The 144179-nt window shown below is 42.9% G+C and overlaps 1 long non-coding RNA gene across 3 annotated transcripts; it reads right to left on the bottom strand.

Annotated features, from left to right (window-relative positions):
• Window positions 1–59253: 59253 nt before the first annotated feature.
• LOC120751240 (uncharacterized) lies at window positions 59254–139111 on the bottom strand. 3 transcript variants are annotated; one of them, XR_005700332.2, is made up of 4 exons: window positions 138438–139111; window positions 105584–105718; window positions 102105–103003; window positions 100534–101445 (listed from the first exon to the last, which is right to left on the bottom strand). It is a non-coding gene; the product is annotated as an uncharacterized LOC120751240 (long non-coding RNA). The 3 variants fall into 3 exon arrangements; XR_009207738.1 differs by lacking the exons at window positions 100534–101445; window positions 102105–103003 and adding an exon at window positions 59254–61394; XR_005700331.1 differs by lacking the exon at window positions 100534–101445 and having other exon boundaries at window positions 101633–103003.
• Window positions 139112–144179: the final 5068 nt, after the last annotated feature.

The following is a 144179-nucleotide window of genomic DNA, read 5'->3' as shown; positions in this document are numbered from 1 at the left end:
GAACTGGAATTTTAGACAAAGGTTCACATGGGTTCTTATTTCCCCCAAGCCAGTTTATCCGCCTTTCCTTTTCAGACAGGCTTAGATTTTAATCCTCAATACCTGTGAAGTCATTTATGCTAGTTTGTTTGTTTGTTTGTTTCCAATTAACTTTTAATTCATTTTGGGGTCTGAGCAGGATATTTATTTTTCAAAATGCTGGGTGTAACCATTTATATAAACAAATCTGCCTCACTCATTTTTCTCCTTTTGATGTTGATTTCCATTATTTTTAGCCCCATGTGGGATGGGAGACTTTCCTGCATGTCCTGGTAACTCTGTATGAGAATAGATACTAGTGACCTCAATCTCATTTAACAACTGATTAATTGATCAGCCTGAAAAGCTTAGCCACAATTAGATTAAAATAATTTATTTTAAACCAGGTGAGAACATCTGCAGAGCATGACCACTTTCATCTACCTGTGCCCATATTTTTCATTTCATTAGAAACTCCAAATCTTCAATGTTTCAGCCTGAATGGTTCATAGCTTGAGAGTACCTGGGTTTGTGGGGTTTTCACTAACCTTTACCTTGCAATTTTTAATGAAACACTGTCATTTTCTACAGGAGAATCACAACAGCAGTAACAAAGAATAACTTATTTTTCTACCTGCTGTGTTTTGTACACAACTTTCTATCCCATCAAACATGGGCCAGAAATACAGAGGAGAAACCCACAAGCTGTTTTTTGGTGGGGTGGTTATTTGTTGTTGTTGTTTGTTTGTTTGTGGTGTGGGTTTTTTTTGTTGTTGTTGTTGTTTTGGTTGTTGGGGTTTTTTTGTATCTCTATTATCTTATGCTGAGACTCTGGTCCATTGATCCTCATAACTGCAGTACAAGTCACTGACTGCATTAAGGAGCAGATTTCTTAAGACAGAAGAAGAAAGAAAATTACCCAGGCAGGTTGGTTTCTTTAAATATCCATAAATTCAGTATCCCTGGGTATAGACTCTCCCTAGCTTTTATGCAAGCAAACTGTCAGAAGGGTAAGGAATGAGAGCCAGGAAAAAAATTGGTCCCTTTTTGAGTGATTTCCGGTTTTCTCCATTTCAAACTGCTGGAGATGAGACAAAAGGTGCAGGAGGTGGTGTAAAGGCTTGATCTGAACTTGGAGCAGGCAGCAGAGCTGTGGGTGCACAGTGAAAAGGAAGCCTTAAGAACCCTTCCGCCTCCTTACAAGGGTGTTTAAGAGCTCACATAACTCTCAGCCAGCCTTTACTCTAGGAAATCTAGAGACAGAAGAAAGTCCCATGAGGTCTGCAATAAAAGGTGGGGGTGTGATCTTCTATTGGGATGAAGAGCAGGAAGAAGTCCCTCGGTAACCTCACAGCAAACTGCTCCATGGACCACCTCCAACCCTCCGAGGAGCCTCTGCCTCAATGGCACAATTGATTTAGTGGATAAAATTGTACATGAGTTGTAAAAAGCGATTGGAGATTTACACACACATGGAAGCCAGCAGAGATTAATTACTGCTTCATCTGAACTTCATAAAGGCAAGGCAGCACAGGGGCACTGAGTTACACCATTTCTCTCTATTTACTCTCTAGATGGCTTTTTAATACCAATGAAGAACCAAAAAGAAATTAAATGAATATAAAAATATTGGAAATAGGGACACATACATTTTCAGCTACCCAGAGATCTCTTTTCTACAATAAGCAGTCCCAGGCCAATGCAGAGCTGACTCTAATTCAGACTGAGCATTTTCTTTAGCTAAAGGATGACTTGCCCTGCCTGCAAGTAAATATTTTGTGCCCAAAGGTGAAGGGTGGCTGGTAGATTTGCCCAGATCTGCTGTGATACAGAGGACAAAGCCCCAGTTCCAGGAAACAAAGCTTCAGTGTAGTCAAATCAGAAGGGATGTTGAGTCCCTAAAAACTCTGCCTTTCTTTGAATGTTAAAGTGGTACATGCATGTCATTTCCCCAAAAGCACTGACACAGTGCTGCTCTACCCATGGGAAGGAAGAAGGCTCCATGTCTGTGCCACAGTGAAGCAGATGGCTTCACGTTTTTACAAAGGCACTTAAACCGAGGCCTAGTCCTCCCACAGAAAGAAAACGAAAAAACAAAACAGCAGGAGAGCTAAAACCAGCACATACAACATGGCTCTCATCCAGATTTGTCAAGGTCCTTCATATCCAAGACCAAAACCAATGACTTTTCATCACTCAGAGGTACAGGCCTCTGTTTGCCCCTCATTATCTGCTGGCTGGGTTTGCAGGCACAGTGCTGTGCCCCAGGCATGAAGTGCTGGGCTGGAACATGTTTAGCACTCCATCATGGCCTGATCATACACACCAATCCCCCTCCTTCCCTTCTGGAACACAAAAGGGACAAGACACTGGTGAAAGTGCAATTCATGTCTACTCCACGGCCCCTCTGGAGTGCTGAAGCAGATGTCATCTGGGAGAGAGAAGGAGATCCACAGATTCCAAGTCCTCAAATCCCTAGGCTTTAAAAGGACAATAGTTCCGGCTTGCGGCACTCAGGGCATTCAGTAGTTGTGGTGAAGCAGGGAGGAGTGCAATGTGTCTATTTGCTTTCTGGTTACTTGAATGGCTCTGCCATTTTCCCAAGGGTTGAAAGCACGATGCTATCATAAAGCTGACTGTGAAGGCATACAAATTTCATATGCACTGGGGAATGAAAGATTTGCTTCCAAACACTGGTTGCATTTCCAAACTCTGCACTCCTCCTGAGTGCGGTCAGGAAACCTTGTAAGAGTCGACTCCACTTTAAATGGTTTGAATCCAGTTAGGCCACAAATGCTATGAGAAGAAAGTTTCTCATGCCACAATGAAGAATTTTTCCCATGTAGACAAGGCCTTAATTAATCTTTAAAGTGTTCCAGTTTTAATTTTAGGTCACAGTTGGGGCTGGTTCTTACCATGGCTCCTGTCCAGCAAAGCTCTTAAGCACATGCCTAATTCTAAGCATTTAAAGTAGCCTCGTTAACTCCTATGGGATTGCTCACACGCTCAAAACTATGCAGATGTTTAAACTTCTGCTGGTTGGGGCCTGGCTCTGAACTTGACTGTCCTCCTGGAATCACAACAACAACACCGGGTAAGAGAAATGCTCCTGAACCGACCTTCAAAGTCCTGTCTGAAGCCATACTGGAAGGGCCAGACAGCTGGCAGGCTTTGCAATAGTTTCTTCACCACAGTATAAATTACTTCTGATTTGCTTAATGACTGTTTGGAATCAGGATGTCTCAGCCCTGCTAATACAATGCCCCATGGGCAATAATCCTTTTTTCTTTTTTTTTTTTTTTTTGAGAAGAGTCATAGGCAAAGCACATTTTCAGCAGAATAAACCACTTCACACAGCTGTAGGTGAGCTATGTGCTGTGTAAGTACCCTGTCCCCCATGAAGATCTCAAAGCAAATCGGTGTGTGCTTTTAAGGAGTGTGGTTTATTTCTCAGCAAAAACTAACATTTCTTAATGAGGACGTATGGGCCAAAACATTGATTAACTGTGGCTTTTAACAGCTTAATCAAAGAGGTATGAATTTAATTAGCCCTCGTCAAAGTAAGAAGAATTAGCGTTAAGCTGGTTTATAACTCAATTCTCCTGGCTGGAGGACAAAATGAAAGAAATAATTTTTAAAGGGAATTACTAGGAAAGTGATTAAGTGATACTGTCATGTTTGCTTGGGATTCAAATATAAATTCTGTTTTAAAACTCAGAAATATGGAAAAGGCAATTGAAGAAATGTTGAAAGCCCTGATTTTTCATGTTGGCATTGCTGTAACTCCCGCTGTCTGACCTGGGCTACATTAAAGAGGATTATGACCAGTTAATGTGAAGTTCAGATGGGATACTCTTTGCTTAGAGGTCTGGCCAGTGATGTGCAAGAGACGCCAGATAGCTGATTTCAAACTGCACTTTTTCTCACCTGCACAAACCTTTCTTCCACATTTCTGTAGCCTAACAAATTTGCCTGTTCCAACATTCCTGCCCTGTGAAATATGAAACATCTACATCAGTAATGATCGGATCAAACCCAAAATCTAAATAAGGACTATTTTTCAATTGGTGTCCTTTCTTGAAATAGATTTGGAGTTTTTTAGCCACTGAAACTTTCTAAAGCAAAAATCAGATTTAAAAGGAAGTCTGAGAGTCTGGAGAGTTCTGAGCAGAAGTCCCTTCCCATTCTGAAGTGCCATTCCTGAGGATCTGCTGAAGGGCTGACCATCTTCATGGAAACGGATGGACATCACTGACTCTCATTTTAGAGATCAACTTCTTGCCAGTTGCCCTCACTTTCATTTAAGGCCCCAATACACAAGTTGCTGCCCCACTTCCTTCTCTTAGCTTCTCTGAACGCCCCTCCAAAAGTATCTGCTGTTAAACTGTGAAGCCTCCCAATATTCCTGGGACTTTCCTGAGGCTGCACAGCACTGGCAGAACGTCTCCTGGTGACTCACAGCATGCCCAAGATGTGCATACAATAAAATCCAATTGTATGAATCTTGGGAGTTGGAAACTTAATCTGGGATGGTTTTTCTGATGGGAATAGTATTTGTTCTTCTTCATGTCTGTCCCTTTAGCCTTGGATCAACTTGGGAAAAGATGTTTCAAAAAGCAGTGGCATAAATCATGCTAAAGAGAGGCTCTAAACAAACAGTGCGCTCAAACACAGCAGGTATCAAGGAGCAACAAGTGGGAAAGAGAAATCCAGGGGAGTAGAGATGCTCCAAAACACTGCAGTTAAAATAGGACAGGATCTGGAGTCTAAGACTGCAGAGAGAAGAGGAAATACCTAAAGCATTTCTGGGAAAACAGCCACTGGAACCAAAGCATTTTCACTTTCAGGGGCCCCCAGGGCTGGTGGAACACACTCACATGGTGCTGAGTGAAACCTGGAGCTTTTCAGGACAACTGATAGGCTGAACCCTACAAAAAGGAACTGGAAGGTGTAACATTCTGAAACACAGGTCCTGTTTTCAAATGATTTATGGCTATTACTATATATGCCTAATTGAGAGAGCCACATGATCCCAGATGAAGGAAAAGCCTCTGCAGATCTCTTTACCAGGACTAGAAAAACACCATCACTATTTATTTAATCCTTCTCATCTCCAGTGAAATACAAATACAGTGACTTCCAAGAACACGTGTGATCCGTCTTGGAGGAACCAACAAAGGTAACTAGTCTGATGGTTTATCGGGATTCACCAGATGGTTCTGATGTGGAATTGGCCCCTTCCAGCCTCTCCAGCCTCAGGCAGAGGACAGGGAAGATGTGACCAAAAAGCCAGAGAGTTATGTGCTCTCCTCCCAGGAACACCAACTAATGCAAAACGGCTTCGGTGAGCAAATCCCCAGCTGTGCACGGAAGAGCCCACATTGCGAAACGGCACACTGCGTGGCATCAGAGCAAAAGCTGAGGTAATGAAGGGATGTGGTGAAGTTCTGACATAAGATGCTGCACAGCTGCACCAGTGCTTGAGCTAATTATTCCTAATTAGGGTAGGCATGCAGCCACAGTGTAGCGCATTTAGAATGAAGCAAATGGTCCTGCACAGGTCCACAAGGTGTCAGGTACTTCTGTCTGGTTTTGGGTCAAGTAAAATAACGGAATCTTCTTTCAGCTGGTGCTGTGCAGCTTGGAGTCAACTGTATAGTGGGAGCTTGTCTCTACCAAGTGATCAACAAGCAAAAAAGAAGGGAGGCATGTTAAAGACTCCAATTAGCAGCTCTGAACTACAGAACCACAATTCCAACCACACCTGGGACTCTTACTGTCTATTCTGGTCATGCAGAAGCCCTCGTTGGAATTACAGCCCCCTAATTCAACACTTGTCCAGCTTTACTCTGTTATTATAATATTACTGCTATTTTTATATTATCTGTAGATCAGCATTGGGGAGCTATGTCCTTATACCCCCAGCAGCTGCTTCAAGCCATGACAAAAATCTGCTGTTGCCTTTGCAATAGCTGCTACCTCTTCCTCCTCCCATTCTTCCAGGAGCAATGGAAATGCCTCCCCTGCAAAACACCTACTCCAGTCTCCTTCCAGCACTCTCATGTGTTAGTTTTCTCACTCTTTAGGCCTCCACCGGGAATAGACCTTGTCTTCTGGGAGCTTCCTGTTTGTCTCAAACCAAGGGAGATACCAGAACAGTAAATGGGTGTCCTGGATACATTTGCACAGTTTATCTCTTTCCACATGTAAATATTCATGAGGCAATTCTTGACCTCATGGAAGCTACTGATAAATATCCCCTTGCCTCACTGTGAGATCGGAAGATGTGGTGCTCTCCTGGCAGCTCCTCAGCCCAGGTATTTGAAAACTAATCCATCCCCACAGGGCCATGACCACAAGGCAACACCCACAGCCAGAGGAATATTCTATAAGATCTTCAGCATTGGGTGTTATTGGCAGGAATGGTTGGAAGAGTGATTTATAACATGAAATACTGCATTTACCAGTTGCTTTTATGTATATGTATGTACATTTACATATATATATATTTACAAACATACATATTTACATATATACACACTTATATATAGCATATAAAGTGGTATTAGTTGGTTGAATCCACTTGACACTTTAATATTGCAATAAGGAGTCAACAATAATGTACCAAAACATGTAGCTAGTTAAGCAATTCCCATCATTACTTTTCATAGAATGGGAATTCGCAACGTTTGCTTCAGGTTTTCTCCCACAAGAGAAATATTTTCTGATTGTTGTGGGTTTCATTTGGTTTTTTGAATTCTGAAAAGTGGCCCATTTCAGCTGATTTTTAAAATTTTAATCTAGGATCTCAGTAGCCTGAAGACATTGCTAGAGTTTTGTGACATAAAAGAATCATTTGGGTCAGAAAGTTTTCCATTTTACCTAATTCATTTTCCTCCATTAAAAATGAAAATGTTATGTGAATTAATAATGTGGCTATAATATCTTTTAGATATTGTATTAAAACAGTATGATTAAATCCTAGGAGAAAACGTTTCACACCAACTACCAAAGGATGCGTGAAGCACAAAGCAGAAGCAAGAAAAGCTTTGTGGCTCCTTCCCTTGCATAGATGTTGCTCTGCAGCGCAGACTAATCCTGTAATTTTGGAGGAGGAATTTCCTTGGTGATTTTCCATGGGAATCTTTATCTCCTCTGAGGTTCTGCAGACACATTGGCTGATGCTTTAGGGTGCAAAGATGGGAACAAGAAAGGATTGCTGCAGAAGAACCACAGGGACATCGATGGTATCGTCCTAATGTCCCAAGGGTCCAAGTCCTGGCCTTTCAATCTGAAAGGGGTTTTCCTCTGCACAAGGCTTATTAGCCATAGCAAATTACTCCAGCAGTCAGCAGCTGGGAGTCTGGGCTGGGCACAGGGGCTTTAGGGGCTCAGCTGCCAAAAAGGCCTCATTTCCCAATGATGCCATGCACCTGGGATTGCTGACAATGAGGAATTACATTGTTTAGACAGTAAGGATGAGTGTCTAAGACAATAAGGATGAGCTGGAGGACACTGCTGCTGGGGAGGGCCTAAGGGGAAGCTGCAGAGGAAAGCCCTGCAGTGACATAAGGAGAGACAGGAGAGGCCCTACAAGAATAAGAGATGCAGAGAATGACCCCCAACCCCTGAGGGACCATTTGAATTGGATAGTTCTGAACACTATGAACACATAGTTCTGTTCCAAAGAACAAGAAACAATCTATACCAGTTATCACCATGCTGGTTATTCCTAAGCAAATGCACAGTCACAGCCAAGAAGGTTTATCCTTGTCCTGTTCACAGTTTGTGTCTGAAGGTGAGTCTGTGCTCTGAACCATTGGTTTAGTCACCTTCTGTAATCAGATGATTACATCAAGACTTCCATTTTCCAAAGCAACCATTCTCCCCAAGCATTTCAGTTTTGGGCCATCTTATTTTAAGGGGTCCAATTGCCACTCCAAAATCTTTCAGTATTTCCTAACAGCTAAGACTGTCTTTCCTTGGGAAAATGCTCACTTGAAGTTTCTTCCTTTCCTCTATGCCTCTGTCCTTCAATCCTGAGACCCAGGGAGATGGCCAAGTTTTGGCACTTCCGTTCCTGGTGATCTTCTGGGCATCGTCACCATGACCCTTCACAAGGAATGTGCTTACATGGTCAATTTTCTGTATGAGAGCAGAAATGGACTTGGAGGAGGATCACGGCTGGACCAGCAGCGAGACATGCACCACTCAATGGTTTTTTTGTGGTACCAAACACTGAGCAGTAGAAAATTGATAAAACTCAGGCACAAAAATTATGAACTCTAAGACTGACACCTTGTACAATCACTCCCCACTTCCCTGCCTTCATTTGCTTAACTTATTTTAATCAAGAGCTTCGTAATGCATGAAAAACTCAAAAATATAATTGCAGTTAAATAATATGCAAGTAAAAACATATTCCAACTGGGTATAAGCAATCAGATTCCTGATCCAGGAGCCTTGTCTAGCCTGATCCAGCCTTGTCCTTGTCCTATCCAGAAGGCAGTTCATTGCAGGAGGAATTATATCACCTATTTGTTTTTTTGTCTAGTTGACATTTGGAAAGAAGTTTCTGGCTAAATGAATGAGAGATCTTTTATTTATCTTCAAAAACTTACCCTTAATAAATCTCAATAATAAAGTTATTGTAGTCATTTAACTATGAATTTTCTGGGCAGCAGATTAACATCAAACTGAAGTGCTGGTGTTTTTATCTGGTTTAGTACCTATCTCATATTGCTCTCGTATCTGCCCTGTATTAATGTAGTAGCCACACACTGCTCCCTCTTTATAAACACGTTTCTCAGGTCACACAAATGCGCTGGCAAAGGCTCTCATATTAATCCCTTCTATTATATTCAGTGAGGATCTATAAAAATGAATTAAAACCCTCTCTTTTCCTACCCTTAGGAAGACTCTTGCTTCCCAGCATTTTGCCGTCAAGGTTATAATTAAAGACACTGGTTGCTGTGGCCTGTATACATAATTGCAATATATGATCAAGGATTGTAAGCACCAGGATAAATGCATTATCACGCTGTCTAATTATCGTGTTATCTGACTGACAGGAGGCTGTTTTATCTCTTTCTAGGGATGAAGGACATATCTGACAGACACCAGGACTTTGCTTTGATGTCAGATTTGTATACGAAAGAATCAAAGAGTCAAACCCTTTCCAGAATGGTTCCAATGTGGTTTAATCCCGCCAGACAATCCCCTGCCTCACTGCCAGAGCTTGCTTTGAAGTGGCACTGCACAGAGCTGATTCCCCAGAGCTGGAGCGCCCCACATGCCGAGCAGAAGGCTCGTGTCCCCCGTCTCCCACAGCCACCCCCTCATTCACCAGATCACAGGGGGAGAGGGGATGTGGTGGGGCTGGAGAACGGGGGCTGAATGGCCACCCCCAGCTCATGCCTGGGGTGCGTGGCTGGCACTTCCTGCTTTGGGCCCTGCTCATCGTCAGCGCTTCCTATGGGGGAACAACCGCCCCGCGGTCATCGTGCCACCCCTGCCAGCACCCAAGCAAGGGCATGGCCAGCATCTCCTCCGCCACTGGGACCTTCCCGGCCCCTGCTGAGAATTTTGCAAATGAGTAGCCATAGCCCTTGGCCACACAGGAATAGAGAACTCCCATCCCTTCCCCCTTCCACCCCTGCATGACCCGGCCACGCACCACCAAAGCATTTCTCCATCGCATTAGTGATAACAGCCAGAGCTGTGAAATGTCAGAGTAATACGGGAAGGCTGGGAATGGAGGAGGCTGGGAAGGGGCACGGATGGTGGGACAGGCAAGGCTGAAACAGGCTAAAAGGGAAGGAGGAGCACAGAAGTGTCAGCCTTAAAAGAATAAGTAAAAGTGTCCCCTCCTGCACGTTCCCAGTGGGGCGAGACCTGGCGTCCCACCATTCCTGCCCCGTCCCCTGCAGAGCACATGGCTGCTCAGGGCTGCTTATCTCCCCAGTGACTGACTCTTGCTCTACTTCAGGCACTCAAGTGCCTCAAGTCCATGCCATGGCACAGAGGTTAATTTTGTCCCCCTGTGCACGTTCATTATGACATAATCTCTAATTGCATGATCCATTTTTCTGTTTTTCCTGGGCTAACTGATTGCATTTCAGCCTGCTGTGCCCAAACCAACCCAGCATCCTTGCACAGCGTCAACATTCTCAAAGACTGCTGCATCAACAAATCATTTCAGAAATGGTTTTCATCATTTGAGGAACTGCATAATTATGATAAGATAATGAACTAGATTTGTACTTTATCCAGCTTTTTTTTGAAAAAAAAAAGAAAACAAACAAACAAACAAACAAAAAAAACCCCACCAAACCAGCCAGGAGCCTGGAAAGAGTTTCTAATCATTTCTGTGGTATAGGAATGAGTAAATAGTTTTTTGGGGGTTTTATTTGGTTGATTTCTTCCTTCTTAGCACATTCTTCACACACCCTTTGGCCATTTATCAATCATGGAAAAGAAGGATGAATCTTGTGGAGTTCCAAAATATTCTAAGTCTGGAGCTCTTAAATTCAGAAATGAAATATTTATCCAGTATGGGGTTTGTTTGTATATTAAAATTTCCAGATTTTGAAAAGTAAAATGAACTGACTTTCTTTGTGGCATCTCCAAAACCCCACTACTGCCACAATGGTCAAGCCTTCACCTTCCAGCACCAAACCCAGGCAGAGCAATCCTTTTCTAGAAGCAGGAGCAAGGAATTGTTTCAGCACTGGGAGCACCTTCTCACTTGGAAAAGATAAATCCCCTCACACCCTCCTAGCAACTCCACAGGATAGATAAGATCTTTTTTCTGAATTTCAGATCAGGTCTGTGCCTCCAATGTCTTCTAGTGCCTCTACTCCCCTGCTATTTTAAATAATGTATTATTTTTTTTAGCAATCTAACTTCTATTCCCTGCCTATGGTGGTTTTTTGTTTGTTTGTTTGGTTTGGTTTTTTTTAACATGGAGAGCTATGTGTACCATTTACTTTGTATTGCCATGCTTAGTGTCCCTCTAAGAATTGCTTTTCTCCAGGGATGTAGGCAAAGATTTCCATTTTTCACACTAGCACAGCTGATTTCTGATTGCTTAATGACAAAGACCCCCAGAGAAGTTTTGGATGCCTAATTCAGACCATCAGCAGCAAAGCAGTCAAGCATCTTTATGGACCTGAGCCAGTGTTTGTGATACAGAAGCAGCAGCAAAAATAGACATGGAAAGGTGAAGGTGCAGCAAAAATCCCTCATGGATCTGCCTACTGCAAGTGCTCTTAACCCAATACAACATTTTTCCTGCCTTATAGATAAAACCTAAATAACTCTGAAATTTCAATGCCATCACAGTACAGCTTCCATTACTTTTAACTTGTACCTATAAAACCTGACGGCCACGAGAAACTCCAGTAAGGTTGCAAATGTTGTACTGTCCCTTGTAGTTTTACTAATAAAAGTACATTTTGACAAAATTATTACACTGTTTGAGTCTTCATGTAGGACCTTGTCTTTCAAAGTCCCATGAAAGTAAAAGGGGCAATAATCAATACACATAAATATATATGTGTATATATATATATATAAATAAATGCATGCATATTCACACATACTCATATGAAGAGGTCAATTACTTGATAAACTCAAATTGTCTTTCTTGTTGTGTGATCTGCAAATGTGGTTGCTTTGTATTGCCAGACACTCATTATCCCCTACTTATTTACAAGATCTTTGATTACTATGTGATAGGAATCTTTTGTCCATTCCGACTGCCAGCCTTCTGGAAGTCTTGGCTGCAATGCAGCCATCAGAGATACTAATTTTAATTTCAATGAAAGGTGAATACTTGTGACAGGATAACACTGAAGAAAAAGTCCTTTAAGTAGTTCAGGACTGATGAACTCCCAAAAGCTTCCATGAAGGTTTTATGGGAAATCACATCACACAATGAACTGTTGAACACTGGAACAATGCAAGGCCAAACTTTTTCCAAACATGAGAGAAACTGGAACAATTATCAGTCACAGCTCATATGAGAATTCATACACTCTTGTACACACACTGAGTATTTTATTCCATTAGGAGGGTCTTTGGCTCCAGCTCAACTATTTGCAGAATAAAATTCTACTTACTATGGGTAAGATCAAAACCTCAAAAACCTCCTTACTGCCAGAGATGCTCCAAATTTTCATAGTGATATTTTTTCCTTTTTCTCTCTAGAAATAGCTTTTCCACAGGAATGCTTTCACTCTGTTGGAAGTCAGGCATAAATGGATTTTTTCATTACTAAAAAGGCAAGCACAAAATTAAATAAATCAGGTTTTAAGGAAAAAAAAAATCCACTGAAAATATATAACAGAAAATAATTAGTTTTTGGAGGGGAACTGCTCCATTCAGTCTATTCAGCCTTAGTGAGTGTGGAAATAACCACTTAAATCATTTTAGTCATGGGCTCTAGAATGTTATACCAAGCATCTGGACCCATGGCTAAGCAAGTACTAACAAGACATAGTTACCTAAATAAATCAACAGACAATCAGCTTCATCCTGAGCTTTCCCAGCTTGTTGGAAGATTGTTCAACTGGCATCAAAGACCACAGAAGTCTTTATTTATTTTGACTAGGGTTGAGTTTCTCTCTATTTTTTTTTTATTTTCTGCATGAGCTAAGGCATCTCTGCACTGCTGACAAAGTACCCACTCTGCCTTCAGCCTTTATCTGACTCTAGCAGCGTGGAAAAGGAGGGCAGAAAACAAACATTTCAGTAACCAAGCAGAGTGATTGAAGTGTTTCTGTGTCAGAGGTATCCTAACTACTTATTTAAATCCCTCGAATAAGAGGGATTCATGAGTGACATCTAGAGGTAATTCCTTAAGATGGCTGGGGCAACTGCTGGCTGAAGCTCAGGTACTTGCCCTGAGCACTGAGGTCTCACTTGCCAGCACAGGCAGTGCTTGGACACACTGTGGGAGTTCAATTCAATGCAGCGGCACAGACTTGAACAAGTAGGCCAGGCCAAAAATTTTTTAGAGGGGAATTATTTTCTGTAGAACTTCCCACCCAGTGTTTCAGAAGGAAAGTGGTGAAGCTTGAATGAAAACTTTCCATCCGAGTCAAATATGAAACCACTTTTCCCTGCAGAGCACTCAAGTATCTCTTTCCTCATTCTGCTCTGCTGGTATAAGATCCCCGGCCAGATCACATCACCCAAACCACCACATGTTTCTTCTCTTTCCCACACAATATATGAGAAAAACCTCATAAATAAAAGGTAGGAAGGAGGGTTGAAACACCTGGGCTACAACTCACAAAGGATGGTGAGATAGCATGTCAGAGATTAAGGTATAATACAAACAGGATTTCAATCTAGTAACAAATTCCATCTTTTCATTTTGTTTTGTGAAAAATGGGGGTAAAAAATACTATGCCACCTCTAATTTAAAATTTCCAGGAACTTCTCCTTTAGGAGACCTCCAAGAGAGCTGGACAGGGACATTTTACAATGACACGTAGTCATTGGACAAGAAGGAATGGCTTTAAACTGAGAGAGGGCAGGTTTAGATCAGATAACAAGCAGAAATTCTTTACTGTGAGCATGGTGAGGCCCTGGCACAGGTTGCCCAGAGAAGCTGTGGCTGCCCCACTCCTGGCAGTGTCTAAGGCCAGGCTGGATGGGGTTTGGAGCAACCTGGTCTGTGGAAAGTGTTCCTGCCCATGACAGGGGTGGAACTGGATGGTCTTTAATGTCCCTTCCAACGCAAACCATTCTGTGATTTTTATCCTTGTGGCATTTCGGATCCAAGTGGTGCAGGCAGAGTTTCAAAGCAACTTCTATGCCTGGCTGCCTGCCCGTAAGAGAACCTGACCTCCTGCCATGAGAGCAGATGTGTCAAGCTGAGCTCCTCCAGGTGACACTGCCGGGCTGTCACTCAGAGAACTCAGAGCAGGCTGTTCCAGAACGGAGCAGCAGCCTATCCGGGCAAGACTTTGTGCCCACACATCTGGAGATCCTTTCCCTTGGCTGCCCTAGGTATGTATACATTCATCGTCTTACAGCTTCTGTCCAGGAACAGGTTTTGGTAATATTAGGAAGGCTGACATGTCCTGATTTCTTGTCATAATTTAGGATGAGAAGAAATATGGATGTAGCAGAACTTAGTTCAGAACTTGTCTCACCTCTTGCAGCCGAAGACAGGCTATGAGACACATCCAGCCAAGGATAACTAGATAATGCAATATGAAAAATGGCACCGGTCACTCTGCTTGAACTATGGCTATTTGGGACATGTCTTTGGGACACAGGAGATAAGGAGGAAAGGTTCAAACTAAGAGAAATTACTAAAAAGTGAGGGATGCTAGTGAAGCATGACTATCTTGCACAATGCTGTAGACTTGAGTTGCTCCGCGCAGGAACAGAAAACAGCCAAACAGATAATGGAGTCCCTGCCTCCAGACCTATGGATACACTCCGAGCATTACGGAATCGGCTGGGGTGTGCCTGATAGATGGAATGCTCTGGAGAGCAGGTAGCTCTTCAGCAGTTAATCTTTCTTTTTCATCATCTGCATTCACCTGGCATGTTTGGACACATGCACCTGGTTTTTGAGCCATCAGGGAGCTCAGCTGTAGTTCACCTCTATCACATACCTGCAAAATGGTAGGTCTCTTCTTGTTTGCTCAGTTTGGAAGGATTCAAGGTACCTAAAGAAAGCCTTTAATCTGTCATTTAAAATCTTATTGTGGTTTAATTCGTAAGGAATAATGTTATTTTCATAGTGTGCCAAAAGCACTGTTGGCAACAGTGAGGCAATTATTTATGTGGGTTATCAGTTCACAGAGCTGATTAAGTAACCTGAAATATGATGATAATGGCTTCCAGTAATGGCTCCATATCAAAAGGATAATAAATATTATTTGCTGCTCTTTCTTATAAGAAATGGGATATATTTCAGTCCTGTTGAAACAAAAGCAGAACTCCTGTTGTTCTTTGGAAGAGTCTCCCAATAGCTCTAATTTCACATCATGTCTACTTCAATATGCTTGTTTTGTTGCATAAAGTTATGAATGATAAATTGAATATTATAGATACATCTGGAAACTGATGTTAAATCCTAATCTGCTTTCAGAGCCCTGGAGTGACCTCTCCATGGTAATGACTCAGTTTTTAACCCACAGCAAGGCATAGAGATCCAGCTGTATTCCTTTGCTTAGCATTACCCACATAACATCACACCCTAAGTTGTAGACATATTTTAGAAAATACTAAAAAATTACTTCCTGCTGTATTTTACCAAAGAAACTAGATACAGATTTTCTTATAATGGGACTTGATGGACTGGAGTTGATAAATGAACCAGCCTTGCCACTAATAACATTTCTTATGATGATTTGTAGTTTTGTCCATCACAAGTTACTCTGACCTGCCTTAAACCCACCAAGTGCCCAGTTATGAAATCTCTGTTCTCAGTGAGGGACACTCATCAGCAGAGGTTTTTCTTATTCCTTTAATTATAGCATGAATAACACAGATCCCATTCAGAATTGACACTGATGGGCAGATTTGGATCACTTGTCAATGGCTTAGTTGTTGCAGTATTAGATCATGGTGAGTAAGTAGGAAAAAATACAAATCTGGTTTAATTTAGAGCTACAGGTATAAAGAAATATATTTATTCTAGAACTTTCAAGAATGGTTTGCAAAGACACTTTAGATGTGAAACCTCTCCCAAAAGTATCTAATCAATGAAAAAAGGAAATATGGTATTTTCTTTGGGATAGGAATTCTGTAGAGGAGAGACTGTTACAAAAGCAAGAGCTCCTCTGCTCCAAGGAGAGTTCTGAGCTGCTTTGAATGAGAGCCTGGAGGCTTTATGAACACTTCAGCTTATAACATAATACCTACACATCAAAACCAAGTTAAGTAAAAAGAGGTGACCGTGTAAGTCCTGCATGAGGGCATGAGGTATTTGATCTTCAATTATGTTAAAGAATAAGATCTGAATGAAGTCACAGTATTGCAAAGCAGGTTGTTTATTTGTAATAAAAATATAATTTGCAAAGAGACATATATGTTGCCAGTACCTGCAGGCAACAGACTTTTTAGTTTTAGCCCAAAGATCTATTCTGTACTTTTTAATGAAAAGGAATACTGTTCCTATTATTTTTAAAGATGCCCCACCCATTAATAATTTTCCATACATCTGCCCATCAGATCATTTGGATCCCAGTTCTTGCCTCTTTGTGCTTAACTTCAGTTACTGTCTGCTGAAGTGGGGTTGATGATGTTTAAGAGAGAACATGGGGCTGGGATGTAAAACTGATTCACAGAACACAAAGCTGAAGGCAGTTACCTCTGAAACCACTGTACAAAGTAGTAACTCATATCAAAGAGCAAATCCTTGGTAATGATGATCTGTTTGACACTGTTTTAAATAAATGTCACTCTACTTTACGGGTCTAGTGCAAGGAGATTAAAATTACTTCATCATTTTCTTTCAAATACTTTTTCCCCTAACAGAAGGGAATTTCTTTTTATTGAAAGCCTGTGATTTTTATTCAGCTTTCAAAAAGCATTGAATGTTTTACATGAAGGTTCTTGGAGCATATTTCAGTATCTAATTCAACATTCAATCAATGGAAGCTGATTCAGAATTTGAATCTAAATGCAGTGTTGAACATGGGCTCAAGAGTATAAATGTTGGCTATTTAACTACTAAAAATATTGATTATTCTTGCTTTATAAGGACTTCTCATTTCAGCATCTAGAAGTTGAAAGTACTCTAAGAAAGGATTTAATTTATGAGGGACAAATACGCAAGAAGGAATCCTAATTCCTTCTAGGACACATGGATTGAACATAGATCGAATCCCCTGCTTCTGGTGGGAAGGCACATTGGTGCTGTGCTGGAAAAAATAAAGTTGATGGCTATTTTTCAGAGAAAACCCCAGTCTAGGCAATCACTCCATGTTATATTCTTCTGTTCACTGCTTCTATTGCCATCGGCGGCTGCAATTTAATTGAAAGTGAAACAGTTCTCATAGGCTTTTCCCAGAGGGAATACAGACACCTAACACTCTGGAGCCTTAACAGAACAACGGAGTGCAAATATGTGCTTGGAGGAGTAACTTGAGGCATCCCGAAAAAACCAGGCCAACATTCAGCTCCAGTCTCCATCCTCCTGCTTCAGTGCCTAGGACTGTACTGGCTGATTTATCACATCAAGGACTGTTGTCACACTGTCACTGGGGCTGGACTTACGCACTGTGTCACAACCAGTCAATGCAGTATGACTGCAAAAGAGATTTGGAGTATCCCATCATGTGAACCTTATGCTGTGAAGCTACAAAAGAGGTCACTTTACACTTGAAAACTTCCGCATAATCCACCAGGAAAATACGGACCATAGTCCAGCATGTGGAGGAAAATACGGTGGATGCTGCCTGTGTTCTCTCTGCATTTTAGAGCAAGCTGCAATAAACCCTTGTGGGTATCACCACCGTTTGTGGTGACATAATTGAATTTTATTCAGGTGACCTAATCTATGAGTAGTGGGAAGCTACAGGTGACTGACAGAGGAGACTCCATTTAGAGACCAGGTAACCAGGAGGGGAGCAGTCCTGGGGCCTCCTTCCAGCTGCATTACGTCAGTGCAGCTCCATGGATTCCCATCCACTCAGCTACTCCCAAGTGATACCTGCCCAAACAGTTACTGACAGGGGATTCTGACCCTTTATCCTCCAGTTACCACTGGTTACATTTTGCCCAAACAAAAACATGGAGACACGTCCTCTGGGCTCCATGATGACTGTCCACCCCAGCTTCTCCCATCTCCTTTCTTCATTGGTGTGTACCCACTCTACTCCCAATATCGTTTCCCTCCCTGCAATTCGGTGATTCATCTGTAGCCTCGGGGAAGGGCACCTGATTTCATTGCTTAACCGCTGTTAACAAGTTGCTGCACAAATCACCTGGCATTGCAGGATGAGGCTGCCAACAACTTTCTACTAAAGCTACATGGAGCAGGTTTGCAATGTCAGCATTCTTATGAAAATCTTATTTTGTTTATGATGGGGTTATTTCAAGTGTATTGCAGTGTTAGAAGATGGCAAATCAAGCCAGCTTTATGAAGAGTACCCTCAAAATGATAGGTCCCATTCAGTTGCTGGTTTTCTTGCTAAGTCTGTTAGCTGATGTGATTTCAATGTGTACATGATCTTGCGTGGCAGATTTTACTCCCCTGCCTTTAACATTTGGGAGCTCTTTCTCCCTCCCATGTCACTCCTGGCTTTACCAGCTCTCATCCCACATGTTCTCACGTCTTCGTAACCCTCAGAGAGGGGGAAGAGAGGTCAGGTGGCCCATTACTATGAAATACAGTGTCTGCCTTCCTCCCCTCCTTGTTCAGTGGTCTGTGAGTGACTGGACAGGGGAAGAGGGTCCAGCTCTTCTGTGGCCCATTCTACCTCACTCAAAGAAAACTTGTTTGAACTTAAATTAGCTTTCCAAATCTTAGCTGTCTCATTTCTAGTAGATACAGTGTCATGAAGGAAAGAAGAATCAGGTTTGCAAAGTAACTTAGCTGAGGAGGAATACCAACATGGCACACCTGGAGCAGCTCTGGAATGAAGAATACCAAAGTACAAACCACCCCTCCAGTTCAGCCCCGAAGTGGAAATGAACAGTTCTGCCAACATGCATGTAATTTATTGCTAAGAAAATAAGGGATAGACACAGATATCCCCTTTCATGATGAACAGATCTGTACTGGATTGTGGCATCCTATGTTTTATGTGAGCAGGAGGCTTGTCCTGATATAAATCACAGGGCAGCAAAGCCAGCCAGCTGCAACTGCCCAGAAATAGCTGCACGCTGAAGGACAACTGCTTCAAAGACAGTCCTTATCAACCCGAGACACATTTACTTTGGGATCCTGCTTAGTTTTAATCACTCTGACAGGTTTGGCTTGTAAAATCATTCTGCCTGTTTATCTGTACATAAGTAAAATCCATGTGGACATCCACCCCCAAGGACCTAAAGCTGCAAATGCACATAAATAACTTCAGCTGCACGACTGCTCTCCTTGGGTAAACAGCAGGGAGGAAGAAGACGCACTTACAATATTGACATAAGAATGAAATTGTCCATGACCAACCTGAGGATGAAAATGAGGGAAGGCTATTTAACTATCAGCCAAAGAAGGCAATGGATCAGCAGGAGGGATGGCAGGTGAAAAGTCAGAAAGCTTTATCTTAATGCTTGGCCATTTTACAAGAGGAGTTTTGAGCCTTGCCTGTCACACCACAGGGCTGGAATCAGTGACCCATGAGGGCTCTTTTGCCCCAGGGTTTGTACGTGACTGAAGTTACTCAGAAGCGTAAATGTTTATAGGATGAGCCGGGAGCTTGCGTCAGCACAGCTGGCAAAATTCCATGGGTGCTTCATCCATCCCACTGAACACCATAAACATGGAAGGATAACTTCCTAGCAAAAATGCACACACACACACTACAGGTATAAAAAAAATTGATTTTTTTTTTTTTTGCATGACAGTTTAAAAAGGCAAAAAAGTTACTAGCTATACGTATTGTAATGTATATTGTAAATGAGCTGTATTTCTGCTGCAAATTATATACATATTCATGCACACATGCTGATGAGAAGAACAAGTAACTTTCACTGTACTCTGACATCAATTAGACTAATATTCTTGTTAAAGGAAACTGAAGGAAATGTGTTGAACACAGATAATTTCTTCAGATGTCCACACGGTACTCAGGAACTTTTTAGTGTATTAATTGAGTATGATGTGGGCACTGTGCCCCACAGCTTCCGACAGGGAATATGGCCCAGGTCAGGAAGGGTATGGACTGTCACAGTATAAGTCACCAAGAAGAGGAACTGGATTTAGCCCTAAGGCAGCTTAAAGCCTGAAGCTCCCTATGTAACTTCACTCCTACATGGCTTGGGTCCTTTGATAGTTTTACCTGTAGTATATATATTGAATTAACAACATTAAAAAGACAACATTGAAAGAAGAATTGAATGGACAAAAGTGAGCAACCAAAAATCAGAATATTCCAAGCCTAAGCCTGAACTGGCAATCTGAACAATAGTATTTATTATGGATATAAAGAACTTCAGCCCCAGTACTGACTGTCTTCAGGGCACTTGGACCTGCCAGCACTTTAGAGCCTGAGAAAAGACTTCCTCTCCCTACCAACTATTTCACACAGAACATTTTTTTGGTCACATGAGAAAGCACCCTTTGGTGATATAATAATGAAAAAGATACTTTGGATCTCGTTGAAGCCTTGCTGAGTACAGAGTTGGTTTCTATCAGGACATTAGAGCTTTGAAACCATGTAAAATGCAACACTTAGATATAATGCAATGCATTTATAGCTAATTTTGCCATTACATAAAGGCTGCACTTGTAATAAAAGGAATTGGGTAACAGAATAAAATTTTTTATACTAATAATTGATTTCTAAGAAACAAGATCAGTATTTCCATAAAATATAATCTGGCTCTGTAGTTACTCATCATCAGTCATAAAGCTCAAAACGGATATAAAACACTCTCACAAAACAACTTTCCATTCTCCCTGTCTTTATGTCAGGATAATGCTGACTCACTGTCCAGGAGAATCAGACTCAAAATCTTTTAGGGTTGACAACTAAAGATAGAGGGGGATTTCCCCAACTTCGTTATTTCTAAATGCAAAGATCAATTCACTTGTTTATTTGCATTTGCATCTGATCTTTTTGATCAGTGGCAACAATACAGCTACGAGATCCTGCAAGTGAGAGATCCATTTACCAGACCTCTTACTTAGGTTAGAGATTTCCTTAAAAAAAATACTAAGTTTGTTACTGCAAAAGAACTAGCTTGGACAGAGGCCTCTTGGCCTGGGTGTTTCCTGCAGAACAATTCTGACTCCTGCTGTGGGAGAAACTCCTACTTGTCCTGCCCCAAGGGCGAAAGATACTGCCAGGGAATTACAGCAATTTACCTCCAGGTCCCTGTCAAGCTCCAACCATCCCAATGAGTTATTAGTCCCTTAGGACTCAAGAGACTTCAGGGAGACTGAAAAGCTCTGCTCCTTCTGCAGATGACCCAACCCATAACCGCAAGGAACAGGCAGAGGAGCAGCCTTTGCCAAAGCTGGCCTTGGAAACTGTGGGGGTCCAGTGAAGGCACGGGGCGGCGGCTCACGAGGCTCCCCTGCCCTACCTGGGGCGGGTGGTCCCTGCCCAAGCGCTCGCAGAGCCATGTGTGACCCCAGGCTGCTTCTCCCCAGCTGCCGAGGCTCCGGGAGCTCCTGGCCATTTGGACTGCCCTTGCTGGCAGGCCGTGGGACAAGCTGCCACACCAGTGCAGCTGGAGCACAGCGGGTGTGCCAGGAAGCCCTGGCAGAAGGCTGCCCTGAGCCAGGCTGCTCCTGCACACACATGTGGGGGCCTGGAGAACAGCTCAGGCTGTCCCACAGTGCAGGCAGGGCAGGGCCTGGCCTGGGCTCCACAGACTCTGGGCAGTCCCCATGAAGGTCCAGCTGACCAGGGCTTTGTGCATCCTTGTGTTCCACGAGAGCTGCTCTGGTAGCCCAGGGGGCTGGCAGAGCACATGGAAACCCCTGGGAAGGCAGGCTGGGCCTCAGCTGCTGCTGCATAGGCACAGAACAGAAGTGGAACAAAGTTTCATGCCCAGAACATCCATCTGAGCTGGAATCTGCACACTGGAGAACAGGCTGAGCTCTCACTCAGCTCAGATGAGGGCAATTAAAAAAAAAAAAAAAATGGATAACACTTGAGCTGTTGTCATTGTGGGGGAGCAAGTGAGCCCAATGCTGTGCCACATTCATGGAAGTACAGTTGGCTTGGAGCATGAAAACACCCTTCCCATCCTCAGGACTGGCACCTGCTGTCCTCTAGTCTGTGCCCAGGCAGTGATCTATCCCTTGACAGCCATCCCAGGGCACTTCTGTACCATGCTTTCCATGGTGCTCCGATGACAACAGTGCATTACATTTTCTACAAGTAAAGGCTGTTTTACATTTTTCATTTTCTCTACTCTTCATAAAGTATCCATTCAGGTGCTTCATACTATAACCCATTGCTGCAGACAAAAACTATGGTAATTTGAAGTTGACCCGAGCAGATCTCTATCTCTATCGTACATGGTGGCAGCAAGGTCAGAATTAATATTTGGAAATTAAAGGCAACATCACACTGAACACCAGCAAACTAAATCCCTCCGCACACATTTACACAGACACACACACAAGAAAGGCTACCAGGTAGGTAGCACCTCAGGGAGGATCTGTGTCCCTGTTGTCGTTCAGCCTCAGTGCGAGCAGGATGTTTTGCCATTCTCCCAAGAATTTGTAAGCTTTCCCAACCAGTTCTAAATGAAAAAGAAGTAGCACATACAACAACTGAAGGAAAGTCTGAGCAAAACTGTCTGCAACCACTTAAGATTCAAATACACCAGAAGTTCCTAAGTCATCTGATCCTAATTTCTGAAGAATTTAAATAGGACTTGTGCTATGCTATATGCCAGAACCTATAAATACAATGCTTTCTCTTATCAGTCTCTTCTCCTGCTTTAGGCAGCTTGATAGCATTAGCTCAATATCTGCATTATTCCTCCTTCCTTTCCCGAACAGGGCGCAAGGAACCCGTGAGAGTTCCCTGCTGATTTATGTCCAAAGCCGGAGGTGAAACTGCTGCATTAGAAGATCGCACTGCACGGGAACTAGAAGCCAGCCCACACAGGCTTTACAGGAAGAAATTATAGAAAAAGGCAAACACAAGAGAAAACTTAGAGCAGGGATAAATTAGCAAATGGCAAAGTTCACCGGGAGGGAAGGCTTGCGTGCTAGGCTGTGTGTTTACAGCACTCGCTCCGGTGCATGCACAGCTCCGTTGACGTGCTCCTGCCGAGAGAGCAGCTGGGACTCCCCGCTCACACTGCCAGCACTAGGCTGAAGACAGGAATTTCAGATAATGTAGCAAGAACAGAGCATCTAGAGCTATAAAAACACTCAAAAGGCTCTGCTGGGCAAAATAGGTGAGCACTGGAGCTGAAGATTTGTCTTTAGACAAAGTCACATAGTTCAGAATTGTAATTTGGAAATGTGCTACAGATTTTCTTTTTAAGCTGAAATCTAAAAGACCATTGATTTATTAAATTTAAATATTCATCTTCCTGTCAGTCTGGACTCCAGAGTGCTTTGTCTCCTGTGGTAGGTATCACATGAATCAGCTGGGCTCAGATGAGCCAGTGAACCACGCAAACAGGAAAGAATAAATTGATCAGTCTTTCAAGCTGCCTTAAGACACAGCACGACCCTAAATATCTATTGCTAAATACAGTTTAACGTTCACAGGATTAAAAATTGTTTCTTAGTCATACCAACAACAAAACATATTTTCATTTCAGGAATGCCAATATTTCATCCCTATTCCAAGAAGAGAATTTCAGCTAAAAAAAAGTCAGAATTCCAGTTCCACTCAAATTTTATCTGTGACAGGGATATTAAATAGAAAGACTTAATTTTTATCTTCTCAAATAGAATTTTCAAAATTCAACGTAAGCAAGTGGTCGTATTATCCAACAATTAGACAGATGAAATAAAATAAGTTTCAATGAAGCATTTTATAATGACATTATAAGAAAATCAGAAGCAAGTATTCATAGGAAGCTATAGCTATGCTGTCTTTGGGCTAGAACAGATTTAGGGGCTTTGGTTGTTGAACCAATACACCATATTCTGTTCAACTAGAGAAAATGTTAAATTAATATTCATAGTCTCAACTGTTCCTTAATTTTCCTTTCTGAAAACCTCTTAAAACTTAAGTAAATTTTCATAGAAAAGTAATTTCAAAAAATTGCATTACATATCATCTTTTGATTATGTTGAAGCAAAGCACTGTGTTCTTACCTGCAGGAAAGACTGACATCTGAAAAAAATTTACTTTGTCAGACTTTTAAATTTAAAAAAAAGCCACAACTACTGTCACAAATATTTTGGCACTCTTTCAGTAACTGCTGTGGCAGGAGGAACAGCTAACATGAGAATCTAGTTCACAAGACTTCCAGCCCAAGCTCTACTGATCAGATACTTTTTAAACCATCTCAGTTAAACATCTGAATCAAATAGGCCAAGACTTACCAGATCCACTAATCTACTTCCTCTTGAACCATATCCCTTTATCATTTATATATTTAAGACTATTAGCACTTTCTCTAGACTCCATTGTACTTAAGATGGTGATATTCATAAGAACACCTCAGAGATGCTGTTTTTTTAAATGAGTCTTGTTTCTTAATTTACTGAAAGTTCTCATCAATTCCTTTCTTTTTTGCTTACTTAAAGGCAAAACTTAAAAATCAACCTTTCTGTTCCACTTCATTTGACATTTCTTTATCATCAAACACTCTCACCGAAATCCTCTTACCCATAATGTGTAATTCAGAAATTATGTGACCTGGAAAACTCACATGAGCAAATTCTGACACATTTCACTCTGCCTGACAGGAAAAAAAAAAAAAAAAAAAAAAAAGACAACTGGTTCATACAGATGTAACTCCAACCCAAAAGTGTTTGTGTCACCACAAAGCAGGAAAGCAGAGTGGTGAGAAAGGCTAAGCACTCTGGGATATTTCCTAAATCCAATATGGTAGCAAGCAGCCCTGTTGCAGTCAATTTTGCATCCCCATCTGGTGCCCTGTAATGGTTTTAATGAAAGCTCTTACACATGGTGCTTAAAATAAGCCATGTGTCTGCTGGGGTGAATTAAAAGATGTAAATGCAGTGTAATATGCCAAAGGATATAACAGTGTCAATATGAGAGCTGGCTGTGTCAGCCAGCAACAGGTTCCAGCTGGGGCAGCCTCCCAGAACAAAGACAGCCCTTGGCTTCATCCTGGTCTGTGCTTCTGAAGTCCCAAAGTGGGTGAAAGAGAAGGAAGGCTGAGGACCTGGAGCAAATGTGTGATAACCAGCTGAGTGCACAGGGACACTCCCACAGTAACCTCGCTGTCCACGAGGCCAGTTCTGACTGGAGCCATCCCCCTCGGATGGCTCATACAGGGATGGAGTACACAGGCACAGAGAACTCTGGAGCAGGACTGATTCCTTGAGCAGCCTTTCCCCTCTCTGTTGTTGCTGGCCACAACCTGAATTAGCTGTTTTAGACAAGCAATAGAACACAGCAGCTCAGCTCTGAACTCTGCAGCTGAGGAAGGACTGGATTTCCAAAAGTGCTCCTGTAAAACATTAATGGTTTGAGAAGGCCATGGAAATGCAAGAAACCTCTTCCTAATATCTTTTCAGCTTCTTCCCACTAAATTAGATACATGGGTGAGAAGGAATTAAATCTTGAGATTACTCATTGCACCATGAATACCTGTCCTGCAACAGCACTGGCTGTCAGGAAAGGGGGGTAAAGACCAACATTCCTAATGACCATGACTATTCCCCATGACCATTCCCCTCTTAATCAGACTACCTAGATACATGCTGACAACTGCATTCTTCAAGACTTCTGTTCCACAGGAAAACCTGGGAAAACCTATCCCAATCAGGATATCCTATCCTGTGGACTTCTGTTCCACAGTAAAACCAAGGAAAACCTACCCAAATACAGAGCCCTGTAAAGATGAGATTGACCCTGCACATCGTATGAGCTTACAGTAATTACAAATCCATGAGAAACAGCCTAGATAACACTCCACCTTTTTGGACTGTCTGATTAGTTTATTTCTGGCAAAAAAAACCCCAATTTTATTTTTGTTTTCTTAGAGTATTTACCACAGAAAAGTCTTGATCCATGACTAGAGCTTGCGGGTATTAACACAAATTACATAACATTCCCCAAATCTGAATTAATTCATAGACTTACCAGAGGCTCTCTTGCAATGATTTTCTCTTGAAGCTTGATTGAGATGACAGATGATAATTCTTACCTTTCAATTCCAGCTTTGATGGTCTGATAAAGACTATAAACTGCAACCATTAAATTTCTCGTCCCTGAATTCCCCCTGAGCAGTCTCCTGAGATCACCTGAAACAGATAAGCAGAGATGTGAAGAGCATGCAATGGAACTGTTCCAGAACTGATACTGATAATATTACTTGGCTTTACATTTATGCTAATATCAATTAAGCAAGCTTTATTAATACTTGCTGTCATTTCTTGGAGCTGCCTTACAAGGCAATCTATACTAGAAGCTTTCACATTGCACTAATGAAGGAAACCAAGGACTTTCCACACTCGTGCTCTGTACGGTGGGGCAGAAGAGGAAGCCTTCAGAGAGAGAGTAAACAGGCAAACTAGACAAGAGCAGCAATGGGGGAAATGTTGCACAGTCACGTTCATGGGAAGGGCCATATTCCATATGTTCTCCTCATTATACTCAAAAACACTGATCAGAAAGTTCAGTTGTGTATTTTCAACCAGCACTCCCAAACCTTCATGGAATAGCTACAGGAGGGATTTCTTCCTTGTTTGTAACCAAGTTGCACAACAACAAAGTTCAGGAGCCATTAACTTTTCTCTTTCCTTTTGCTCGTCTGCAGAAAGTTGCCAAATCCCTATTTATCATCTCTTCAAGTGTTTCTCTGCCTAACCTGCACAACCAGCATCCCTACAATATTATTCTTGGAATACAATGTCTTTCTTTCTGCTGCTATCACCAAACCTTGCTATCAAACAGCTTCTCCTTTTCTTCAGACATCCCGATTTCACTTCCCCTAAGTTTTCCAAAGAACTGCTTTAATGTAGCTGGGTTATAAGAAATGATATAGCATCAGGATAGAGCAGAAAAGTTAATTCATAAGACTCACAGAACAGTTCGGATTGAGAGGACCTTATAGACCATTCACATTTTCAACTCCCCTGCCATGATCAGGGATGCATTCCATTAAACTGGGTTGTTCCAAGCCCTGTCCAGCCTGGCCTTGAGAGCCAAGTAGAGATTCCATCATTAGTTGGTCCTACTGGAAGTTTTCTTTTGAAGAGTGATTATCATTTATTAGCTGCTTAAATTGGCTACTAATATAACTGATGATTACATTCACAGCAACAGAGAAATAAGACAGTAAAAAGTACATAGCATTTCTATAGCTCCCATAATCTCAGTGTAAATTGTGAATTTTTGGCCTAGTGTGGTGCTGACATCCTCATCTAATGTAAAACACCGGGACTTGAAGAAGGTAAGTGATTTTCCCAGGAGATGCCATAAATTCCAGAGCAGTACAGGGCTCTCAAAACGTACATTACAGCCCTACTTGCTGAAGGTGGATAAATATAAGTGAGTCAAAGATTGTGAATTCCAGTTTTGCTGAATGTTCACTCTCCTCTAGTTTATCCAGAAGCCTGACAAGCACACACAAACCTGCTACAGTTCAGGTGCAGGTACTCCAAGCTTTTACTACTCTATCTCTAAGAGGTGCCTCCTAACAGAAATTTAACCTCAACCTAAATGTTTTCACACATCACTTCTCCAGCATGGCTATAATTTATCACCTATTTTGTGCACAACATGTGCAACAAGCAACAAGACCAGTTGCACTCCCGAATGTTCTGATTTCACCTGAAATCAGCCTTTCTGAGCTCATCTTAACTGTGTCCTCGTGACTCTGCATAAACTTCAAAGAGCACTTCGGAGACCACACAGCTCTTCCTGCAAACAAGCCAGCAGGACAAGCACAACCCCTACCAATAGTGTCGTGGAGGCGAGACCACACAGAAGATTCCTGCAGTGCCCTTTGGGCTTAAAGATGTAGGGGGTCTGAACTCCCCACTGCTGAGGCCAATCCATGGCAGCTCCAAGAATCCCCCGTGCGCGGCATGCGGTGAGCTCCGTGCCCACATGGATGGGTGGAGAGCTCCAGATGAGCTCTGTCGATCAGATACCTCTGCTGGGTCTGCCCCAGCTTGCAGCATGCCCTCCTCAAAGCTAAACAGAGCCCAGAGAGGGTTCACACCCCAGTACCTGACAGGTTGCCAGCTAAGGCAATCTTGTAGCCACTGGAAAGCTTTGGGATCAGGGGCTGTTTCACAGCAAGCTGGGGGGGTTCTACCCTAGACAATCCCCATGGCAAGAAACAGCATCACCACTTGGATGAGTGAAAATTACAGGACACACAAACCATCACAACGTCCATCTTTGGGAGGTGCGGAAGGTGCCTACAAGTGGAGGGAAAACATCTGGTTTAAAAGCCCTACAGTTGTCAGGTCAGTGAGCAGTGAAGTGACTCAATATTTAGGGAGTTGTGAACATCTGAACTATGAAGCTTCACTAGCAAGAACTTGTGGAGTCATGGAAAAAACTGATGGGAAGGGAGAGGATCCAGACAGGGGCCTTGTGACAGCGGTACATGCATGACAGCTTTTTGCACATTGTTCTTGGCAGGTCCTGCCTCTGGGCCTTCGGGTCAACAAACACAGCTTGCTGTGGCAGCAGAGGCTCCAGGCTTGGTGCTCGAGGGTGAAGTGCTGAGGAGATTGGGGTGAATAAAGGAACAGGGCAACTCACCGTGCTTCTCCTTGCAAACTGCCACCTGCTGACTTGCAGTTATCTTAAAATGAGCAGTGGCTAATTACATTTCTGTAACTGGTAATAGCTAAAAGCAGTTATTTTCTGAAAGTTCACCGCAGCCATCATGTCCGGACTGTGGTCAGTGAAATTCAGCCAAGAGCTGGGATGGTTAGTTTTGGCCCGTCACACAAGCTATAGGCATAGCTTTTCCCAGTATGGTCTGATTTTTGACAAGGAAGCTTATAATTTGAGCTAATCTTCATTTCCTCATTGCCCTGGGTTCAATGAAATTTTTTCTCTGTTTGACACTGGAATTTTACCCAGAGTGAAAGGAGGAAGGTGGAAGGGGAGAGAGAGCGCTAACATTCCTGCGAGGAAAGACTGGACATGGTGGGACAGCTCTACTGGGGAGATCAGGAAGGAGTACTGATTGCCTCACTTCAGGAATCAGAGGTGCATCCTCAGACACAAAGATGTCTTGTAGAAAATGCAGTTCTGGACTAGCTGTATGTTTTCTTCCCTGTACCTCCCATGACACAACACGATCTTTTCTTGCCGTCTACTTATTTCCCCTTCACTTTTCCAAGAGCACAGAAGATACCAGTATTTTTACTATTTGTCCTCATTTGGTATATACTTGTTACACAAAACACTGAATTTGGTGATGTTGAAATAGCATTTTTTTTCAATTATTTCCAAGGCTGGCTAGGACTTTGCATAACCCTTGAATGAAACATAATGACCTAACTGCAGCCTTCCAGTACCTGAAGGGAGTTTACAGGAAAGATAGAGAAACTTTTTACAAGGGCTTGGAGTAACAGGACAAGGAGAAGTGGCTTCACACTGAAAGAGAGCAGGTTTAGATAGGATATTGTGAAGAAATTCTTTACTGTGAGAGTGGTGAGGCCCTGGCACAGGTTGCCCAGAGATGCTGCGGCTGCCCCATCCCTGTAAAACCTAGGAAGTGTTCAAGGCCAAGCTGGACAGGACTTAGAGCAACCTGGGATAGTGGAAGGTATCCCTGCCCATGGCAAGGGGATTGGAACTGGATGATCTTTAAGGTGCCTTCCAATCCAAACCATTCTGTGATTCTACAATTCTATGATTCACCTGCTCAAATACTTCCCGGTAAGGAGCCCAAAATAAATCACAACTCTTGCTAAAACAAATTTCTCATGTGTTTTTTTCAAGTTGCAGTATTTATGGAGCATGCTGACATGAACATTCATCTCTAGATCAGAGCCAGCAATCCCCAGAATATGGAGTCATGCTCATTTAGCCCTGCTACAAGGAGCAAGCCTTCAGTTTTCCAAGAGGATAGTGCTTTGAAAAGAAAATAGGAAACCCCCTGAATCTTCTGTGGTGCACAAGCATGAGCTGCAGTTTGCATGCGAGGCCTTTGCCACTGATTTTCCTCCTTTTCACAGAAGCCAAACAGGGCAGCCCCTGAGCCAGATCCCTGCCAAGACTCTGATTAAAAACTCACTCTCTGCACCTGTCTATTGATTTTACCACTCTGCACCTGCAGACTGGTTTCAAGACCCTCATTATTGCTCACTTGTCCCTGGCCTCATTCTGACAAACTTCAGAGAAAAAATGCCACATTTGCCTTCTAATGACCATCACAACAATCCCAGCTCTGAGTAGCCTCTAGTAATTTCTCCATTTTTTTTCCTGCCCACCGAATACGTAATAATGAACAGTCATACAGCATGCTGAACGTAGAGTGAATGCAATTTCTAGAAATGGAAGTCTGCTTTTAAAAAATTAAATCAAAGCAGGTAAAAGATACAAAAGGGGTGGGGGGGGAAGAAGAAGTGAAAAATCTCAACAAGAGTATAACTGAAAACGGTGAGTGACCTTTTCAGGTTCTCAGAGCTTTTATCTAGAAATTTATGAATTCTGCACCTGGAGAGACCTGCACAGCCCTTCTATTGTGTCTCAGTCCCTAATTTCTGTTCTGTATAAAAGGTAGAGGGACCCAGCACTGACCCGTCTCATTGCTGCTGGTGCTGCCACTGGCCAGACTGGAGCCCTTGCTCAAGCCAGTCTGGGGACAAACTGCTGGAACTCCCAGCTTTTCTCTGAACCCCTTGTTTTGCAGCCCTCCTTGTATGTTCTCCCTGACCGCCTTATCTATTTCCCCACAAGATGTACTTGGAGTTTGATTGCTTTCGCTAACTAGAAAGAGAGTAGAATCCCTCTTCTCCTTGGACCTATGGTGTCCTGGGCAGAGAACACCCCATACAAGCAGAACTCCTTCAGGCTGTTCTACTCCCAAGGCAATACATGGGAATAGCTCTTGTAGGAGGTGCCATGAATCTGTTTTATGGTACAATTGACAAGCAACCAGTGACCACAGCAAAAACCACACTGCCTAGACCTGGTGAGCCTGAAGTGCTCCTTCACATGGAAATTCTGTGTTTTGTTTCCTATAGTATCAGTTATGCTAGTAAAAATACACTTCTTACAATACCTCCTGTATCCATACACGTGTTAGGATGTGAAGTTCCAACCTTCCATTTGAGATGCCATCCTGCTGCTTCCCAAGGGAGCTTTTCACAGCGTTGCTGCAGTATGGGAATGTGGGGTTGACAAACAAACAGGTATTTTGAAGAGATTCCAGTATGAAATTTTAATGGGGAAATCAAATACCGATAGTTTTGTTTTGTCTAGACTTTACTCCAGAAGACATTCGGAGAGTATATTGTACCACATGCACTTCCAAAGGCACAGCAAGGACAGAATATTACCAAATTCTCACTGGTTATCCAGCCTAAGGGTAGAAAACCATCTCCAGGAGAGAGCCAGCTGTGCCATACAAATAGAGGATTTATTTAGACCTGTTGGTCCAGCCAGATGTGAAGGCAAAAGCTCCAGTCTCATTAGTGCAAGCTCCTATGTTATAAACCAGGACCAAAATGGGAGAGGAAAACTCAGATCTTGGATCTGTACCATCAGAGAGAACAAAGTTTACCCTGTGAGTCACAAGTCACAAACCAAGTGTGTATTAATCTTCTCCCTGACACATTTCTTCCATCCATCAGATCTAGCATTGTGCTGCTCTAACAGTGAGGATACATCATGTCATTCATGACACATGATGATTCCCAGATGTTCAGAGAGCTCTGCTACCCAGTGGAACAAATGGGTGTTTACAGTAAAAAAAGTACCAAATTTAGCAAAACTAAGATGAAGTTACAAGTTAATTAGTGCAAGAGGACCTAAACCCCATGATATATAGCACTCATATTTCTTCAGTACATCCAGAAGAACAAATTGAGAAAAGAGTCCAACAATTGAATAGCAGAAAATCAAAACCAAAAAAACCCACCCAGAAAGTCACCCTGAGAGAAGCCAGAATAAATAACACCAGTGCCGAGCTCTGATGCAGCTCTTCTGGTGGAGTTCCTGGTGATGAATAAAAGGAGCTCTGAGTCAGGTGCTTGTAAATACAGTCATAAGTAACACCAAATCAATGAGAAAGAAAGTTGGGAGAGGAAAAAGGGTCTAAAAACATCTCAGAGAGTCTATGAACCTCTCAGCTGCCTAGAAGAGCTCCTGAGTCAGGCAAGAATACCACAAGTGTCTTTGAAGGTTATTTGCTCTTAAATTTCTCTCATGGCATGTTGAGGAGCAGCTGGAGAAGGTGAACACCTTCCTGAGGCTGTGGAAGGAGACGAACCTGGGCCTCACTGACTTAAACAAACTGAGGCAAAACACAGATTTCCACTGGACTGCCTCAGTGCTGATGTTTCCAATCTAATGTAGGGAGTGAAAAAGGGACACTGCTAAACTCCAGTGAGATCAAAAATAACTCCCCATTAAAGGCTATCCTCCTAAAAACTTTAATGTTCCCAAAAGTCATTATAGCTCTCCAGGTTTTCTGCTAAATCTTCCTTCCTCTCCCAGGCATTTCAGTCAGTATGGAATGGAGCCATGCAAAAAGAATCCAACCCACACATCCTCTAGCACTGCACGTCAAACCCAGGAGACAGGAGCCGCCCATGGAGCCCGTCGCACTGGCAACAGCGGGGATCCTGGTGACCCCAGAACCGCTCTCTGGAGACAGAGTTCATGCAATGACAGGGGGCAAAATGCCAGCACAGTGCCTGGATACCTTCCTTATTCTGTGCTAGAGAACAAATTAATTTTCCATAAAGCACTAAATAGACCAATCTTTGATCCAGCTTGCAGTGCTGAAAACAACCTGCAAAAAACAGGTGGGAGCCTCCTTTCATGCAAGCCAAAAGACAGATAAAAATAGACTTGAATTGCCATTGAAAATATGGTAAAACAGTCCTTTTCCATCTGCTAAAGCAAACTCTGGGAGTAAGTGAATTAGCAGGTCCCCACAAGCAGACACAGTGAGCAAGGCACTGCTGCTCATTAATTAAGATGAACGTGACAGCAATTGATTGCCTCTACCTCTTGAAGGCATCAATCAGAGCCCAAAGCTGAGTGTGCATCTTGTCTGTCCCTCACAAACCCTGCCGGCACTCTGCCCATTCCTTCCTAAATGTTTAGAGCAGCATTCCCTCACAAGCAAAGGCCTTTCCTCTCCTGCCATCTCCATATTCCCCATCCAGCCCAGTATTAAATCCCGGTGCCGTCTCCTCACTTTGAAGTCGGCCACAAGCGATGGGTTCAAGATGTAAAACCCAGGGCATTTGCTGAAAGGGTTTTTACAAAGCCAAGATGCCCTTTCAGAGAGATTAGACCCGAAGGCCAAAATTAACACGTCCCTGCTGCTGTTATGACAGTGTAGCCCTGATCACCCACACTGACATTCATCTTGCCAGAGTGATCCCAAAGGAAGGATCCTCAGCACTGTCTAATTATCCCAAACTTCAGCCTGTTGCTCAAGAGGGTTGCTTCCGTGGATAGGCTGCTTAAAATACCCCATGTACCCAGGCATGGAAACGCAGACTTCCCCTCAGTCCAAACACAACCAGTTTAATCAAGTCAGACTGTGACCTGTCCCAAGCAGAAAGGAGATAGAATAGTTTTTGTTTAAACAAGGGGGGAAAAAAAGCAGCCAAATCCTTGTCTCATTTATGGTAATGTAAATCTAGAATAACTGGATAAATATAACCAAAGTTAAAGCTTTTATAAACAGGTATAAATCAGATCAGCTTAAACAAATGCAAGTTTTTAAGACTCTTTGGCATCTTTTAAACCTCAGTTTCTGGTTAGATGCTCAGTCAGGCTGAGTCCAGCCTTTCAGCTGCCTGTTATTTATGGGACTGCGCACAAAGCTGAGTGGTCACCCCACAGGACGTGTTTAACCTCCATTTGCACGACACTTAGCAGATGTGTAAACTGAAAAGCTGGCAGAAATTTGAGTGTGCACAACTGGGGGACAGTACTGTCCCTCAAAAAATAAAGTATCAAATAGAGCCGGTAAAAAGCCAAAATTAAAACTCAAGATGTCCACCCCAGCAAACCATGATTTTTCATTTCGGATTGAGATCATTCAGCATTTTTTACCCATAGAATCAAAAGTTCAGAGCTATTTTTTTTTTTTTTTTTTTTTTTTTTTTTTTTTTTTTTTTTTTTTTAAGTTTGAACTGTTGAAACATTTTGACTGAAAATAAACATTTTGACATTTCCAAGTCAGAATGTATACATGTGGTTTGTCAACAAAATTAGGTTAGAAATTGCAAAGGAAGAGGTTTTCATGTGAGGTTTATATTGTACTTCCTGCTTTTTGAAGAAACAGTGCAACCATGTCCAGGTCAAAAAGTTAAGAGGTGCTCAAAAATGCTAACAGTGAATTGCCCACTCTCCTTTAATCTCAGATCAGTTTTGAACTCAGTTTGGATTATCCCTGATTTTATTCATGATAATTCATCTATTTTTTCAGCTGCATAGGCAGATACAGAGACCTGGGCTACCAATTACTTTCATGCACAATCTAGGATTAGAAAAGCACAAAAGTATTATTACCTTTGTATGTGTTTTCTTGAACCAGTTTTGTTTTGCACCTTTTAAGGGTGAATACTGGATCCTATTTCAGATTTCTCTTCTGCATTTAGCCTGCTTGAAGACAGCTGAGAGATTTCAAACATCAAATCAGTTTTGAGCTCTGTGAATTCCTTCCAGATATGACTTTTCTTGGATGTATAAAGACTCAGCACTCAGAGGGAACCTGAATGACAAGTCTGCTGCCACAGGGACTGGCACAGTGAAGGATCTGAATGAGCAAATTACTGGCCGTGCAATTATTTTATTATTTCTTTATTTTAACTGCAATGCAGAGAATAAGAGTTCAGGCAAAAGAATATTTTAAATCTGTGCCCTTAATAGAACAGAACTGCATGGCCAGAAGAATTTAATTTGTCTTCCTTTTATTTTAAACTCCTATATCTTGATTCTGGCCAGATTCAAGAAGTTCAAATGCCCAGAATAATTGTCTTTTTTCAGTATCTCTGGATTGCCTTCAAGGAAAGACTGGAATCAAAATAATTTCCATGTACCCCTTTATCTTACTAATCAAAACTTACGTGAGTTACAGAAATTGTTGATGCTCATGCAACAAGTGTTGATCTGAAAAATATAAATGTATTTTATGACTTTGGAGAACTTAAATCAGAGAATCTTTTATAGAAAGACATTTTTGTGTGTGTGTATATATACACACACAGTATAAAAACAGTATATAAAGTATATACAGGATATATAATGTGTGTGTATATATATACACATTATATACATGTCTATTATATTTATATATATAAAGTATAATGTATATAAAAGCATATAAACCCAGTAAGAAACCAAGACTATCTTTCTCTTCCATACACCTACCTCTAATTACTATGTGTTCTATGGTAATATATCCCATTTACATAATTAATTGGACCTTTGGAAAGGGAGTCTTATCTCAAGAAAGCTGATACAAGATCTAAATTATTAGAGAAGATACCTGAAAAATATTGAAAGAACCCCCTGAAGGTAGAATACCTTGTTGTGGCACCCTGTGTATCCAAATGGAATGGTTCTGAGTTTCAGGGAGCAGCTGCTACTGAGCAGCAGCATGGCCAAGCAACAATGAAAACATGCAAAATCAGGAAGCAAGTTTGAAAATGTAAGCAGCTGTTTTCCTTGTTAGGCATATATTTCATGCCATTGGATTCTCAATTCATTTTCTATCATGAGAACAACCGAGATCCAAATATTTGATGTAACATTCAAATATTTTGCAACACAAGCAGTCCAGACTTCTCTAATTCTTGCCTTTTACAAAACCCTCATATTTTATTCCCGTCAAGGGCTTAAATTTTCTTGATGGAAAGAGATGATGTGGGAGGACAAATGGCCAAGATGCAGTGCTTAATCTATCAGAAAAAAACCAGCTCTCTTACATTAAGGATTCTTTGCTAAAATAACAATGAATCAAATCAACTCCATGGATACAACACTGAGCTTCCTCTTGCACCAGCATTATAACTTTTAGACAATGGTAGACTAAAAATCCTTTATAGCCAAGCACTAGACTGATATCTATGGGAATTTAAATAGTTGCACAAAGCCAAAAAGGACAAATCATTTTAGAGGACAGGATATTCCATCCCCTATCTCTGAAGCTTTTGGTACAGAAATAGCCAAGGAAGTGGAAATGAATGCAACACATAAATATAGTGTACACAACACCTTTTAATTTGTCCCAGTGAATCCAAAGGGGTGTTAAGTTAACAAGTTTAGGCGTTTAGAGAGTACACATGTTGGATAAATAATTGAAAAGTCTTCAAGTAAAGCAGAGGATTGCACTAATCCCAACAGCCTCTGAATTTCAACTTGCTTAAATTCACTTATATTCACTTCTGGGTTTGGTCCTGGCAATGAGACCTGCTACATGGTGGTTTATTTTTTTGGGGAAACAAAATGAATGACTGGTATTTGAATCCCCTGAGAGGCTTAGATGCAGGTCCCTAACAATATTAAACACGTGGTGAGTGGAACAGCCTAAGATTCCAGAAAAGTAGAGAACTCTGCTATAGAGACTTGCATTACCTTTCAATTGTCACAAGGAACACCAATCCCAAAAAGCTGAAGCTCCCCATCAATCAGGGAGCAGGAGTGTTAGTTGTGATGGAGCAGCAGCCACCAAACAAGAGACAAGAGCCTTCAGGAGTCTGGGCTAGTCCAGGTGTGGGACTGGTGATGTATTTCCTACAGCATCACACACTCCAGAGCCAGGAATACAACAAACATCTGAGCTGGGGGTTCTTAGACAAAGTTCAAATTATCCTGCCATGTGAGACCTACGTGGAATCATGCTGTTTCCCTCAGAGTTTGTCACTGCCTCCTCGCATCATCCACGCATTGGAGAGGAAGGAAACAAAGCGCCTGTCTGGAAGGGGAGAGGGGGTAGAGCAAGAAGATCTAGGGCATCTATGATCCAGCCATTCAGTCTCCAGGAGAAGCCCGCAGTAGCAGCCAGGGCCCTGAGTCTAAGAACCGGATAAGTGTAATCTTTCTAAGGTTATTCAAGCATCCCATCTCCTCATCCGAGTTGGAAGTGCCCTGACTTCATTTTCCCACAGATAGGAGAAATAAAGGTTTATGTCACATAAAGCCCAGAGCCTTTTGCTGAGCCGATGGATGGCCAGCTTCCTGCTCTCTTAGGTAAGCAATAGAGGAAATTATACTGTAATTCAGAGAGCTTCGAAATAAAATGGCTTTTGGCAATGCTTAGACTTGTGCTAATATCACAGCAGTTATTTTTGTTCACTTCAGAGTACTGCGCTGTGGCCAATTAATGGAAAAAAAGATGAGAGTCAGTTAATTGCTCTGGGATTTTCTCTCTGACTGTTCAGGCTAGATTAAGGAAAAGGCCTTGCCCTCGCCTGTAGAGTCTCTTATTTCCAATTGGTGTTACAGCAGTGCTGGCCTCGCTGCTCCTATTAAAGGTCAGTCAATGTTTCCACTATAAACCTCCTTCACTGCAGATTTCACACAAGTGTGTGAGTTTAATTTACTCTGGACTGAATCACAGTTCTTCTTGACCTGGAAATGGAGGTGTTTTGATCTGTTCTTTAAATCTGTATGCTCATTTCAGTATTAACCTGGGACATCTTAAAAAAAGATCATCCCTAACACACATTCTTATTTAAAAAGATTCCAAGCGTAGATGATCCCCTTTGGATAACTGTTCCTTCAAAACATCAGCCAGGTTTCCTGATTTAGTCCCAAAGCAATATTGGCAGCTCACTGCATGTTATCTGAGAAACTATGGTTATCAAGCTTTATTATTCAGTAGAGGGTGGGTCACTTCTGAAAAATGAAAATCTGAAAGGAAGGTATTACTGTTTGGAACAATTTCAGTTTCCAAACAAAAAGCTGTATTTTAAAATGGGCCGTGCACACAACCAGCAACTGGACACAGCACAATCCCCAGGACAGATTATGAAAATGATTTTTTGCCATTGGGCAGGAAACAAAAAAACACTGGAATCAAAACCCTGTATTCTCCAAACTTCTCTAGAAATTAAGTACTCCATGGGATATCTCTAGGGCAACTGATCGTCCCTTTGTAAAATGAATAATCACCAAGGAATTAGTTGTAAAGTCCCCTCATTATACACCCACACACATCTTCTTTCCCACTGAAGCAATAGCTCCTGCTGTCTACCTTCTGCCTCACTCTGCTGGGAAGAGGCCTCCTCCACAGGTAGGAGAGGCCAAGTGCCAGCTCTGGTGGGTTATTCCCTGCTCTGCCTCAGCTGGGACACACAGGACACATGCAGCCCCCTCTCCTCCTCAGGGCTGAAGCTGGTCCCTTGTTCCCTTTTCCCCTCGTGAGCAGAAGAGCCAAGGGAGCCTTTTCTCCCTCTAGAAAGGAGGAGAGGAGGAAGAGGCTTACCAGAAAATTCAGGTTTGGTGTCACACATCTGTCATTGAGGTGTGTAAGAAAGGATGGACGATGGGGATAACTAAGAACTTGGAAATAGTTTTGTATTCCATGTTACAGTACAAAAAACTGACACAATTTTCAACAAGAAAAATCAAAGCACCTCCCGATCAGTCATGTCTTTATTCTCAGGGAATTATTTGGTGGAAATTCTCCAGTTTGTGAGATTTCACTCTGAACAAAGCAAAAGCAAAATTCTTTTTCCACGGTTATTTGCATTCTTTGCCCATCCCTACTTTCAGCTTTAAGTCTCTCCACACGCACCTAGGTTTGCTCATCCACACCCGCACACCTGGTTCTCCGTTAGGACCTTGGCATGGCCCCAAGAGCAGTGGATTTTGAAGCCAACACCCATTTCTCATGCAGAGGACAATCCCACACCTATGGCTATGCTTTCAAACTATCGAAATGCACACAGGGCATCTGCAGAACTCAGTTGCAGAGGTGTAAATTTAGACTGTTACAACAATCTTGATGGAAGTCTGATTAAATTCTTACTGCAACAGGAGCAGGGCTTGGTTTAGCTCAGGCCATTTGGAGGAGGTCAATCTAAAGGCAGAAAGAACTCCCTGTGAGGATTCTAGAGCCAGAATGGCCACATAGGGAGTTCGGCATTCAGGCTGCAGAGTTTACCAAGTCAGGTGAGAATGGCCTGTGTATAGCTGTCACAGTTATGAGTAAATTGTATTTTCACACTCTTCTCAGACTTATGAATTAGTACTTCACATTAGTACTTATGGATTTGGTACTTCAAAGCAAAGCCAAATGAGCTGATGCCTCACAGCCTTCCATGAGCTGGCACCAGAGCTGCAGTTAAAGGCATGTTGAACTTTAACATGGAAAGAATTCTTTACTCTAAGGATGGTGAGACTCTGTCATGGGCTGCCCAGAGAAGCTGTGGATGCCTCATCCCTGGAGTGTTTAAGGCCAGGCTGGATGAGGCTCTGAGCAACCCGGTCTAGAGAAAAGTGTCCTTGTCCACAACAGAGGGTTGGAACAAGGTGATCATTAAGGTCCCTTCCAACCCAAGCCTTTCAATGATTCTATATTATGAACATGGACACAACCACATGGATCTGCTTGGATTGCAGGCAGCACTAACATGGTGATACCATTTACCAATAAGACTGGAACATGTTCAAAGGATGGGCTGATCTCATCCACATTTGCCAGCATCAATTCATGCAGCCATGCCTTCCTATTAATCAGTATTTTGGAGGTCTGACTCCAAAGGCAGTTTTTACACTGGAATACCCTGGGGAGGACACAAGTACGTCTGAAGAAATGGGACTCTGAGGAGTGCAGCTTTGTGTGTCTCAACCTTCATCACTGCTCTGCTGGGACAAGAAGGGAAGCAGCTCATGGAGAGTGGGAAGGATGAGTAAAGGAAACCATGCTGGAAGAGAAGAAACTAGAGAACCCAGCCCAAAAGGCCCATTCAGGGTATCCCTGAGGAGAATGAGGTCCTTTGTCTGGCACAAGAAATCATGATCTTTATTCAGAGAGAAGAAGAATTAATACTTTTCGGCTTGATAGTAAAGTGGGCTCAGTCCAAAACAGTGGGACAGCTCAGTAGTAAGTTGGCTCTGCAACTATTTATTTTTAAGTGAGGTTTGGCTCCCAGTTCCCAGACTGAAGTCAAGACTTTCTACCCTTTCCATGTGGACTGACCTTCCTACCTCAACTAAAAGCACATGACTTACGGGTCGCTTTAAGGTGTGGGAGTGTTTCATCCTGCCTTTGTCAAGGGCTCCTCCAGCCTGCATTTCTGCATCTCTGCATTTACAGTATGGAAAGCCCTCTCCCTCTGAGCCCACGTTGTACACATGATGAGAAAACCTCCTATAACATCCTAACAAAACATGCTTGAACAGAGCCAGCAAAATTTCACTATAAGCTATTTCTGTAGGTTAAATCTATTGCATAACAAAACGATTGACAATCAGCCATAGAAGAATAAAAGATGTGTTGAACAAGAGAGGGGATCTTAAGTCACATGACACTATTACTTGCTGTTTCCAGCTCAAATTTTCAGTGTCAGAGCACCAGAGAAACACAGGATAAGACAGAGGTGGTCCATTGCTGTCTCAGCTGAGCAGAGTCTTTGTGTCCAGCTGCTGAGTAACTGATGCCATTGCCCCTTTTACCTTCCTGAAGGGCCTGAAATGTGTTCAAGCTCCACTTATTTCCTAACTTTTCAAACTGTAGTAGGCTGTGCTTTTATTCACATTGCCTTGATTTTCTTTTCTTTTTCCTCCTTTTTTTCCAGATGGAAACTATCTGGAAAGGTACCCTTTGGTAATAGAGAAACCAGCAACTTGTGGGACGAGGTCGAGATTGCCTGGGAAGAGGAGACCCAGGGAACACACATTATTTTTCTTGCATTACCCCACTTTTTTCCAAACATGTTTTTATATAACGTGACAGGTTATCACTTCTTGCCTTTGGCTACAGATGGGTAGGACTGCAAACAATCAAATGCAAATCAAGAACAGTCTACAGCAGACACACCATTGTATTGTCATGGCATCACTCCTACTCACTCCATTAGTCAAAGCACTCCCTCGGTTTGGTTATTTGGATGGAGTAGCTGGGTGGAGACGGAGTGTGTGGGTGGATGGCCCTTCTCCAGCAGAGCAAACACTCTCCTCGGGGGACGTCTCTTACGACAAGGAATTCCTCGTGACATCATGGGCTGCTTGACGCAGGAGTGATGTGCTCGAGCTGGAATGGCTCCCACTGAGTTTTATAACACAGTCAAAATAGGATGAGCAAACCCTACAAGGATAATCAATTCAGGGGCGTGGCTGTAATTTTACCAGGGTTTTTCCTTCCTTCCTTTCCCAATAGTAAGATGTGTTTCAGAAATGCAGCTTCTAACACCAAGAAAGCTGGATGCACACACTGACTGTGATTAGCAGAGCTTTCCTTTTGTTGGGTTTATGGACAAAATACCAACTCAAAAGTTTTCCCTTTCTGGGTCAATTAAAGAAATCTCCTTCACACAACCTCATAAAATAATCTAACAGTCTTCAAGAAAGGATCAAGTAGTTTTAAAACTTAAAGTCAGCCAAGCTTTAGATTTAGATCTATCTTAACTATTTAGAAAAGGGCTGACATCTTCTTACCAGAAAAAAAAAAGAACGGCAAATTTGGTCTAGATGAACTAAGGAATTGTTTGTCCTGTCTAATTCACCAAAAACCCAAGAGACATTTACTCAAGTGCTTCACATCTCAAAAATGTTTACATAGTGTACAGACTGAGCTGGCATCACTGACCGAGGACATCTCATCAAAATGTAACACATTCTATAAATCACACAGTGGGCAGCACCACAGGGATCAGAAATATCCTTTTTGTGCTGTTTTTGGTTAACAGAGCCCAGCAAGCTCTGGTCAGGACTACAAAACACAACAGGACAAGAGAGACTAGGCATATTCCATCTTCTCTAACTCCTGGATAGAGCTTTAGGGCGGTAGATTTCAGCTCCAGTTTTCTGTGCTTTGCTTGGCTTAGAACAACTGACAAGGGCAATTCCTACACGCTTTTGTTGTTTCAGTTAAAACAGTTGGGAATGGACAGGTGAATATGGCTACACACATCCAAGTGGGTAAAAAGTATATGCCGGCATGATATTACAAGAACAATGTGGTGAGATCCAACAAGCTCATCCTGCGATACTCAGGCCCTGATATTAAAAAAAACCAATCAGCTTGCCCCAAAAAATTAAAGTTTTATCTTCTAGAAAAAATGCAATTAAGAAAGAATACACAGCTTTAGTGAAATGCCATAACCTGGAATTAGCAAAATAAAACTCCTAAATAAACCTGAGCTATTATTCCTAAACAAATCTGAGCTACATATATTATTAAAAGAGAAATATTGTACAGTAATTATAGTAAGAAACTAAATTGAAACTGTAATTGAGAAAATTAGGGGAATATGTACTATGGCCATATCTCTGCCTTGGATCTGCTCACAAGGAGCTTGGTGAGATGGAAAAAGGAAAGATTTGGCTATGGTAAAAAGAATTCCTCCTCCTGCCCTACGAAACAATCTGTAAGCCCAAACATAAATTCACAGTAAGAGAGTTTCTAGTAATAGGCAAAAGTACAACACAAAATTATCAGTGTTACACAACAGCTGAAAATCTCATTTGTAATGAATCCACAGGTTTCCCAGGAGGTGAATCCCTGCCATGGCTCCTGCAATAGTTCAGGAACTCTCCCTAAGCACGAGCAGGGCAGGTTTGACCCCGGCTGTCCCCCACATCCCAGGACACCATCCTCCCAGGTTGTATCCTACTTCTCCTTGACACCACGCTACACAAACACACCTCCCAGGCCCCAGCACACCTTTCCCTTTATTTGAAATGTTTTTCACTGCGGAGCACATGTGCATTCTTCCAAACATGTGTAAGAGCTCTGGGGCCCGGGGGAGCTGCAGCCCCCACGGCGTGCAGTAGGAACACAGCCAGCCGGCCTGAAAAGAGAATCGCCCTGAGCAATGCTTATTCTTAGATTAGCTGCACACAACAGGGAGATCCTCCTATCTGAAAAGTGCACATTTGGAGAGGTACACCGCCTGCCAAGGCTTTCCCAAGTGGCTCCCAGGTGCACCAAGGCTAGCAGGGGTATTAGAGAGAAGGTGAAAACAAACTCTGGCATGGGAGAGAGGGAACGCGCTAAATTCTCCTCTTAATCCCTGATATTTAAGGGATCGCTTTAAACCCTGCAGCACGAGATTTGTGATTCATGACATCATATGTTCTTTATTTGGGCTATTCCCATTATTCCTATCAGTGTCTGCTATTGTCTGTTCTGCAACAGGAGCTCAACAGCCGATGAAAGCAGCACAGGTGACTGGCAATTTTCCATGATCCTCTCCCCTCACAGTCCCATTCCTCACTCTGACTTCATCAGGTGTTTTTAGCCTGGTATATCATGCTTCACTCTCCGAGGCATGTTACACCTAAGGCTCACCTACACACTGTGTCACTAGCATCTTAAATCACCATTCTGGCTCCAGGGTAGCTCTAGGAGTATCAGCATGTACCGACTATCCCTCATTAAAATTCAGCAGCGCTGGAGCAGATGAATTGTGCAACCCCATTGTTCCTGCAGTGTGGTTGCAGGCATTCATATAATCTTATTATGACTTTTGGGTGGTTCGCATGCATATTTACACTTTAATTTTCTGTGCTGTAGGTTCAAAGAGGAGCGTGTGAAATAGTCATATATGGCTCTTGGAACCGGGAAAAGATTAAGAGTCTCCTAAAATAAATACAAAGTGATCTAACATTACCACGGTGTAGAATTAACACTGGAGCGAGGAAAAAAAAATCTGTAAACTGTTCTGGGAAAATTAGTATTTTTGTTTTGGAAAAAAGCTTTGTCTTTGAAAATCTTAACATTAAGTAAAGGTTCTAATATTGTAAGCTTCAGTAATGCCCTGGAGCCCTTTCCACAGTGCAGATACTCACCGTGTTTGCCACCAAATAAACCCAAATGGAATTGCAGTGCCCTCCTCGGGGATCTGTCCTGCATTTCATTAGGGACCTACACTCCTCAAATATCAGCAATTGGCAAAATGAACAAAATTAGAAGGAAATACTTAGGCCTATTTTCCCATAAGAAGTTTTGCCTTAAGGGACCCATCAGAAAGAGGTGAAGGGAAAACACTTCCCTGTTTGTTGTGAAATCCTTTTCCAAAAGGATTTACATTGACAACCCAGGGATACCTCAAAATATTTGAAATTTTGCATACTGCTTACAAAACAATACAGATGAGCAAGCCTTGGAAGACTACAAGGAAGTGTGGCTACTGATGATCCCCAGAAAAATGCTTTCATCACACAAATACAGTTGAGGGAGAGATAAAGGAAGACTCAAGGAACTCAAGACTCTTGACCTGACAGGGTAAGAAATCCCTCTATGCATAACTGTGCTGAGTTAACACACTGGCAACATCAGCCCTAGCAGCTGGCAAAGACATTAACAACCCTTGTAAGGAAGAGTGCTTGGATTTGGATCCTCAGCGTTATTAGTCACCTTCCCCCTTCAGAAAGTGTGGCCATGGCATCCTCAAGGTTTCATAACACGGACTGATTTGTGCCTTCCTCCAGTTTCCCCTGACGAACCCCAAATGAAACGTGTGCACCTCACTGTTAGCTCAGAAGGAAGATGCTCTGGGCTCTTGACACTTTTCATAGCACACCTACTCCATTTCCATGTGCTTTTATTGACACAACTGTATTTACATTTCTATTTGATGTGTACAATGCACATCAGGATTTAATGGCACAGACAGGACAAGAGCCCAAAAATTCCATCCTGTTTCATAACTACAAGACTGTACTTACCCCAGCCCTTGGCTTCTCTACAAGGACCACCAACAGAGGCAACAGCTGAAGACAACTGCAGTAGTTTTCTTTGGAATATGAAGACGAGGAATTCAGCTGACACTGGAAGGATTCTGGACGGTGGGTTATACACCTGCCAGGAAGAAGCAGCTATTTAGAAGTTTGCCTCTGGGGTTTTCCCCTTCATTCCTTCACCGATAAGAGAAAAGCAGCCCATCCCATGAGGTGGTACATGCCCCATAGGGCTTCTTTCCTCTCCCCCCTTCCACTTCCTCCCTTTTGGTAAGGTGGGAGAAGCAAAGAGCAGCAGGAGCAGCCAAGAAGTTTCCCCTTTTTGTGGTTTAATGCTGCAGTGTGTGACCTCTGCTTTCTTTAGTCACAAGCCTGGCAGGTACTGCTTCAGTGAGGCTGCTGCAGTGGAAGTTCAATAGACAGTCTAAAAGGGGTGGCTGGCATCAATGGCTTAAATAGAAAACCTTGTGTTTATGGGTCCAGGATCAAGCAAACTGTGCTAGCCTAAACCTTACCTATATATATATTAACATACTTCATTACATAAAGTCTTTAGCCATAGTAAGTGAAACATTACCAAAAGGAAATCCATAAAATCGGAATCTACAGAATGGAATGTTTTGATTTATTTCTGCCTACCCTCTCTCAGGAGACAATCAAAGAGTAAACAATATTTTAGCTTTCCTCAAATTAATTATTATTTGTAAGCTTTTCCCCATCAGAATTCCCTCTTGGTGCAGAATAACATACTCTCCCACAGGAAGAAAAAAATCTTTAAATTCCAGAGGAAACATTTTAGCACCTTTTATGTGGTCCAAAATAAATAGTCCATAACCCAGTAAAATCTTTTTTAAGAATCATGGGCAAGGAAATGGCTAGAAAAATAATTTCTGAAAATCCAACAGCAGAACTCTACAGGAAAATGTCTGGGTTTTGCATCTGTATTTTACCAATACCCACTTTCTAGTCCACTGTTTTCTTACCATATGAATATTGGGCTTTACTTCATCACACTAATTAAACCTTTCAGGTGTTAGAGTGTGCTTTCAGAACTAAATATTTGGAGGACGCTTATAGATACAAAACTATGACAAGGATGCTCTAAGTACAGAAATGCTAAATAAAATCATTGCTGAGAGAAATAAACTTGTTCATCACTTTTCACGTTTTCAAAATTTTTGAGCCTTTTCTACATCATTTAAAGCTGAGCAAATCACCAGTGTTCACAGTGCACCAAAAAACAAACAAACAAACAAACAAACAAACAAAAAAACACCTCTCCTATCTTTTTATACAAAGTACACATATAAGCATTTGCTTTATAAGGGAAACCTTTTGTACCAGGACTTTGGAATTTAAAGTTGTGACAGATAAGTAGACAATTTGAATGTGTCTAATACTGGAATGATTTCAGCACAGCTAAAAATATTGGATGCTTTTTGCTTCAGAATTCATAATTTGTCTATCTTTTCTTTGATATTTCATAATGGCTTTTTATCACATGGTTAAAAAAAATGTATTTTAAAAGACAATTTGAAAAAAAAACAAATCCAGTATCAACAGTGATTTTTTTTCTGAAACATTTAGAATTCACTTAGATTTTTCCTAAGACAAATGCCAATAATTTTCTTTCACATTCTACAAAATCCAGATCAGAATGGGATCCTAACGCTCCTAGCAGGATGTGCAATGTAGAACACAGGACATGCAGAACTCCTGACTGGAAGCTGAAGTTCATCTTGCTCAAGTAGGAAACACTTTTTTTTTAAACAAATGAGAGTAACTTCTCCTGGGTGTTGTAATTCTATCATCACTTGGAATCTGAAATCAAGATTGGATGCCTTTCTAAAAGATGCGCTCATGGCTCAGCCCCAGATTAATGTCTTTGATAGTTCCTGCACTTGGTAGGAAATAATATAAAAATAGCAAGGTCAAATTCTTTGGCTTGTTTTACACCACAGGTCAAAGTGGACAACCGCAATTCCCTGAGGAACCTTGAATTCACTGCCATCATCAACAACAGTAATAATTACTGTGTGCCTGGAATATTTGATTTAAATTATGATGGCAAGCAGTGGAGAAGGGCATGAATTACCATCAGAACACAAGCTGTTTGAATCCTAACTCACCTCACAAGTGAGAATTTAGGAATTCTCCTGGCTCTGATCCTTTACTGTGGTGCAGCGCAATCAACTCCAGTGTGAGTATTGCAGACAAGAGTTTATCCTTAAACAGCTATCAGGGATCTATTGCCTATTTTATACACGGCAGGGAAGACATCTTATTTCAGCTAAACCTAGCAGGTTAGGTTCACCTAGTCAGAAGTCTTTGGAAGACAAAGATCATCATAACAGGCCACATGGATAGGGATACTGGAGACAAAGCTGATGGTTCCACAGGTGGATATTTCTAACAATGTACAATTCTGGCCAATTCTCCACTGAAAACTAAAGCAGAGGACAGGGGTCTTGATACAAGGGGTACAAGCAGTGATCAGCTCTGATACTTAATCATTCAACACTCCTGAAAGTAGGCTTGTTACATCTGCTGGAAGAGAGAGCTCCAAACTCAGCACAAACCCAGCTCCCAATGCTGCTTAAGGTGGATGAATCACCCAAGTGACATTCGCTCAGAATAACTGCACTGACAGGTTGGCTTTAATCAATGCAGGAGCTCCTTGTTTAGTACTAAGATGAGTAAGGCTTTGGCCCTGATTTATAGCTGTACTCTAGAGAGGATGAAGAATTTTAAATAATGCGTAAAGTAGTGCATGGGGGCTGAATCCTCTCTTTTTCTCACATGGAAAGCGTGGGCCAGTCAAAAGATGCTTCAGAGCCAGTGTTCAAAAATAAGTTATCACACTGCCCACCTCTGCCATGGAAGTCAGTATAAATAACTGGGTCATGATAAAATTGCAGACAAAATCATGTCTATCACCCAGATTTCTTCAACAGCTGATGGAGGAGACAGCTGAGGGCTTTGCAATATCATCTCTCTCATGCCAACACCTCTTGCACCAGACAGAAGGCAAGAGTGTTCCCTGTGGATATCAAAGAAGAAGCACATGTGCATCTTGCTTTGCATATTTCCTGTCTTGGGCTTACAGAAAAAACAAAAACCCAGCCAAGCCATTGCCCCATAAAATTTGTTGGCCGCAGGAGCTGCTGTACATAGCAGGAGAGGCTCCGAGTCAGCTGTGAGTGCAGAAAAACCTCCCCTGCTTCCAGCTTTTGCGTAAACAGGGATGGACACATCGTGGTGACAGTCTGTCCCTGCAGGACAACCTGCACTTCATCTCTGGCAGGCTGCTCTAGGTTTTGCAGGAGTCCTTTGAAATTTGAGGAGTTTTTGTTCGGCATCTTTTTTTTTTTTTTTTCCCAATGAAAAGCCTTCTTTCTTCTAATGAACATCAGACATGAGAATATCTAAGATTGACTGTCCTTCTTTACTCTGAGAATAAAAATGCGGAGTCTGGGATTTTGGAAGTTTTGATTTTTTTTCAGTGTCTGTTTTTCTCAAACTTCACAGGACCAGAAAATAATAAATTGAGTGGCAAGGCAAAGAGGAGCAAGGAGGGGAGTAAAAACAGCCAAGAAAGCCTTTCAAAGTTCTCCAGTCCTGGTTGCTGAGAATTGTGACAGACAAGGGCTTTTCAGAGCAAGTGCACATTTCCAAAGTGGATCCCACAGCTCCATCCCAACTGTGTCCCCTCCAACCCTTGCCAGCCCTTGGCTTCCCTCCCCGACCCAGCTGGCCACTACTTCCCCATCCATGTTCCTCCTTTTAAGAAAGGACTTTAATCTATTTATTGAGTTAAACCTCACACTTTAAAATCTAATTTTTCACATTAAGCATAAGCACACAAATGGTTTCTCCCTCACATCTAAGCCCTAAAACCTGTGGAGTTGCTCAGAGTCCTCTGATATTCCTTTTCTACCCAAATAAACTGAGACGTGTCTCCTGTGTTCACAGCAGCTTTTGAACCTCTTGATCTCAGGACTAAGAGTTTCACAAGGGTAAATCCTCTTGGCTCTGGAAAAACAACTCAGGGCTACACACATTTTTGGCAACACAGAAGCTGCTCTAATAGCAAGCTGCAGTTCTGAACCTGCTGTCTGAGGGGAGGATAAAGACTTGGGTGTTGCTTAGTCTGGAGGAGAGGAAACTGAGGAATGCATGTGACAAAATGTCTTCCAATATGTAAGGACTTCTAAGAAGAGAGGAATGATTAATTGTTCTTCATAGCCAGTGGAAAGAGGAGGAATCAGCATAAGCTCTAGCAAAGACAGCTTAAGTCAGATATTAGAAAAACATTTCAGCTATGGTGGTGAAATACTGGAACAAGCAACTTAGGAGTGTGGAATCTCCATCACTGAAATTATGCAGAAAAAATTTAGATAAATACCACTTTACAGGCAACCCAGAAATGTGGAATTTCCTTTGCTGGAGTTTTACAGAAAACATTGAGACAAATGTTGGGTAGGCATGGCTTAGCTACACTTGATCTGTTTCATCCAGCCCAACAACCTCCAAGGTTCCTTCCAGTCACTCCATGATTTACAGGGCAGTGGTAAATTCTCATACAATGCGTCCACCCACAACTCAACTGCACGAGACATTGAACACACACGCTTTGTGGAGGAGCTCCAAGGGGCTAAAGGTTAAAAAAGGAAATGGAAAACAAAATTGCTCAAGTCTTGGTGCATATAACAAATCAGCAGCAGACAGACAGGTATCATCTCTGGAATCTTGGAACTCCCAGTGCAGTCACCCAGTCATTGGGTCATTTCCCATCAGCTGGATGTAAAAGACCATCCCTCATTAAAACCTGCATTAGCCCTGATATCCTCTTTCTCTCATTTTCTTTTTGCTTAATGAAAGGAAGCACAGCTACTTGATGGCTGGAGTGCAATTAGCTGCATCCTGCTCAGCGTGGCTGAAGTTGTATATTTGCATTTTAATATTTTTCCTATTACAGACCTCCCTGTGCTCCCATAAAAAACACAGCCTCTAATCCCCTATTAACTGTATTTAGCAAACCTCAAGTGTTTCCTCCATTTGCAATCTGGCTGGGCTTCAGCCCTGAAGCAAATTTCAGGTGGCTGTGGTCTAAACATTAACTCTGGTCTGGAGCGATTTGTATTACAAACCAAACAGACTTTAAATGGAATCCTAAAGTGCAGTCAGAGCTCAGTCTGGGAACCTGGCTTTGTGCTCCTGAGCCTGCGAACCTCCTCTTGCACTGCTCCTAGGGCAGTCCAAAAATGGGTCGTTACTCACAGAGAGGAAGCGCAGGTGTTACATTAAAGGACTGCAAAGGGAGCCATTTGGTACCAACAATATAGATTTATTACTCATAAATTTTTAAAATTTCCTTGTGTTTCGTGATTAAAAACACATCATACTTTGATTTCCTAACCACCTCCTGTGTTTTGCTTCCAAATTTTTGACAGCCAGTTAATTACGAAGTTTTCAACTTATTTGCCAAAATCTACCGCACACGCATGTGCCGCGTCACAGCTAAAAGGATTCAGCCACAAATATACCCCTTTTCTACAGCTGCAGCAGCTATGACATGATGCATTCTTTAATTACTCACATCCTCCAACAATACAGAAGCATCATCTGTTATGCAGGAGGCTTCAGCTTCTATCCTCATAAAAACACCCTAAAAAAACCCAAAGACCAAATTAAGCCTTAGTGCCTTGCTCAGACTGAAGACTTAAAGGAAAAACTACAGGAAGTGGAAAAGGCCTGTGATTTTATCCACACAGCTGGATAAAATGTAGACTGCTTTTAACAGGATGCAAGAAATGATCAGGTAGACCTTTAAATGACTAGACCCAAGGAAAGGTTTGAATAACAAACTGGAGTTATAATTATTGGCAAGAAATCAGTTCTTGTGCTACTTTACAAGAAGGAACCTGTTGATGTGATAAAGTTGGGCACATTGGATGAGAGGATGGCTAGGACTCAGGAATGCATCCTAATAATTATGATAGGTGCAGGTTTTATACCGCAGGCCAAAACCAAAGGGACTGTTCATGTACTGGAAATCAGGCATGTGCTTCAATAGCCTCCTGAAGCAGAGGTTGATGGCACAAAAGGACAAGCATAGGCTGATACAAACTTCTGAACAACATTCTCCACTACATCACAGGCAGAGATAGAATGAATTTACCAGCAGACCCAAGCTGTCATTGAGATATTTTTTCTGTAATAGGTTTATCTTGCACAATAGCCAGTCTGTCTTTTAACAGAACAGGAAACATTTTCTTCAGAAAATAGGGAAGGTTATAATCATCCTTTTTGAAAGATCCTTCTCTCTTCCTATCTCAGCTATCTGTCTGCTTTTGGACAACCATTTGGTTTTTTAAAGGTATCCTACAGCATTTAAGTAACTCTGCATTGAAAAGTGCTAACTTTGAAGGACTTTCCATAGCTGCATGAGGAATGCCTTAGAGAGACTGCTCCACAGACACTGCTTGTGGCCAAAGTCAATAGAAAAGGAGTTTTATTTCTTTCAAGACAGACACAGGAAAAATAAAGCCTGTGTTCTCAAGCAGTCCACACTGTAAGCTTGTATAATCAATCAATCAATCATATTTTAGTTACTTTGTTCCATTAGCTTCCTCCTGTATTACACAGGTAGCTGCTGGCCTGCTCTTGTGGGCCTGGGACCAGACCTTTGCTCCTTTGTGCCTTCAGAACAGACACATTTATTGGCTACAACAAAAGAAGACTACTCCAAAATTGTTCTTTGCTAAATTTGACTTAAGACAGGGGTTTTTTTCCTGTTTGAGGTAAGACTTGGATTAGCTGAATGTTCAAGTTCTTACACAAACTAACATCCTAATGCAGGGCAAGGACAACATATGGGAATATGGGTGGACATCACACAGGAGGGATGCAAGTATTTATGAATATTCATTTATACTCCAAGCACTTCTTTCCCTCAATAGTCTTAATACCCTTGCTTGGTTTGCTGTGAGCTGGCACTGCTCCTTGGGATGTTTTATTTGTGGGAAGACACACAAAGCACCTGTTTCCATGCCCAATGTGACTGAGCTAAGGTCTGTGTCTATAAAAAAGAAATTGATTTTTGCCATTCTTTGTTCATTATTCCCTCTATGTCAGATGCTTACATTTGACCTTGGATAGTGGGGAATTCCTGCACACTATAAAATGGGAACACACGCCACTATCTTTTCTACCCCAAAACACTATCCAGCAGTAAAGCACTGCTTTGCAACATTTCAGAGTCAGCAAACCAAGTCACGGGAGCTGCCCTGTGTTTTCAAGACTTTCCATGTCTCTAGGCAGGTGAATGCCAAGGTAGAGAACAGCCTCTTCCTCCCAGCTCTGCAAACTCAGTAAGGGACAGCCTGTCTCCAGCCTGTCTTGGTGAAGAGCCCACAGACACAGACTTAACTTACTCCTGGGAAATCAGTGGGAAAGCTCAGGGCAGTGGAGCTGAACACACCTGAAAATTTTCCCGTTCAACACACAAAGAATGGTCAATGCTGGTGAAATATCCAAGTGGGGCCTCTCCTCTGCTTGAGAAAACATTCTATAACAGAGAAATTTGTCTGTTCAGTCTCATGAACTACCTCTGGTAAGAAATTAAAGCAGAGAGGAGGAAAAAAGCCAACTGTTCTGTGCCCTTGTTTCTGTGCCCCAGTGGTGAAGGTTTGCTGAGGCAGCCAGGCTGAATGTCCTGGCTCTGTTGGGCAGCTGAGACTCGGAGCTTTTGAAAAGGCCACATGGAGGAGGTCAGGCCTTCTGGATAATGCCAGTGTCCAGCAGAGCTGGGCAACATGGCACCATGGAAAACAAAGGTACAAGGACATTTCCACAGCTGTGCCCCCAGCAAGGGCCTGGCACAACACAGCTCTGCAGCTCCACAAAGACCTTGGCCTGATTATGTTTTTGACCTCCTCTAAGAGGCTGAAGCCTTTCTGGCCTCTACTCTAAGCAAAAACTGTTTCAGAAGAAGGAAACAGAATTCAAGTGGTGCTGTCAGACACTTGATTAAATCTACATATGTTAATCATACCCCTTTTCACCATTCTGTCCGCTGGCCCGTGTGGTCACTGGAACCAGCACATTCATCACTTCCATACTGAATCCCACCACCAAGGAGTTGTGGATGCAGTGGAAACACTTCTGTGCAGCTTGCCCGGTGAGGCTGCTTCAGCCTGACTCTGCTGTTGTACAATCAAGGTGTACAGTGATATTTAGAGGCACAATGCTGCTTTTTTTTCTCCCTCCCTGTGGTTTCTGTGCTACAATTAATCTAATTTCTAGTGACCTGGCAAGAGAATGCTTTCCATGTAATTTGGCAACGACAGATCGATGCGAAGCATTAGCTTCTACATGCCAAGAACTGGATTTTCCCAGCATGCCTCCAGGTGCTAACAACAGGATGCAACGCGACCACCAACACCAAAGACTCCGCAGTGAGGAGGTGTATTTTTAAACCATGGAAATAACAAGTTAAAGTAGGGCTTTGTTCTAGACTATTCCAGCTGGTTTAGGTCTTGGCATTGCAGCTAATCTCTAGACCCATGCTGATTTTGCTATAATTTAAAATGTTTTATAATTATTTCATAATCCATTATCCAAGTACAATTATTTTTAGCTTTGTCCTGGGTATGGAAGAGGACAAGTTTCAGTCAGAGGCCCCAGCTGCAACAAAAGACCCGGGGTACCAGGCACAGGGCAAGATAGAGCCCTTTTCTCCAGCACCATGCAGGGAAATTGCCTCTGTGCCCTCCACTTATAAAACATCATAAACTTATTACCTGAGTACAAACTGAAAAAAAAAAATCTCTGCCCAGACTTTCAGTTTAGTTCTTTTGCTTGATGAATTAAGGTATAAATAATATTCAAACACGTTCCCTAAATGTCTAATTCTTTATTCCTGGGACATGCACTTGTGAGGTTGCGCTTTACAGTCATGTCTGAATATAATAGACTCCAAAATGGATTTCTTTCTACAGCTGTGCAAAGCTTAGGGATTTCAGACCACAGCAGACTACATGTATTTCCTCCATGTTCGGTCCTCTGTTCTTTTGAATCCTCAATTTCTCTTCACATGTCAGGTTCAACCAAATACTGAAACTAACAACAAGCCCTTGATCGCAGAGAAATAAAACAGGTAAAGCTGAATTTTTGCATTGTTTACTGTATGACCAGTAAAGGAAAACTCCAGGTTCATCTAAATATGTCTGGGCAACTTAACAAAGCAGTTTAGTGGTCAGGACCAACATGAGTATTTGGACAAGTTTTACATAATTTCGATTCCACTGTGATAATTATTACAAAATGCTTGCATTATTTTTTTCCTCAGACTTACAGAGAAGAACTCAGCCTTTTCACTTTCCAGCTACCCAAAAGAGCTGAGCTGATGCAGGCTGTCAGTTATGGCAATGCCTTATAATGGGAATGTACACTAAGGCAAAGGAATTACCAAATCCCAGAGGCTTTTCCCAAAACCTCCCTCTGCCACAGTGACAGCACCAGTTTCAGCACAGCATCAGCACATCCTATCATCCAACATAAATTCCACTGTCATTGAACATTCCAATTTATTGTCAGTATTACTTACCTTTGACCATTTTTGCTAAACAAAACTTATTTTTAGGGAGGAAAAGGAAAAATGAAAACCAGCTATGGACATAAAAGACTCCTTAAGTTCTTCTCCTACCCCCTCCATTTTCCTTGCACCCTCACACTCCTTTCCAGCCACATAACACATCCTAAGTATTATACAGGTGTCTACTTAGACCTACTCAGAATTTCCAACTGACAGGTCTTATACTCCAGCTGGAAAATCCTTCGGGTCTCAGTCATTTTTTTCAAGAAAAACAAAAACCCTCTTGGGAAATTAAAATAAAATCCTGTTGGTTATGATCAGCTGGCTGTTCAGTGGACATAAAAGCCTGAACAGGCATGGAGCACTGGAAAGAGATAACACTAGACCCATTCAGCTGCTAACAGGCTTCAGAGGAGCTCTGCAGGCTGCCCCAATCCTCTCCATAGCTACAGCTCAAGTTGCCTCTTATTAAAGATGTCCCAGAGATCTGGCCATAGATTTTATTGGCCTGCTCCTGTCATCCATGAAACTGATGGAAACTCTGCTTTTAAAGTGCTCTGCAGCAGCACACACAGCTCTGCAAAGATATGCATGGAAGCACTTCCAAAGTGGGCACCAAGGCTGGAGTAGGAAGACACAGCTTCAGCCTCCTCATGGCCCACAGGGCTTTGCAAAGGATCCTGGCAGCTACAGAACAGCCTCAATCACCGTCTGCAGGAGAGGCTGCAAATGAGGCACAGGGAGAGTTTGGATGGGCAAAGGAAAAGGGTTCAGCTTGGCAAGAAATAGCAGCCACACAGAGCTGGTATTACTGCCCTGAAATACTCCATGTCATATTCACAATCACAGAATAGTTCAAGTTTGAAGGTACCTGTGGAGATCACCTAGTCCAGCACCCCTTCCTACAGAGGAGCAGGTGACACAGGAATGCGTCCAGGTGGGTTTGGGATGTCTCCAGAGAGGGAGACCCCACAGCCTCTCTGGGCAGCTGTTCCAGTGCTCTGCCTCCATCAGTGTAAAGAAGTTCTTCCTCACATTGAGGTGAAGCTTCTTGTGTTTCAGTTCATGGCCATCGCTCCTCATCCTGTCACTGGGCGCTGCTGAAGAGCCTGGCACCTTCCTTGGCACCTCTCTGAGATATTTACACAGATTCATGTGATCCCCTCTCAGCCTTCTCCAGACTAAACAGACACAGTCTCTTCTCTGAGAAGATGCTCCAGACACCTTTTTGACCCTACAGTGAATCCTCTCCAGAAGCTCCTTGTCTTTCTTGAATGTGCCCTATCCAGATCCTCAATTTGCACTCTTACTTTGATTGCAAAGGTATTTCCTGATCAACTCTTTTCCACAAGGGCCCTCCATAGAACATACACTTTCCATAATACTACAATTGATTTATTTAAGGTTATGGCCCCCTAATTTTAAGCAACACCACTACGTTGGTATTCTGCAGCGTGGACAACTCTCATGGCAAAGGGATCTTTCTTCCTCACAGGAAGCAGCTATTTCTGAAAAAAATACTTTCAGGTGTGATAAATGAGACTGGATTGAGAGAGTGTTGGTTATCTGTAGCAAAAGAAGAATACAGTATTTGTGTATGAATGAGACCTACAATTTTACACTCTTCTTGTTAAAAACAAGAAAATGGCTTGTTTGTTGTTTTGTTTTCTGGAAGGGTTTTTAATGTATACTTAATTCATTTCAGTCCTTCAATTAAAGACTACAAATTGTTTTAAAGAAATGAACTTGGCAGGTTTTACAGCATGTTGTCATCTGGGCAACAGATCTAGGGCTTTGGATATTTACTGGATTATGAAGAATTAAAATCTGACTCAGTGCTGAAGCCACCCTGACACAGACACCAAAAATGTGACAAGCGTGGCAAGAGAGGTGTATGAAAGAGAAGTGGATGTGGTGTGTGGATTTAAAAGGTTTTTTCACCACTTTCAAGGTCTGTGACAAATTTATAGAATTTGTTTTATTACTCACATTAATGGTATTGCTGAATGAACTCCTGATTTATTTAAGTCCTCTCCAGCAAATTTCAAAAGTAAGTTCAGTTATGAAATACAATAATACCACAATAAATTAATTACTTGTGTCAGAAATGGGGGAGGGAGCAAGCAAGCTGTCATGGGACAGGTTCCCATGATGTTTGAAAAATAAGATTAATTGCTGCTACAAAATACTACCAAATGGAAAAGAAACCTTTGATTCATCTGGGAACTGGGCACACAAAACCTTGTGAAAGGAGCACCATGACCTAAAAATTAAGAAACCCAAACAATAACAATAATAATTATTCTTTGATTCCAGGTGAACACTGGTAGAATAGGATGCAAGAAATGCAGCACAAAGGACTCTCAGAACTCTTGATTCACAAGACCACCCTGATGCCCAAGCAGAAGTTCCAAAAGGCTGATAAATCAGGACACCGTCCTGGGCCACTGACCCATTTCAATAAGCATTATGGACCTGGTTTGGGGTTTTGGGCAGGGAAGTTACACAGACATAAGCTCTTCATGGACCACTTGCCTTCAGATTAGAGTTCTTGGCCAGTTTATTTTCTAGTGTGGACCTGGCAAACGTGAGATGAGAGACACAAAGATTGCATCCTGTTCTGAGGTGTGGAATGAAGGAAGAAGGCGGGTCCGGAGATAAATTAAGCACATAAGTTTATTTAAGCGCTGTAAGAAGGAGATAAGGCTTCTTCATGGGTTTTCAGGAGTATTTAGGTTCATAAATCCTTCAGATTTGCATGAGAGCTGAGACTCAAAATCACCTCTGAGATGTCCACAGAGTCACATGTGCTTTACAAAAGCTCTGGTCTGCAGTGACTGCCCTAAGTCAGACCACAAATGAATCCAGCTCTCCCAAAGCCCAGCACAATACTTAAAACGAGTTTACTTATTGCTAAGACTGCATCCCTTCTTCCTTCCTTAAATTCAGCATGGAAGCATTTCAAAGCCCTGAAGCCCTTTGCAGCTTCCTGCTGGAAACCCCCACACTCCTTATGCTACCTGGTGCAACACCAGCAAAGGGAATGTCAAGTGTTAGCCCACATCAGGACTGGGACATTGACTTTTTAGCCCCATTAAACTTCTCAGATAAAATTCTTATTATCCTGCTTCAACCCACCGAAGTTTTGCCTTGACCTGTGCTGGTGCCAGGATTTCATAATTCCTGTTTTACCCCCCTCCCTACCCCCCCCCCAAAAACCCCCAACCATTATATCTCCAAGATTTATTATGTTTTTTAAACAGGCAGTAGAACAGCAGCAGCCACCACAAAGTTGGACATTTCACAGCCCACAGAAGGGGTCTGGCAGTAGCAGCTGGTGTTAACTGCAGAATTGCAGAGGGGCTACTTAACAGGAGCTACTTAGCCTGGCACTTCATGCACAGAGCTATTTCTGCCACAGACGCTGGAAAAATGTATTCGCCAACTAAAATACTCCAGGCAGGTCCCTTATGCCCAAGCAGAGCTAAGGAAAACAGCATCTAACATCTTCCACAAAGAATCACAAAACCAGAAAATTATCCTGACATCTGGGATACTCCGGGTGAAATTCCTGCCCTGTGGAAGTGAACACCAAAATGCCCATTGAGCCAAAAAGGGCCAGGATTCCATTTTCAGATTCCACAAATAGTCTTAGACTCCTTTGGCTCAGGATGAAGGACTGGGACAGCCAAGCAAGCAGCACAATCCGTTCCTGAGTAAGAAGAATAGGCCAAATTCAACAATACTGAAAGCCCTGCAAGCCTCACTTACATCAGGCCTGGACCAAACCCAACGCCTTGTCTTGTTCTGCAGCGTTAAGCAACAGCTGCTCTTGGATTTGTGATCTTTACTCACAGTGCTGCTACCGCAAATCCGGAGCAGGAAGCACAATCTTCCTAGATGGCTCTTATTACAGGGGCAAAGAGTCACTGGGATGCCACTCAAGAGGGCATTTTAGGCTTGGAAGACAAGAAAACTGCCCAGAAAACTTGGACTATGCAAAAATCTTGGTCAAGATATTACTTTTCCATGAATGAGTGCCAGGAGGTTTCATGTGGAAGCTGTGTTTTCTCTTGGGAATTGAAAATATTGCCTCTGCTGTCATCATTCCCTGGTGGTCTGCTTAATGAGGTGCTTCTGCTGATGGCATCCCAAAGTGCACCATTGCCATGGTGCCGAACCGTGGTGTGGATCACGGATCCCCAGGGTGCTGACACACCTCCCGTGCCACTGTCACCCTGCATGGCACCGCCCTGGGTCATGCAAATGCCTGAGTGTCCCATTCTGAGCAGTCTCCACTGGCACCTGTCCGACAGGGCTCCGTACACCAAGCAACCAGGAAAGTGCAACAGTCCGCGGCTGTTTTATCTTCCCACTATCCTAAAACACAGGAAAATCTGCTCCACACCAAAGCTGCTTCAAGAGATAGAACTCATCCAATCCTGCCAACACATCCACCAACATCACAGGAGAGTCTCCAGGAATCCCACAAATAAAATTCTGAAGCTGGAGAATCCCAGGATCTGTCAGTTCAATGCGCACCTGGCCTAACACAACCGAGTCTATGGGGTTACTTCAGATTGTGGATATGGCTGGGTATAGACTCTCACTTGACACAATTAGAAGTGAAGCAGCAATAGTCTTGGGCATACCAGAGATCAAATGTTCCATGGATACCATAGGACTACATTAGAATTGCAGATACAGCTAAAATTATAGCAGATTAAGAAAAGGTTGGGAAGAATCAGATATAAAAGTGAATGAAATGACCAGGAAAGTTTTCTGAAGTCTTCCTCTTGGAAAAGATTATTTAAATTCTTGGGTAGTATTTATTCTGCAGAGCAGTGCACAGAAGCAATGGGCTCGGATAAAAATACACAGACACATTTTGATTATATCTAGATAACATAATACTCCTGAAATAACTCTCACATTAACAGAAAACCTCCTGGCTCTGGTGGTGTTATTTTATCCCACATCACACAAACGATGGTGAAGATTTTTTTCTAATATGAGATAAAAGCAAACAAGATAAAAATATTTGGCTTAGGCTTTTTCTGCCTTTTCCTTAGGGATCAGCCAGGATTACTGTGTGCTGGACAAAGGGATGCCAGCACTGATGCTTATTACATTGATTTTTTCCATAATACTTGGAATGTCAACAAGAAGGATAGTCTTATGAAATATAACTTTATTTCCGCCTTGGCAGCAGCATCCCTGTGTCAGACAAGGATTGTCCTCCCCATGCTGCTTCCATCCCAAGGCTATGGTTAGTGGTACCGTTCTTTCTCTGAGATCCATTTTAACTGCAGATTTGGAAAGTGGGGCTGGATGTCACTGAGTACACTACTGGAACCTCATTTTCAGACAAAGCTTCCGACTCTTGCTAGAAAATGAGTCACAATGCTCACAAACAACAAGCATCAAAGGAAAACATTAGAGGCATCCCACATTTGAGTACACAAGTCCAGTTTTGTTTCTAAAAACCAGGAATGTGTGTCCTCCTTTGGAAGCTGCAACAAGGTGCAGTGTGGTCAGGTTGGAATCACAAAGAGTGCCCAGAGATTTAGGTATCTGCTGATGCTAAGGGGGAGAAACACAACGAGCTGCTCCGCAGAGACAGCATTGCAGAGACCAGCCATGCCTGATTCCCCAGCACCTTCACTACCCACACCGACCACAGCACGAACTGGGACATTTCTCCACGTGGCTGAAGCCAGAGGCTCGGGTAGACTGAACTGAGCCACTGGCGTTATGGCAGCACAACATTATGACAAAATAGCTCAGCAAAGCCCAAATCCAGGCCACTGCTAGGGGTGGGAAAGTCCAGGAAGGTCTTTCCCTTCCTTAATAACTACCTTTACCTGCGACAGTTCCTGTAACAAAGAGTTCCAGAAATCACTTTCTGTCCATTTGGACTCGTCACCTGTGCCAGCTCACACCACAGCTGTGAGACTTCCTTGAACGGTCTCTGTCAACCAACCGCACCATGAACATCCCCATCAAAGACATCCCGCTCCTCCCGTGCTCCACAGAGCCTTACCAAAAATATCCCAGTGCTCCCAGGAGGTCTGGAGAGCACCGCGCATCGGTGCAAGCCTGAGGGCACGCAGGAGGCTCTGCCTGGAGCCTCCCAGCTGGCTTTGAGGTTGTGCTGTGCTTCAGATAAGCATTCAACCATGCAGGTGCTTATTAATAATTAGAACTGAACCTCCAAAACACGTTGAGGTTCACCCATCTCTACACGGCCATCTATACGCAGTGCACAGAAACCTGCCAGCGTTAGCAGCGAGCACGCAGGACCTGACTTGCTGCAAACATTGGTTAACACTTCCTTTCTTAGTCACTGAGGAAATCAACTCTTCAGGAAAAATCTAATCTTTGGAATACTTAATTCATGCAGTCCTGAAATATTGTTGTTCAGGTTCTAATAAAACCCTCTTATCTTCATTAACACAGCCAAACTATAAACTCCAGCTACCTGTACCCTCAAAGAGAAATGTTTAGAAAGTCAATAGTTAAAGAAAGTTAGTACATGCTCTTATTGCTAATTTTAACAACCAAAAAAACCCCAAAAACAAACCAAGCAGAGTTTTTAAAAATACATTAAGCTTATTTTCAAAATACATTGTTTGCTAAACACATCCATTTCTGTTTCTACCAACTGGTCTCATAAGGATAAATCACACATGCCTTTCTGGTTACCCTCGAAAAGAAACCCAACATGAAACACTTCTGAATCTGTGGGTGGTTTCTCACCAGTGAGGGAGAGACATCAGTGCTCACGGACCAGGAATAGTTGCCCTCTTGCAAGTGTGGTGGGTTCTGTTATTCCAGGCCTTTGGGTCTAAGAGTTACCAAGGATTTTCCATCCCGACTTTTGATTCAAATCAAGTCCAGATGGTACCGCTCAGAGTCAGCATTATCTGGAGACTTCTCAGTGGCTGGTAGACCTAAAAAGGATTTGAGGTTAGGAGGGGTCAATCTGATATCCTGAACAAGAAGAACTCACCCCACCATTCCTGCACCAAACCCATGCCAGACAGCCGAGCCACAGAAGAGCTTTGAAAAACACATCCAATCTTGTCTGAAAGACCATCAGGGCAGCTGGACTAGACAGATGCAGATTACCAGATCCAGTAAACTACATTTGCACTGTCTGATATGGATATTACAAAACAGCTCTGCTGTGCAGGTCAGGGTCAGTCCCTTTCTTCTTGACTTCCTAAGATTCAAGTGCACATCAGGGAGACCAAAGAAAAATATTAGAATAAGATGTTGACGCTGTTTCTAAAAACCAGAAATAAATCCCAATTTCTTAAAGTATGTATGCTTCAATTCTATTTCCCTATGTTTTTTCCTTTCCTCAGGTAAAGCAAATTCCATTCTTATAATTTCCCTCTTTTTCAGCTCTATTTTTCAAGGACTTTTCACTTTATATCAAACACCTCTGAGGTTTTGGACAGTCTGACAGTGCTGAAAGATAAAAAATTTCCTTTGTGCCTTGTGTTTGCCTCATTTGCTTTCACAAAATTTGGTAAGCTTTGAAAATTACAGAATGATAAAAGCAAAAATGGGCTGTGATACCACCTTCCATATGGAAACAGGAATATCAGTCACCTAAACAGGCACGGGCATTTACAATACCAAGGTACCTTTCCTTCAGTGTAACCAAAATCCATCAGAAAAGGGGAAGGAGAGATTATTTCCTTTCCCTTTTGTAAGCACCCTGCTTAGCTCAAGCTTTTGCAAACCATGGAATATTGTACTGATTTATTCACAAATGGTTTTAGAAGTCACAGAGATGACCAGGAAAACCAGACAGACTGCTTCCCTGGATGCTGTGTTCCACCAACCTGGCTAAATAAAGGAATTCTGATCCAGTTATCATAGTAATGGCTGTAGGCAGGGGACCAGAAAACTCTGGTATGCCAGTGGTTGACCCAAGGCATCCCCAGAAGCACCAGCTTCTGTGGCTCTGTGCCATGAATCCTGAGATGAGAAGCTGCAGATTCTGCAGTCTGAGCACCCAAACTGCCCAGCTCACAGATGTGCTCACTACTAACTCAAACATTCCCCTTCAAAATCTGCCCTCAGGCACATCCTACCTAAAAAGCATCCTTACAAGACTTCATTCTTCCATGGGACATGAATTTTCCACATAAGAACCACCTCTAATCTTTTTAACTGGGCCCTATCCCATCTGCAGGGTCTATGCCCTCAAACCATCCTAGTGCTCAAGTAGGTGCTGAACTTTCAAGGCAATCATCTTTCTGAAGACATCCACCCAATCTTCAACATTTATATGAAGAAATTTAAACACATTCCAAGCGCCACGTGAAATCATAGCCTGAGAGGTAGGACACACCTCCAGCCACAGTCCCCTTTAGCTGCAGTCATGTGGCTACAAATCAGAGAGCACCAGATCATCCTCCTCAGTTATTTCACTATTAGTAACACTATTCCACTGTGCACAGAGATTTAATTCCATCACAATCTATATCCTCACTGAAACACATCCCTCCAACATGAAATTAAAGAAATTCAGGATATTTACTTATCAAAAAACAACAAAAAATTACTTTTGGCATGAAGCATTTCCCTCCTTATCATAGCATAAGATTTAAGAACATATTTGATTTTCAGCACATGACACAACTGCTTAAATCAGTACATTTGCTTAAATGTGTTTATAAAATAATATTATGATAAAAATTCATTCTGAGTGGAAATTTCACAAGACAATTGTTGGGGGTTAGGATTTTTCATTTTCTTTCTTTCTCTTATGGAAATTTGTCCCATCTGTTGCTAAGAGACAGTAATGACTGGCACATAAGAGAGACATAGGCAATGGCCAAGGGAAGGATGCAGCTGGTCCTCTCTTACCTGGAGGTTTTTCTCTTTGTAGTGGCAGAGACACCAGAGATTTTGGCCAGGTGGTGAGGGGAGGGCTCAGCTCCTCTCACTCTCTTGCTGTCGGCATTGGAGGAGAACAGTGGAGCTGTTGCTTACTGTGGGAAGAATTCACTGCCACCACTGGAGACCAGCCCGGTCCCGTTTCTGCCTTACCATGAGTGAGGCTCTGCTTGTAGGAATGGCCGATGCACTGGGACCCTACTAACACCTGACCTCACTGGAAAGGACCCTCACCATCTGCTCGGGTGCCTCAGGGGAAAACCCAGGACCCCGAGTCCCTTGGCCCTGTGAGGGAGCCTCTCCCATTCCCCTGCCACTGCTGCGGGGCGGGGGGCAAGAGGTTTTTGCTACACTGTAGCCCCACATCCCCTGCCTGCCGGGAGACTCCATGGCTCCTGCTACAGCTGCAGAGCTCCTGCCACCTTTCCTTTGTTACCCTGGGCTCTGCTCCCCGTGCCGTTCCAGCAGCTCCCCTCAGTGCCCAGCCCGCCCGCCATGGCCGCCTGAGGGGGACGCGGCCGAGCTCGCGGCACAGCGCCCCCTGCAGGCGCGGGGGAACCATCGCACCCGCCCTGCCCGGCCGGGAGCCAGCGGCGCCCCTGGTGGCTGCGAGCGGAACTGCAGCGCAGGGGAAAGAGCCTGGGAGAGGGGCGGGGCCTGGGCTCTGCTCGGGGCTGCTGCGGGGCCGTGGTTCGCTCGTTTGCCTTGTTATACATACACACTTACACTAGTGGAGTATTTCTATTCCTTCTCCCATATCTTTGCCTGAAAGCCCCGTAATTTCGGAATTATAATTCTGAGGGAAGGGGGTAATCTTTTTTAGGTTCCAAGGGAAGTTCCCGCCTTCCTTGGGAGACATGACTTTCAAACCAAGACAACACTATAAACCCGGAAACCAATTTTTGAACGTATTATAAAAAACTTAGTTCAGCTATTTGACTTTTCTAGAACATACAAAGATTTAATTAAGAGATTTCAGGCTTTTTCTACTTTTGGTTCTCCTTTGATTTCAAATCAGCTTTTTTTTCTTCCAACTTGAATTTGCTCAGTGATTAATTGAAGATTAAGTGTTTTCCAAGTTTGAAATAAAGTTCTAAAAACAAGCAAACAAACAGATCACTCTTACAGCATCTCTGGGCTTTTGTTGAAATCAAAACAGGTTGTGACAGAGACGCTGTAGGTCCCGACTCATTATATGTCCATATATTTGTGTTTGGCAGGACAAATTCACAGTCCAGAGCACCACTGGAGTTACTCCAAACAGGGATCACCAAATTTGAGAGAAAGCTTGGCTTAGCAGTGTGAGGGCCAAGAGGCATGAGACTATAGGCAGGAAAACTGCAGGAGTGCATATTCCAGCTGAGATCCCGCTTATCTGACACGATCTTTCCTTGGGTGATACATTGACTTTTGTTGGCTGCCTCTGCCATTCGTTGAACCCTTGCTAGTCAGTGACTCTCAGGGTTTAACTGAACTCATTAAACTTAAGAAGACATTTGAGAGCAGTGTAATTGATTCTGAAGGAATCATCATCCGTGGTGGAAATGCTGAAGGCGGAAAGCAGCTCCCCTTGGACAGGGTTCGGAGACGAGGCTGAGTCAGCACTTCTCCTGTGCTCCTAAAGACTTCCTTTACCTTCAGGCACTAATTTGTCTGAAGACTTTTGTAAGGCTTTTGCTAAAGAGAACCAGAAAACCTATGAAAATGTGCTTTACTGGTAACACTTTCCATCTGTTCCCAGGGAGGCAACAGGCAGGGAATAGTGTGTTTGGAAACACCTCAAACTAGAACGCTGGGGCTGTCAGGTCTGCCCGGGGTTTTTAAAAGTGCAGCTGTCAGTGACCTCACTAAGGAGGCAAAATTTAAACTCCTATCCCTCAAAAAATGTGATTTCCTTGCATTTTTGTCTTACACTTGGCTTTCAGGAGTTCAAGAAAGAGTTTCCACAGAAGATGCCTATGACAAATGGATAAGCAATGCTGTAGGTGCAATATTCCCACCTGTTCCTTAGCGGAGCATCGTGGTACAGTGCTGGATGGAAGAACTGCTTTGGGTTGGTGGTTTTTGGGGGTTGTTTCAAGTTTGTTTGGTTGGTTGTTGTGGGAGTTTTGGGTTTTGTTTGTTTGGGGTTTTTTGTTTGCTTGGGTTTTTTTTTGTTTTGTTTTATTTTGGGTTGGGGTTTTTTTCATTTTTTTTACAGTGATACACCTGCCTCTCCTCTCATTTATAGTACCATCCGCATGGAATAATTTTTAAAATCTGCCAGATCACCATCTTGGGGAGAAAAAAAGGCTAAACTCCCAAAATAACAAAAAATACAGCATTAAAAAAAAAAAACCAACCCCACCAAACAAAACAATGTCAATGGCACTATTAATTTTAGTATGGAGATGTAATTCCATTTCTATTTTCACCCTGTTAGAGCTGATCAAAATTTTCTAAATTTTGAAATTTCACCTTATTTTTTGATTCTGGCAACCAAGTAGTGTTTCCAGAAGATCTTCAGGGAAAACATAAGCACTCAGTGGCAATAACTCATGGAGTTATTGAGGCTGAGGCTTCACTCCAGAAGCAGGCACATCAAGGACAACAGAGATATTCCTGTAGTTCCTGAACTTAACAGAAGTATTTTGCTCTGATTGATCTGTGTTTTATTGGCTATGTAACCTTATTTTTACTCCCTATTAGACCTTTTCCCAAAGCTTAAAAATATGTTTATTTTTGTAAATTTTCAGCCACTATTGAATATCCACAGCGGAGAAATGAGCCGACCATTAGTCCCATTTCAGCGCTCTGTTCCAAATTCACAGGTTTTTATCTTAACTGGCTGACTATTCAAGCCACATTCTTAACCTTTGCTGACAACAAATGAGGGAAATCATATGGCTTTAATACCTAAGGAGCTGTTCAAAAGAAAACTAACATACACAGTCTTCCACCCAAAAGATAAGGAACTGCAGAAAGTCAAAGCTACACCACATCCTGCAGTAGCTGTACCTTAAGCTAAAGCCATTTATAATGCCAAACTATGCTTGAAATGTAAGTCTCAGAAATATATCCAGTTTCTATATAATAATATTTTAGCTGGTCTTTACCAGCCAGAAATCACGGGAGGAACTAGCTTAAACTAAGCAATGTTTTTACTAGGAGCCAGCCCTCCAGCTGCTACACAAGGCAAAGATACAACACCGTGCTTCACAAAGTTAATTCAGTTTGATGCTCAATACAGACAAGATTTTCTTTTCTGCTTGGGGAGATTGGCACAGCATGAGCTACTGGTTCTGTTATACACTTGTAGTTGAAACACTTAAAGGTCTTTAATGCAGCAATGAAGGACAAATCACAAAGGAAAGGAAGTTGACCTTGGAAAGGAGAGATTTAGAGAAAAGAAACTTAAAGTGATCTGTGCTAATAGCCAGGGTTTGAGTTCACAGAACATTTGCTTAAAAATAGTGTTGGTTGAAATTTTTTTTCTGGATTTGTAAAATCAGTGAGTGAAAGGAACAACAGACTAGAGAGGACAATCTCCTGCAATCTTCAAATAGCCAAGTGCAGACTCAAATTGAAGAGAATCCTCAAAAGTCTATCCCACATCCTCCCAAAAATAGAAGCCCTCTTGCATGACGGGAAAAATTCCAAGTACAAATTCAGTACAAACTCCCACAAATCCATGCAAAAGACAAATAGATACAGGGAAGTTTGCTTCAGAGCAGCAGGAACATTAGCATATGTATGTCAGTCACCTAACATCCCACCTTCAGCTGCAGCCAATCTCATGCTTCAAAGAGAAGGGAAAGAACCCCAACCCATCCACAAATAATCCAACAAATGAACTGTGATCAACAACAGCAAAAATCATAAACCATGTTGTTCATACTAAGGGAAAATAAATCCTCATTGGTTCCTGTGAGCTTCCTTTGCTTTACTGCATTCTGACTTCCCCAGCCACCAGGTAAGTACAAACAAACAACGCCAGCTAGCGCAGGCTGGAGCAGCGGAAGAGCCAGGGAAAGTTGGGGATAGTGTAAATTTAAGATTTACACCTGAAGAAAAGTAATTACAGTGAGCACAGGCTCTGAATCATTATGTAGCATGGACACCCTTGCAATGAGTTCACTGCAGCATCTCCTGAAGAGCACTTGTTTTGGGAATGTTTACAGCACAGGAAAGTGGATTAACACAGATCTGTAAGATTAGCATAAGTGAGGATCTCCATGAAAGAAAACTTAGGTTTGCTACATCTCCTGTGGAAGATTCCCCATTCCTAGAACGGTCTGGTTGTTGAATACAATTTCTAGTACTTTGCAGTGCTCTAAGGTTCTGCTTGAGGACAGCCAGGCTCCTCCAGGTCAGTCATCCCCTTCATCTACACCTTCTGAATGGCTGGTCTCTGCTTTTATTTCAAGTCTTCTCTATTCCCCTCTCTCTCTGTGCAGTCACCAGGCCAGTTTGAACTTTGGAATGACACTGAGTACATTAGGTAATCCACAGATACAAAATTCAAGCCCATTTCTCCCACCCCCGTTATCACCCCTTCACTTCTCCTAGAGTTTTTCTACTCCTTTTCTCCTCCTACACCTTCCGTCTCCCCACATTTGCTTTTAGGCCTATGAAGGAGGAAGGAGAGATGGAAAAGCAGAGGGGCAGGGTCAGCAAACCTTGGCAATTTGCTGCTGTATGAACTTGTTGCTATTCCCTCGCTGCCGAGCTGGTGCTTGGAGCTCGGAAGGCTGCACAGTGCCATTGTCCCCTGCCAATGCTCTTTCCCCACCAGGCCAGTCCTCATTAATGAAGCCCAGCTGGGCTCCACTGACCTTGAAGCAGGTACCCCAGGGCTGGCAGCAGCTCCTCATTAAACATCAGCCTCGTTCAACCCACTGGAGGGTGAAGGCAGCCACCGAGGGCTGGCAGGGCCAGCATGTACAGGCTGCTAGGGCAAGGAAAAGACAGCAGAGGCAGGCAGCATTTCCCCCATGTCACATTCCTTATCCCACTTCCCCCAAACATTTGGACGTGACACAGAAAAGGAGCTACAGGCACCTGCAGCAGATGATTCAGCTTCAATAGGGAAAGCTTCAATGGTAGTGAAGGAAACTAATCACGGTGGCTCTAGGAAAACAAGTAAGTGCTGAACAGGTGCCAGCAGTGACTTGGCACTTCCAGTCAACTCTGCAGTTCATTTCCAGTGCAAGCTGGGAGGCAAATACAAGAAAGTTTTTTCCTGTTCTACATGTGTCACCCTGCAGAGGTGTTGGAAATGACAAAGTACAGAGAAGAAAGGAAGCAGCTGAAGCAGCTCGGAGTGAGGGGATGAGAATGTTATCCTTGGGAACTTGCAAGGACTGCATACCCAGAGCCCCATCTCTGGGCACCATAACCTGTATCATTCCCAGCTCCAATGCAACATCAGCTGCAGAGGGAGGTGAACAGGGAGCAGGTGGTTATTTTGGCTACACCAAAATGTCTTCACACCGACCGCGGGGAGCCCTGAACCCAAAACCTTCTTCCAAAGTCAGTAACAAGTTAGTTAATAATGCTCCGGAGGTTTGCAGCGGGGAAAACAACACAAGTGGTGGGAAGCCCGAGGTTTATCACGAGACCAGTACCATGAACAAGTCTGAAGAGGGCTGCTGGGTTAAAATCAGATAACTTTGAAATAAAGAAAATAAAAGCAAAAATATGAGCTGCACTAATGACCATGGATCTAGAATTGCAACAGGCTACTGCTGTTTATAATGTTGACCTTGCTTTTTTTTTTTATAAATCCGCTGTGAAGGACAGACATACCACCTACTGCCTCATCCACCAGACTAAGGACTGAAGCTATTTTTGGCATTCGTTATGGTCCAGGTGGCCCATCTGGCCTGATTCACTTGGCCAGTTTTCCTTTCCATCTGGGAATTTTGACCCTCGTGCTTTCCAACTAATTGTATCACATTATCTCCTTTTTGTTCCCCACTTCCCTCGCTGCAAAAGGTTGCAAAAATCTCATGCGCTGTGTTAGAAAGTCTCAATTAACCTCTAACCTTGCTTCAGTGCATGCGGCTTGGGTTACTTCTCACACCCAACCGTGGGCCCATTAACACGTTGTCGTAAAACAAAAACTGTTTTGACGGGCTGTAATTGCTGCTAAGTGATGCCGAACAAAGGCGCTCTTGTCCCGGGGCGGCCGGGGCTGAGCCCCGCTCCCAGCCCCGCTGCCCCGACCCGGGGCTCAGCCCCCCCGGATGCCTTTAAGCCCCAGAGCGAAGGCGCTCCCCACCGCTATGAGCTGATGAAGGGGCCGCAAGATAACCCGCAAACCCGGCAGTGCCCCCGCAAGACCCGCAGGAAGATTTTGGGGGGGTGGGATTTGCCCCCCTTCCCCCTCCTGCCGCAAATATAATTAGTTTATGTTAGCTGGAAAAGGTCGGGGGTGAGCGAAGGGCAAGGCCCTTTTTGTTTTTAGGCAAGATAGTGGAATAATTGCTTGACGCTCAGATCTGCAGGTGCTTTATGAAGCTCATTTGGTGCTGGCAGCCCGCAGTGAAAGCTGATTTCCCTGGAAAACGCCGGATTCCATGTGACAGGGTTTATTTGCTGCGGCAGGAGTGATTGTCCATTCATGCCATTCATCATTACGGTACCTGTTACAGTCAACACTTCCTTGAGCCGCCAGTCCTTTTAACACTTGCTGTCCTTCCTCCCAAAGCTGGGTATCGGCAGCTGAGGCAGGACCGAGCCTCCACACGCAATTCCAAAGAGGACGCAAGGATGCCATGGGGGTTTGTGCCTTCCAGCTCCTCTGCTGTCCCACCAGGACACCAAGAAAGCCCTCACGGAGAGTGACAGAGCCACAGGGCGCCCTGGAGGGACTGACGTTCTGAAACAACCCCTCCCCAGGCAGGCTGTGCCTCCAGACGCCCTGTGACAAGTTTCCTGGGTGAAGCAGGTATTTGAGGCCCAGGCCACCTCTCAGTCCAGCTGCAGGAATGGCAGTGTCCATTCTGCCAGGTGTGCTCACTCAGAGTGCTGTCAGTACAGACAGTTTGTCAAACATTCCATGATAAAAACTCCAATGCCAAGGGAAAAACACGGATCTAACATTCCAGAGCCCTCCTTCAGGCTGAAGGGAGGATCTTGCCAGAAGGTTTTTTTTTTTTAATGCCCATTCAAATTCAAGTTTCAAAGAAACTATCCAGAAGATAGAAGTGGCACACTTCAGCACACCCTGCATTGATCTAAAAAGTTATTTTCTATTTTGTTCTCAATTATGTGCAGTCCTTGCATATGGAGCCTCCCTGACAGACAGCCTGGCCGTGTCCTGTCCTCAATGCAGAAACTTCCTCCTGCCATTCAGCCTGACTTTTTGGATGCAATTTAGTCTTATCACTAATTGTCCTAACTGCTACAAGAACAGAATTATCCCTCCTTCTGCAGAAGCCTGTGCACAGTTGAAGATCTTTGTTACACAGTAGAAGATCCTCCTTACACAGCTTCATAAACTTCCAGAGCACAACCAGAAAACTTCTTGTCCTTTGTGCAAATCAGCAATGATCAGTCCCTGTCTGTAATAAAATAAAAGCCAACCCATCTTTTTTTTTAATTCCAAACATCCCCTCATTCCTTCAAGTGTCTAGTGGGCTGTTATCTTTATTTCTTACTGTAAATAACAGCTAAACAGCTTCTAGCATTAGCATTTCAAAGTACTCTGCACTTGGAAACACACCAAAAGAGCAATTCCAGATACTCTGGAATAGCTGTTTTGGTTAATTTCCAGGCATAGACAAGACTTAAGACTTCACCTCCTGATGTTGCCTGCAAGGGGTTGCTGACCCTAAATCCCAGCACTAACCTCCTGTGCCTGGAGGTACCACCTGGCCTCTAGGAAATCAAACTCTCTCACAGCCAACAATTACAGCTCAGACATTTCCACATCAGTATTTCTGGCCTACTGCACTCATTACTGGTTTATATCTTATTTAGCTCTTTATCTCCTGGCTGAGGAACAACGTTTCTACAACATTATCTGAACCCTGATTAATAATGCACAGATATTACCTAACCAGTGTCAACTGGCACTTCTCCATGGATCTGCAGAGAACAGCTTTAATTTCTATCAGGTGAGGATCTGGCCTGCTTAAGAGCGTGTTAACAGAAGACAAAGCCCAAAGGTGTTTTATCTCCAGTGATAAATGTTGCATTACACAGTGCATGGTGGAGGATATACCTTCTCAGAAATGTGATCTTGGCCGAAGCATGTACTGGGCACAACAGCTGGAAAAATGTAGATATTTTCAAGTAGGAGTGGTTAGAAATTGCCAAGAGCTGTCAGTTGAAGCCCAAATTTAGGCAATTTGTTATTGCCTAAGTAACAAGCACCCAGATGTATCAGGACAGTTTAAAGAGACAAAAATCAGGTCTCTGGCTTACTTCTGCAGCCGAGGAAGAAGGCCCTGAAGGGAGGCATTCACAGGTGAAAGCTGGGACCTCAGAGCAATCCAGAGCAAAGGTAAGGGCAGTGCTCGCTAAAGACAGACCTGGGCATAAAAGTCATAACCTGACATTTCTCTGTCTGTTTTGGAAAGCTTATATGTATCCAGGGAAGCATAAGATCTAAAATAGAAGATCTGAAGAACTGAAAGCAAAAGAAATGGAAGGTGTGCAACCTGTCCATTTTCTGAATCGATTAGTGAAGTTTAACACCTGAAGTCACATCCCCTCCTAGGTCTCACTTTGTGGCCATTGCAGGGTGCTTTCCATCAGCATTTCTCTCACGAGATCTAAAGCCTGCCAGAGGAATGCGTACAACCACCCTCTTCCTCTTCCCACAGGTCAGGGTTTGTACCTGTAACCCCAGAAGAAATCAGCCCGTGCAGACAGGACAGGTGAGTTCTCTTCCTGGCACTTCTGGGTAACCCTTTTCTGTCTGTTCTTTCCTTTTATATTGAAAAGTTCTCCACAGAGACAGATGATACACATTTCTTTTCCAGAGGATCCAAGTTACCGATACTTCTGCCATTAGGCACCGCAATTTGTATAAACAGCGCAGGGAAATTATTCATTAAATGCATTTTTAGTCTTCAGGGAAGCACTTTGAGGAGGTTTTTCCCAGGGACAGCACTTCAATTGAGGAGAAAATGTAAGAGCAGTCCTTGACTGTTATATCCCAACTTTTGGCCTGTATTGCTGCAGAATGTTCCTCTGCCCCTTTCACCCATGATTCACCAGCATATTCCACTAAACTGCTGAAGCAAAGCCTATAATTAGGTTATTATCTTTAAGAGAGGAGTCTAATTGTAGGACAACAAATGCCAGGCACATGAAAGATTACTTGTGTCTTATGAACAGATGACGATACCTTCCAACACATGCTTCTTTCCGTGTGTGGAAGACTTGGGTGCCAGTTTCAAACAGGACTGGATCACTGACAGCTACTCAAAAAGACATCTGGAAGTGGATGATCTCATGTGGTGAAAAGGGACAATAGTTAACTACATGAACAAAATCATTTTCCCAGCAGCAAGGAAAAGAAAAAAAGAAAAAGAATTCAGCTGTATGCAAGTGGACTTCCAGTCCAGAGGTAGAAACATATGGGAATCAATAGCAGAGGCGGGAGGACAACGGCCATACAAAGGATGCGGGAATTTAAGCAAATTAATAGCTGTGGGAAGATGAAACAGAGATGACTCAATTGTCAGGCAAATAATTTTGTTTCCCCCCACAGCCATCATTACCAGTTATTTGATACAGATTCCCATTAAGCTGCCTCAAAGTAGGTCAGAGAAGTTGGACCTATGGGTTGAGCAAAGCCTGTGCTAGAGGTTACATGAGCTCTTACAGAGAATGGTGCAGCCTCTGGAGCACAGCTTTCCTCATCTCCAGGAAGGTATCTTGGAGATGTGCAGCTTGATTTGGGCTCCTGAACCCACCAATGGACAGCCCCCAGCTCTATCAGGTCTAAACTCAGTGAGAACTCCCAGAAGATGTGCCCTTAGGAGCACAGTAAAGGGCATCATATAGGACTCACAAACTAAAAGTCCTATTTTTTTAAGCTGTTTGCCCAGTTTGCCAAAACCATCAGATAAAATGAGTTACACTGAAGCACCTTGACTCAGATACCTGGCTGTGAAAGCACTCATTGAGGAATAGATAGATTTTTTTTAAGCAAAGCTATTAATTCATGCTCTGGATTAAGCAACCAGATGCAGGGTTTAAGGAAATTTCAACTCTCGTGGCAGAAGAGTGACCCATCCCATTTCCCAGCCCACTCACACATCTGCCTCAGTGACCTCCCGCAGTAGTAAGACTGACAGAACAACTAATACACTGTGTGAAGTAGTACAGTAAAGTCTTGTTAATATTCCCTTTGCTAATCCACACACCTCATAATTCACACACAGAAAGCCATGGTCTCTTCCCCCTTCTCTGCTAAGATTTAACAGATTGCTTTAAGGAGTTCTCACATTACTAAAAGTTCGAGAATATTACCACACGTGCTCCTGGACATTTCTTCCTGTACATGAAGGATAAACAGAAATCATCACAAACATCCACACAACTATTGACCAAACCTGCAGCTTTACAGCCACATCCACAGCTGTTAGAAGGAGTAGTCAAAGGGGGGTTGTTTTAGCTTGTGTTTCCTATTTCATCTAAACAAGCTCAGTTAGTAATATTACAGAAAGGCATCATCTCATTGTGAAAGAAAGAACTGACCCATTTCTAATGCATCCTCCAAAATTCCAACCCCTTGGGAAAACTCCTGTTAAACACTTTCTCCCTGCAAAGTTAGTTCATTCTGTGCCTTGAGTTACCACCTCACACAGGAGCGGAATTCTTAACTTAAATGGGTGGGCTTGTTAGTACTCCTTGGCTGGCCCATGGGAATAATGAGTAGATGGGAACTGCTCGTTCTCCAGTGTTTTCCCATAACTCCTGTTGGGAAGGAGGAAGGACAACAAAGTTTTCCTGGATCCATTAAAACACAGTTTGTAGAGCAGTCTAGGCCAGCAGAACTATCTTGATGAAGAGGGAACCTATGAATTGATTCTTTCATCAGGATTTCCAGGAGAACTGTTGTTGTCATTTCTGAGCCCAAGAGAAGTTCAGCCTTTGTCCTCACGGAAAAATAAGTGGGTTTCTCATCTACCCAAGTCAAACAAGATCACATCCTTTCTCTCCTCCTGGGAAGAAGCATGGAGAACATCTTGCACAATCTGTCCTCTTATTCATCATGTGTCCTCAGCACAGCTAACCACAGAGCTGGGGACCACATCCAGAGGCCACAGCAGCCACAGGGAAGGTCCTTCTGAAATCCAGTGGAGTAAAACCTGCCAGACCCTTTATATGATATCTATCACTATACTAACTAGAAACTCACCAACTGAGTTGAGTTCCTAGCACGGGTTTTGTTTCTTTAAGGTATGTAAGAAATTCGGAACCTGCTTGGATAGAAGAGAAACTTTTCCTATTTTTGCCAACCCTTGTCCACCACATTACCAGAGCCTGATGAAATGAAACTTTCCTGCTGCATCCGGCAATAACATCTGCTCTGTTGGCTGCCCTCACTTAGCTCCACTAAACTTCAACTTACAACTGCTTGCTTAAAAAACAAGCAAGCAAAACCTCCCAGCCCCCACTTTAATAATTAAAATAAATAACTGGAAATAAGTTGCAAACACTTTTCTGACATCACGTTACCACTGAGCGTTACAGAAGATCACTTGTGCTAAGGGTGAAATTTGGCTTTGGGGCCAAGTGCCTCAGCTCCTCAGTGGACTCAAACAAGTTCAGGCTGCTTCATCCTTAATTTCTTCTCTTGTGGCTGCAAACAAACTGCTTGGAGTCAACAGCAACTTCACCATGTGTTACAAACGGAATCCCCAACACAGCAATGATATCACAATACCGCTACTGGCCCCAAAACGCTCTTGCTGTCACTCCTCAGCAGGCAAGAGCTGCCATCCCCTTCTCTGGGGCTCATCCAGTTGTCCCAGGAATCACTCTGATTTCCTTTTCTAAGCTCATGTATTAGGGATGTCATAAAAGCATTGTATAACCTCTTAATGGTGTCACTTGGGTCAGGAAAAGGGATTATTTCCCCCTAGAGCAGCTCTGTTGTTTTGTCTCTGGTAGATGAAACTATTTATTTTAAAATGAAAGCTAAACAAATAAATGAAAGGCAATGCAAGACCCAAGAACTGCTCTTGTTTGCTTGTTCTTGAGTGTTGGAGGCTTTAATTTTTTGGAGTAGGCGGGGAGAGAAAAAGGGTGAATGAACATATTTTTATGGAAATAGCTCCTTTGACAGAAAACTCTAGTACCTTAAAAGAAACTCTGGAAGGAAAAATTACAGACTATCTACTTATACAGCTAAATTCAGCATTTGTTCGGCTCAGAGTAGTTTTTATCAAGTCAGGAGCTCCTGGCAAACACGAGTGAATGCAGCAGCAGCCCAGCCTTTCCTGCTGTCTGTACTGGCCTTGCCACTTTGTACTGAAATTTCTGCAAAACGCTCCAGGATTGGGATTCCTGTGATCTTCCACTTACAAGCTGCTCCAAATCTGATTTCTTCCTTGAGGATTTGGACTTCTATCAAAATCAAACATGTATTTTCTCTTTGAAAAACAGTAAAATTGTTTATGTCTTCTTCCTTATCCTCTTCTGCAGCAGAGCAGAACACTCAGACCTAACTGAGAAGCCATTCAGCATACCCTGGGCTGGGCAGGGATGAGCTCTGCCCTGGGCAGGGGTCAGATTTCCAGCTTGCCCCTTAACCTCCCCTTCAATTCTCAGTCTGGTTCCAGAATGTCCAGGTTCCTCAGGGCTGAAACCACCTTAAAGAGAGCAGGGAACATCGTCAACTTCTAGGTGCTGCAGAGCACTTGGCCAGAGCAACTCAGAGCTTTTTGCAAGGTGTGAAGTAGGCATGATTTTAAACCCTGAAGCATCTGCCACATATTCATCTGTAATTGCTTCAGGTATAATCCATAAATCAATAATTCTGTTAATCCTTCTTCTGTCATCAGACTAACCTTGCTGCCTAATCCTACTCCCTGGAGTAAAACATGGAGCTATTTTGAATCATTACTACTGCCACACACCCTGAGCAAGAGGCAGAGATTACTGAGCTGGCAGAACTGGAGCCAGACTCAGGGATGAGTCCCATGGGGTCCAGGAGAATTTCCATTCAGTCTGATGGGAGTGAGAGGAAAGCTATCCCCTAGAGCTTCTTGGCATTTAGGAACATAATAAAACAAGCCATCCGTTATATTAGTGGGCACTTCCCTTGGAAGTTATCACAAGAGTAGTCGCCTCCAGCTTATCTCCTCACAACTTGGCTCAGACCTCGAGCTGTGGCCTGTCTGCATCCACTCACCCAAAAGGAACTCACACTCTTTGCAGCCCTGCTCTGCCTCTGGCCATGGCAAAGGAGCAGCTTTAAGACTCTCTGCTTCATAACAGCCGATTTTATGCACTTATTTTGCTCAGAAAAGGGTTTTGATAGAAAAAATCTAATGTGATTCATTAAGATGCAGAGTTCCTCTAATAGAACCCCCAAGAAAGAAAAGCAAAAGTCAGCATTATTAAAAAGCACGTATTTCTGCCTCCCTGCTTATTAAGTTAGGTCTTTCTCCCCAGAACACTGCTATTTATTTTATCAACTTGTTATATAAAAGCTGTTCCTCTTGGGGAGTGCTGTGCACACACACACACACACAGAGATAACAATTAATAAATTGCAAAGCTCTGGATTTCACAAATTAATTCTGGCTTTATCTTGCCAATCATAATCTGCCAACAAGTCCTCAGGTCCAACCATCACATTTCCTAAAAGCGGGAATTTTAACACTTATATTGCAATTCCTTATAATGAAAGTTGATGTTTAAAAAATATTTAAAGTGAGCTCAAAACTTTTTACTTTTTGTATTTATAAAGGAAATTATTGCTATTTTTCTGGGAAATTAAGTTTGCACACCTACCTAGAACCCAATTTGTTTCTATTTTCTTGATACCCATAAATTGTATTTGACATGTCTTTCTTTATTAAGCCCCTGAATTTGTCCTTGAGTAAATATGCGCTTTTTTAAAGTAGTTTAACACAGTGGTTCAAAACCACTGGGGCTGCCAGGGCAGAACTTTGAACTTCACGCTCCCAAGAAATGTGGGCCTTGACCTTGCCAAAACACCCTGTTTTATATTTAAATGTCACAGATTTAATAACAGGCTACAAGAACGACTTGCCATTAACTACCTCCTTTACTTTGCTCCTAGTTAACAAAACACTTATGTAGGCAGTGGATGCTGTAAGAATTGAATTAGTTATCTAGGATAATCTGTCCACATGAGCAAACGGTGTCCCACTAGGTCAATACAGAAATTAATTGTGGGATTCTTGTCGAATCCACATTGTTTCCTGCCGCAGTTGCAAGCCACTCAATTAGACACCTTTCAAGGCCTTTTGCTGGTCTAAATGTAGCTAATTGCTCCAGTTCTGGCTGGGGATGATTCATCTCCCAGATGTCTCGGAGCCCACCCCAGCACCGCTCAGCGGAGATCAATACATACACCCAGCCCACAAGAAACTCCTGTGAACAGGATATTTTTACTCATGCCTCCCTTTTATATGATTAATCCCAAACAAGGAAGGTCTCCTGAATCACGCTCTTGACACGGCAGCTCCTTTAGGTCTTGCTGGCTTCCCACACACGAGGGACTGGGCATGAATGCAGCCCCTTTGTCCGTGCTCTCCAGGTGCAGCACCATTCACACTTGAGCTTGACAGCACAACACAACAGTTTTTATTTGCCGGTCTCCTCTGTCAAGTATTCTTTTCTCTTGTGCCGCTTCCTCATTTGCCCATGTATCAGTGGCAGGCCCGGCCAAATTGAAAATGAATGAAGCACAAAGAAAGACTGTAGTTTCCACAGTGACGCTCTATGGGAAAGCAGTGCACCGTTTGGTTTTTTTTAGAGAGTCCTCAAAGGTCACTGGTGGCACTTGTAGCTGTGAGTCCCACAGGGAAAGACCAGAGCATCTGGTCCACTGGTTACAAACTTTCCAGAAGAAATCCTCATGGGCTGTTGCTTAAGAGCCAAGGGGGAAAGGATTAAAAATATAATAGCCCTGACATTTCTTCCCCAGCTCCCCTTGTAGATGAGTAAATTCAGGAATACAGGAATGAGGGAGGCTGGGGCAACTTGGTAACGCCTTCCCCACGGAGTAGGACACAGAGTTGCATGTGGGAGCTGAGTTCTCCCAGCCTTGGTGAGTGACTGCAACACGAGATGTGGTGCAGCACCTTGGGCTGCATAAAACCTCAGCGAGGCCTCCTCACTCACCTGCCATTAACCCAACCAGCCACCGGATGTCTTCAGTGCTCCATGCCAATAGGCAAGGAACAGCCTTAGCCAGGAGTGGGAAACAAGTCTCTTAAGGATGGGGATACACAAAATGACACCTGGAAGATCACAGCTCGCTCACCAAACCTGGGCTGTAGCAGAAACCCGTGTGCAGCGGTTGGACATTGCTTGGAGGAGCAGGTTTTTGTTCAACACAATGCTGGCTGTCCCTGGGACCTTCATTTACAGGACAGATTGAGTTTCTCCACCAGCAAACTGGAATGCTGGATACACCCCCCTGCCTGTGGAAGTGTAAGAACTGCACAACACCCAGAGAGAATTTGGAACGCTGAGGTCCCTACTCCAGAACTGCAGGGACCTGCCAGGCACTTGCCCTGTCTGTGCTTCCCACTGTCCCTGTGCCATCGAGTACGTGGCACCACACTGACTGAAAGGGGGAAGAGCTGTCTACCCTTGAGAGCTGCTTCTCACCCAGCTCTGCACACCTGCATCCAGCTTCAGCAGTAAAAGAAAAAGGAGGAAAATTAAGTGAATTTCACTGTATATAAACACACACGCGCACAGACAGGTGCTGTAAGCATTGTTTGTAACACGGGGGTAGGCAGAGGCCAGCACTGAGCTGGACAGCAGCACCCTCAATATGCAGAGCAGAAAGACAGCACCCACCCAGTATGCCTGTCAGTTAATTAATTTCTCTCTTTTCCTTGCTTTTTTCTCCTAGTAACCCTTCCTTTCCTGTTTTTCCTCATCAATCTTTTCTTCTTTCTCCTCTGTTTCACTGGTGGTTGTAATACTGGATCACATTCATACCATCGCTCCCCAGGATTGGTGCTGGGCACTAAAAATCCCTCTGTGCATCTCCAACTCTCTGTAAAAGAGGACAGGAAGTCTCTCCCAGCTGCCTGCTCATCCTTATCTATGCCTGCCTCCGTGGCAGCTCACACTGCCAGTTGTTACTGGAGATGCTTGAGGACAGCTCACTGGAAGGAACTACACCAGGCTGTGGTGCCTAGCTCCTTCCTGCCCAGGACATGGCTCAGGCATGGCTGGAAATGCCTTCTTCAATCCTGCACAAGTCAGGCTTGCCAGAGGCATGCTCAGGTAGGAAAGGCTGAAGAGATGCAGCCCAAATACAACGCTGAAGTAATGCAGTTTCAGTAAGGCGTGGGTTTGGGATCTCCTGAGGCCCCGGCACAGCATATAAAGAAATTTATCTTATCAAAACTCTTCATGTGCTAACAACCGCATATTTGTCTAAGTGTTTTCATATGGTTGGGTCTGTCTGACACAACAGCCATTCAGAGCCTTGCTGACTCAGAACTTTCTTGGCGATTCCACTATGCCTTGGATCAACTTTGCCTTTGGGGGAGATGTAACAGAGCAATGAAAACAACCTACTTAAGGTTTCTCAGCTGTTCTGACTCCCTTGGTACGTCCATCCCATTCAATCAAAAATTACTGCATCAGCAAAGGCTCCATCACATTTCTAATCTTTCCTATGCCATTGTATCTAAGTGACCAGGATTATTTTTGTGGTGCAACAAATTAAATAAGCAACCTATACACTTTTCTACAATTCTCTAATAAATTTTTGCACTTTTAGTGAGGTGGTAAGCCTGTCTCTGGCTAGCAGATGCACTATTTTCATTTCTAAAGAAGCTGAGGTCCCAGTGGCAGCAGACACAGTGCTCAGGGCAGTGACTTCTGGCAGGAATACTGAGCGACTATGAAAAGTTTCCCATCCAAAAAGTCTGCTATTTCCAGTGACCCGTCTACGGTAACACCTTGAGAAGACAACAACGTAATATTTTAAATCCGCAATCATATTTTTTAATAATAGAATCACGTTATTTAGTATGTTATTGCTCCCCTGATATCAAACAGCAAGGGGAAATGACTTCATTGTGACACTCCTTAACATGGACTGCAACTAGGAAATTAGGAAAATTGATGATGCAGGACCCCTTAATTTTATTTTCTGACTGTTTTTCTTTAATTATTTTACTTTTTCTGACTAATGATCATTACACTCTTATTTTCTTTACCCCACTGTCAGGTTTTCAGGCATTTTTTCTTGATCTTTACAGAAAACTTCAAAAGCTTTTCTAAGGACTCCAGAAAATTAAACAATAATTGAATCTTTTGTTTTTGCTTTTGAAGACTAAAGCTAATGAGAAGTAGGTCAAGCTGAACTCTGTTTTCCCAAGCATTATTCCTGAAATCTGTTAGCACCTTGTATCTCTATTCCTCTCTTAGCACTACAGCATGTTTACAAGCTCTCTGAGCATGTCCTCACATGCCAGTTTTGCCAAACAGACCAACTCAAACAGGAGATACCATCCCCAAATTTGAGCAAGCAGCTCTTTGGGGTAGCTATTAAAAAAAAAAAAAAAAAAAGGAAAAAACTCAAAACCACAAAAAACTGAACATCACCCAGATCCACTAATTCACATTGGTTTTGGCTTACTCCCAGGCTGTGTCTTAAGCTTTGAACAGGGACTAATGCAGAATACACACACAGAAGTTTATTATTCCACTGCTGCTCGGAGAATTTAATACCAAAGAGAGCAAGGCAACATGTGTAAGGGGACAATAGCCCCTTATAGCAAAGTTTTGCAATTTAAGATGAAAAGTAGAGTTCTGCTATGCTGACAATTGTAATCCTTGTTCCATCAAGCAGTGCTACAAATCCTTGGACACCAGCACTGGAGCTACACCCACGTACGATGCTGTGGGGCCTGGGTAATGCAGCTGTGGGGCTCAGCTGCTTCTGCTGGGAAACAGAAGCTCTTGGAGCTTCAGAATCAGCAACCACCCTGAGTTACTTCTTTGAGCTGTCAGGGCTCTGGGAAGACATAGCTGCTGTCTAATGAGTCCCGATGTAAAGCCATGTCAGGATCCATTCCCTGAAAACAGCTCCTTCCCACATCACTATTAACTCTTCTGAGCAGTCAGAACCTGCTCTGAGGCTTTGATTTACCTCTATTCAGAGATAAGCCTTCCAGCAAAGATCCAAATATGTATCCTCTTTCATCTCTCCATTTCTCCCTGACGTTTGATTTTCCACCTCCAAAGGTTTATATGGAAAAGCCAGAAATCACAGCAATCCAAGATTCTGACGGCACAGAACCAGCCTAACACTCGGGAGTTACGTGCCACTGTAGGAGACCAGACTACACCAGCAGGCTTAGTGGTATAATCCCTCCTTAGGAACAGAGGAAAGCTTGGAAACCAGTGTTAAGGAATACACTTCACCATGGAACTGGATATTCTGCTGGCGCTCAAGTACTGAGACATAGAATAAATCCCTGTTCCCACAGCTGGGCTGTGGATGGTCCAACTTAGCTTGGAGAAACCACCTGCTGCCCTGAGGAAACAGCTCATGGCTACATCTTCCTTGCTGGCCATGAGAAAACTGGGGAAGAGCCTGAGCCATGGGACACTTGGATAATATTTTTTACCCCTGAGCCAAAAGAAAATGGATTTGCAGCTGAAATCAAGTATTGGTCTTGATCAATCAATCACAAGGCACATGGAGAAAGGTCACATATCACAGTTCCCTAAACCTGCAATGCAAACAAACAAAGCTGGTTCCCTGGAACAGGCTCCACATAGAGAAATTCAAGCAAAATTCTGATTGCTGCAGGAAGAAGTAGAACGCAATCATGGACTTCTACATAGCTAAGCTGACGAGACGCTCAGATAGCAGAACTACAGTGTGAATTATCATATAATCAATACTAACATGGTTATTATTCTTACAGGATAATTTATTTGTGTCAACCAAGTTGGTGTTTCTTTTCCATTCTGTTGTAATTCCTTTTCTTTTATGAAATGTAATTACATTTCCACAAACGCCATGTCTGCAGAGGGAGCATGCCAGAAAGCTGTCAGCCTTTTACTCGTCCTGCTGCGCTGCCAGATGCAGAATGCATTGATTTTCTGAAGACCATGAGGTGTCTCATTTTGCCCAATTCTCCACATCTGGGTGAAGCTACACGTGCAGACATCAACACAGCCAGTTTGCAAAGGTGGCAGCTCATAAGATATCGAGCTCAGCTCCCTTCCACCACAAGCCACCTACATTATTAGGCTAGAAAAGAGCATTGAAAGAATGAGAGCTGCTGTTTCCGCAGCAGATTGCTCCAGACCTGCTGCAGCCACCTAAAAGGCGGGAGTGCATAAATTTGAGCAAGGTAAGAGTTTAGCCGTTCCTGGATTCCTGTGGAACAAATCTGGAATTTTGCCGTGCCTTTTCAATGACAGTGTTTTCGCTATCTTCTACCACCTGCCCCATTAGTAAGCTACCAGAAATGAAAGCCTAAGTCATCTTAGGGTAAACTTTGTTATTCTTTATTAATGCTCTATAAATCAGTCTTGTTATAACATCAGGGAATGTTCATTAATCAATTCTCAAAAAATATTTTATTTGGCTAAGAGTGTCAAATCGTGAAAGTAACAAAGCAAAAATTAAAACCATGTGCTAGAAGCGGGTTCATGACTGCATGCTTACGTCAACAAAGCCTCATAACTACACAAATAATTACCATAGATCATGTTAACTTTCATTAAATAAAACCATGCTGAAAACCAGTAGTACAATCCTTATAAAGCACACATGTTTTGTAATACATTTGTGTACTCAGGATAGCATTTTGCACTCCGTTAACTGCAAACTTGGGTTGCATATGTGTAAACGTGGGCAGAAATTTTCCTGCTGGCTTTCTATACACAGACATACTAAAAAAATGTGGACTTAAAATCCCATTACTACTACTTTTCTCTGTAGTCAGAGCAATGTTATCCTCATTTTCAGACAGACTATACTGCTGAGAGACAGAAACAGAGGACCAAAGTTCAGGGATATGCAGCCTTCACTCCTCAGCCTGTTACTACCCGGTTATTTAATCTTTGATAAGCCATTTGAAACAAAGTATTTATACCTGGCTGAAACCAGATCATCAGTTAATGTGAGCTGATTTGTCCATTAATTAAGGTACAGCCCCTTAACTGTGTACTTACCTGGGTCTGGTTTCCTTAAGTTAAAGTTAGGCAACACTATCTACATTTAGGAGAAGGCAGTAATAAAAAGTTCTGCCAAGAATACAACAGAAATGAATCCTCCCAGAGAAGAAAAGTCAAACAGCAAAATAACGTATCAGTTCCCTGTGCAAGATAACTCTGGCAGTGAGAGATTGTTTAGTTGGTATCTCTGTTCTAGAACGCTAGAAAATATTTGAAAAAAAGAAACCATCGCGTTTGTCACACACAAAAGTCTAAAGCAGATCTGATCCAAGAGCTGGGCCAACAGAACATCATGGTCACTTCCCTAGACAACAGCAAACCACAAGAACCACATGAGTTTCAAATTCCAGCCCGGGCCCACTTCTAGGCCAGTTTTTCTTCTTTTTCCACATTTCCGTTTACTGATATTTATATTACAGCAGTTCCTAGAGGTTCCAAGTGATATCACACTGCTACTGAACTAGGCAACATAAAAAATAAATACAACAAAATAAAACATACTGAGAGATCTCCAAGCAATTAGGAATTAAAGCAGACAAGGCAGAGAGCAAAAGCTCTATCATTACTCATTTTGATTCCCCTGTGCTCAAGTCAGTGAAAACTAGAGAGAAGGTACTGATACAGGGCTAGGTAAAAAGAAAGACTTAGAAGGCAGGGGAAGCCCAAAAAGAGTGAGAGCCTCCAAGCTGCTGCTTCTAGAACATCTTTGTGCTTTGTCATTCAGATCTCTTGGGGCTGCTGGGGGCTGATCCATCACACTGGAAAGCCTAAGGTTGACTCCAAAAGGTAAAACTCCTGCCAAACCAGGGCACGGACACCTGGGCATCGCCTCAGCCTGTCTGTGCATGTTTCTCCTATTTAAGTTTCTATGCACTACTGGTTATCAAAGGGGTGGCTGTTTAATTTACACAGCAAAGCCTACCCTCTGGAGCTCATACTTTGGGCATTTTAAACAAACATTAGCTGCAAACTCTAAAATGGGGCATTTACCCGGGCTTTTATATGCATTCATTATACGCATTGTGTAGGAAAAATAAATAGAAAAGAAGATAATTTAAGCCTTGGCATTGATGGAGCTTCATCTCAGAACTTTAGCACCTGATGCTTGTTAATCAGTTGTGGCCTGAATGTTGGCAGAATCAAAAACTATTCTGCCAGGATTCTAATCCCAGATAAGCACCAACTGAATCTATAGAATAAACTCTGATTCGCTGCACAAAATTCAGGTTATGCAAAAGCCTCTTGTGATGTGCAGCAGGACAACTCATCCAGTGTTGGGGCAGGACTGAAAGCCCCTGACATGCAGGGAAAACAAATGCCTGCCCTGTCACAGGCCTGGTGCACATAGCACCCATTTGCTGATGAGCTGCATTGATTCTGTGAAGTGTCCCATGAAATAGGCCTTCAAAGCAGCAAAGAAAAAACCCACCCCGAAAGAGGACAACCACTGTGAAAGCTACAGAACCGTCTTTGTGTCTCCGCTCTTCCCTCCGGGCCCGGGCCTTCGCCGTGAGCGCACGCAGCAGGACGGAGGGAAGCCGTGCTTATTCCCCGGATCCCATGCTCGCTTCCCTCTTCACCTGACTCTGTATCTGTGTGCTGGAATTTCAGAGCCAAACTCACTCCTCTAAATCACTTGGAACTTTAGACAGGCTGTTATGGCAGCAAGGTGCTGGATTAGCACAGCTACAGGTGGCCAATATAGATCTCCGCCACAGGAGGGAGAGGAGAAGGCTCTGCTGAAAGTTTCCAGATAAAATAAGAAGCTGAATAATTCATCAGAAATGATTGAGTTTTATCGGCATTTCCCTTCCTTGCCTTTTTCACATTATTTCTGAATTATCTAAAGATGAGTAGGAAAGGAAAGGGGGAAAAACTCCACAATAAAAAGAGGAAAAAGCCAAATAATACCATTTCTAAGACATGTTAAAAAGCAGAAAGCAGCCCATGCATGTACAGCATAAAAAATCTAATATATCTGTCTCTGCTTGCTCATTCACACATCTGCATTCTGTGCAATTTTCCCCACACACTTCAAGTACACGACTAGAGATGTTGAACTTCATTTTCCCCTCAACCCATGGAAAATTGGATTTTTAATTAGAGGAAAATGTCTATTTTCCTTGAACATAGTAATTACGTTTTTTTCCCCCAAGTCACAAAGCTCATTTGGGAAAGTTTTACCTGAATGTTTTTGTTTGCCCAAACTGGGAGGGAGGTTGGTGGTGGAAATAAGCGAGGGCAAGGGGGAAGTTTTTTTCTACGTTTTTATTTTGGTATAAAAGGCTGGATTTCCTGAAAATGTTGAGATACGGAGTGTGGCAAAGTCTGCAAATTACACTGAAAAATAATTCCAATTACACGTGTATGTTAATACTGGGTGAATGCTTCCCTCCCCAAGGAAGGGGTCGGTCCATGGGATAAGCCAGCTCATTCTTCTCCTCCCTGAGCTGGGCTGTAACACTGCAGCTGACTCAAACAAGAGCACTTGTGTGCTGAATTGCTGGATGGTTGCTAATGCAGACCTTCAGTGATTTCACATTTATCCAAACGGCCCTTCCTGAAAGCAGCCTGAGGCACAAACCAAGCCCCTGCTCTAAAATCAGAATCACCAAGTGTTTTCAGCCCGGGAGAAAGGAGTTCAGTGACAGCAAACACAGTCCCTCTGGTGCTAGACATGGCTGCACATACAACAAAGAGGGAGAAAAAGTTTCAGTCCAGACCTCTTAACACACAGGATTAGTCTGAATCCAACTTTTACTCCAGGCTGAAGTACCACAGATAAAACAAGTAGAAAGGGGCTTGCTTCTGAAAAGAAAGTTACTTACAGGATGTCTTGCTACATAACACCCAGGGCTAATGTAGGCTTGCAAAACAGACAATTTTCACCTGGGAGTTTATATCCAAAGGGAACCTGTGCCAGTGGAACCATCTGATGATCCCAGTTCTGATCTGGTGTTCAGAACTTTACCCTGTTCACAGAATAACCAAATGTATGTTTAATAGAGAATCCCATTAGCAGGGAGGTTATTAATGTTTTTCTTACATGACCCCTGGAACCCACTGTGTATGTTCAACCACAAGTAATGAATGTGTTTTGGGAAGGAGGTACTGCAGAAATGGTCAGGATATAATGACGCATAGAATGTGGGTAGATAGGAGAATGGAAAAGGGGGAAATCAAGCGATTCAGAATGTGAGCCAAAGACTCACTGAATCCAGCAGGCATTGGACAAAATTTGTTTTAAGGTCAGACACATATCTTACAAACACTACCACGGAAAGGGCAGAGCTGATCCTTTCAGGGAGCAAACAAACAGATGGAAGAGCCCTTGAAAGATGCTTGAGGGGTGAAGCTGTGATAGGAATAAAAATGACACAGTCATGCAAGAAGGTAAAGGAAGAGTGTAGGAAGCTTGGCTGGATTTGCTCAGGAATGAGGATCTAGCAAACAGGAACACCCAAGGGGAAGGCAGATACATCCTTTGGTACTGAGCCCATTGCTGGAGCCACCTGCCACTAGCTCTGATGGTGGATATGGAGCTGCCCTCACTGACACCCCTGTTTCATTTTAACAATGGAAAAAGGGGGGTTCTGGAAGCTTTTCAGTTAACTGCCCTTGTTTGAAAGGAAGAAAATGGCCATAGACCATATTATGAATGAAAATATCCTCCCTATTAAAAAAGAATGCTTAGTTCAGGCATAAAAAGCCCTCAGAAATCGAGTTGTACCTGCCCTGCATCTGCCCTTCCATGCCTGCTGCTAAATCTTACCCATTCCATTTCCACCTGCACTTCAACTTGGCTTCATCTTTCCCATTGACCCTCAGAAGTGGAAATAACAAAGGAGAAATAAGACACTGCTCTTGTTTCCTGAACCGCTCCAGCTTCTTCTGAATTTATTGTCGAGACCTATTTTTTGGCAGGAATAACAAGAAAGGTCGAACTGGAACGCAGCTGCAGGTGTGCAGCCACAGCCCACACCGCTGCTTTGTGTGGGGATGAAGGGAAACATGGGAGGGTTTGAACCGTGCCTGACAGGCCAGAGGCTCTTTTATCTCTCCTTGAGGGACGCTGGAGGGGAGCAGCTCAGCTGCTGCTCTATCAGATACATTTTTCCTGCTGATTTGAGCAGTTTTGTATTACAGCTGCTCCACACATCTGGCCTTTTCTCCTTTGGTTTTCTTTGCATTTGGTGTTGGAAAAGCCAACGTCAGCTCCAGAAAGAGACAAGAATAAGGGTTTGACACTTTCACTAGCACAAGAAAACAGAGAAGCTCTTTATGCTCAGCAACAAAGCAGGACAACTGTTCTGAAGGATGAAGAAATACTGACACTTTCATTAAAAAAAGGCATTGGTACATTCTGTTTTGCTGATATCTCACTTTAGGCCTTACAGATCCCATTTGGGAGTGGAGCAGAACTCGCTACAAAGCATTTGGGAAGTTTGTTATTTGGGAGAAGCCAAACCTAAAGCTCAGCAAGAAAACAGGACACAACTCTGCCCACATTTCTGGAGGGACAGCAGAGATCCCACAAAACCTGGTTCCATTTGATTCAATTTGTGACTCCAAAATGATGTATTTCCTTTCCACTGTTGCCTCTCAATGTCACCTCTGCACAAAGGTACGTGAAACAACTTTGCTCCCAACAGTTCCCACTTAGACACCAAAAAAACTGGCTGCAATGTAAGAATTCAGTTTGAGGAAAGGAGGGAAAACCTCCCTCAAGCTCTCCCAGACAGTAAGCCTGTTGTATTTTTGGACTGGTGGATAGGGCTGAACACTTCAGGAAATGCAGGCTACTTTATTTATTTGCTTCAACAGGCACACAAGTCAGAAAATTCAGCTTTGTGTCCACCCCAAAAGCCTGAAATTCAGACTGAAAGCAGTAAGGGCATATCTGTACTGGCAGTGCACACATCTTGGAGTGGGATCTGCCAGCCAGCAGCATATCCTGAGGAGGATATTTGAGTCTCTGTAAATCTTACCATCATCAGGCTCCAGCTCCAGAAAATCTTGGCCTCAAGTAAATATTACATTCCAAGCAGGTTTCTTTCTAGAAAAGCCCACTTGAAACCGTAAGTAGGCCAGCTCTGCCCTAATCATTTGCACAGTGACTTCAACACAGCTACAAGCAGCATTATCCAAAATGGAAACTAAATATATAAGCACACAGACTGCACCATCGTGCTGTGCCCTCACTTACAAGTCCTACCAAACTACCATTTTTGCAAGTATTAGAAATATGCTTTTGATTCCCTCTAGTTCCAGTACTCATTGCTATGGTCTAAGAATAAATTATGTCTCTTAGTTATTTAAATAACCCTTGTTCCTGAAGCATTCATGTCCTCAGAAGCTACCACACCTTTTCTTGGCTGGGGAACCAAGGCCCAGACTTGCGATTTGACCAGGGTCATATAAAAAGATATTAATAGAGGGAATTTATGTCATGGCCAACATCTGGTGTAGATTATTTACAAATAAGTTAGCTCTCTAAAAAAAATAAAATAATAGTTTTTAAGTTTGTTTACAAAGTTGCTGCATGTTGTTTCCACTATTTTATTAAGAGCACATGGAGCCATGCTTCCAAACAGCAGCATTAAAAATAGACCAGGATTCATGGTGGATGAAATTCAAGCTTTGGTTTTGATAAGCATCCAGAAGTCAGGACTAGCCAAACTCCCTTGGTCAGCCAAGAATTTATAGCAAGACATTTATTATGGAAAGCTAGGGTAGGAGAAACCTAAACAGAAGCAAGCCAGAGTCTTCCAGACAAACCCATCTGCCGTGTAAAGGTATGCCACTGATATCTTGGCACACCAAAAGGCAGCAGGGAGAATGAAAAAATATCTAAGCAGCTTGATCTGAAGGATTCAAAGAAGGTCAAACTACTTTATTACCCACAGTACCAAAGTACAACAGATTTTCAGATGAGGATGTTGGAGAAGGATTTGCCTTTTACAACAACACTAAATTTTTCCCTCTGGAATAGCCCAGTTCATCAGGAGAAGCTTGAAACCTCCAAGTCTAACAAGGAGTGATCTCTGAGATGTCCAGCTGTGTTCCACTTCCATTCACTGCATAGGTAACCCCCAAAAAATCCAGCTGAGAATGTTCACTGCTTTCACTGGATTGAGTTACACTTTGTCATCTGGACACACTGGCCAGGTTACAGAAGGAGTAAAGGAAGAGTATCCAGTATTTAGGAATTCATTAAAAAATGCAGATTAAAAGAATGAGAGCACATGGAAAAACAGTAGAGCTCTGACCACACAAAGTCTGCCAAACCCAGGATTCTGCAGGAAGGAGATCATAACTGGAGAGCTTTCCTGAGCATGAGTGGGTGACCTTCAGAAAATAGCATCAACTGGATGCCTGCATTTGGATTTTCTATTTGATTTCCAAACAGACTGCAAAGGTGAAATTCTCAAATATTAACTTAAAAGGTTGGTAAAACACGGCTTAACCCAAACCTCACTGTGTGCAATTTCTGGGGATTTTAACTACCTGTCTGCACATCTGTAAGAAATGTGTGAGTTTACCTTGGAACCGCAACCCTCTGTTCATAAACCTGGAACTAAGATGTACTGAAACAGCTTGCTGTCTTTTTAGGACTCTAACATTTAATCCTGTCAGACTTCTGCAGACCTGGAAATGGTTGAACCTGTTCCTGTTGCAGCCAGGAAGGATTACTGCATTCTTTCCTCTGAATTATTTTTACAGAAACTGCAGTTCACCCAAACTAAAGTTGAGGACCTTCCTGCATGCTGAGTACCTGGCACTTTGAAGAATAAGGCAGATTTACCCACTGCAAAACCAGATTACTGATACCAGACTGCAGCCAGATGCTGTTCTGAAATATTTAATCAACAGGGTAAGGATCTCTCAAAATCACTTTCCCTTGCTACTCCGTATCTTCAGATGGATTTAGGACTGAGATTTTCTTTACCTGGAACAGCTGCTTCTGGGACTTTTCTCCACTTTATATCCATTTCTGTTCCATCATCACCATCCACATCACAGCAGAACTTGCTGCTTCCAGGGTTCTTATTTGCTGCAGATCCTGCTTTATCTGACTGGGACCAAATCCATTCCAGCTTGTGATCAGACTGGTGCAAACCAGCAATGCTCAGAGGATAATTCACCAACTGAAGTTGAGGCCACTTGTTGGCAAAATGAGGCCAGGCTTTGAGTTTCTTGTTTTAGAAAGTGTTAACTTTTCAAAACTGAGCGTAACTTAATTTCCCCCTCAGATGATCTGTGGTTTGTTCAATACAGTAAGAAAAAGACAAATGATTTTTCCTTCACCAGCTCTTTAGCCTCACCACAAAGGTACAGTTGTGCCTGTCATTCTCAAAGCCTGGGGACAAAGTCAAAGAAGAGGGGAACTTAAAGCTCTGTTCATGAGGAGTTTAGGTTTGTTATACAGGTTGGTTCTCTCCACCTGGCATTGCTTAGGCAAACAGGTGAATCTCACTTGTTGAAAAATAATGCACTTGATTCTCCACTCGACTCTAATGGATTTGCGCTGTTATAACTCTGAACAGACCCATGGGATGTTTCTGCCCTACAAATAAACAGCTTTTCTGTCAGCAAATGCAATCTGTTTCACCCAAATGATCTATGTTTCCACTACTGAAAGAAATCCTAGTCCTACTTGGCTAACCCTAGTATTAGTCAATAATGACTTGTAGAGTTTTCAGCCAACCTTCTGGGAAAAACAATATTATATATGTATTTTGCCAAGGCAGAAATCATAAGCAAAAATATTAGACCAGCTGACATAAATTAGCACAGCTCCATTGACAGAGGTTGCACAAACTAGAAGCTCTGCAAGAGAAAAGAAATAATAAGCAAACTTCTCTACTAGTTATAGGAGACAAAACTGATGTTTCAATTACCATATTATCCTAAATCATTGGTAACAATAGTTGGGATGATTTCAGTTTTCTCTATATTTTACTTTTAAGAACACAAATTCCCTCCGCTAATTTGAAAAGTAACTCCACGTAATATGCATACGAGAAAAAAAATAAACCTGCTTTTAAGGTAAACAGGCTCTAATTCAGATTTTTGTTATGAGAACAGGATTCTGAGATGGTGCACACAAAATTCAGCTTTTGATATGGTACTAAAGGCTACAACAGATGTTTTGGAGAAAACCTGGCCAAATCTTTACTCAGCTGCTGCAAATATCTCTTCCCAAATGCCCAATTTTGCATGAAAGAAAGGACTGCTCTGTCCAGATGTGTCCAAAAGGTGTCCATGGACAAGACTTTCGTCTGGAGTCATTCCAAACAAGTTTTAATGAATTCGTACCACACAAGTGGAGAAGTGAAAAAATCAAAGACAAAAGCACCTAGCTTTCATACCTCAATTAAAATAGGAATTATCTTTTTCAAAATAATCTCCAATTCCAGAAAAGAAGAAAAATATATTTTTTTTTCAAAGCACAGCCTGCACAGAAGCAGCAATCTTTGCTGATTTCTAACAAAGGGGCTGCGATCCAACGTGGCCACCTTTTAAAACCTCTCCATTACAGAAACACTTATTTAGGTTGACTGTAGGACCAACAGCCCTACAAGTTACCCAAAGAAGTTCAGATCAAATTTTTGTGCTGATAGAAATTTGGTATGTAGAAGGATAAAGTGCTGGGGGGCGAATCCCCACCTGGAATAAATGGATTTCTGGGCTGTGCTGATCTCAGGCAGCTGATGGTCAGGCCCTTGGAGACTCCACCATTGTTCCAAGTCAGCCCAGTCAGTTCACGGCCCGCCTTGCTCTGACACCCCATAAACTTGAGCATTTCAAAGGAGAAATGACCCTACCAGCTTGTCTACTGTCTCTGATTACCCCAGGCCAATCCACAGCTGTTCCTCATCAAAAAACTAAAGGAATAAACCCTCCTAACAGCAACCCAAAAATCTGACGGGCATTTTTCCACTCTACTTTGCATATTTGAGTGCTGATTTGCTTATCTCCCAGCCAGTGCTAATTATACGGTTATTAACCTCTCTGTGAACTTCACTCACATCATAACCTGGTTTCCTTCCCTGCTGACATTACCTGACTCAATTTAAGAGGTGGAGTATTCATCACAGGAAATACTATTACTGGGATAGCTTGTCCAAAACCACTATCCACGATTTCTCTAGAGCTGAAAAATCATGTTGAAGTCAAAGACTCGCTAGTTTGTGGTCTACTGGAACAGTTGTAAAAGTACATTTATTTACAACCCTGCTTATCCTGCTCACAGCAGATAAGATGAAATAAATAATATTACTCTGTTGATAGAAAAACTTGCACACCAGTAATTTTGCCTCTTTAAACCCACCTAAAATAGGGTCAACTTGTGATCCTCTTCTGACCTGAGACAGGGAAATCCCTACTTTCTATATCACAAAAATGGTAAAAAGCTAATGTTGCAAGTAGAACAAATCTGGCAGAACCACCTCTCACCTGGCAGGTGGATCAGCCAGCAGAGAATGTGTACATCCAGGAGAAGACTCAGGTCTCCAGGAGAACTATCACTGCTGCCTGCAACAATCACCTGTTTCACTTTTGGGAGACAAGAAAAACAAAACAGACTTTCTGCAGAACAAGTCTGACACGAATTTCATCGAAGTTCACAGAAATGCTTCCTGCTAATTCCCGTGAGCTTGGATCAATTCCCGTATTTGGCAACTGAAGGGATGTTTGTGCACCGGAGATTGGAGTAGCTAAAAATAAACCCAATAATAGAACTGAAGTTCTCTGCTTGTGTAAAGGCTTCTGGAAGAAGAGTTGCTGAGCGAGAATATGTTAAAAAAAAAAAAATCCATAAAATACAGGTTTGCATTATTTCTCCTTAGTAACAGCAATATATTTATAAGGTGCTCTTGAGTATACCTTTATAGGTTCGCTCACCTAAACCTACAGGTAGAGGGCACAACAGACAAATCCAAGCAATCAAACTATTAATTAGTTCAAGTTCCTGTGGTACCTGAGCCAAAATGCTACTGCAGAAGTTTGATTTTGTACAAGGATATGGCTCAGAAGGTCCAAAGATGATAAGCAATGAGCTGCAGGGTTCTATCTCCCTATCCCCGAGGCTCCAACACACACAAGGGCAAAATTGTAACAGCTGGAGACAACGCACAGCTCAAGCTGAGTTTTGCCCATGATGAGGAAAGAAGTTGGCATCAGACACCACAAAGCACCCTAAGGCTTTGCCAGAGCTACTGACTTGCGTGCAAAGCAGTCAAAGGCTGCTCTGACGCACAGCAAACAAAGCTGAGAAAATGACATCTCTGCTTGTAAAACTCAACCACATGGATTAACTCAGATGCATTTAAATATTGCAGGATAACCTTTCATATAAGTTCAATTTCATTTCAGGTGGTACCTCAAACTCCTGGATCTCTTACTGCGTTTCACCAAAGGAGAAAGAAGAGAAAGGAAGATTGGAGCAGAAATCTTAGCATAATTCACAACAGAGGTGGGAAACAAGTGAGAGAAAGCCCCTGCTTTATTTGCACAGACACAGACATCCTTTTATCTCTTTCAGCACAATGAGGGAAACAAATCCAAACTCAGCAGCCAGGAGTTCCTGAGCACACTGTGATTAAGAACATCTAGAGCTGGAGAGAGAAGTGAAGCAGACACAGAGCAGCAAACACTCTTCCCCCTGGAGCACAAAATGAGACAGAAGAGCAAGGCGAAGAATCTGCAGAATACAGAATCGGCTCCTCCTCCCTTCCAGGCCTGCTCTGAAAAACCCCCACACGCCACCCAAGTCCCAAGGATGGTCCACAGAGCATTGGGACGACTTCCCACCTGGATGTGAAGCCAGGACCTAAATCCAGATATATTGCTCCAGAAAAATGTGGCTGAAATAAACATGGCAATACCTTCACTCATATAAACAGCCCAAGCTGTTTATATGTCAAGTTCAGACATTCATCTCAGCTGGTCAAGGGCTTCATGCTCTGATTTTGCTCTGTGGTGAAATGACAGTAAAGTAATAAAGCTGAAATGCAACATTTCCCTCTAATTTTTTTTTTTTTTTTTTTTTTTTTTTTTTTTTTTTTTTTTTTTTTTTTTGTAAATGAATGAATAGAAAAAGCTTCAGTAGCAAGCCTGACATGCCCTGAAATTCTGCAAACCTTTGAAGAGAACACTGACAATTAGTATTTCAATTTTTGAGGGGAGAAAAGGGGCAGAGTTAATGATTCCTCCAAATCTTTAGCAAAATGGTTTCTTTGTAGTGGGCTTTTTGGGTGGGTTTTAATTTTTTAAATGTTTAATTACAGCTTTTCTCTTTTCAATCCTCCTCTTACGCTTAAGGGTTGTTCCAAAACTTGTGTTTATTTCTTTTTTAACCTGATTCATCAAGAGCTGCTGGTCTGCTGGGCCACATAGAGTAGCAAGGCAATTCAGTAGGGAATTCTGATCACTGTCCTGTGTGAGAGCATATTTATGCATGTAAACTCTCATATAGAGGAATATTAATTTACCATTTTTTTTTTAATGACTTGCACATATAACTTAACCTGATGATGCAACTCCAGTTCTTATAAAAGACTACAAAGCATGCACAGAAGGCTGCAGAAATCAGAAGTCCTATTAACTCCCACCAAGTTGTAAATCTAAAATCCTGTGCTGTCACTATGGAGACTGATCTGGGAGATCCTGTAGGAAACAGGTCATATTGTCCAGGAGATCTCATTCCTCAATGCCCTGCACAGCCTCTCGAACAGACTACAGAATGCAGCATTTCTTCCACGGCAATTATAGCTCAGATTGTGAAGAAGTAGTGACCTCTTCCATTGAGTGATCAGGGGAAAAAAGAAGCCAGCTTGGTTGGGTCAAATGCAAACTCTGGGGTTTACAGACAAAGTAAAAAATAAATAACTCATTCTTCATCAGCCCAAAGTGTTGGATTTCAAATAATTTTTGCTTTAATCTTAAATTTTGCATTTGATAAAACTAAGTTTTCTAGAGGAATTCATCTGTACTTACACTTCTCTTCAGGGGGTCAAAATGCTTTGTAAAAATCAAAAAGCTGAAAGTTCTAAGCTGGTAAAAGCTAGGTTAGAGACTTCAGATTTCCAAAACTATAGTGATAAAGCACTAAAAAAATTTCAACATCTCTTGCATCTACCCAGTACTTTTAGCCAAGATTATTTACCACTTTGTCCCAACCTTACAGAGAGTGCACGAATTCCAGCAAATCTCTGATTCATTGCAGTAACTCGGTTTTGTTCAACGAGCACTTCAGCTGCAGACTCAAAAAACATGCTAAGGCTTGAACCCAGAATGGAAAAACGACATTTTGTTTTTCTAAAAGTAGAAATGGCATTCTATAAAGAGGAACAGTACTGCTTGCATATGAAACATGGTATTTTCTGCAGATACAGTCAGGTAGAACACTGCCCTTGGCTGAAAGACCAGGCTGAGTTATCACAGCAGTGGGAGGCTGGAAGGAAATGATTGGTGCTGTATTTGCAAATTTGAACTGAATTAAAACCCTTGGTGAACAACATGATTCACCTGTCCAGTGCCGACCCCAAGCACTGTACTGGGAGAAGAGTGGGTTTTTCATTTGTTTGGTTTTTACAAGAGTCTTACTCAGCAGGCAGTGGGGGACACCAACCCTAGAGGTGTAGAAGAGGCAGCTCCTCTGGAGGCAATGCTGACAGCACACACTGACCTTCTGTGCACAGAAATTGGTTAAAGTGTCCCTGCCCTCCTGCAGGAAAGCTGCCCTGAAGTCAGGATGTTAAACCCACAGCTATCTGTCTAGAAAGGTTTGGAAGAAGCTTTTTGGAGTCAGGCTTGGGCTGGGCAAGCAAAGATGGAGAGAAACTTTGAATACCGTGAGGGAGTCAGGCAGCAACAGCAGCACTGAGCACAGCTCAGCTTGGGGCTCGTTTTAACTATGACTTGGGGGTTTTGCACTACAGTTTCATGGACAGAAAGAGCTGACGGTACAGTGGGGAAGTGACAAGTAGGATAATAGAATAGAATGCTGGAATGGTTTGGCTTGGAAGGGACTTTAAGGATCACCTTGATCCAATCCCCCTGCCACGGGCTGGGACACTAGACCATGTTGCTCAGAACCCCATCCAGCTTGGCCTTGAACACTTTCAGGGATGGGGAAACCTGTTCCAGTGCCACCACACTCACAGTAAAGAACTTCCTCCTCATATCCAACCTAAACTTTCTCTCCTTTGAGTTTGAATCTATTCCCCCCTTTCCTGTCACTCCAGGCTCTTATAAAGTCCCCTCCCATCTTTCTTGTGGGCTGTTTAGGTACCAGAAGGCTGCAATCAGGTCACCCCTAACCTGACTTTTCCAGGCTGAGCAAACCCAGTTCCCTCAGCCTTTCCTTGTAGGAGAGGTGCTCCATCCCTCTAATCCGAGAAGTGAAATATTTTTTTTTTTAAAGGCACATTTCATTGTGCTAGAGCTAAGTTTCACACACAAAGTCACACTAAAGGTGCATTCCTCAGCCTAAACACAGGCATCTACAAGCTGCTTATCTCAATGCTCCCACAATTACAGCAGAGAACAATAACTCCTAACTCACGTTTTACCTCCAAGATAGAGAATTAAAACAAGCCACATGTGTTTAAGCATTGCCTATAACTCCTATTATAAAGGGGGCTCAGGGGACTGGATCAGCTGTGCAAATACCTGAAGGCAAGCAAGCGGAATTCAGTGACACCAGAAAATCAGCACTGCTTGCACAAGCACCAATTCGCAGTTTGCACAGCTCAAGCAGCAGTTTCCTCCTCCTCCACAAAAAAGACAGGATGATTTAATGTCTTTCCCAGTGTACTGAGCATTCCTGATCCCCCTTCAGACTGCTCCATACGCAGCTCCTCAGCACACCACTAAGGCAGCTCTGTGGCTCAGGCATGATCTCCTTGACCCAGGATCTGGGTGAGGATTTGGCCATCAAAGCAGTAATGTGCCAATAGCAAAGGAAGTTAAAAATGCCATTGGACATAGTACAGACGTAGTTTTCCTCACTTAGCTGTAAATACCAAAGCAGGGTGTGCAATTCAAACAGTGCCTTCTCATTCTTAAAGGGTTTAGGCAGGGAATTTGCTGTGTCCATGGAAACACCAGGAGAAAGGATTTCAAGTGAGATTTCCACCTTCTACCACTTGCTTTATTGAGTCCTTTCACAATGCATGGGTTGCTGTTGGGTTTGCTTGCAAACAAGGACCTGGGCTTAATCCCACCTGTCAGGCAAGCACAGCAGACAGCTTCTCTTCATTATCCTATTCCAACCCCACTTTAGAGTCTCACACGGAGGCAATAAATATCCCTGGATTAACATCCAAGATACAGGTGGGTAGAATAGAAGCATGCACACCTTACCCTGAGAATGGACTGACATAGTCCATGCTTGGGGTGGCTTTGTTAAAGCAATCAGCAGGGTACTTGGAAGATGAATAATTGAAGAAACAGCTTCTTTAATACGAACCATGGGCAGCATGTGGTGCAACTTTCCCTCTGTTTCCCCCTCCCCAACAAGAATTCTTCATATCAAGCTGGTTTGGTGCTAAGTGCACATATCTAGGAGGCATTTCTCTCCAAAATTTGGATCCAAACACACATCAAAAATAACAGTTCATCCGTCACGGTTGGGAAGCATGTATGACAAGAAAATATTTGCTTTGCTCTGGTTTTGTGTTTGGTTTGCTGACCGCTTATATCAAAAAGCTAGAACAGCTTTTTCATCTTACCGTAGTTTAGAAACATTTATAGGACAGATGGTCTAAATTTGTGGGTTTTATAAACTTAATGAGAATGTAAAAAAGAAAAAAAAAAAAAAAAAAAAAGGCGCATATGGGTGCAATATTTTCTGGGGCTTCTTTGAGCTGGCCAAGAAGTAGCCCACTGCAGAGGGGAGTAACAATTTCATTGGGAACTCATTCCAAGGTTTACAAATGACTGAGAAGAGGGACTGCCACAGGCTTTCTTCACCTCAGTACCAGTTTCACTTGCACTGTGTGGTATAGGAAAAACATATATTTATTTATTCTTCCCAGCAAGCAACGTTTCTTAAACTTTGCCTTCGCAAAACTGCTAAATGGGCTGGCTGTGGTAGCTCAACAAAATGCACAGGTGGAGCTCCATCCTCTGTCCAGAAGGCCTGCTCTTGGGGCCCCTTGCTGGGCCCAACAAAGAGTTTAGCTCTCAGTTCTTTTAGGATGATTGTATTATCTTAGTCCTACACGCAGCTCTCTCCGTCTCCAGACACCACCATTTCAAAAGGACACTGACAATGTAATCTGGGCTTCAGAGCAGACCACAGCATGAGGAGTTGGGGTATCCACATGGAGGCCCCAGTCCCAGGCTCTGTCACAAACTTCGGGTGGTTCAGCATGACTTCAGTCCACAAGCGGGTTCCAAACACAGCCACCATGAGCAAGCAATGAGGGAGCAGAGTTGTCTCTTCAGGGAAGAGCCAAGTATCCCAGTATCCAATCTCACTCTCCACTTACTCCAAGAGTTGGTGAGTGTGAGTGCCCCTCAAAGTGAATCGATCAGCGAACAGAGTAAAATCAACTTGTAAGGTCAGTGAGGCCCCTATTTCCTCACTATTAAACAATTAATAAAAAGCACTATCTTTTCAGGCTCCTAGTACCAGTCAAGCTCTCCATCTAAAAGCTTAATCTCACCTGAAACACTTCAGGTTGAAATAAAGTAGGTTGAAGATGTTTTTTATGAAATAACATCCTTGGTATAAGACTGAGAGTAAGAATCTCCTGTTAGGAAAAAATCCCCCTTCATCCAGCTCCCCAGGCTGAAAAAGCACATTTAAAAGATCAGCTTCCAGTTCTCCCTTATATGAGCTATTAAAATATTCATGAACAAAGTATAATCCATCAAAACAAGATCCACTAACTTAAGACCTCAATTTTTACCTTGGACAGTCCTCTTCCAATGTAACACGCTAAGAAGCATGAACCTCAAATGATTTTCAGTGAAATATTTCAGAGTGTTGGCACATAAGCCGTCACTTTTAGTTTGTGCATAAACACGGCATTAAGAAAAAACAGGCAGCAATTCTCTCAAAATTATTGTCTAAGCCCCTTTGCAATCTTAGGCATGCACTGTTTCATTTCACACCCAGTTGCTGCTTCCAAAATCTTCTTCAGGATCCTGATCTTTTACATTATTCTCTTTAAATGTGACAGCTCAGACTACGGTCAGGTGTGACGGAACTGTGCAATACTTTGAGGAAATCTTGAACAAATCCTTTATCCCACTAATTTCGGGGGGAATTTAAATGAGCAAGGCTTGCAGACTGCGCAGGCCTTTCTTTAGCTTAGATTTCAGGCTCTCTTTTACCAAGCAGCTGAATAGAAATCTCACTTATTAACGAGCAGAGCAAAAGCAGCACAGGGCAGTGCTGCGCCCTGGTCTGACCCCCAGGATTCCTCTGCACGTTATCAGTTCGAGACAGGACTGCTGTGTGTACAAAGGGCTTATTCCCAATGATAAGACATCTTTAGACAGGATCCAACAAAATCCAGCTATTCTGGGAGCAGAAGGAGGCTGTGGTTGCACAAAAATCACCTTTTCATGCAAGGCAGAAGCCTACCCCCCTCCCCCAGCTCCTTACCCACCCCCACCTCACAATAACTAAAGTTCTCAACAAACATTCAGCAAATATTTGGACAAACAGCCAACGACTTCTCAGAACATCAAATGATTATTAAATCTTAAACTGTACTTTCCAAAAATAATTTTCTGCTGCTGTTTGTTTGTTTGAAAGGAAGGGTAGTAAAATCCACAGATGTGTACAGCCATAAACCTTCAGATGAGACTCAATTTCCTTGATGTCCAACGATAAAATCCACTAATAAATGTGTACAGATGCAAAGGCCTATTTGTTGTCCTGTCAAGTCAGGCCATGTGGAACAAAAAACCTAAAAGCAACCAGGAGAGGAACTAATGATGTAGGCTTGCCTCTGCCAAGATGCACTTACTGCAGTTCCTGTGACATTTAAGGAACATAATGATGGGACATTCCTTTTTAACTTTATTGTTTTGTCAAAAGAAGAGTTTTACAGCTGAAGATCACGTTCCCAAGATAGTCAATTAGGTTATGCAGATTTACACACACACTGTGATCTCCTTTGTGCAGCATGACCAGTTTCTTTGCTAACAATCACTCACATTTGATGACAAAGATGGGGCTGGTGTCAATATCTCCCATATAGAGCCGGATTATTTTTTAGTTGCTTTTTTCTTTTTTAATGCTTTCCATGAAAAGCTCTTTAGATCTCCTGGTGCATCAAGACAGCTTTTCTTTTTTTAATCTCCAGATAATTATTTCTGAATGTGCAAATATAGTTTTCAAGGGGAAAAAAACCCACTCTCTGGAGTAACCAAACACCAGATTTCCGCAGTATGAAAGCCATTTTAAGGCACTGTGGTGTGCTTCGTGGTTAGCCCTGCTTCTACTTAATTAGGGACCTAAGTTATAAGTCCACAGCTGCAGGAGAGCAGTAAATAGCTATTGCTGACTTCCTTATTGCCAATATGTACATCATGATTGTAGGGTGAAGAGCAGGGAGCTTTTCGTAAACACTGCCTTGTGCAGCAACAGTACTTTGATGTCATAAAAATGCTGTTACATATTTTAAAGTCTTAATTGTGGTCCACTGCGGTGCTGTCAGCTTCCTGGTGGAGCACTAACCCTTTCCGTGATTTCTGGGGGATACAGAACACTTCTTTGCAGGTTTCCTAATTAATGCAACCTATCCTCACTGATTGCAAAGCACCGAGTCCCCCTGTAGCACACGATATCCATGCTGGGGAGGGAAAGGAGGGGGGGGAAGGAAAGGAAAAATGCCCTCCCCCCTCCACCTCCCCAGTTTGAAGGGCACTTGCCTGCTCCATATTGTTCTGATTACCAGCATCCGCTTGCTCACTGTTAGGAACACTCCCCCACTAAACACCCTGGCCAGAAACCCCTTAATTCAGTGCCTCCAAGACAAGAGTCCCCACAGCAGAGGTCCCAAATAACCCTTTATCTTTCACCAATCCTTGTTACTGTATCCAGACAAACCCTCCCACCTCAGCACATTCTGGCTTTGTGCATAGACTCTCCAGGCTCTCTCTTCTACTTGCATTCTTCAGGTCACCCAAAATGGAAAGCCTTCAAATTTCTTATCTAATTTTTTTTAATGTCCTATCTTGCCTCTATGCCCGCTGTTGTCGCCTTAGTAAAAATTTTTTTCAACCAGTTCTCAGCCTTTTTGACCCTCTCCATGGCAGGCAACTTCTTATTGCTACCCCAGAAATGGTGGAAAGCTGCCTGAAAAAGCCTCAAATCAAAACAAGCAAAGCTCGCAAGAACAAAAACTCACCTGGTGTCACCAAAACCACTTCTGCTCCCAAGCCGGTGCCAAGCCCTGCCCCTGGCTGCAGGGCCAACTCCTCAGGGGGATGGGACAGACACTGGAGGACCCACCAGCCTTCCTAAGCTTGGCATTAATCACTGGGTCTCCCCACAGCCACCTGATCCTGAGCGCTCTCTCCTTGTCTCCAGGATCCACTCCTATGCTCTGGGCTTTGCAGCTTGCCTGCAGGATCACAGAAGCTCCTCCTGGCCTTCAGAGCACGCGTTCTTCTGGAGAGATCAGGCCATTGGCAAGTAAGAACTCAGCCTCAGAAGAAACTTTAAGGAATGGACAGGACACCAAAGAGAAGGACGTAGGTCCAGTCCCAGCTCTGCTGTCACCCTGATAAGCACAAAGACATCTTTTCCTCTTTTCACGCTTTTCTCCGCACCTTCCCACAAAGGTACCAGGGAGCCATGGAGACCAGCTCCTCTCAGCACAAGCTATTTGGCAGGTGGGGTGGGCAACACTTGGAGGATGGCACTTGCAAGCTCACCTTCTATTTCACGTCAGAAAATAAAAGTCACCTATTCCCACTTCGGCTGAATAGGCTGTCAGGAAAAGGTCCCAGGTTCCTCCCCTGCTGCCAGCAATGCATTCAGGGATCAAACATCACCTGCAAACAGGCTGCTGACCTCAAGTAGTCCTTTTAGACATCGTTATAAACAGAAGTAAAGAACAATGCTAGAAACCACAGAGGGAGGCCTTACATCTACAGAGATGGGATTTGTGCAGTGTCCAGTACTCTGGAACTTGTCTTGATGAATGGGGTTCTCTGATGGCAACACAATGGGGGCTGATGATGAAATGGTGACAAATGGGTTTCCTCCCGGCTGGACTCAGCTATTATTTGCCATCTGCACAGTCTGTCTCATGGACACGTATTTTGCAACACGAACACGGAGTTCATGCAAAAAAAAAAAAAAAAAAAAACCAAACTCAGGGTCCTGTCTGACAAAGGCAGCTCCCAGAGCAAGAAGCAACTGGATTAAAGGCACAGAAGAAGACAACAGCTGTCTCCAAGGGAGTTGTAGACCTCAAAGCATGACCCAGCAAAGAGAGAGATGGCTTTAGTTTATACACATGCATTTACCAAGTCAGCAGAGCATCCAAAATCAGCCTTGATAGCTCCATTTTTAGATAAGAGGGTGGGGGATATCACCAATGAAAGGAAATGGAGGGGATAAAAAGCTGGCTAGGAGAAAGGAGAAGAGTTAAGACAAATTTAATTGACTTCACAGTAGGGAGCAACAAAAGGAAATATATTTGTGAAGCCATTATAAATTGGCAAGGAAAGTAGGGGAAAACAGACACATCAGTCACAGAGGAGAAGAAAAGAGCTTTGCCAGAACTGAATTGTCAGGCTGTTTCATAGTGACACCCAACCCCATTTGGTCATGCTTCAGTTCAAGCCGAGTTTGTTGGGTGTCTGGGCCTGCAAGCAGCTCTTCTGAAAAGAGCTGCCTCTGGGTGGGAAACTCACATCTGGGAGCAGCTTAAGATCCCTACAGCAACACAAACATCTCCGAGTCCAATTACAAAGACAGAGTTTGAATTTTTGTTCTGAAAGGGCGCACCAAGAACAAGCTAAGGGAACATCCAAACACTTTTTCCTTCACTCTTCGCTGTCCTAAGGGGATTAAATGATATAAGGAATGCAGTGGGATGAACAAGAGATTAGAGACAAGTTTTAAAGCCCTGGTTAGTCACTTGGCACACAGTGGAATCCAAAGCCACAAAATCATTTCCCTGAAGAGATGCCATAGGATATCACTGATAGTACAGGAGGCAATCAAGTGCTGCACCAGGAAACACAATGCTACAAATCCCCGAATGAAACCAAGGTCTTAGGATCAGGTATACTGTGGGCTGCTTGGGGATAAATAAGAAACACATGCAAAACCCCCAAGAAACACCACCAAACCAATACATTTAAATAAATAAACAGAAGTTTTCTGCTTCATTGTCTGGCTTTATGTTTGCATATCCAGCATCACTGGATATATTTACCTCAAGGCCCTTGCTGGCACCCTATTTCTTGTTGGCCTATTAGAAGTTCAGGGGAAAAATGTTTTATCAATAAGTGCTAAACTCCAGATTCAGAGCATAAAGTCAGAGGTTTCATGCTTAAAGTAAATGGCTGACTTTTCTCTCATTTCTAAAATCAGATAGTTCCTGCTTCGGCCAGTTTCTCTGTGTCACCTACTGGCCACTTGCTTTGTGCTCCAAGACTCCTGTGTATTTATAAACTGAGGCTTACAGTGCTTTTCAAGAGTCTCTCTTGGCTGCTCTCAGTGAAGCTCTGGACTCCAGGAATGAGTTTCAATTTCAGAAAGGTAGCATCAAGCATGAGAGGCCACCACACCAGCTGGAGTCTACAGCAACAGATAACCCTTAAAAAGAAATAAATCAAGTCTCCCTTACCCTGTATATATTTTAAAGCCCATACAACAATAAAACTGATTTAGCAGCCAGCAGAAGTGGCATATCTTCATTCACAAAGCTTCACTGAGAGACTTGCCCCTTCCACTTTCATCTTTTTCTGGGGGGAAAAAAAAAAAAAAAATCCTTCAAAAAATCCTCCCAAAAATCCTTCATTTATGGGAAAGAGTCAGAACCAAACCAAGAGATACAAGAGCCAGGAACACCAAGTGGGGCTCTACTGCACACTGATTTGATGAATCATGTCAGAGATGGAGTTTGGAATAAACGTAAAACCATTACCAGAATCCAGATTATAAAAGGATAAATCAGGCAAGCTGTCCCCATCCACAGAGTAATTGGGGAGCAGTTTTTAGCACGACCAAAGGCTCACTGAGGCAACATTAACTCTTGAGCTCCTAAAGGGTCACTGCACAGTATTTCAGGCAGAAGTTCTATTTACATTTCTATTTACACTGGATGTGAGTGGGTACTTATATACCCACCTACAGGCAGAGACTTGTGGATACCCCCAAATTACTGACTGACTCAGGAGGCAACATTTCGGGAAATAATGATTCAGTGCCATGGGGTGGCTGCATGAATCTGCTCCCTCCCATCAAACCCAGCATAGACACCCACAACCTCAGGTCTGTGGTATTTCTCTCTTTGGAAACATGCAAAAATGTTGGGAGTGTTCAAATATCTTTAAACAGTGTAGAAGATCTTATCTGCTGTGTTGCATGCGGCACCCAATGCTGGCAGGCTACCTGGAAATACCATTCCCTTGGATTTAATTACCAGTATCTGTGTTTGTTTCATTTCCCCACCACCCACCAAAAAAATTTAAACTCCAGTAAGGTCTATGGACAGCTTCATTAGCTTAGGTTTTACAGCATTACCTCAGCTTAGGTGCTTCTTAAAACAGTCCACATTAATCTAATTTCTCAATGGACACTGATTTCTAAAACATATTTATGATCCAAATTAATTTCTTCAAGTTCTTCCAATAAGCTCTGTTTTACCTTAGACTGTACAGAAGCATTTCCAGGCTGAAATCCCATTTGTGTCCTCAATTCCTGGCATGTCCACAGCACGGTGTCTATTTTTCAAAGAATGTGAAGTTCTGACAGATGCATGAATAGGAGGCATCAAAAGGACTGGAGGAGGAAACAAAAGAAAGAAAAACGCAAAATGCTTAATTCCTTGAAGCAAACACACCTCAAACCCCATTATTTTAGGAAGAACACAGTAACATCTGTCCAGTTCTAATAAATAAGATTTAGGATAGGAAACTAGTTTAGGGACAACAACAAAAAAAAATGGTTGCAGTTACACCTGGGATGAATTTGGTTTAGCAGCCCACTTATCTGTACGAAAAAGTTAAATAAATTCCCCTTAAACAGCAGGTTATCAAGCAGAAATCAGCAACACCTGCTATATTTGTACAATAACAATAACAAGCTGGGATGCCATTCATTTATGCTAAGAAGAATGCCAACTTTGCCAAGATTTGTTTTGGCCGCCGGTAAATCTATGTCTAATAGGCAAGTGATGCATTTCATGGAAAATAAGCTGCACCTGGATTTGAGTCATACCTTGTCCCCTTGAAAACATGTCATATCCTCCTACTAAAATGTCTCTGATACAATAAACACATGAGCATAAACAAGGCCTGACTCTTTTGCCCTGTCTCTCTCTTCATTCCAGACAGGAAACATAAACCAGCTAACAGCCTGAGATGCATGAAACCATTTCTACAGCTACTTCAGGCCATTTGTTTAATGTCATCCAGGATCTCTTTTGTGCACTGGACAATTTTCCTACCACGTGTTTGCTTATTGTGTTACCTGCTGCTGCATTTCCACGCAAAGAGAGCCATGTAATAGAAACTGGAGCCAGCCTAGTCTTCACAGAAGGTGCCTGATCCTGCACCACTGAGGTAAATAGGAGCTTCAAAAGGGACAGATGGTGCAGGTGGACTCATAAAATGTAGCTACGTTAATATTCTTGCAGTGAAAACTATGTGAAAAACGTGGGGAAAATGGTATATGGACTGGAATGGGTATCATATGGGAGATGCTACGCATTTGTTACCTGACGTGGCTTGAAAAATAAAGACGTAAGAATTTCTCCGCTTTTAGGTCCCAGCACGAACAAAGCACACGTGGGTGACAATGACAGCTTTGGAGGGGCTGTTGAGCCAGGCAGCACAGGGGCCACTGGGAGCAATCCAGCCCCATTCTATCCCAGGCAGACAGGGAGCAGGAGGGTGGGGACTGGGGCAGGGTGGGGTCTCGGCTGAGGGAGGAACTCCTGCAAACAGCCACATTCCTCAGCTTGGACAAGTCACATCGCTGCTCCCCAGAGCACAAGGCAGCAGGGAAAGCAAGGCACTGGCCCTCCCACACCAAGATGCTCGTGCAGGAATGTCAGCAATGCTATCCCGACTTTCTCCATCACAGTAACAGAGGTCATGCACACATCTGATGCGTGGAAACCCCTTGCTTTTGAAAGGCCCCAGTCTCCCAGCAGTTAGAAAACCCCTCAGGCCTGCTACAAGTACAAGGACTGTTGCTGGATGAAAATTCCTGCTACTATTTTAGGTTTTAAGTGTTTTACTGGCATAATTCAGCCAATTTTCCCCTCTTTGCCTGTCACGTGTCACATTGCAAGGCAGGTGCAAAGCTTGCAGAATGTCAAACTTTCGCATTTAACATATTTTTCCCTTCATTTGTACGTTGACTTTTCCATACAGGATCTACGCATGTCGACACACCTGAAAATGAGTAACTAGATCCCTTTTCCACATTTAATGAGTGCTTCCCTCATTATTCTCCTTCCTGTAGGGCCACACAGGTAGATATAAAAGGGAAAATTAAAATGGCTCAAAGTCACTTTAGTAATCCCCAGACCACCCATGTCATTAGCACTGCTCCTCCAGCAAATGCTCCGTTTCAAGGGGTTCTATGTCACTTGCAATAATTTCAGAGCAAGACAGACCATAAAACCTCCTCGAGCTGCTTGACAGAGGCAGTGGGACACACACTATGGCACTCCAATAACCCAGCCTAAACACAGCAGCCCCCCAACAAATCACAAACACTGGTTAACAAAGACCTAGGGTTTCCCACCCACCCCAAAGACTTTTCTTAAACTCTCTGGCTCATTCCTCAATTCTGTTTTCTTTCTCGGACTCTACAGTGGGTGGGAAGAACTATCAGACAAAACCAGTTTACTGAGTGTTTCTGAGAAGAGATTGCCTGGGTTGGGGTTGTGCGTGTATGCCTGACTGCTGAAGTAATGTCAGGGCAACCAGGGAGAACATGGTGACCTGGAAAAAAGCCTAACCCTTGGGAAGGGAATGTGGGTAGTGATAACAGGGTTAGACAAGGGACAGAAAGGGAAATGGACGGTCGATTTGCTGATGTGTGCATGTTCAGGCAAGCAGTATGGGAAATGAAAAGGAAGAACTGAAAGCATCAATACATAATCAAAATTATAGGTTAGTTGGCATAACATATAATGGAATAACTCATATGACTGGAAAATTAACATTAAACATGTTCAGGAATAGCAAGCAGGGGAAAAGAAAGTCTGCTCAGAAACAGACAGGGTATATTGCTGGAAGAGTGGATAAAACAGCAGGAAAAATGCTAAGAACAACAGATGCAGTTTGTTGAATCCTAAACTTGGAAGGTGATGACGAAGAGGCTTCTTGTCTCCCCAAAATTCTACTGTAAAAGTACCCAAAGGGGAATTTAAGGCATCCTGATATCTTTTGTAACATCTCCTGTGCCTTTCCCAAGAGCACAGCATCCAGGGAAGGCAACACGGGCAAACAGAGCCAGCTTGGCCTTGATTAGTGAGGAGGAACCAAAAGAGACACAAAGCAAAAGGCACTTCTGTGATGCTAAGTAGTAACCAGGCAACCAGAGGAGAAGGAAGATCACAGACAGCATTAAAGTCACCCAGACTTGCTCAGGCTGCCATGGTTGACACGGACACTGTTGTGTATTTCCATGCAGATATGAGCACAGCAATGCTGCACTCTGGTTTGGAAGCACAAAGCAGCGTCCCAGAGGAGTTATGATCTGGGTAAAGCTGTGGCATCCAGTTATTATACCAACTCTACATTTTCCTCATGTCCTAATGGGAAAAGAACAAAAAGTTACGAATGCATTGCTATAATTAAATTTTCATCCACAAATTAATTCCAAGAGGTGAATGATGAGTTCTGTCTAAATAATGTCTCAAAGGCATCTGGAGCAGTGCCCGCACTTAGTAGTAAAGCTTTTTCAATAAAAACTCTCTGCTCTGTGGCACTGAGTCACTCATAGTAGCAGAAGTTCACTTGCAATATCACATATCACCATCAGCGACTCTCACATGTTCCAGGCTTTGAAGGCACGGCACTGATGGAGGAGCTGTATTTGAAATGGTGCTCAAATGCTGGGGTTTCAAACACTCACAGGTTCAGTACCTTTTCTAAATGATCAGAGGATAAGTCTGATGCTGTTACTCAGATTATCTCCAGGACCTTTCTCCTTTGCAAGAACTCTACCACCAACTGCAATTAGTTGCGCCCAGTAAGTCACTTTTCTAAGGGGGGGGGGGTGGAAAAAAAAAGCACAAAACAATCAAAAAACACTAGTGTCCCTCTTCTGTAAGGACAGGCTGAGAGAGCTGGGGTCATTCAGCCCAGAGAAGAAAAAGTTCTTCTGGGCATTCCAGCACCCAAAGGAGGCTACATGAGAGATAAAGAGGGACTTTTCACAAGGGCTGGAATGACAGGACAAGGGGGGATGGATTCAAACTGACATAGGGCGCATTTAGATTAGATAACAGGAAGAAATTCTTTATTGTGAAGGTGGTGAGGCACTGGAACAGGTTACCCAGATAAAATGTGTATGCCCCATCCCTGGCAGTGCTCAAGGCCAGGTTGGATGGGGCTTTGAGCAGCCTGGCCTAATGAAAACTCTCCCTGACCACAGCAGGCATTTGGAAAAAGATGGTCTCTAATGTCTGTTCTAGCCCAAACCATTGCGTGCTCTGAAGTCCAGGCAGGAAATGAATTTACAATGCACAAATACTATCATACTATTTGAAATATCTGCTGAATTCCTTCAGCAGATCCACAGCACAGGTTGTTAGGACAGACCTGCCATCCACTTGCAGCAGTTAGAAAAAGAGATCATGCAAGATGTTTGGTGAAGCAGACAAGGGATCCTTTAGAGGGTAAATCACTGCAAATGATTTGAGTTTGGGATAGAGCTGGTGATTTAACATGGCTGTAGAGCACAGGTATAGCTATTTTAACCCTTTAGTGGAATCTCAGAGCTCTTCTACTCACCTGGTGATATTTCTATACGACATTAAGGAAATACTTAAAACCAAAGGCTAGAGTCCTTCTGCCATGTAAAAAAGATTTAGTCTTTTTGTCAGGGGTAGATGTCACAGTGCAGGGAGTGGCCAGATCACATTTGTGCCTTTGCACACATAGATGGACACCATTTCATTTTATTGAGCAGAGCTTTACTCAGGATAAACCTCTGTTGTTATGTCAGGTGAAAATCCGTAACAACAACCATGTTCAGAAATGATTACAACAGGCTTCGTGGCCAGGATGCCTTCAGGATGGCTTTCACTTTGTGACAGGAATTACAAAGACCGTAATTATCAATGGCATGGCCACAACAAATCATTAAATCTTTAAAAATTTAGTGGGTTTCCTTGCATGCTGGGGATATGCCTTAAATAGAGAAAGACTTATTTTGGAATGAAGCCTTCTAGATGAGGACTTAACGTCTGCACAAGTTAATCCCACTGCAGTTCCACTCAAATATCCCACAAAGGTGAGCCCCTTGCAAACTTTTCCCGTCAAGAAATCTTTTTCCGGCCCCCTTTTCCTGCACCTTCTATTCTTGCCACAGCAGCAGCTCTGCTCCTGGGGAGTGTGAGCTGTTGCTGTGTGAAGCACACCCGAGTGTTCCATCAGAGCAGTGACACACACAGGCACTGCTGCCTTGGCTCACGCCTGAGCAGGGGGAATCACCGAGCAACTCAAATCACATTGGAGGGATCAGCGTATAATTTCTGTAGCCTAAATCCTGGGTGGGTCACTCACTCTCATCACTGAGTGTCCTTCTGTTAGTAATTGACTCAAACAGCAAAGCAGGGAGGGATGTTCATATCTAGGCTTTATTCCACTTACCTGTTCCAACATGTATTAGACTGGCACTCAAAGCTACAAAGCACCCACGGACAAAAACAACAGCCATGCCAATCTGTTGATATTCTAAACAGCCAGATACATCTCCTGATAAAGTAAAAATTGCAAGTGTGCTGTCAGAGTTTAATCCCCCGAGCTCCTCTTTTCTGGCAGTGGTAGGAGGGATGGAGGAAGTACTCCAGAAGACCGCCCACTCTCCCATAAACATTTTCCAAACCCAGGTTTCACTGAAGTGTTGCATGTACCTTGACACAGACCAAGGACAAACAGTAGCATACACAGAGAATGGGAAAAGCAGACAAGCCTTCATAACCTCTCCTGCATAATTTCATCCTTAAGAGGCACATTTATTCACACAATTCACTGCCGCAGCTGAAGTGCTGCTTAAAAAAATTTGGCCCTCATTGTTTTTTGATGGACTGCCCTTTCAATTATTTTTCTTGCCTTTAGCATCCATCTTAATATTCTAACAGCTGCTTAAATGGTCAAAAAAATGTGATCTTCTGTAGAGCTGCTTGGAAAGTGCTTGATTTTTCCTGGGCAAAACTTCAATGGAAATACATAATAGTTTTCATCTCAATTTTTCAAAGGAAAAATTCAATTTTTCGGCTGAAACTCAAATACCAAAATATTTCAACCAAAACCGAAAATATTTCCATTAGGAAATGCAACTGCATGGTGTCCTGGGAGATGGAATTCCTGATCTCATGCTCTCATTTCCCTTTATGCCCCATGATACAGCTGATTTCCCTTTTTCCAGATGAAAGCTGCTGCATCGCTGAAGTTGTATTTCCTAATTCCTGGTGGGACACACGCTAGAGAAATGAATGGGGATCTGAGGCTGAAGAATAGCAAATTCCCACACTACCCTTTCTGATTATACAGATGGAAACATTTTGGTTTTCAAGAAAGGTTTCAAGAAATGGTTTCCCTGGAAAGCAAGCCCTTTTTCAAGGTAAGCTTAATTGAAAACCTGTGATTTCTGTCAACAGGCAGTTTCAGGACAGCTATTTTGTTTCAGCTGGTTGAACAGATCCTGCTGTTGAGCATTATTCCAGATTCCCATACAGCCTGAGAGCAGTTAGATACAGCAGCCAGACTTCCAAAGCTTTCTAGAAGACCTGGGCATTCCATTCCTGTGGGGTTTTGAAATGAACACCCCAATCATGCAGGACTTCACAACAATCTGGGCTGGTAAGAGGTATCTCACATGGCACTGAGCCAGTGTCTTTAAGAATTAGCGACTAAATGGCTTTTTGAGTTAAGGAAACACCAGCCTGGCTTTACTTCGTGGCATACAAAGTTGCCAGCAGAACTCAGAGCATCCCAGGGTTGCTTTTGGATGTAACAGACAAATTTACATCTTTGATGAGACTCTTGCTTCTTTCACGCCACTGCCTGGCAAGCTCCAAGAGGTGTGACCCCCTGAGAAGGAAGGGGAACAAGCATTTATGGAGTGGCAGAAAAACCAGACAGCATAACCTTGGGCATCCAAGGGCTGCAAGGCTCTTGGAGGGAAGTGCCCTCTGTGAGTCACGAATTTTAGTGCAACAAAGCCATTCCTTGGACTCAAAGGGAAGCCCGACTTTGGTCCCTTCCTAGGGACAGAGAGGGATGAGGGCTGACAGACACCTCACTGAACTCACAGTTGGGATGGATTTGAGCATCTCTCCTTGAAGTCCTGTCTACCACTGAGACCTTTTGTCCATGGGCTCAGCTCCTTTTCCTTGAAGATGTCACATTACCGTGTTTCTCTGATTTGCCTTTCCAACCAAAAGGCCTTGTTATGGTTCTGGGCCTTACCAAGTGATGCAGAACGAGATTTTTTCCCAAATCTGCTAATCAAATCAGTTTGACCAGCCAGTCCTCTGAAAAAGGAGGACTTTAAGTACCACGTCCAAGCACTGGCCTACCTCCAGTGTCATGTCTCCAGCTGGGAAAAATCTGGTGCCTCAGAGGAAAGCAAACAATAAATCCTTCCCAACTCCTGCAGGCTGAAACCCTGAAACACGAGATTTGGTTACAGCGTTCCATTTCAGAAGGGTTAGGAACTCACTGAAACCAGTACGAACCTTCCTGTTCTCCCCAAGAAGGGAATGGACACCACCACATCCCAAATAGTTTTTCTGTGGAGCCAGATTACAGCATCAATATCCTTCCTCAGACACGCTGAGTTTGATTTTGTTGCATGGTATTTGGGCTATTTTGTGTGCCAGGCAAGGAGATCGGTGGGATCTCATCTGCTGGCTCCTCCGGAAGGACACAGTACCTGCACTGCTACTTCAGAGCAGCCTCGGTCACATCTCTCAGATGTGGCTTTTAAGCATCTTGGAGATATTCTGTCTGCAAGAAACTGAATCAAGTCCTCAATCTCACTCTGAGGACCTTAAGTGCTGATAAAACAATTTTTTTTTCCCTTAATTTATTCCAGGGCTGAGTTACATCACTGTTATGAAATTTCACCTTCATCCCAGGCTGAAGCTGTCTGACTTTGACCAGCCATTAGATTTAATTCTAAATATCAACAGACCAGGCTCTCTTGCAATTCTTGCTACAGCACAGATAGACAAAAGCACTGCTGGTATAAATCCTTATATACATCCAGAGGTCACACTTGTCACAGAACTGAACTGAGACCAGCAGTTGGAAATTTCATAAAGTTCGTATGTTCACTAGAGTGGAAACTAATTAACTTACATAGCTAACGTTTTCAACTAGAACAAGTGAAGAAATATCTCAGCATTATTTTCACAGATCACACTCTTCCTACCTCCAGCATTTGGTTTCTACTAACCTTAGATTATTTATTGAAAAGGAATACTTGAATTTCCAACCAGACTGGACTGAGCAGGGCTGGCACAAAAGGCGTAAGGACAAGGAAAGGAACCAAGGCCAAACACTGCAACACTGCCCACAGCCAGATCATGCAGCAGCCAGTGATAACTTCACTGGCTGTTCAAATTACCATACACTTTGGAATGGCTACTCTATTCCTGCCTGTTGCCCATATTACTCCTCTGCTTCTGATATTTCTTCCTCTAATAGAGCAATAAACATTTTTCTAACTCACTACCAAAGTAGTTCCTTATGCACCAGTTCAGATACTGTGGCAAACACCCAGGAGGAGCTTGTATGTATCCAAATAATACTAATGAACAATCTAGAAATTAAATTCACGTGCTGATATAATTTGTGGTAGGATTCTGCAGTTTATTGGTGGCTTTAGCCTCAGTTATCTTTTGTATCTGCAGTTGCCCAGCTGTACTTCCTTCATCATTTCTCCCAGGGGACTTCTTGAAGTACAAACTGGTCCAATATGCCTTTAAAAGCAAGAAAATATCCTATTAACCAGTCCATCTAGGCTCCTGGAGAACCAGTCAGGACAGCCTCGAGCCAGGAATACAAGATTGTGCATGGATTTACCTTACAGAGAGCAGACTTCCAAAGCTCTGCAGAGCTTGGGGACTAAACCTCTTGACCCCTGCTCCTACCAGGGAAAAGAATCTTAACTCAAGTTGGACACAACAGAGGTTCTTGTTGGCCATTCAAGGAGCAATGCAAACCTTTGATAACAATAACCACGTGTGTGCCAACACCACCACGCACATGCAGAAACTCCGTGTGCATGCTCAAATACCTTGCTGAATCAGGGCCACAGTAAATGCATTCTTTTCATAGAAACATTTTTCCATGGACCTGATCCAAAGCCCACTGAGGTCAGCAAGAGTCTTTCACTTCAATAGGATTTGGATCAGACCCCGTGAGCATTTCCAGCTAAAACCAGCACTGGAATTTGTGCATGCCCTTGCATTGAAACAATTTTAGCGTAGATCATTGTAAATCCAAAACTCAAATACTCCTCACCTCTGGGAAAGCTGGGAACACAAGCTGGATCTTTGCTTTCAGAGTCCAATTCAAAAAAGATTCCAACTCCAATGAGCACAGGCCTTCAGAGCATTCATATCTCTGAGAGGCTTAATTTAAAAAGAGCTCAAATATCTCTGAGGAGGAAAGTTTCATCAGACATTTCATAGAGTACTGCAAGTTAAGTATAAAAGTAATAATTAAAAACTAGCTGAAAAGGCATCTGCTGAGGAGTGCATTTTAGGGTCTTCCTACAAAGATAAGGATTCTATTTCCTAATAGCTATATAAATCCCTAAAGACTTATCTACGATTTCACTGATAGATCATCACTGGAAAAAAAGAGAGAAATCATAAAAGCATTCCACCTGTATTGCTGGCAGATGGCTTATAAATGTCACACAGACTTAGACCTACTACTGGCTCATACAAGAGGTATTAAATAAACTGCTGAACATCTGCTGGTAAATACACAGCAAACAAGAATGCAACTCAGAGCCAAACATCTGGTGAGTGTGGGCCACATCTCTGCTCATAAACTAAGCAATGTTTTCTGCTAATCATTAACAGAGTTATTGATTTTAGAAGTGTATCACACAGCTATAATTTTGTCAGAGAGTAGACCACATAAGTTGTTCTTTTTCTGGTTGTTTCATTTTGTCTTATTCCAAAAGTCCGTAAATTGACGAGCGGGACAAAAATTATAATTGACATCATCTGTGGGAAATATTTCATAAAACAACAGGCCCAGATGTAGGATTAAAGCCATGTGGTAGTAAAATACCACACTGAAAAAAGTCCAGGTTCCATGATTTCTTATGAAAACAGATGTGCTATTACTCCACTCTACTTGTTTTTCAATGCTTTTTACTCCAAATAATTCCCTCTTTTCCCCCCTCTTCTTTTTTTTTTTTTTTCCACAATTGCACTAGGGAGAGATCATAAATTGATTGCAGATGGCAACTTGTACTTCAAAATCCTAACTGTCACAATCTTTGAAACAAAAATAAATGAAACATTTTGTGAAATTATATTGAGCCGTGTTAAAAGTAATGAAGATTATACAAACATATGTCTTTTTGTCATTTATACAGCACCTTGAGGCATGACAACCAGATCTATTAGACAATACTTCTCTCCCTGGGAAATAGTTATTTTCCAAGTGCAGGACGTACTGAAATATAGAAGGTAACCTATAGCCTGAGCAGTTCTTTATCCAAGCCTAAGATGGTTGGAACCTCCTGCAACACGCAGCCAGGAATGCACATCCTCCATTCCCTCACATACAAAGAGGCAACATGGAAACAAGGGAGGATTGTTCCATGCATCCTGCTTTGTACATCATTTCATACGAGTACATTCTCGACAAACACATTGTATAAGAGATCTGTGAAAGACAGAGGCTTGTATGGTTTGAATCCTGACTTGTCACTGCTGTGCAGAATGGCAAACAACTGTATTTCTTCCTAAATGACTTACTAACATATGGAGTCCATTATGATGCCGCTAATTACAATTCATTAAATTCTGAATTTACGCAGTTTCACAATGGAGTCAGAGATTCTCCATTTTCCAGTTATCAGAGATTTTGCAAGACATAATAAAATGAAAGTCTAAGTAGACTCCTACCCCATCACTGTAATGTCTTCATGCAAAAGCCATTTTTGATACAACTGACGGGGTTTGATGCTGATTGAAAAGGGATTGACTGAGGTGCCTAGTGTTAAGATTCACAAAGAAAGAAAAAGGGAGGAAAGACCCAGATACTCATTTGGGAAAGGAGATGTTTATGTCCCTGTACACTTTGGGGTAAGCTGTGAAAGAAATAAGAACATTGCTCAGTTAAAGGGTAGCTCCTTTCTTGACTCACATAAAGGAGGTAAAGAGCCAGAATGAAAGATTTTGGGGGACCACAAAAACCATCAAAAAAGACCCCTAAAGGAGAATAGGAGCAAAGCCAATGCCCACAAAAAGATGAGGGAACAGCCTGAGAAATAGCACTATTCCTTCTATTAAGTCTTTATATCCAAGTGAGCTAACAGGAATACCTCCATTATTTTGTCTCCTAGGCAAAATGTGCAATCTTTGCCATCTGGCTCTAGAAACCCCACATCCTTGCTGTGAAATCTTTGCTCACAATGCAGCTCTTTGGGGCATCCCTTCTTCAGTAGCAGCAAAACTCAGGCAATCCTTCACACACAGATCCAGAATTCCTTCTGCCAGAAACGCTGGGAGTTGCAAGGTTTGGTTCAAGATACAGAACGTACACTTGTATCTAACATGATACACGAGAGTTTCCAGAGACTGGAGCGGTGGTTGAGGGAGAAGGGGTGGGATTGAACTGTTGCTCAGTTGGCTGGAATAAAGGCTTTCGAGCAACAAGGGGAAGGCTTGGAGGAAGTTCAAATCAGGGTCATTTTCTTTTTGTAACAGATGAATCTGGAATCCCATGAAGCTTGGTACTCTGGAGCATGGAAATTCACAGCTCCAGTAAAGCCCCCATGGAGGGACAGCAGTTTAGCACTCAATCTTCCTCCCCAAAGAGACATGGTTCAAATCCTCAGTCAAGAACTCCATTCCTTACACTGCCTGGTATTTTGGACTGTAGGCTCAAGCTGTGTGTGCTGGATGGGAAGATTTCAGGCAAAAGAACGAACCTAGAAGCTCATAGAAAAAGACTGCAAGGGCTTTGCAGGCCAGGTAAGCACAAAGCTTGCAGCAAGAGCTTTGTTAACAAATATTTACATGGGCACCTCTCCATGCTCTCATTGACTCTGTCCACCCTCTCCCTCACCTCCCAGCTTACTGGAGAATGACACTGGGGATTGCAAGGAGCATCACTGCACACATCAAATAAGAAAAGAATTGCTCTGAATGCTCCTGAACACTTTGTTTTAACCCATCACGACCCATAGCTCTGCCTTATGCCACCTGCCCTCCCACTCCTCTCTTAGAAGACTTTGCTTTACTTAACTCACTGTAAAAATGACCTTGACCAGAATATTTACTGATTGTACGAAGTTTTGGGGTTAGCAATGCATACTGAATACATCATTATCCCTTTTCCTCCGAATAGTTTGTGGTTCAAAACAGACAACCCATTCTTTCTCAATTTGCAATTATTTCAAACCGAGGTTGGCATCTACCATCAACATTCAGAAGACATCTCCCCATTTGAAACCTATTTTCCAATTAAACGAAAAGGTCACTAAGAAAACGCATGTTTAATACAATGCAGTGCCCAGATTAAACAAAATAAAGAAGGCACCTTTCTGAATATGTTTTTTAAATCCAAGTCCTCCTTAAGGCTGGGACCTGCCATGCTTAACTTTCAGCAGCTTCCAAGTCTGCAGAAACTCTGAAATAGCATTTCTCTTACCTAATTATCATAAATCTCCCCTCTCCAATAAGACATAAATAAGCCTCATAAAATCTTCACCAGGGGCATGATATTTTGAAAATCAGAATGCGACAGGGTTTGTTTGGCAGGGTTTAGGGCATTTTTTTTTTTCAGTATGGTTTGGGCTTTTAAGTTTCTTATTTGGTCAGTGATATCACCTTGGTACCACCTGAAAACCTGCATATCCTGGCCAGTTGGCTGTATCCACCACAGCAGCCCAAGAAAATAAATCAGAGTAGATCAGAGACTATGAAATCAGACATGATTCAGGAGGTGAGGAAAAGAAGAGAAAGAAAAATTATCTATATGAACACAAACCAGAGCAGAGGAAAAGCCTAAATTAAGATCTTGATCAGCTGACTCCTGGTCCCATTTTCTATGAGACAACTCCAAGAACTATCTCATGTTTTCCCATAATGGCTCAGGAGGCTGAAAATACTGCCCAGAGGAAGGTCTCACAGTGCTGCACACTGAGTCAGACACAAACCAGAGGAATGTCACATTTATTGATTTAGCTGGAATATTCAGAGATTTGAAGGCTGTATTGACCTTTTTTATGGCAGCAGTTTTATCCTTTCAAAACCTGCTGCTGTTCCTGAAAGAGCCAGCAACTTTTCTCATCCTTCCAGTCTTACTCTCACACACTGGAAAAAGAAAGGATGTGTTTTAGAGAGATTGAAAAGGTCAGAGAAACAGAAGAACAGTAAAAACAGATGAAAGTAGAAGTTTGTTCCTAAATCAAGATGTGACCTTCAGTTGAACAAGGCTGCATTTTCCAAGTTTCTGCTCATTTCCAGGGGTTTCCCTGTAACATGTAAAAAGCCTAGAAATACATTAACTTTTCAAAGAAAACTTTTCTGAGCTCATTGGATGGGCAAACGTGGTCAATAGGCTGCTCCTGAGCCCACAGTTCAAGGCCTTGCCTCAGCTGCTATCTTGGTCCACAGCTTGCAGCAAGGATTGAGAAGAGGGAACCCGCCCAGTACTGCAATCAAGATTCTGTTTCATCATCACTAAGCCTGCTGGTATTCCTGCCAGAAGCCAAAACCACCCCACTGAGCCGCCTGAAAAAGGGGTGGTCGGTGCTAGAAGAGGATTTCAAACATTTGAGATGGATGAAAGGAAGCCCACGGCCATTAGCACTGTTGGAGACACAATTGTTATTATTAACACCATCTGCAACATGGACATTTCGGTCTTTGATGAAGGAAGGATGGAGCTGGAGACCACCAGCAGCAGCCTGGAGTGGGTGGAGTGGGGAGGAAACATACCACAGTAGCAGCAGCCACAGAATTTGGGATCAATAGCGAGGAGGATGGATCCGAGCAGGATGTTGTTCGCCGAGCAGCCATACGTGCTCGTGGGCATTAGAAGCTCTACGCACACTTTACTAGGAACAAGGGGAAACAACAATTCTTTGAGATCTATTTCTGCTCTGAATTAAGTCCAGCCATTGTAACAAATCATGCAGAGATTTGTGTCTATCAGCAGCTGGTCAGAAGTCTCAACAGCAATCAGCAAGGGAAAGTGACATTAGCAGAATCTGCAGTGAGACAAGGCTCTAGCACCAAAAACTACATTCGATGCTACTTAAACATCCTGAACATCCTGGTACCAACTGAGGAAGGCAGAAAACCAAAACAAGACACAACACTGCACATACAATTCACACCAAGGTTAGGCTGCACACAAAGGGGCACACAAACACCATGGCTCGTGTTTCAGGCCTCGGGAGCTCTCTTTTGCCACACAGCAGCTCCTGAACTACAAACAGAAACATGCATTTGCCCAAACTACAGCGTCCAGTGGTGGCACGAACGGCAGCACCATCATCAAAACCAGCAGTGCTGCCAAACACTCCCATCTCCCCCCCCCCCTTTCCAACGCTAGCATTAACTCTGGATCTGCATCACCTCTGGAAAAGAGCCAATTATGGCTGACCCCACCTTTTCCATCCTGACACTGGCCTCAGCAACACCCACAAGATGATGGTATTGAACCATCAACCACAGCTCCTCACAAGTTGCATTTCAAACCACAGCAAATATCGGCCCTTAAAGCCTGTGGGAAGGCACGTGACCTGACTGATAGATAGGGCAGCCGATAACACTTCATGTTAGCATACTGGTGGATGTTTTACTGCCAGATTCTGGCCTGGAGAGGCCTTCTCACTCTCCAGTAAAAGAGCAGGAGCTAGGAAAATTTACTGCAAGACCAAAGTGAACTGGATGCTATAGATGCTGAAAGAATTTATCAGTGTCTTTTCTTCAGAAGCAGCTGCTGAAGAAAGGAAAAAGACCTGTTTGCAATAGGCTGGAGGATAGCAGTCGGTAGTAGAGAACCTATTTATATCTAACACCACTTTATCAGTCTCTGTCATGAGATCTTTCTGCACATTTATAAGCTGACAGCTTCACTTGTAGATCTTGGTATCAGAGGTGACTTACTTCACCTTGCTGTTCATTTTTTTTTTTTTTAGATCGTGGATGATAGGCTGGACTGCACAAGTTTTGGAAAAAGACCTTCACTGGGCCATCATGACCTCCCCAAAAGAGCCAAAGATAAACAAGACCCCCATATAAATAAGGTCGTGTTTTAGCTAGCCAGTCCTACAGGATCTTCTATGTCAAAATCCAGGGCTAGAAATGACCATGCAGCAAAGAAAAATCAGGAGTTATAATTTTTTACATACGAGAAAATAAAAAAATGCATAACATCTCAGTTTTGACACAGAACAAAACTTGTCGTTGGCAGGGGACCCATGTCATTTGTCAGAGGAGTAATTTGTGTTCTTGTGTAACAACAGACGCTAATGGGAAGCACACTCATTGCTCCATCCCTGCTGGCCACCAGCGGTGCATTTGCATACAACCTCCAGCATCTGAGTCCTGCCACGAGCAAATCACCTGGGCTGAGCCCTCATTGTCCCCTCACCCCACTGAACGTCCTTCCTTACACACGGACCCAGGGTCACCACTTCTCACTTTATTGTCTGGCAAATTAAATCCAGTTCAGTGACAGGGTCCTTGAGGCTGTTTCTAGGCTCATTTCTTTCATTAGCTTTTAAGAAATACAAAAGCCTGTGAAGCCATGCACTGGATGTCCTGCCAAGAGTCCCTTAGTTTTGAGAGCCTCAGGCCCCTCTCAGAGGAAAATTCCCATCAGTCTCAGTGGCCACTGAATCTAACAAGACACTTCATGATTTAAATATCACCAGCAAAGTTCAATCAAACCTAGTTCACATTTCCCTCATCCAGAAAAAAGCAGAGAGCCATGCAAAGTATAGTTTCTTGGCAGTAACTCAAAGAAATAATTTTTACCCATTTCACCTGATGAACAGCCAGCCTTGAGCAAGGGTGCAGCAACTCAGTTGTCTAAATTCTCAGGAAAGCAAGCCAGGGGTTTTCTCAAGTTCGCTTTTCCCCATCACCGACTGTTCAACAGCACTGAGCCTACCAGCAGTAGCTACATGGGATTTGCTAACCTCTTGTACATTCCTGTTCAAGCAGCAGATTTTTTTTCACCACTAACAGGAGATCAGGCAACAGAAATGCTCACTCACTGGTAGTATCCCATATCCTCTCTAAAGTTTATCAATCCCACTAATTTCCATTTCCTAGCACAGCATAGTACAATTTAACATTTCACAGGGTCAAAGCCTGTCAGCCCAACTCTATCTCAAAAACATTTTGTGAGCTTTGGCCACTTTATCCCCAGCTTTGCTGAGGATTACATATTGTTCTACATGGAGATTCAAGCATTCCACAGAATGGATACAGTTGGAAGGGACCACAGGGGGTCACTGAACCTCCCTGTGTGCAGGAGCAACAAAACCATTGGCACAACAAAGAGGTCAATATTAGGAGACAGTAGTAAGAAGCAAAAATATACTTAATTCTGGTTTTTGAGAGATTCTCCTTATAAACAACGACAGGAGATGAAAGCTTCTTGAGAAAACAACCGTTAAGAGTAGAATAGTGACACCTCAACACTTTTTTGCATAGGAGCACACCAGCCATGCCAAAGCAATTCATCTTGGAAATACAGCAAGGGAATTTGCTGTTCTATGGACACCATCTCAACAGTGAGACTTTGTGGTAATGATCCCAATACCCCTGCAGATCACTGGGGTTTTTTTTCCTATGTAACATAAGGCACTAAATGGTTTGCTTGTGCAAGGTGCTTCTTTTTAGTCCTTCTATTCTATTTAAAACCAGGTCTAGCAGAGGACAGCAGATCAGAGAAGTATTTGCAGAAAGAATTATTTTCTTTCTCTTCCCAATTTCAAAATTTGCCCTTATGCACTCCATTCAGCAGACTAATAAAAACAACTTAAAAGTATATTTCTGGTTAACCAGCTGAGAACATTCCTGACCAGACCTTTGATTAGCATTTTGCATCCCTTTTTCTTCAGTACACGTCTGTTTTCCAGTGATAAGTTCTTTATACATTTCTAATTTGCTTGCAAGCATTAGAATCCTTTTTCTTTGGTCTCCCCACCTATGTTAAGATCTACAGGACAAAAATATCATAACTGCTCACATTACGTGTAGATCTAGACCATGTATAAAGCCAAGAAAAAGCACAAAAAGCTGAAGAATTGTCCAGTGCTGGCCCACTCTAACTCTGTGTTTGTATCAGGATCCCATAAGTGCAACATTCTCACTTCTGGAACGCAGCTCATGGGATGCCTTCAGTGCCTGCAAAAATTATCAGTCTTACTTATTATTTGCAGTTTCTATGGACCATTGAAAGTCTGAACAGGCAGCTGGAGAAGCCTCTGGAGATGTTTCCTCTCTAGAGTTCTTTCTTTTTCTAAAATGGTCAGTTTGCTTACTTATTATCCATCCGAAAAGTCACAATGATTCAATCAGTGCAGGATAACTTCAAAACCAAAAGAGCTTACACTTGCATGACACTATACACAAACTCACATTTCCAAATCTGTCTATAGCTTTGCTTCAAAGTATTAAAAACTGCAGGGTATAAAATCAATGTCATACATAAAGTTCAGCGAGAGATTCATGGATCAATTATCACAACAACAATTAGTACAGACAAACTTTGTGCTGTGGGAACTAGAAGAGGCACTGTCAGCTTTTCACCTGCTGGTCACTCTCTCTCAACTCAGCCAAAGGAGAGAATGAACTCGGAATAATATCCAGGGTGGCATGGGGGACTATAAATGCATTCTCTTCCCCAGAGGTATTACATGGAAGCAATCCTTTAACGTCTTTAGAGCTGCTTGCCCCAATTCCTAAAGCTGCAAGGTCCATCTGCCCTCCAGTGTTCAAGCACTGCTTTGCTAAAACAGCAGCACCACCCCCAGACTGACAAATACTGCTTGACTGATGGGATGATTCCCTAAAGGATGCACTCAGCTAGAGGATCATGTCTTTACATACTGGGGTCCAAAATGTGGAGCTCTCTCTCCCCTCTGAGGTGTCTAGAGTCCTTTCCAAGCATTGCCTTTTTGTGATTGACTGTTTTGCAATGATTTTTTTATTCCATTTGGGACAGGAAGGTTTTGTGGTTTTCCTTTTCTGTTTAAAAGCAAAAAAAACTACCGTTGACTACTTATTTTTGTTACTTGCTTGCCAGAGTTAACTCTCTACAGTTTCTTGTCTTGAGTTAAACAACTCTGCACACACCTTGGTAATAGCCAGTATGTCAAATACATCACAACCATTTTTAACTATCAGTTCCCTACTTTGAATTTCTTTTACTCATTTTAAAAGCATTTGGAAGAGAGCAACGCTGAAGTACAGATGGCATCATTAGAAGTAAACATTGGCCAGGATACAGTACAAATACCGTACTGTGGCATCTGCTCTAAATTTAGGGTACACCGCAGTTCAAGTCAATAGCATGGGTTGATATTGGTTTACCTTTTAATGAGATCCACAATATTAGCAAAAAAGTAGCAGAATAACATGTGAGACCCTTAGTTTCTGAGTAAAGTATCACTTCTTGAATGCTAACTATCTGGCCCAGGTTCAAAATTAACTTTTAGGTACAGTCTGGATGCACAATTCTCCAGATCCCAGTCCTGCCAAGGCAGGATTAGTCAATTTATTAAGCTGGTGACAGCTCCTTTGCACACTGATCTGCACTAGCAGGGGCTCTGAGTAGCCCTTAGCTACTCCCCAGAGGAACAACGAGCCAGCATTTAATGTCTGCATCCTCCTCTGTCCCAAGGTTTGATAACAGTGGGAGCAGCAAAAGGCATAAGAGTGCCTTAAAACAATTTTACATGTAGGCTAATAATAAGAACTTAAAGCACAGAAGTGATTTAGGAATGCTACTGCTGGGGGACTGGGGAGAAATAAATCACTAGATCTTATGTTTCTAATGTATTCTTGAAACGCAACCCATCCTCAAGCCCTGCTTCTGTGAATACCTCAGGGTGCATTGCAGATCTCAGCAGTTTTTAAAAGAAGCCTTTTTGCTTTCTTTGCTGGAAGGGTACAATTTTCAGAGCCCCATGGAGAACCAGACATGCCAATTCCCAAGATAATCCCAACAGGAACTATCTACCCCACTGCTTTACGCAGATTTGAACCCTTCTCCCCAGGAGCCACATGGGCACACTGTAAGGGCCAACAGACCAGTGGAACCTGCTTAGCTTCTTGCCAACAAAGCCAAAAGAAAAGTACAAGAGATGCTGTGATCCCTACACTGATGATGATTTCCCTTCTGATGGGATGGCCTCCAGACATACAGGTCTTCGGCCTCCATGCACTAGGGCTCATCTCAATGCAAACACTTCATAATTTATGAGGGCAGAGGTAGAAAGCAAACCTTTTCTGTTTGTGTACACAACTAACCATCAGTTTGACTTCTGGCCATTACAAAGTTTTGCTGTTTTACTGCCCTCGATCAACACAAAATAAAATGTCTACAGAGAAATTGCTATTCATAGCAAAACAGGAGTTGCCACCTAAGACTTTCTGTTGGATTAAACAGCCAGTCCATTATTTTCTTCTTCATAGCTATTCCTTGTGCATTTCAACTGCTCTGTTAGACGGCTCTTCAGGGATTAAGGAGTAATGTTTCATTTTTCACTGATCCTTAACAAAATACAGCAAAAGTATCTACAATATAACAGAAGAGGTGCTGTCATTGTTCCAAGCATATTTTAGACTAGCTGAAAAACCTTTTGGGAGCCAGAATGCTGATTCATATATAAAATGTTACATTCTCTTATCCATTAAGCCACATTTATGCAGAAATGCATTCCCTGTTTTGGACTGGGGTTTGCTCATCTGTAAAGAAAGGGACTTTATTCTCATCTGGGGGGTAAGATGAGCTAAGAATCTCATAGTATTTTTCTTCCCATTACAGTTGGCCAGGCCATTGAGTACCTCAGTTACATGACCCACAGCATTAGGTAAAGCTATACTGAGTCTCACCCACTCCCTCCCATTGTGTGGCACTAATTGCATGCCAGAACTCAAAATGGAATCACTTTCCTCCCATGGGGCTTTACAGTCTCATCTGGTTTCAGCAGCAAGGATTTCTTCATAAAATGCTGCCGCAGCAGAAGAGAGAGAACTGGGGCAGGGAATGAAAATTACCCAGTAGTTCAGATCACCATCTTCCCTCCTTGATCTGGTCAACCAGGGGGTCACACTACCTTCATTTTCACCTGCTCAAAGCCAGGCTGCAGTGCCAGCTTGTGTTACTCCTCTGTCAGAGTACTGCTGCAAAGGCATTGCTACATCAGCTGTACTTTGGGTGCACATTCAGACAGGACCGAGACCCAAAATCTATTTTAAAAGTTTCAGGTTCTTTGTCACAGTCTCTTACTAACCAGCACATTTTTGAGAATTATTTCAATAGGAAGAGCCATTCAATCGTTAGGCTGCTGGTCTTTTGAAAATCTGCTCTGAGTCACTTAGAATCTAATTATCAGTGGTATTTAAATCATCATCATTAAGGGAACCAAAGTTTTCTGTAAAGATTCATTTTTGCCTCCAGATTTGTTTCATCAAGCAAGCAGAGGATGTCAAGATCTCCACAAAAGCAGATCATGGAAAAAAAAAAAAAACAAGTCTCATACTGAGCTGCAGAACATCAGAAAACACTTAAAGATGTTAAGGCTCGAATAATTATGTAGCAAAAGTTTTTACATAATTTGTGTCACCACACTTAAATCTAAGAAAAACTTCAAGGGCCTCAAATATTTAAGATGCATTTGCCAGAGTGTTGGAACCCAGATAAAACTCACAGGAGAGGGAAGAATAAGTGGTCCAGTCACCAAACAAAGGCAAACTCCACCAGGGGAAAAAACGTCAAAGTCACATATCCAGGCTTTACTGCACGCTAAAAAATTAACAGAGCAGGACATTCTTTGCCTGTGCATTTCAAAACAAATGTGAATTTCTAGTCAGAACAACAAATGGAAAACTTTAGCATTAGCCTCACAGTGTGGTGTAGGCATTTGCATTTCACAAATGCAGGAGAAATTCCCACTAATGCAGCCTTTGCTGCAGTTCATATCCCAGGGGGCTTCTGCAGATGTCGATGCTGCTGTAATGAAAGTCAAGACGGGAGCTTTGCTGTTGGTTTCGGCAGCACCGGCTCAAGTCAATTGAACTTCTGCAGGGTTTGAGGCTGTGCATGTCCTGAACTGCCTGGGGAGATGAAAGCCAGCCAGGACCAGCACTGCCACCTCTAATTATCCTGAGCAGTACCATTCCATAGGAATCATCCACCCTTTGGCAGCAGTGCCTACAGATCCCTTCTAGCTCAACCCAGCCTGTTTTAGTGGCAAACGCTCTCTGTGCTCACCCTCTGCTTAGGAGAGAATTTCATCCTCCCTTTGGGTTTGGTATCCACTCTCACAGACCTTACGAGAACCACTAAATCATTTTCCTTGTCTGGGGCAGGCTTGGCGCCCTTCTCCCCATCAAATCCTCCTGCAAGCGACCTTTTCCACTCTTTCAACATGAAGCATAAAGGAAACAGAACATGTATAAGAATAGACCCTCAAACCAAAAGTATGTGGGTTTCATTCTGGAGAAATGACTCTGAAATTCCATGGTTCTTGTTGTGTACGTGTTGTCACCTCAAAAATGCTCTCAAGGTAAAGAACAAAATAAAAAAGACAGATCCTGCTAACAGACTCCAGCTGGTGTTACACAGGCACATTTTACTCCAAGGTCAGATTCAGCAATGATAGAAGCTGGAACAACAGCCTCTGGCTATTGCAGTTATTAAAGCTGAGGGACAAATGGCCACCTTCCTTTGGCAAGAAGAGGGGTCCTGTTTTGTTCCCCAGAACTGAGGAAAACCTGTACCTGCTGAAATCCATGCAGCACCAGAACTTCAAGGCATGTGCTCAAAATGGAAATCTTCATTCCTTTCCCACATCACCAGGGTCTGGCACAAAGCCTGAATCATTAGGGAGACTGCTCTTTAAGGAACATGGGAACAGGTTGGTAAAAGAATCCTTTTATTGCAAAAGATACTGGAACTGAACCCAGCCAGGCCACTGAACACTGCTCAGCTGCAGTTTTCTCATGGTAATACCAGAGCTCCTACTCAAAGGCAAAAACTCCTCTCTTTATTGCAGCTCTAATCAGCAGGAACATGATCGGTTCCTTTCCCAGCATGAGCTGTCTCTCCCCACATCTGCTGCTTCTCCCAGCCCCCAATGAAAGAGAGGAAAAAAAGGAAAAATAGTTTATTAAAGAAAACAAACCCAAAGCTGTGCAACTGCTGTTTTAGCCCCACTGGAGGAGCTTTTGTCTAGTTTTACAGGGCCTAACATGTGTTCGATCAAGATCAATTTCTGAGAAGATCTAGATGGAAAACAATCAGGTGTTATCAACAGTATCACTGGAGCAACATCAAAGCCTCGCCTTAGTGCATGAGCCTTGATGCACCCCAGCTGCTCCAGACAGAGCCGAAAGAAAAACTCCAGGATCTGACAGAGGTTGTGAGACACCTTGTAAAGATGGAGAAAATTAGCCAAGCAGGTGCCTGGTGTGGAATGTTTCTAGAAACTCCTGCCTCAGAACTGAGATATGTAAGAACAGTAAAAATAAGAAAAAAAATTAAACTAAACATGCATTCTGTAAAAAAATACTTTTCTTTAAAATAGCCACAAACAAGGATTCTGGAGGTGGTTTGTCCCCCAGCTGTTTGTGAGGAAGCACTCCACTAAGACCCTGGCACTAATCTCTACTGGACACTGGATTATGCCCATGACTGGAGCTGATTTAGAAGAAACACAGATCTGCTGTAATGAGGAAACTTGTACAAATTGAAACTGCTCATGAACTAGAACTTCGTGCAAGGGTCACAGGCCCTGCTAATTAGGTACAGCCACAATTAACACTGCCCTGACAGCTGTCAAGTTTTAAGGCTCAGTTTGACAGCAGGGCTGCCCCAGCCCTTCTCTCACCTCTGAACAGTCCAGGTTGCCTCACACTTTATGTCACTGTTCCACCTAGAGACAGAGGGGAACGGGCAGGGACAGTGAGGCATCCAACAGCTCTAAAGCCTCTCCAACGGCTTGGTGGCCAGATGCAGAAAAACATGCAGCTTTTATTTCACATGCCTCTTCTTGGACATGTGAAACTTTCGTGTGGAAAAGGTTAAAAATGTGGTTTGACATTCTACTGATAGCCCAGGAGATCCATCCTAAGTATGGAGGGAAACTTCCAATCCATGCTCAAGGCCCACTTAGCGATAAGACATCCTTTGGAGCTAAGCAACACATCTCACTCTGCCATGTGTCTCCCATCTGAACAGCTTAGGCTACACACCAGACTTAATCAGTTCCAGCTGGGACATTTCCTGTCTCCCCACAAGCTGTATTAACCCCTTCTTTCTTTCTTTCTACTATTCACAGGATCTTAGAATATAGATAGTTCTCCCAGGCATCCCACAAACAACATCACCTCTTCTTCCTACCACTTTGAACATTGCAGTATCACTCATGGAAGCACAGGTTTAACCCTGGCACTGTATAGAGTGGGGCAACCATAGGTATCTGATCCAAGATGGACGGGACTAGAAGGGAATCTTCCCTGCAAATCTACTACACATTTCTTCTTAAAGATGGCCTTATTTTTCTGGATTTATATTCAAGTATGGTTTTTTAATTACATGTCCCTTTTTTTTCCTATAAGATACATCTCCAGCAATAGAACTAGAGTTAGTCAGAAACTCTACCCTTCATGTTTCTAGGGCCCGGTACTCCAACATTTGCAAGACAGGCCACCAGAGAAGCAGGCATACACTCCCTGTGATAACGAGCCAAAAAACAAAGCAGGGCATAATCACCTCTCTGCTCCCAAGGCACAGTGATACAGCTGGCATCCCTGTGAAGCTGGTACAGTCAAATTGCACAGAGAATTCACAGGACAAGTATCCAAATGGAGCAGTGCATCAATATCCCAAAGTCAATATATCTTATGAGCCCATTTGGCTTCGGGACTAATATTAACAAGCTGTGCCACTCACTCTGACCTCCCTATGACCACTAGTTCCTTCCTATTCTTACTATCCACTCTTCCCAACATGTATTTGCCAGATTTCCCCCAAGCTGACAGGATATACAGAAGTGGTAATCAACTCCAGGTGAGGTGCCTCCTGCTTCCAAAAGCCTGCCTTGGCTACACTGGTATTTGTCCCAGGGTTTATGCACAAACCCCGTGACGCATTCCGACATCTCCGGCGGCTCCGCAGCCATGCCGACACGCAGAGCCTGCAGAGGACCACATTTTAAAATAAACACAACTTTGCTTACACTGTATCCTGATCTTTCACCAAGGGCTTGGGCTCTGCCCAGGAGGCAGACACACAGACTCAGCTGGGCAGAGAGATGGGCTTGTGGTTGAGGCCCTGGTCTGGGAGCTGACACAGCTGGGACTGGACCCTGCTCCCCCTGCCATCTTCCTCCATGACCTAGGACAAGTTGCTGGTTCCTCTGGGCCTCAGCTTTCTCCTCTTCAAAATGTGATGCAGATCTCTTGGTGCACTTTTCCTGTAGGGACTGACCAGGAATTTAAGTCAAAATGGGACTTCTAAATTGCATTTTAACCACAGTTTCCAACTTTTAAGCTGGCACTAATTAATGCGGATCCTCTGGCCTAGACGTTATAACTTAGATGGATGATGTTGCTGCTAGAAGGGAATCTGCCTTGGAGGACAGGACTAGGACAAATTAAATTAATGAATTAAGTGGCAAAAAACAATATCCAAGAAAAATCATTAAGTGCAATACCTTTGCACTGAAGTGGGAATACTCATTTATGTCTTATAGAAGAGGTAAGGACTGTGCAGAAGTGCTGGCTGCATGAAGAGAACCAGGCTTTTGAATAAATAAAGCAGTAACCATCATCCTGGAACACATAACCAGAAGTAAAAACTGTGAGGCAAATGAAGTGCCCACTTCATTCAGCTTTTGCAAGACCTCAGCTGAATAATTACGCCCTGATTTGGACCATTTAGAGAAATTCCAGAGAAGAGTCATGGGAATGGTCTGAAGTTCAAAAATCATGAGCTGCCAAAAAAGACTGAGAAACTGGGGTTGCTTTAAGAGAAGAGAAATGAACTGCTGAAAAAAGGGGAAAGAATTAATCCATGGTGGTCAGAACAAATAGAAATATGATTAAGTTACACATATTCAGGAAAACATTGGGAGTAAAGGAGTAGTGAAGCAAAAGAATGTTTTTCTTGGACAGAACATGCACCATTAGGAGAATTAAGGACAGGTTAAATGAAAAACTGTAAGGAGTGACATAGTTGGGTTTGATCCTGCTCACAGTCAGAGGATGCCCTAGAAGAACTGCAGAAGAACTCCCTCTCAACTGCATTTTTTTATTATTCATCCATTTCTGAAGAGATTGGTCACCAATGGAATCCACACCATGGATAAAATGGATGCACCTGAAACTTCTCAGGGTTTAAGTTCTCCTCAAGTCTGGTTCCAGACCCTCAGTTTTGAGGAAGAGTTTCACCACAGCATGTTCAAGACGGATGTTTGATTGTTACATTACACCTTCCAGCCAGTTATTTTTAAATGTTTGAAAAAAGAGATTTTGCCTTTCAAGCACCCTTTGTCAGCAAGCTGTATGTAATACAAGATGATTTGAGGTATCCATCATATCCACAGATGTGCCCAGAACTATTTTTTTTTTAAGGTCACTTTTAATGTTTTTCCTTAGTGACCTCATGGTAAAAGAAACCTGCAGAAATTTGGTTTCATTCAGAATGGGCTGATGAATCCACAGAAGGAGACACTGATTAGTGATTTTCTAACACCTTTAACAGAAATTTTCCAGAAAAATCAACATTTTGGGTTTTTTTCAGAAAAATCAAAGTCCTGGAACACAGAAGCCAGGCAATTTCATTGTGTTACCAACATTGAAAGACTGCAACTCAAAAATCAAAAGACTCCATATAGCTGGATCCAAGGAGGCAAATCTGAACAATGAGCTTGAAATTTTTTACACGAATAGTCATTGATCTGAATATACAAAAATTCTTGCTAGGTTTTAATACTTAGTAAGTCTCCCAGGTGTGAATTTTGAAAGATAAATACATAAATAACCTGTTACTAAATGAGTGAAAGAAGGGCATCATCTCCATAGTTTTAAGCCAGGGAAGTATTTTTCAAGCAACAATCCAAACAACTGCTCTCATTCAGCAAGTGGGGGGAAATGGGCACAAATGTCATTAATTGTGCCCTGCTAAGCTGCAAGTCCAGTGCTATGGAATAAAACCTTTCAAGGCAGGTATGTTATGGAAGCAGAGAGGAGATGGTTGCCTCTGCAAACACTTGAGGCAGGGGTATTTATAGAGAGACAAACCACTCCCCCACGCCTGGGTTAACATAACTGCAGACAATCACTCTACAGCCTGGAGAAAAGCTGAGTTGGGGGGCTGCAAATCTGGTTATTGCTCATATGGAATTTATATTCTTCCCATCAATGATCTGGTTACTCCTCTACCCACTCTGACCTTTAGACACTCTTGCACATTTTAGCAATCTATTGGAGAAATTGCTAGATTGTGCCAGAAGAGCAAGTGATCTTTGAGCAAGTGCGGAGAACGTGTCTGCCTGCACAAGGTACTTGGAGCAGCACAGTAAACCCCATGAAGAACCAGCAGGAAAGGGAGCATGTGTGGAATGTTCCCTCTTCCACCAGGAGTTTTGCACACAGATACTGAGAAATGAACTCTCACAATTAACAGGCACGTTCTCATTGCTGAACAACCACTGCTCTCTCATTGTAACACTCCTAGCTTCCTCCTCTGCTCTAGCCTCAATTTTTAGACTCCCCAAACAGGAGGAGAAACCTTTCCTTCCTACCCCCTGCAAGGCCCAGCAACAGCAGGGAAAGCAATTCCTGCACTGTTGCTGTTAAACCCAGACTGCAGCAGAGTCACCTCACTGCACAAGCTCTTCCTCAGCATCTTAACCAGTTTCCACATCAGTTCAGTGAGAGAGCACTTTGTTTGTACCGAAATAGAATCAAGAAGACGATTTGACTACATTATTAATGCCACTGCGAAAATTCCACAAGGAATCCAGAATAAAACTGAATCACATACTGATGCATCTTGACAGCTGCAGCTGTATTAAGTGAGAGCAGTCATATTTGTAAAGCACCAACAAGATGACTTCTAGAGAAACAGCCCTTTGAAATTCCAGTAGAGTATAAAGTACACACCTGGGAAGCAAGCAGAAGATCAGAAACACAATGAAAACAGCATAGTTCCCAGCATAAACTAAGGAAAAAAAGTAGCAAGCACCCCTTTCTTGGGGCATCATAAATGAACACTCTCCACTCTGCTGCTTTCTTTTCACATTTGAAAGAAAAAAAACACTTTAAAGTTGCAAACCAACCGTCCAGCTAAAGAGGGGGCTGGGGTGCAAAGAATTGTATCAGGACTTCTCTCAATACAGAAGTTCAGGCAAGCTTAAGCACTTGGGGATCATTTTTATTTTATGTGCTTTTTCATTGCCTTGATCTTCAGTTCCCTGGAAGGTGAAGAGAGCAGCAGCTATTTCTGGTTCTAACTATATTACTTAGTTCTCAGAAAAAGAGGAAAACTTTTGGGAAAGGTCACCACGAGGCTGCATCTGCTCAACCCTAAAATGCCTCTAGCCAATTTTATGGGTTATACACTAATATTTACTGGGTTTTCAATCAAAAACAAATATTTACTATTCTAATCACAGCAGTACTTGGCAAACATGCTAGTCTCCAAATACAGAGCATCTTCCTAAGGAAATACATCATCATCCACTGAAGTTAAGGAGGGCAAAAGAAAAGGCCTCTCCTTCAAAGACAGGCTGAGAGAGTTGGAGTTGCTCAGTCTGGAGAGACCTTAGAAACCATCCAGTGCTTAAAGGGACTACAAGAGAGCTGGAGAGGGACTTTGGACAAGGGCATGGAGCAACAGGAAGAGGGGAACTGCTTCAAAATGAGAAAGGAAAGGTTTAGATTAGATATTAGGAAGAAATGGTTCATCATTAGGTGCTGAGGCCCCGGCACAGGCTGCCCAGAAAAGCTGTTGCTGCCGCCTCCCTGGAAGTGTTCAAGGCCAGGCTGGACAAGGCTTGGAGCAACCTGGTCCAGTGGGAGATATCCCTGCCCAAGGCAGGAGGGTTGGAACTGGATGATCTTTGAGGCCTCTTCCCGTCCAAACCATTCTGTGACTTTTTGAATAAGGGATGATTTTTATAATTTCGTTTCCATCCCTGAATGTCAACCAACTCAAACAGAATAGGATCTGTTTAGTGCACGCTGAAATGCAACCTTGACCGCATGTCATGGACTGATGGAAAGTTTTGCTTTCTCTGTTCTCTATGGCTGAGGGTGCAGAGCACATAGTAGAAGCTTCCAAGGCATCAATATATTAGAGAGGAAACCCCCACATGCTTTAGTAACCCACAGCTACAAAACTTCAGTCAAAATGGCAAGTGCTGTGATCCTTAATTGACCACGGCAGATTTGGAAAGCTGGAGAAAGCGCTACAACAGTCAGGCTGAACCAAAAAAGTTCAGCAGTCATTTTTGTTCTAGCTAATATTTCAATACAGAGGAAAAACTTGAGAGCTGCTCCATTTACAACATCTAACGAGCTTTGGTTTTGGACAACTAAACTATTGATTTCTGCTCTGGAATACTTCATAATAACATCTTTAAATATTCAATAAACAGTAAGGTTTAATTTAAAACTATGAGTTCTACATGAGTAATGGTGCACAAAATGTAAGGTTATAAAGAATTAACTGCCTATGCATAGTCATAGTCGGGCAGAAGGTGAAAAAGTAAATGAAGAATGTTCAACAACACAGACAGGTCTCCGATCATCTTACTCCTTATATTTTGGGACACAACGATGTCCTCAGGCTTCAAAAGCTTCAATTAAATCCTTTACAAGAGTGACCTGGGCTCCCCAAATAAGTCTGAGACAACCCTGAGTTAAGGCATGTATCAACCTCATCAATACATTTTCCATTTTGTGTGCCCACAGCACACTATCCATCAACAGTAATGGAATTGCTCATTAGAGGTTTGAGGTTAGACAGTCTTAGATTTCTTCTCTCCTCCATCTCACCATAGAAATCCCAAAAAACCTGAGCAGAGTGAAGGGGAAGGAGTTGCTCGCTTTGAATCATTTGTTACCATAAACCTGATGACTTGGATTCCAGTTTGGGACAAGTGTGTCATGGGACCTGTTGAAAAAAGGTCTGTTTCAAATAGACACACACCCATCTGGATGGTCCTTCTGGTTTTGTCTTCATTTAAAGTTTGGTTTGGCTCTCCTGGCGCTTGTTGCTTCACTTTTCAAAAAAAGCTGCCAAATGTGGACAGTGGGTGTGTCTTGTTGACATCTTGCGGTCTGCACAATATGTCCATTTTGCTGATTGTCAGGGCAATATGATTAAGACCTTAAAATCAAGGGAGATTTTAGCCTGTGACATGTGTTGAACAGCAGCAGCGTTTGTTGAACAGCAGCAATTAAGCCTCATTTCAACGGTCAAGGATGACCACCTCCATCACTCTTCCTCAACCACCTTCCCTCAGTCCCCAGCTGTATCATTTGTCTGGGTCCTCCTTCACCCACCAGGATTAGGCACAGCTCCAGCCAGAGCCATACCAGCAACCAGACTGAGCTAAACCAAGGTCCTTCCAGCCCAGTACCCTGTGTCCAGCCACGGCCAGGAAACAGCTGTTCAGGAACAGAAACAAGGCAAGAGAATTATGCTCCTTGTGGTACAGTCTCCAAGTAATCAGCAGTTTAGGAAAATATTTCCTGATTTCCAGAAGTAGACTGTTCCCACAAGATATGTGCATCCAAGGCTTGGTCTTTCCTCCCAGCCAACTGGCAGAGGTTGGATCTTCAATCTGTCAACCCCGAAACACTGCAGAATAGGCCAAATTCTTTGCCAATAAAAAATCAGTGACATTTCACCAGCGTGAAAGATATTAACACTATATGTGTTCTTATGAGTCCTGTCTGAAAATGAAAGCATCCTAGGGCCCAGTTCTCATGTAGACAGAGGATCTTTAAATCATAATAGCAATAAGGAAAAGATTAGAAGCAATCCTGAATTTTATTTGGCTGCCCCTAAGGAGCCTTAGCCCAAGTTTGAGAGAGGTTTTGTTATGAATTTAAAAGCTAATAGATAACCCCCAAACATTAATCTCCTTTTAAACACCACACTTTGGACACAGTACTAAGAAAACCAAGGTTCAGATGTGAATATATGAAAGAAATTAAATTAAAGTGTTGCAACTAAGTATCCACATGGCTAAAGTGATTTACAGCAGCCATGAATACAGCCAAGCACTGATAGGAAGAGTAGCACACATAGTAAAATGATATGGTGTGGTATAATATTTATTAATATTTTCAAGAATTATTTTAGTATAAATTACTTCAATGACTTGGAAAATCCCTGCCAAAACAGTGTAATGTATAGCACACACCACACAGAGAGAAAGGGACCAAGGTATGGGTTACTCGTATTAAAATCACAGAATAACTTAAGTAAGAAGGGACCTCTGGAAGTCATCTACTCCAACCTCCGGTTCAAAGCAGGTGTAATTAGACCAGGCGGCTCAGGGATATGTCTAGTTGAGTCTTGAACATTTCCAAGGCCAGAAATTCCACAGAATCTAAGTCATGATGTTAGAAAAATAATTTCATTTAAGTTGCAACTGTCAAACACCATTATTCCTCCATTACAGCATGCACGTTACATTTGCTACTTCCCACCATTTCTGTTTCTTATTGCTGTTCTGCTGAGACTCCAGAAAATTCTTTGGAGAGGCCTCCCTCAGCTTCTGGAGCTGATATGACAGGGAAAAGGATAGGTTCCTACCTCAGCATTTGTCACTTGAGCCAAAACACTAGTCAGAAAAAAGCATAAATAGAGACAGTATGTGTATATACATTTCTAGGGAAGGATTCAGAACTTCCTAATAGATTGCAGGTTTTGGGCACTATCGCTCTGGAGAGGCACAGGAAGAGGCAGGCAACAGCTACAAGACAGCCTGAAACTGCCCTCCAGCCCACCCACAGCCTGGCTCACACCCCACACCAGGAGCTCCCCAGACCTCTACTGAGATGTTGGTGGTGGACAAACCTTCGTCTTCAAGCAGATTCAGTGATCTGCAGGCAGAAATGATCTCCTGCTCCAATCAGAGATTTGTGAGACTCCCTCTTAACAGACCACAACATCACTGCGATAAAAGCAAAATCAAAAAAAACAAAGTCCATCAAGAAGTCTGAAGTTCAGGAGTGGCCAGGAAAAGTCACAAAGTGATACACTGAACAATAAACCAGCTTTGGGACCCACATACACACAGCTCAGTGTCCCTGCTTATCCACAAAGGAACAGATTGACTTTGAACAGTTCTGGGTTGAATGAATGATTTCTATCTCCCTGTTCAGCCCAAACCATAATCTGTTTCAAAAGGAGGGATTAATTGCATCAGGCATCACTCAGAGCAGGCAAACCATCCCTAGAATTTCCATTGTCCTACACATTTGACTGCTCAACATAATTCCAAACAATCCTTGGACTGTATTCCCCATCACACTCTCCATTGGTTGGAAGAGATGACTAAATGTCAGTGGACAACAGCAATTAATGGAACAAAGAGAAGGATGATCCTGAAACTTTAAAATGCCTCTCCCATTTCCTCAAACTCCCACCCCTCACCCTTATAATGAAGTATGTATGGGTATCTATGAAGCAGAAACCAAAAATTAATTTAGCAACATATTACAGAGTTGCAACAAAAATCAGGTGGAAAAAACACATCCTCGGCTCAGTATGCTAAAGGCTGGGAAGGATTCCAGTACTTTCCCAAGCACAGAGACAGGGAAGGCAACTCAGTTCATCAGTGCTACAGCCACCACCATCACAAATTTGATTATGCAAATTTCTCCAGTTTCTTATTTCAGTCAAGTTTCCTAACGTGTGGCCCAAAGTCTTGCTCAGCTCACAGATTTCACAGAATATCATGAGCTGGAAGAGACTCCCAAGGATACTTGAGTCCAACTCTTAAGTGAATGGCTTATACAGGGATCAAACAAAGATTGAACCCACAGTGATCAGAGAGAAGGGATTTTGCAAGGCAAAAAAGAGAGGTTTTGTGGAATAACAAACTGTTTGCCATCATTTTGCATATGGTGATGACAAGCCACAGTTAATGCTCCAGGAATAAAGTCTACCTTAACTAACCTGGGTAACTAAAGAAAAATGGAGTTTTACATCCTAGAACAAAGGATTTCAAGCCTTTCCTTCTGGTCACTAACAACAGCATGTACCAACATCTGCCTTAATTCTTCAAAGTGCAACAGGAATGAAGGTCAAGTGTTTGACACTTGCAAACTCATCTGGACCAATAAATGTCTGCAGATTTTGGTGAACCTGCTTAAAAAACATGTCTAAGTGATGTCACCCTTTCCCTGAACCTGCAATATCCCAGGATTTACAACATCCTCCTTGTACTGGAATCAAAGCACCACTGCTTGTTCTGATAAAAGCTTTAACTTCACAGACATTACCCCAACAACATGCCGTCAGTTTAACAAAAGGCTCAAATATCAGACTGCATCACAAAACTCAGCCTCATGTTTCCTTCCTGCTCAGCTGCAGGGAGCATTCACTGGTGAGCCACAGGCAGAGGGCACACAGAGCCACTGAGAGCAGGCTGGCAGGTTCACTACAGCTTTGCAGGGGTTATTTATGATTATTTATGCACCTGCATGTATACACGTACATAAAATAAAGCCATCCAGAGCCCATCATCCCTGCCAAGGGTACTGCAGGCTGTGATATCATCCCAAACAAGTCTTGGGGCTCCAAGAGGCAACCCAGGCCCCCCAAAACTCACTCACCATTCTGAATTACCTATTAATGCTGCATCACTTCCAGGAGCTGAAGCAGATCTCATCTGAGAGCCATTTGTAGACAGGTAACAGCAAATGAGATAATCAAGGCCCCAGACTTTCAAAGGAGCATCTTCTTGAGGAAAAAGTAACCTCTGATCTCTCACTCTGCCCAACTCAGCAGGTTTGGTTTCTCTCCTTTGTCTCCAGCTGCACCAGGCACAGCATGCCAGGCCTTATTCCTCTGAAGACTCACTGGACAAGCAGGGCTGTAGCTACATTGCCAAGTCTTTCATTCTTACTCCTTGCTCTCAGTAGTCTGCCCTTTCCCAAAGGGAAAAATATCAGGAAACATCATGCAGAGCAGCTGAACTCCACTCCTCACTGCTTCCCCACACTCCTTCCTCTTCCTTGGGAGGCACCTTCACAACAGCAGCTTTCATCCAGGCAGTATTCCTCAGTTTAACATCATCACCCTATAAAAAGGTCTCTACCTCAAGCTCAGAAGTGCTTCAGCTCTCTCATAGAGCAGTATATTCCCAATTCAGCCTTTTCTCAGCTTACAGCTCTCCATAAAAGCAGCATCAGCACACTACTTACACACCAGCCTTTCCCTACAAGCCCAGCTCCTTCCTTGTTACCAAACCAAGTGCAGGTGTGGCCAACTGAGCAGGGCTGGCCACCCTTAGAAGGTGCAAACACCTCCCAAGTCCTACCAGTGACTAGAGGGGATTTGCTTTCAGATCGCTCTAATAAAGCTCCAGTAAGGAGAAGGGGGAAAAAAAGTGTATTTGGGTGTGTTTTAGGCAGCCTTCTGATTCACAGGAATCAAAGTTCTTTTTAGAATGTTCTTTATTTGAATTTGAAAAGCTTCTTTATTTGAGAGCAGCAAGGAATCAAGAACAAACATAAACAGCTGAGGGAAAATTAGGCAGTGACGATCAAGGTGTTTTTAATTAAGTGGGACTGGGCTGAAGTAGGCTGTTTTTAGCACTTAATAAAGGATTATCTTCCTCCCCTTGCAATGTGAGCTGTTAATATGGCATTTGCAGACAAGATGGAGAAATCATGTGTTCCCTGTTTACTGTACTAAGAAGTTTGATGGGTGGCACTGGAGCAGGTTAATCCATGTGCCCCAGACCTGGGCTGCTAGTGCTGCTCATCAGCCTTCTCATGGGCAGGGCTGTACCCTCAGGGCCCCAGGCAGGGACAGTAAGGAATTGTTGAAGCCATTCTGCCTCTTTCTTAGGAGGTTTGGTCACACCGAAAAGGTGTGGAAAAGGTGTGGAAAAGGTTTTGTCACTCACAGAGTCCTTGCTCAGTTGAGAGGAGTGGCACAGTCATCCCTCTCTTCCCAGCTGTCAGATGCAAACTCCAAACCTGCACCTCCTATCCTACTCAACAATGGCATGATAAATGAAGGGAATGGCTTGTGATTTTAAAGAATTAATTTCTACTGGAAGGTAAAACAGGGAGGTAGAAATGTTTAATTAAGGTGCTCCAAACCAAGCTTAACTGAAGCTGATAGAAGTCTCTTCATTGACTTCACTTGGCAAAATCAGGTGCATTCTTAGACAAACTCCTTGTTCTCCTTTCAGATCCATTGGCAGCTTTACAGCATTAGAATCATGTGTGTGGTAATATCTTTACCTGTACAAGATCAATTCATGCTGCCATTAAGGAAATGGAAATTATGAAAGGTGACAGAAGAAATCAGACTTTCTGCACATTCCATAACACAAATCCTCTCTATAGCATTCTGTCCTCTTTTGGGGTGAGAAGAGGCTTTTTCCTATAGATGCTTTTTCCTAAAAAGTGGCTCAGACTGGCTGATCAGTGACTAAAGCAGGACAAAATCCATGATCATCTGCATGACTTTTCATTAAGCCCAAGCTTTCAGGGGTCATGGCAACACAAACGCTACCAGTGAAAACCATCGTCCTAAACCCAAGAAAGGGAAAGGAAAACATTTAAGGTTTTCAGTTTGCACAAACAACCTTCCGTCATCCTGGCAACTTCCTTCCACCTGGACCATCCTGTCTTCATGCTTCAGAAAATACAGAATGAGGGAGGACAGGAAATATCAAGAGTTCACAAATGAATTTTTGAAAGTTCTTTGGATCAGAATGGAAATAATTTTCCTTCCCGCTCTTTTTTTCCTCCTCTGCCACCACATGCTACAGTATTTTCCATCTCATTGCGCTTTGTATTTGACCTCTTGGTGAAAGTCAGGAAACATCATCCACCTAATTGTGAGCACCTGCACAGCTGCAGGTGTGAGGGGAAACACCTCATTGAGGGGGTCAGGGAACTCTCTGCTGATTTACAATATTAACACCCGTCATATCCAGAAAAAGCAGCCTGTGTTCATTGTTAATGCAGTGGCAGAGGGACATGTCAGAAATGCCACTCATGGTAGTAAAGGTGGCTATGGCTGCTTCATTTTCGAGAAAGGAGGTAATCCTTAGTTTCAGGACTGTCTGGTCTGCATTTTCAGCAAACTTTGTTCTCTCTTTTGAAATCCTCCCCTTTTCTGCCTTGACCTAGACTGAGGGGAGCACACACACACACGTTCACTCTCAGTGCATGGGACACGCTGCACTGCCTTCAGCAGGACTGACCACGCACACCATGCGCTGCCTATAGTACATTTGCAGGGCTTTTTCTGTTTAACTTTCAAACTGGACTCATATGAGACTCTCCCCAGCCAGACACCTCATTAAAGCTGACAGATTTACAATCCCCAGCTTGCAGTTTCTGGACTGTGGGTGGCCTTGGCCTTGGCCAACTTGCGAAATTTTGCATGCCACCATTTTCCAGTTGTAGAGTAGAAGAAGAATCCTCCTTACCTCCCATACACAGCCTTGCTGCTCAGAGTAAAGCGCTAATATTTCAAAGTGGACCTGCCTGTTATGACATGCCCCTCCACTGATTGTAACAATGGAACCCCAACCACAGCTGGGGCTCCTAATAAAAATAAATTAGTGCTGCTTTGTAAAAACAAATAAATAACACTAATAACTTCAGGAGAATTCTGTCAACACAGATGATGGGCAGGGCTGTCAGAGTATTTATTTACTACATTTCCAGAACTTTGCTGTTGACCTTTTACCTTCTCGAAACAGCCATGCTACAGACACCTCCCTGAAGAACAGTCTCTGTCTCCCCACACAAACAGCTGAGAACCCTCTGGAGAGCTGCTAGTGAGATATATGCACTGTCTGTCAGTGGTGAAGGAGTCAATTCAACCCCAAGATTCAAACAAATGCGCTTTAAGAGCATCTAATGTTTATATTGGCTTTGTGTCTGCAACGCTATTTTGAGAATGGTCTGCCTAAGGCATTTTTCTCATTTCCAGACTGAAAGGTACTTTAATGGGGCCATGCCTGCAATGGTTTAGTTCCTGTGTTGGGCTCCTTGCCGAGGCTTCCACCTGCCTGTTTAATGGCAGAGCTTTTCAACTGCTCTACACGGGGTGATAGCTGGACTTTAAGGACTCTGCAGCGATGCTGCAGCCTGGGGTCTGCAGCCTGGTGTCGTGTGCTGCACCCTCCTTACGTCCCCAGGCTGAGAGCAGTGAGAGCAAGGCAGAGCAGGGACGGAGTAAGAAAAAGCAATATTTACACAGTAAACTTTCCAAGCATTCAGGAGAGAATGGCTTGCAGATGTATATGTTTAAATGACATTTACACTCCCATTGTTTCCTTTAACTTGGTGCTCATCTTACTGCAGGCTTCTTAGGATGAAAAAAACAATACTGCTGAGAGCTGTGTTCCTGGTGAGAAATAACACCCTTCCCCTTCCCTCTCAGATGTACTAAGAAAAAAACCATCAACATTGTAGAATGGTGTGTTTAGTGGGGAGGGATCCTTTAGACACATGAGCTTAAGTCAGTTGGGTTCTCTTCAGCCAGAATAGCAAGCAGAAGACTTCAGGTACCTGCTACAGGGGTTCAAAGCAGAGCTGGCACAACATTTTAATCACCCACTCCAAGGCTCCAGAGGGAAGGACAAAAGTAAGGAAATCTCAACATGGTGTAATATTCAGGCCCGTTTTCCACTCGGCCAAGGCGTACAGCTGAACCAAATATTCTATTCTTTTTTTTATAAACTGGGAGTCAAAGATTTCTACACTCTTTCCTTCTTCAGTAATCTTGGTCACACCTAATGCCCTAGGCTAGTAGACAGGAGACAAAATAAAAGCAATTAACTTCTTCAGTTGTTGACTGCTTATTTTTTTTAATACCTCTGTGGATATGGGACATTGCAGTTAAGGTAAGTCACATCACCCCGACAGTGGGCCAAGCACCAGGAATCAGCACTGCAGGCAGCAATAGCTTATTACTGGAAGCCAGTGTTGGAGTTGTTTTCTTCCACATGTGCAGCCAGGAGGGCAAGGGGAAACGCCACCAGACACTTCCAGTTTCCTCTGTGTTAGTGCTTTCGTTCTACACAAATAACTCATATGTGAGGGCTGACAATCAGCAAGTGAAAATCAACACTTCAGCAAAGGTCACTAGGAAAACATAATGCTACCTTTTCCATAAATAATTAGGATGTTGTACAGTCACTCAAAGTGCAGTCTATTACTCACCCAAGCCAAGGACTACAGAGACTTTTGCAGGCTTTGCAACACCCTTGCCATTTGTTAACATCTCCACAGTAAAATTCTATTTAATTTACCCAGCAGTCTCTTCCCAGATGCAATGATACTTTGGCACCCCACTCTGCAACATCTCTATTTTTGATTTTCTGTCTTGGAAATTGGTTTTGTGGTTGAACCACATATTTTTTTCACTTCCTATGATTGACATATGATCTGAGCTTGGCTAGAGGAAAAGGGACATTCTGCATACCACATCATCAAGAGAAAACCAGCCCTGGACAAGGAATTTGTATGGACTTGGTCTGACTGGTAAAGAAGGTCAGAATGAAAACATATGACATGTAGAGAAACAGCCCTATGAGATTAACGTGAAGGCAGGAGGAGAAATCAGATGTCTGTTGCAATGCAGTCCTCCATCTGGGGTACTTTGCACTCCTTGGGGCTTTGCTGAACTGACAATCTGCACACCAACCCCATCTGAAACACCTTGACACCCCAGAGTGCTGCCCTGCCAACGGAAGGTGACAAGTCACAGCCCACAGTCCTGCTCAGGCTCCAGCTGAAGAGTGTGAAATAAGGGCCGAGGTGCCTCCTCCCATGGTGACACGTGGGATCTGTCTGTCCTGAGATGGAGGGTGAATGATTCTGCTGATATTTTTAGTAATACAGCTTCTTATGCAGTCTGCTCCTCTTGCTGCCACATTGAAATCATCGCAGAATTACATCACAGGCGTCCAGAAGTACTGATTAGGTACAAGATGGTGCGTGATTACAAACCAAAATATGACCAGGATCTGTAAAATCATTCCTTTCACAGCTGAGGAAGCTGTGACCACATGGATCTGAATTACACAGTGCCAGTGAGGGAAGAACTGTGCCCTCTGAACCCAGCAGACCTAACCAGGACTCTTAAGGATTGCTTTTAGTACATGTTTTTTTCATATTCCTTTGCAAAATAGTGAGTACCTGGTACAGAGAAAGCAGTAATAGCATGCTAGGAATCAAGTGAAATCATTCCTGTGAAGAATTTTCATAGGTATGTATTCAATAAGCATCAGGAGTGAAAGGTCACACTGGATTCATGACAGATCAATACTTCTGCACACGTGTGAACTGCTGAAAGTACAGTGCACAACCCAACAGTGT

This window comes from Hirundo rustica, chromosome 3 (genome assembly GCF_015227805.2).
Source record: "Hirundo rustica isolate bHirRus1 chromosome 3, bHirRus1.pri.v3, whole genome shotgun sequence".
NCBI lineage: Eukaryota > Metazoa > Chordata > Aves > Passeriformes > Hirundinidae > Hirundo > Hirundo rustica.
This window is presented reverse-complemented; position numbering and strand designations above follow the sequence as displayed.